We start from the raw sequence: 104,344 nt of genomic DNA on the forward strand, positions 1-104,344 counted from the left end.
CAAATAAAAGAAAAGGGAATAGCTGGAGAAATGCATTGCTTGGCTGAGCATGTTCACAAGGCTCAGGGCCTGGAAAGCACATGTTTGTCAAGTCTCTCATGCCAGACTCCCCCTGCTACGTGACACTTTCCCTCCTCAGGGTTCTCTCTGCCATAAGCACTGACGCCATGGAGGTCAGAAAGAAGCTGTGTGACCAGGTGTACAGCCTTGCCATCCAGCCTGGAGCAGGGAATATCAGTCTGCTGTGGTGTCACCTGCGAAAGTCATAAGCAATAAGCCCACAGCTATTGTCCATTTTATTTCCAATGGACTTTGTTCTTCTCCCATGAAACCATTAGCAGCCTTGCCAGCAGCCTCAGCTGGTAAGGCCAACACCTCAGAATTAGAGGAAACACAACACAGGACCTGCACTCTGACATGGCCTGGCTTGCTGCCCTGTAATGAGAGCTCTCCACTGAAGTCTAAGGAGGGAATGGAACAGCATCATGAAGAAGAGGTCTCTTCAAATGAGTTAAAGTCCAAACATCTCCTTTCACGTTTGTTTGTGGAAGATGATGTGTTTTTCCCAGAAGAGTGTATGCCCACAGCGCTTTCTTCTCACATTGGCTGAGAGCCATTTCAGGTCAAACAGGCTCAGAGTGATGGAGATGCTATGCTGAAAGGAAGGAAAACATTGACAAAACCTCCATTTTTAATCAGGGTTCTCCACTGCAATAACCAGATTAAAAAGTCTCTATTTAAGAATTGACTACAAAGATAACTTTATGTGGTTTTTTTAACTCTGAAGCAGCCCTGGCTTTCTGTATCACTTCTGGCTACCTCTGATACAGAATCATAGAAGGAGGGAAAGATATGGGTCCTACTGCATGATCTTAGTTCTTTCTAGTATTATTGGATTAATTATTTCCTTATCAAATAGAACTTATTTTGTACTAGAAATTTCTACAAAATTTTCAATTGCTAAAAGACTGCAGGAGGATTTCAGCAGGATTTGGAATTATTCAATTGTTCCTTTGACTAACTATTGTGTTGGTCACATATCTTCAGAGGTGAATCTTTTAATACAGTTTTGACATTTCAATATTAAGCAATTTTTTCCAGCATCCATGCTGGAATTGGGGGATGGGGATTGCCCACTGCTTTCCTTTATAATCAGGCAGCTGGACATTTATCTTGTGTGCTTAGGGTTTGTCATGATAAACTTCCCAAGAGGTATTCCTTTCCCTCTGAGGTGTAGCATGCCAAGAAAACTAATGGCACTCACTTATTCCATGGTTATCTTGGTCAAAGAAGAAAGAGACCAAACTACTCTCTTCACTAAAAAGAGCCAAATACTAAGAAGTAACAGACAGTGGAATAAAGTAGATTAGATTAAATTAAAATAGAAAATCTGTTATCTAAATTGTTGCAGTACTGGAAAGGGATTTTAGAAAGAATTATGGTTATAATAAACATGTCCTTTAAGGATAAAAATGTATAAGGCAGATGTGATTCTTCCCATCTAGCCACTACATTTAGAAAGATTTTGTCAATATGTTTGCAGTGCATTGAAAGTAACAGCCAAGGCTATTTAACCAGAAATGTGGAAATATCTCACTTTGCTGGACAGCGGAGTTAATGCCCAGGGGGACATGTCATCATTTCTGTCAATGAGAACTCTTCTTAAATGAAAAAAAAAATCAATTCTGTAATTAATCCAGAATACTTTCACTTTTTTCTTGGGGGAAACAACAAACAGTGGGCAAAGAAAACCATCTCTATCTGGGAGAGAATAATGATGTTTTTCACAGCAAAGGATGTACCTCTGATTTTCTTGGAAACCACTGTCAGATTCCAGGCAGAAAGGAGGATCTCTCTGCTAGTTTTTCAGAGGGCACAAGTTAATCTGTAAAACCCTGCATGTTGCAATAAGGCACAGAAACACCAAACTTTTGTACAGGTAGCAAGGGCACCTGCTGGTTTCCAGAGAGTGGGAGGTTTGTTTTCTTCACAGTGCCGTGTAGTGTGTTGACCAGCACCACCCCCAGAGCTGATAGCATTTCACTCACCCCATCACGGCACATGTATTGTTTCTTCCACCTGTTGCACCCCATCAGTGAACTCTGTGCAATTGTGCAATGTCTGGCACTATCAGTGATACTGTCATTTTCACTTAAAACCAAAATAATGATGTGCTTGTTCATTTGTGAAGCCTTTGTGGCATCCCTCACCTTGAGCTGCACTCTGTACATGAATGCAACACTCGTAGCTACCAGGGATAAGCAGATGTTAAGTCACTGCTCATCTCTCTCATTAAGGCAATTAGTGACCTGTAGAAGATGATCAGTCAGGGATTTTATCCATCTTGACACTGGTGTCTGGTTGCCTGTACCAAAAGATTCTGTTTATGGTCCGGTTCTTAATTTCTCCCATTCTTGTTCATCATTATTATTATCCAAAGTGCCTTTTTGCTTCTGTTAGCAAAACCAGAATCCCCCATGCCTCAGTTTTAGCAGCTAATGTCCACAATAGGGGCAACTGATCCAGCACAGGAGTTAAATATAACTGTGTCTAGTGTAAGGAGAAGATTTAATGGGAAATGGTTGGCATTCTTTCTTCCTAAAGGCACGGGGAGGGAGGGGGGGGAGAGAGAGAGAGAGAGACGTACACACACAGACACACACACGCATCCCATAGTGAGGGCAGAGGCAGAGAGCAGGCAAGGCAGAGAGGGAGAGAGGGGAGAGAGAGAGCCCCAAAGCAGCCCTGCGTCTCCGAGCTGGGATCTGCCAGGGCAGAGCCAGCATGTTGGTCCTCAGCCCGCTTGTCCAGGGATCTTACCTGCTGCTTTTCTTCTGCTTTGCTTTGTCTCAGACTGCGTACACTGACAATGTCTTCTCAATTTCAGCAGGTAAATTGCTTTAAGTCATTACTTTTCCTTGCTTGGAGCTCTCTGCACTCTGATTCTTGCACTTTCCGGTGACTGGGAACACAGGAGAAAAAAAAAAAATACTTCAAATTGCAGATCTCGGTGGAGGGATTTTGCATTGCAGACCTGCTCTGCCACATGCCATGACATTTTGTTGCTTGGTCGGTTTTGCTTTTTGCTTTATAATTTCTGGTTTAAACCCCTCCCTTCCCTTCCTCATGAGAAATAATGGACAAGATCCTCAGCTGCTCAAAAATGCTTTTTTTCCGTTGGCCTCTGCAGTGCTGTGCTAATTCATGGATCTGGCCCAATTAGTGTATGACTTGCATGTCTGCATGTTTCTTTCTGTTTTTGATGAGTTTAGGTAGAATACAGCAAGGGAAGGAAAATGAATCTCAATGTATATCTGCTTCTATAAATAAAGCCCTGACCTCAGTGAGTGCTGCCAGAGTCTGACTGGATGTTAGCAGAATAAACATCATCTGGCTCTGGCTATGACACTAACAAATACTCGGATGACTTACATAGCAAACAAGAGTCCACTGCATGGAAAATCCCTGCTAGGAAAAGACAAAACAAATTAGTTGTCAGCTGAGCCAGGGCACTGGAAATCCCTCTTAATACATTTTACAGTTTCAGCGGCAAGGCTTTCCTTTAGTCACGTTCTGTGCAAAGGAAGGGGAAAGCCATAGGACTCTGTGTCTTCTTTGAGGAACTTTCACCAATTCATGGCAAGTCGCTGTCTCCCACCTTCTGTCTGTTATTCTGTATCAACAGAGATGCTTCTAACTAATGTCCTGTTTCCTTCAGTGTCAGATTTCAGATGGTTCAACCGAGGTTTGTAGGTCAGGGCCTGCTATACCTATAGATCCTCCCCATGGCTTTCACAGTGATCAAAGGGGTGCATATTTTAAGTCTGTACATAAAATCAACCCTAGACATGGACCTAAAGGCATACGGCCTTTCTTGCTCTCTAATCCCTCTGGTGTACCCACAGAGCCAGATGGTTTACATTCAAGCTCTAAAAAGCCTTTGCATTTTTTACCATTTCTTTTCAATGGGATGTGCTTTTTCCATTATGTTGAGGTTAGCTAATCCTGAGGCACAGGAATCACCAGTTTTGTCTGATATACTCCAAATTGCTTTGCAATAACATGTAAGTCATCAGGCATCAAAATTTGGTTTGAAGTACTTTTTGTTTATTTGACACTTGTAGATGCCATGCAGGCAAACAAGAATGTGATGTTTCTATCGCCTTCTCCTGTGGCACGCTCTTGTGTGTCTACAGAAGACATTTGAGCTGTCCTCTTAAGAATTAAAAGTTTAACAAATAACCTGCCCCTAGGAAGAGGGAAGACTTGTCATCTCTGCTGAAACCATAGTAGAAGAGGCAAACATGAAGGAAAATGCCAGAATCTGCATTTTCCATGGTGCAGTCCTGGGGCTTGTCTGCAAGAGACCCCTTTGGGCAGATCCCCACCCTGCTCTCTGCTCCATGGCAAAGCCCCACGCTAGGCTCTTCTGGCCAAGACACTGAAAATCACCTTTATACCCAGCAAGCTCTTAGTGAGACTCCTGCCATGAATGTATTGTCAGCATTTGCCTGATAATATGTGGAAGAAACAGCAGTTGGTAGAAAATTCTATCATAATCCCACAGCCGCCAGGCTGGATTAAGAGACATACCTGTGTGCCATTATTACTTGCTAATTAGGGCTACTTGGTATTAAAAGTTATATAATAAGGGATTCCTTTAGTGCTTTGGTTGCATCTGCATTTTAAGAAACTTCTAAGAAAAAAGCAGTAAGTTCTGATTTTTCTGGTAGAAATCTGACAGTGGGCACAGGAAGTGAACTAATTCCGTTCACACTGAAGGTGAATTAATTCCACTTACATTCTCAGTTATTTTAGTGATTTCTCAAATGTTCTCTGGCTGTCAGCTGAGTCAGTTATTTGTATCTGGCACCAGGATGCAATTTCACATTTAAAGAATGAACTTCAGCAGTGCACTTTCAAATTCTGAAACTAATGCCATTTAGCAGAGAGGATGTTCTTAAGTGATGGCTTGTCTTTCTTATAGTTGGGAAAAAACATTTGGGTATCTTCCAGGTATGTCTGAAAACTTCTGGCCTAAAACTACTTTTGTTCCTGTCCTCACACATCTTTGCATAGCAATAGGTCACAAACAAAAAGGCTTACAGGTCACAAAGAAAATGGGAAACAGCCTGTAGGGTGGAAAATTGTTCATACAGTAATTGGGGAAAGAAGAATAATCTGGGTCTTTTTTTTCCACCTTAGAGTCCCATCAGCCTCAAGCAACAGTGCATCCTTGTTTCTAGAAGTATTTTGAGTGTCATGTCAGCTCCAAAGAGTTGAGTCTCATGGTGCTGAAGTGTCATTTCTGGAGAAAATGTTTCAGGGAATAATCTTAAAACATGCTTAAGCATGTGGCTATGCTTCCTCATGGCAGTGAAGACCCCCAGGGATGGGTAGCTCAGCCCCTGGAGACAGCAGGTTGTTTTCAGGGTAACCTGTCATATCCCACCCTTCCACCACTTGTGTTTGTGGTGTCATTTACATCTATTTTTCAGAGCTCTGCCCTACTGAGGTTCCTGAACTGCTGCACTCACATGATGAAGGCATGAGTTCTGTGGTCATTTTTAGTAAGGCTACATGAACCAGTCTGCACCTTGTAAGAACCAGCCTGAAGGAAGCCACCTTCCAAATTCAGATAGTAGAATGACTGTCTTCCTCTCCTCCTCATTCCTTCTCCTCCCCTATCCTGCTCATCCAGGCCCAACGTTTCTGGGACAGTATTTAAATTCCCAGAAGCACACAAAGAAAAAGAACTGCATCTCAGTGCTTCTTCTGGCTTTTTATGCATGCCACAAATGCATCCCTTGATTCAATTGTTTCCTACAATCAATATTGATTCACAGTCCTTTGGAAAGATTAGGGTTGATCAGTTTAAAAGAACTCAATGGGATATCAGAGAACTATTGGCAGTATTCCTCACTCTTTCTTTGCCTTTGTCCTAATATTTTGCTGAAGAAAAGGAACATCATATCTCACTGGGCATTAGGTTCATCCTCTTTGAGTCAGGAAGGTGTAATATTTGCAACCAGACCTCACGTGGCAGAGCTGCAGAAAACAATTCAGTTTTCTTGTGGACTGACACTGTTGGAGCTGTGGTGATGGGCAAGGTGGGCTGGGAAGGGGAGCTGTATGGGGTGAAAGCCTTGGCTGGGCAGCACAGAGAAGTGACCTTGGGAGCCACTGTGGTGCTGTGCTGTGGGGAGAGGGCATTGTGCATTTGTGAGAGGAACAGCAGGAGAGAAAGGACACAGAAACAAGGGATGATTCCTGACACTGAGGGAGTTGGGATCGGGGCTGTCTTTCTATAAAAGGAATATCTGACCCCATCACCAGGGTTTGGGTTTCTTTTCCCTGCAGGAACCCTAAATATTGTCAAAATGGACAGCAAAGATGTCAGGTGGATGTATTTTGTTTTTAAAGAGAGTAATTGTAAATATTTAATTATGTAAAATCACAACAGAACGCATTATCAGAGTGTTTGCAGGAGAAAGAAAGTTGTAGAAGGAATTTAAAACAAGACAAAAAGTATAACTTGAAGACTCTCAAAAGGCAGCAGCCAGAGACTGCTGGGAAAACAGCCAAAAGGGTGACTAGCAAGCAAAAATGCCAGACCAGGGAAGGAAGCCTGGCTCTGCTCTGTAAAGTCAGCATGGGCCCAGGAGGTGCTGAGCATCCTGGTGCCATTGGTCAGTGGTTTTCTCATGGAACACACATAAGCAGGAAAGCTGTGGTTAGATTAAAATTCCTGATGGAAGTGAGCCACTGACAAAGGCTACAGCTTCATTAGAGAAGGGCAGCAGAGTATCATTGGCCATGAGAGGGCAGTCACCTAGCTGTGGATCTGAGTAGCCAAAGGTCTTGGGGCAGGACATTTGAGAGCTTTCTGTCTTGTTTGTGATTCATACAAGCCTGAAAGGGAGGCAAAATATTCTTTCAGTAGAACCTCTGTTCAGCTTCAGAGAAAAAAAATAACCTTGGGACAGGCTGTTTTAATTTGATAGCCCAAATGGGTAGCTGAAAAGATAAGCCAAAAGAAGGATGGTGTTGTGATTACCGTTCTAAGCTTTTGAAGAAGACAGTTCCCAACCAGCCTCTGGGGAAAGGCTTGGACTGGTAGCAAATTAACAGCCTAGTATGGTGTAGTTACTGTTGCTTCAAGCAAATGGGTCTTTAAAATAAGCACAGTTAAAGAAAACACCTGGTTTGACTTTATCTGCATATACCTCCCCTGGTAGATATGACCTGTGGAAATCCCAAGCTGAGTGTCCTGCTCAGGTCAATGTAGGTGATGCTCAGGAAAGAAGTCACCTTAGAACTCATAGAGCTTCTCTGGTGGTGTATGCTGCAACAGCTGTGCTGAGCAAGGTGAGAGCAGAGCAGCCACACTGGTGCACAACCTGTTCATGACTCCAGGCCTGCATCCATCTTCTTGTCAGGAAGGGCAAAGGGAACACTGATGTTATCCACAACAACCAAGGACCCCCAGAGCTGCTCTGAAATTGGCAGTAAACCAGCAAGTAGGAGCCCGCTTGATCCTGTGGGTAAGGGACAAGGAAAGGACATCAGAGGCACTTCACAGGGTTGTGGCATTTGCCTTGCAGCAGTAAATAAAAATCAGAAGAGGACATAGCCTCTAGTGAGGAAGCTGGAACGTGTTTGCAACAGGGCTCCTTAAGTACAGCCCTGGTCCTGCACGCAGGAGAGGAAACAGTCTTCTGGTGTGTTTATGGCATTACTGGTTGACAAGGTTCTTGTCTTGTCAAAAAAGGTTCCATGACAATGCAGATAAAGGGAAAGGGTTCAGTGAAATACTGTTTAAGTTGAATATCATGCCATTCACTTGTTGGGTTGTGAAGAAGTCCTCCAGCTGCCAGGGACAGGAGCTGAGGCAGCGCTTGCTTGGCTTTCCAGCAAAGGAAGCAGTAACTGATCTGAAGGTTTTTCTATAACCTGTGAATGCTTCCGACAGGCAGCACCCAGCCCAAAAGGGAATCTCAGCTGAAAGTGATCTGCAGCTGACATGGAGATCCACCTGGTCCAAGCTTGTCCATGCTGTACCGCTGCCATGAATGAGCATAGCACTGTCTATAGTCCATAAGTAGTGGGCATGCTAGAATGCTAGAAGGTGAATACTAGATTTTTGTTATGAGCAGACTGAAAGTTGGAGGCTTACATTCCAGCACAGCAAAGTAAGGTGTCTCAAAATCAGGTGTTTTCACTGAAAGGATAGAAGCTCCACCAACAAGTAATCCAAAGTGCTGCAAAATCAGCTTAGTCCCTATGTAGTTGTAGACAGACTGTGCTTGTAGGCCTCTGCCTTTAGTACAGGCAGTTCATTCATGGGTATGTCAATATTACTAAACCCCTGCACAGGAAGGGAACAGTCTGTGACTTCACATTTTATCCTCCTTGAAGCTGACAGTCTGTTTCCTATCAGACACTGAGGCTTCCCATGGGTGGGATATTGGCACAGGAGCACCAGCAGCGTGATTGCAGCAAAAGAAACTGCAAATCCTATTTAAAACTGTAGAAAAGTATCAGTTGTGTTTAGACAGGAGGACATTTGTTGTCACAGTAGACCCTGTACCCCTGCAGTCTTTAACTCCTGGTGCTAGGATGGTGTGTGGCTGCAGAATCAGCTGTGGTGCAGCACAGGACTCAGCCAGGACACAGCCGGGAGATCTGTCTCGTGCTGCAGCTTAGAAGGTAGAAGAGAACAGGGCAAGCCCTTCAAATCTAGGGTTAATTGTTTGAGCAATATCAGAAATAAGCAAGAGAGGAAAAACTCTACAGGAATTAGCAAACCCCAACCTAGGTGCTCTATTTCTTCCCTTCTCCTCTCCAAGGAATCACCCCTTTAATGCAAAGGAAATTGTGGGGACACTTTCTGTAGTTACACAGCTGTGATGGTGAAAGGGCATTTGGGAAGGCAAGATGGGTATAGGAAAAATACAGAGGAGAACTGAGACACTGAGGGGAAAAGAGGTTAACCATTTTCCTCAGGAGCTAGCAAGAGGGTATGGATAAATGTAGGTTTCTGGGGAATGCACGCAAGTAACGGCAGTGCTACATTTCAGTTTTCTTCTACCCAGGGAAGTGATCATAGACTATTTTTATTAGCTTCTTGAAACTCCAAAGTTAACATTTTTTTACACTACAAAGTCAATATGTAGTTGGGTTTTTTGGTCAAAGGCAGGAGAATAAAGTCAGCTGGGCTGGGAATCTGTTGCAGCAAGGGAGTCATGAGGAATTAATCTAGTTCATGGCAACAAACTTTCAAAGAAGAATTGAGAGGCTTTTCTCTGAAGTCTTTTTGAGCACACAGCAACACCCACACCCTCACAGGGATTGTCTGGGACCGTCTGAGCATATGGTGGAGCAACATCAAAGTCAAGTACATGTTTGATCTATGCCAGCACTGACAGATTATGATCTTGCAGTCGCAGAAGGGTGGAACTGGTGTCTCTCAGATTTGTTGCTACTGATCTCACACAAAGTGGGAGAGGACTGTGTGGCAGTGAATGACATGTAGATGTCTTTCAGGGCTGATGCAGCAGCCGTCCTGCTTTAACCTTTAGGGCTTCAGGCTCTTCTACAGATTACAGTAAATTCTTAGGCTTTAATACTCAGAGTATTTATACTATTGCTCTGGTGTGACAAGTAGTTGAGTTTTATGATCTGGTTCATAAAATGATTGAGATGCGATATTGAGATTCACCAGATTGGAAGTCTGTTTCTGGTACTGTGACTAAGTTACCCATGGACTTGGGGGACTTGCTTAACTTCTCTGTGCCTCAGGTTCTCACACACTGATGGGGAGTGCTTAGAGTTGTCAACATTGTTTAGCAGTGTCTAGAGCTCTGGACTTCTGCAAATGAAAGGCATTAGAAGGAAAATTGCGCAAAATAGCCCTGTCATGGTTATTGGGATTTATAAGACATGGGTTTATTTTATAAACCCTTTTTATAACCCACTGAAGTGTTCCACCTATCATATTTTACTGGGATTTTTCACTGGTTTGTGAAATGCAATGCAGACCCAACACAAGCAAATCCTCCTCTCTCTCTCTCACAATTTTCCTTCTCCAGTCAGTCTGAGAGAACACTGTATAATCTTCTGGCACATGTATTGTCCTCACAGAGGCACATACACACAGATAAAATGTCTGAAATGAAATACAGGGATTAGAAGGCTTTTCCTTTGCTTAGAAACCCCATAGCCCCCTTTGCTTTCCCACATCTTGCCGTGTCTGCAGTGTTTTCTAGAGCTGACCTCTGAGATGCAGCCACTCACTGCTCCCCAGCCAGGCTGCCAGAGCTGCTGAGGGACGTGAGCTAAATATTAGGTGGGGATGGAGGTCAGAGTGTCCTTGCTCCTGTAGACAGGTGAATACCCAGACCTGCTGTCCAGGCAGCATGCCAGGGATCATGCTACTGTCAAGCTTTTGGAACACTGACTGATTTTTAAATATATTTATTTATTTATTTATTTATTACAATTTCTGAGTGTGCACCAGCTGGTAAAGTAGGTGTTACTGCTGCCACAGCCTGTAGTCACTTTGGAGTTTAAAAATGGAACACTTTCAAATTTTTCTGAGATTTTCTTGACTGTGCTAGGTTAACCTTTTGAACTTAGCGGTCTTTTTCAGCCTAAGGGGTTCTATTATTCCATTAAAAGAAACTTGCAAGGTTTCATCTGGATTTCTTAATTTTCTGAAATTAATTGAAATAATTTCTGATCTGCTTTGTTCTGTTTCTTGAACACTCTGAAGCCCCATCTTAAGCAAAAGGAAACTAGTGGCAGGGAAGATCTGCAGCTCTGTGTCTCATCCTGTAACTCCCACAGGAATTTCATGGGTCGCCACCTCCTCCACACAGACACCATTACCTAAGCTTGATATATTTCTTTGGCATATTTAATCTGGTTTATAGGGAAGGATATATTTAGGCCATCAACTATAAGGTCCAAGTTCTAAAATGTACTGAGAGATGCAGACAATTCACTAACTTGACAGTTCAGCCCAGCTCCGAACACAAGCTGTGTTCTCATCTCTGCTTATATGTCCTTAAAACACACTTTGGGTCAAAAAGTTTCATAAGACACACTTTAAAGAAGCATATATTGATAATGCTGGCACTTATCTTTGGCATTTTGAAGGAGAGCTTAATACCTGCATCTGCTCTGTAAATACAAAAGGTGCTCTCAAAAGGCACCAAGCTCTTAAGCTTTCCTAACTTAAGAGGAAGATGTGTCCCAGTCACCTGCAGTAGATGTACAGAATGGAGCTGGGTGTCTGCGGCCTGTGGTGCTCTGCTGTCCTTGCAAGAAGGCTGAGAGGAGCCTGAATGAATGACAACAAAGCAGATCAAAGTCTCAGTTTCAGCTGGACAAGCCCACATTCATTAACTGGCTGGTCTGCCCAGCTTGTTTATTATTAATTCTGAGTGCCATCCGAGTGGGAGAAGCATCTGTGATGGGTGTCAGCCATCAGAGGGCTCTGTCCAGTAGAGCCCTGCCTGTCACAAGCTGGGCAAGCCACCAGCCCTGCTGTCAGGGTGAGAAGGCTTTGGATAATAGCTCGGCTTCCCGTCAGGGCTTGCTGGATCAGTGTGGTCATAAATAGGAAGGGAAACACATGTTAAGTATCCCTTTCCTTTCTTGTCCTTTCCTCCTGGCATTCAGCCTACAGCTTTGCAATTTTAGGATGAAAGTCACTTTCATGGTTTATTTATGATTTTTTTCAATGAAATCCTGTAAATTGGACTTCAATCCAGGGCAGGACTTCTCTGGTATCTCTGTTGCAGCTGTGGGGGTTTGTAGTGTTGAAGATTCCTCTAGGATCTGCCCTAGGAGGCCTCTTAGACCCCTTATGAGCCCCACTCCAGGGGACTCAGCCTGGGTGAAGGCTTCTGCTTTGTACCATCTTGAATAAGAGTTCCCAAATTCCAGCTATGGTCACAAGAAATCTGCAGGAGCAACATGAAACATCACACCTTATCTAAAGTATGTTGTTTTCTGAAGCTACCATTGGCAGTATACCCATGGATTTATAAAGTCACTTTCTTGAACTGGATTAATTTACAGCCTTGACAATAAAAATAACCTGAAAATGTAAATGTGTTCTATTTTAAAAGTGACAATTTTAGTTTTTATGTTCTTTGATAACAACTGCCTCTTGGACAAGTCCTAAAAGGATTTCTTCATTTTGTCTTTCTTTCCTTATTGAATATGTTCTTTGGCATTGAAGTTGTTGAAAGAGCAGCTTTCATATGAGATATGTAAACGCATGCTCTGTGTAGGCAGGGTCTTCATATTTCACAGAAAACTATGACAGTCCTATTCTTGGGCTGAGATTTTTTCCACTGATGGGGACTGGAGTATTCTGAAGCTCTGTTTAGCAAACAAAGCTAACCTGGAGCCTAAAAATATGCATTGCCTTTGCAGAGTGCCTGTAAGCCTGCCAAGGTAACCCTTTTGTGATATAAATCAAGGTGATACTGTAATGGTTGTACATCTTGGACCTATTGCAGTTACTGACAAAATCCATACCAAAGAAATGTGGTGCTTACTGGAAGATAAGATTATAGCAGTCATACCTGCAGTCCCTCTGTGAATCATTCATTTTTTTGCTCCTTCTGCTGTCATATCACCTGTCATTCCTGAGTGGGGAAGGTTCTTGGGTCTAGAATCAGTCTTTTCTTAAATATTTGCTTGACAAATGCACCTTCCAGAGCATAGCCAGGATTACTGATGGAGCCCCTGAAATATTAACTACCCAAGTCATTACATAATTGAAACCTGTTCTCTATAGCAGTATCTTTACTACTAATGGTATATAATTACTTAGTATATAATAATGGTGTCGATTAGAATTTAGTATCTATAATAATAGCATCTATTAATATCTAATAATATCTATAGTAATAGTGTCTATTACTATTACTGGTAGGTAGATTTTGCTTGTCTCCATGCTGACATCAGTACATGCTGTCACTGTTCATACCAGCAAACCTAAAGTGGGCTTCAACCTAACTTGTGTTGCAGTAGCATAAGGTGATAAACATTGAAATCAGGGGCTATTTTTTTACCAGCTTGGTTAGGTATAGTGTTTTTCACAATAAAGCTGTTCCACAGATTTTCAGGCTTTTCTTCTAAAAAGGAGAATCCAAATTTTTTATAAGCCAGGACTGGAATTTACTTATAGGATGTGATAAGTATAATATTAGAACTATAGCTGTAATCTTATGTTTGCAAAATATTTAAAGAACAACACTTTTTTTTTTAAGTAGCAGTACAACTGTGGTAATGCAAACCTTTTTCTGTGGTGCCTGGTAGTGATCTCTTAGCAACTAAACCACATCAGGCTGGTTTTGGTATTCTTATTCTTGTTGAATGGTAATAATGCTACTGAAATTTTATCTAGACCAAGGAATGAGGTAATACTAAGAAAGATGACATTGGAATGTGGCTTAAAGTAAAGTAATAATCACACTTTATACCCTGTTAAATTTCAATCTGTCCATTACCTTAATAATGTCCTATTTTATCCCAGTGCAATATGTTCAAATACAACCCTGAAACTCAGACAACCACAGAAGTATGTGTGTTAAAAATTGAAACACTTGGTTACAGCTGCATAAGAGTGACTGAATTCAGGTTAAGCCAATATAAAACTTAACTCTTCATATTTTTGTATTTTATTACTTGTAAGATCTGGAGGCAGGAGACTCATACCTTTGCTACTTTTTAAAGGACACTGACATTTTCAGTATGTATTTAAAGCTTTAAAGTAAAATATATACCTATCTTTTAATAAGTCTTCTGCCTTTCTCTTAAATTGAAGTTTTTGACTGAGTTTCAAACTTGTGAGGAAAAGCTGAGAAAGAGTCTTCATTATGGACCCTTCCAGAATTCAAATGTATCATCACAAATATTGTTTTAATAGAGAAAAATAATCGGGATGACATGATTCAGCAGCCCCTGAATGCTGCTGAATCACACTCCTCTGGGCAGCTCTTTTTTGTGCATCAGGACTGAGAAAAAGCCGTCCCCATTAACATAGGATGATGGAACTGACATAAGAGATTTTCTGAGACATTTGAAAAACCAGAAGTATCTCTATTCTTCCCTTACCTTGAGATGTGACTAATATCCAGCCTGCAATTGATTTGCACACAAATCTAGCAATTTCATCAGGTTTGTCTTCCCAGAAACCTAATTTAGAGATTTTCTATTAATACCAGATACTTTGCCATAGGCTTTTCTTCTTGGCTCCCTGCCACCCTTCAGTTCACAGACATCCATTCCAGCTGCCACTAGCCAGAGGAAGAAACCAACAGGCATAAATAAATATTTGCTATCCTTGGCAAAACATTTGAAGAAGGCTCTCACTCTGATTAATGCTGTATTTCCCAAGGAGCAGGTAAAATTCAGGGGAAAAAGTACAGTGTATAAATGCACCATCTTAATATCCTTCCTTTGTGAATTTTGGTCACAGCTTCTTATATTCTTGATGGAAGTTTACCTCTTAGAAAACATTAAATACACTGCCAAACACAACTGAGGTCCTGCCTTACCAGTCAGTCGGTGACAAAGCTTTCAGCAAAGTCTGGGTTGTGGGATATTTATTCTTAGGGATGATGCACAAACCAGAAGTACAGCAACCTGGTTGAAGTCCCAGAGGAAATACAAGTAAATGTGTTGTAGGACAGCTTCCCACTTCCCACCCATCAAAGTGATTCAGTTCACAGGGAAGGTGATGGCCAACAGCACTGAGTGCTTTCCTGGTGGCACGTGGGCTGTGACAGGGACCAGAAGATGCTATTTCTAACACAATTTTGGAACAGAGGGTAGAGAAAACAATAAATGTTTGATTCATTTTCTAATGTCACCTATCTGAAGTTTTCCAGATTCAGCCTGTGTCAGAGCCACATTAAGGGCTTAAAACTCTGCACAGCCTTCAGCACAAGAAGGAACTTAAAGACTTAGGGTCCACCGGGTTTCTTAAATCTATGCTTGGATTACAGCATTGTAACCAATGCATATAGGATGTAGGAAAATACTGTGAAATGGCAACTTCTCTTATTCTGTAAGGAATGCTTGTGCTGTTCAAGACCACAGATGAGTGTTTGTATTGAACAGATCTCCCTTGTTTGGAACAGAAGAAGCAGCCCAACTGCAGAGCATGCTGCCTCCTTGGCCCTCCTCCACCGCCCCTGTTCCCACCACCATACTTCAGGCACAGCTGGAGAACTGTAAGTGTGGCTTTTACTTCTTCTACATGAGTTTTAATGACAAAGAGTGAAGCATCCTCTCAAGCACTGCTTCATGGTGTCACTCAGCAAACCCGCCTGGCTGTGCTGATATGGCTCTGTGAGGACAATCACTCAGCATCCCAGACTGGAGCTTGAAGTAAATATCAAATAGATCAAGGAAGAGGCGGGATTTGTTCAAGCAGTTAATTCAATTAACTTAAAATATTCTCCTTACTCTATTTAGAAACCTTCTTAGAGTGAGCCAATCCTGAACTAAAGGAAACGGCAATGCAGTAAACCAGTAAGGGCTGAAGGGCAATTTTCCATCCTGCACAGTGATTTCAGGATGTTCATGATGTGTATGTCCTGTTTTGTATCACATTTGCTTTACCTAGTAGGTGAAATGAAGGTACTGAAATCCTCCCGTGGAATCTATTCATTTTGCAGAGACACACACGTGTTTGAGGTGCTGGTGTGCAGTTTTCACTCACCCACCCTTGCACAGACCTGCTCTGTGTGATATATGTCCATACACATATGCCTTCTGAGAGATCAGGGTTGAACTCAGGGTGCTGTTCTCTCCAGACCAAAATTTACTTGCCTTTGCCTTCCTCATCACCTCTCCTGCCTGTGCCTTGATTTCCACAAAAAGGAGATCCAAAGACAAGATCTCTTTAGGAATGTGGTGTACTCCTTCAGTGAGGATGACATTGGGACCAGGGTCCCTGAGATTCCTGCAAGCATCTCAGAGTAACCTGAGCCTAAAATCACCCTTCACACCATCTCTCCATAAAAACATGATACGTAAATAAGCAGTTATGAGCAGAGTGGGAGCCATGTGAATTAAACTATGAGCAGTTTGTTCTTTGGAGCCTGTAGTCAGAGCCTTACTGGAAAATGGCCTTTCACTGGGAAGCTGAAGATCAGTTGTTTTAGTCCGGTGTTTCTGGCTCAGTGTTCATCTGCATTTCTGGGGGAGATCACTTTTGTCACAGGGCATAAAAAAGGCATTTTACTTATGAAAGGTTAATTTTGAAGTCAAAAGATCAGATATTCATAATCATTTAAGGCACTGGCTCTGATCTGCAGTGAATGAAAGCCTCTGAGTTAGTGTCTTCTGGAACGAAGTTCATGCTGCCTGTGCCCTCCCTGAGTGAAGTCTCTATTATTAGAGCAAGGATGCTATTCTTGGAGAGGAGCTGCTGCTGGCAAAGTGGGATAGAGAGGGCAGGGTCAGGTCTAAGAATAGGCCAGGGTCTCACGGTGGCTCAGAGGGGCAGCCTGGCTGCGATGTACCTCTGTGTGAGGAGGAGGAGGAGGAGGAGGAGGAGGAGGAGGAGGAGGAGGAGGAGGAGGAGGAAGAGGAGGAGGAAGAGGAAGAGGAGGAGGAAGAGGAAGCATGGGGCAGGAGGCTATGCTGAAGTGCTAGTGTTCAAACATCCATGAGGATAACCTTGTGACAAACCCCAGGCTTCTCCCAAAGGGAGGAAATAAACTCTTTTAGGCTGTAGTGTGTGGTGGCTGGATTTTTATGCATTTCTCCAACAGGCTACGTGTGCCTGCATGTTCACTCATATGTTTGATGTTTCATAGAAGCTGGATGTGGAAGAGCTGTGTCATGAGCTCCAGACTATACAGGCTTCCTCTCTGCCTGAACCTCACTGTTCTGCAGGGCCTCCTGGCCCCCAGGTGAGTGATGCATATGTGATTAAACCACATTGTTCTCTCACTTGCTCCAAAGTCCTTACAAAGCTGTGAAACATGTGGAAATGCTTTTTACCACTCAGTAAACATGCCAAGCTCTGGCTTAATTTCATTTTGATAGGACTTTGCATATAATGTAGTCTTTTTACCTTGTGTTCTCATTCCTGCCTTGCATACTCCATTCTGTTTCAAGTTCAACCTTCATTTTTGTGCAGTTTACAGAGGGTAGCACCCATCAAAAATCCTGGAGGTGTCATCACTTCTTTCAGAGGGTCTTTGTCAGTTTTTTCTTTGCTTTGGACTCTGTTCTTTTTTGTGAGGACAAGAGCCTGTGGAGTGGATGCAGAAGAGACACAATGGACTGGAATGTTAGTGGAGTACATCTCGGAGAAGGCAAACATCTGCAGTAAAATCAGGGACAAGGAGAGGCTGTAGATGTTAGCAAACATCTACAGCAAAATCAGGGACAAGGTGGGCAGTGGGATAGGATTCAGGAGGTGCAAGGTCTCGTAGCTTGACCTGCAGCACCTCTGCCTCTGACTTGCTGGATAGCCTTGGACCAGTCTTTTTGACCTCGCACCTCATTTTTTACAATTTATTCTTTCCGAAATCTTCAGAGGAAGGTCAGAAGTCTTAGAATCACATAATGGTTTGAGTTGGAAGGGATCTTTAAAGGTCAGCTAGTACAATCCCATTACAATGAACAGAGAAATCTTCAACTAGACCGGGTTGCTCAGAGCCCCATCCAACCTGGCCTGCTTCTTCTGTGGAAATGAGCCACCTCTAGAGGGAAGATTTTTATGAATATCTCCATATTGTGGAGAAGATCAGCCATTTGCCTTTCCATTCCAGTTCTCTCCAAGGAAAAATGAGAGTTTTCATGGAGAGGTACTTCCAGTTTGTCCTGGGTCTCAGACAGTCCCAATCTATGTGCTGTGCCTGGTGCTTTGGGACAATGATCTTCCTCAAGGCCCCTTGGTGCCAGTTTATTGCCATACAACCAATAGCAGCCATGGCACAGGGCCTATGCTGAGCAAAGCTGTGACTGAGGCTTTGGCAGCCTGAGAAGGTAACAAGCGCCCAAACAGCACTTAAATGTATGGGCACCGCATCAAGGCAAAGGCTCAGTTATGCGGCAAAAAGCATAGCTTTAATTATTTATAAGTCAGTTCTTCAGAAGGTAATTGCAGAGTCAAGAAGTTGCAAGGTGAAAGCCCCAAAAACTTTGTTTTATAGAATCATAGAACGGTTTGGGTTGGAAGAGACTTTAGAGATCATGTCGTTCCAACTCTCCATGAACTTCCTCTTTATTGTTCTGCCATTTTGCCTTTGCTGAGATGCAGGATGAGGAAGATTCATTTAGTTCATGAGAGTGGAGAAGTGTGGTCAGAAGTGATGGGAAGTGTTTGCCTAGTTCTGTCTTGAGGAAAGTCTTCTCTGCATTATGAAACAGCCCTTCAGTGTGATTGGCCATGGTCCAGAGTTGCTGTACATGTGAGAAAAGCACTTGTTATTTCAGTCTTTTCTAGACTCTCTTTAAAAAAAAAAAATCCTCTTGATAGTTTCTCTGACTTAAATTGCAAGAAAGTAATGTTAATTCTATTGTTCTACAAAGTCCATTGCTATAAATAATATTAATATTGCAATCAAATGACCTATGATCCCTCCAAGAACATTTTTAAATAGAGCAGGCTGGCAGGTTTTATCATAACAGCAGACAGTAGGATGGGTATAACATGGCTTTGGAATTTTTAATTATAAGTTACAGGACTGTGTCTTGTACAGGGACAACATTAGAGCCAGTGGTCTTCTGGGAAATACTTTTGTAACAATGGCCACCTGCAATGAAATACTACCATTACAGAGAGACATCTAGTAATTACTTCTGAATTCTTCTGTAGGTTGCATGGCTTTTAGAGGAGTTTCAAAAGCTCAGACTGTTGACTCACAGCTGAATTTTAATAAATTTTCATAAGAAGGAGAATTAGATTTGTAATGGTATAACTTAAAGTGTAGTTCCTCCCATGTGTATCCTAAGGTAAAATGAAATAAGTAAGGTAAAATTTGGTTCTAACTGTAATAGGATACATTGATTTTTACTACCAAAAACCTAAAATAACTCTACTGACTAAAATAGTTGGAGTAATTTGTGTTTGAAGGTACATTTTGCTCCTATTAATGTACAATTTGATCACATTTTGGGCAGTATAAGACAGCCAAGATCCAAACCTGGAGTGAGTGATTTTTACAGTGAATCTAATACTTCTCTGATGCAGGTTCATGGGATTTTTTTTTCATCAATCGTTCAAAAATAAAAGGTGATCTGTGAACCAAAGCATTTTAGAAACAAAACTGTTTTTCTGGATTTTTTTTTCTGAGATGGTGTTCAAGGTCTCCCTGGATTAAGAAGTCTCCTGAAAGGAGAATCAGCCTTGTATGACAGAGAGAAATACCTTCAGAATTCAGAAGTGGTGGCAATCTTCCAGGTCCATCCCATCCTGCAGAGCCCATCCCACATGTTCCATGCTACTTCCCTTACCACCCCTTTGGCTGACCTCTTTTGCCAGCTGATGTGGTGTCTCCATGTCCTGGTTGCTAATTCTTCAGGACTCTGATAACTTCTCATCTTTCATTCGCCACAGGCTTGTTTTTCTTGCAGGTTCTCCTCATTCATGAGATTCCCCTGCCCTTCCCATGTCAATCAAACTCTCCATCCTGCCATTCAGCAGTGGCACAGACCTGGTGTTTGGAGGCCACATTCAAACACAACACCCAACACCTCAAACCTATGGGTTCACTGGTCCCAGGAGACACACACAGGGTCAAGGACTGAAGGAAGACAAGCACCTTACTAACGCAGTTTAATAATAGCATTTGTTTTTGTCCTTAGGGTCCACAAGGAATTCCTGGTGTAATGGGACCAAAAGGAGAGAAAGTAAGTGTCTGTTGTCATGGAGTTTGATGTGGTTTTGAGGAGCAAAGAAGCAGGGGAGGGTGTTCATTTTTTGTCTCTTTAGTGAATAGTGAGCCTTATGAATGGAGAGTTTTTCTTTAATTTGAATGTAAAGCTATGAATTGGCTTGAAGCTATAATTTAAAACTTAGTCTTTCAGTGTTCATTTTCAGTCTTGAAATATTTATTATGGCTTCTCATGGCCGTGACCTCTGTTTAGGGTATGCTTTGAGAAAACATGTCGGGTGCAAAAGTCAGCATTCCTACTGACCCAAAGGCCTTTGAGCTCCCTGTCCCTCTGGGACGACTTGAGGAGCAGAGTTCTCCCATGCAGTGTGAATTGTATGGGACAGCTCAGGTATTAAAGCTGGCCTATTTGTTAACTTATATTTCAGAAGTGCAAAGATTTGATCCATAATGATGCCTAAAGAATCTTATACCTGAAGCTGAGCACGTAATTACGTGCTGTGCTATACAATATGTTGACTGTAGGTTTAGGGCTGGGAACACAGGAAAGACCAAGGAGTTCTGATACAGAAATTCTTCTCATTTTACCTCTGTAACCGAAGTCTTGAGCACTGTGAAGAGATTCACAGTGTTTTGTTTGGTGGTATTTATTTGTTTTCTTGGGGATGGGGTTATGGATTTGCTTGTTTGTTTGTTTGTTTTTTAATAGAAATGCATTGATGCATTGACTTAAGAGCCCTTGTGCTTCCTGTGGTGCCTACAAGACTGACATATTCCTTTCTCTGACAGGGGGAGATTGGCAGGCCTGGAAGAAAGGTATGAACAAAGAAATCCATCCAATATTTAATAGCAGCTGCCAGGGAGGGGTGCAGGCAACTGTTCAATAAAAATTAGCTAATGTGGAAGTTTAACCTGTTAGTGCTTCTCTCACTGGTACCCAGGGTGGATGGTAGGGAGGTTTGGCTGGAGAGCTGCCCCAGCTGGTTTGAATTTGACAAATTCCCTGAGTAAAAGCATGGAGACAAGCCAAAGAGTGGGACATTACCTGAACTGTCTGTGTGGACAGGAGAAGCAGGTTATATGAGCTATCATAAAAGGTGTAAAAGCAAAATCACTCCAAAATTTACTCCAAAGTTTACTCCTCCAAAGTCTAAACAAGACTCAGCCAGATACCCCTGAAGGAGGAAAAACTATTAATGATTACCCTTCCAGAGCTCTGGCACCAATGCAATATGCTGACTACAATCCTATGCTTGGGGACATATGAGCCATGATACATTGTCAAAAATATGTGCTCCTACATGTGATGAAACAGAATACGTTATCTCAGTCACTAAGTACATCCATTTAATGTAATTAACTTTTAAAGAAGACAGAAATGCAGGATGAAATCAGAGATATGCAGGGGGTGGTCACTAACTAGGAAAAGAAGTACCCTTCTAATAATACACCAAGGATTTTGACACCTTTCTAATAATATACCAAGGATTTTGACACCAGCTACCAATCAGTAATTCAAATAAATATAAAACACATAAACAGAAGAGGTAATTTTCTTTAATCTATTTTCAAATGCGCTACAGTAAACAAAAATATTAATATAAATTCAAGGGTTCAAAACAGTAATGCCTTCAAGAGAGTAACCCACCAACCTACAAGGAAGTGCTAAACTTTAAACACTGTACATCAACACTTACTCTTCTGACAAGAACAAGTAGGTTCTCAAAGAAAAGTTGCTCATGTTGGAAATAAAACTGTGCAACTCTTGTTAAAAGCTGTCTGGCCCGTGAGAGTTCACTTGTGACCCTGAATGTCATGATGACATTTCTGAGATCATATTGTCTAGCAGTGTAATGCAGTGGAATAGCATTAATCTGCAGCACTTTAGGAGATATTCAAAGAGTGATTTACAGGCAGCAATTAAAGCAGATAAATGACTGTATGTACATACGTAGTTATTGCTATCATATAGCAGTTAATAAAGAGCAATTACAGCTAGCAGTATAGGAATGTTCAGAATAAGGACCATAGTAATAGGAATAGCTTCTTAAAGATTTGGTTCCGCTCTCAACATAAATTGGATTTGTATGGATATAAGTACACAAAGGTCTTTTTATCCCCTGTCTGCGGTAGTGACCTGTGTAGGAATGGTGTTACATGAACCATTGTAATCAATGTTTTCCGTTCAAGGGTAGACCAGGTCCCCCGGGTGTCCCTGGGATGCCAGGACCAGTAGGATGGCCTGGACCTGTGGGACCGAAGGTAAGACTAAAATTCACATGGAACAAACTGTTCAACATCACAGTTTGAACAGAAGAGTTGTCTTGGGAAATCTCTAAACAGCTAACTTGCAGGAGGCTGGGAAGCTGCAGCAGTGCAAGGACACTCTGTGCTTGTCCCCTCTCTTACACTGCTCTGCAAAGGCCTGTCCAGTCTAGGGTTAGGTTACTCTGCCTCCAGCCCAGCCCCTGTAGCACTTCTTATGTGGATTAAACATGTCAAAGGGAAATTGAAAATTAATACAATGAAGGCTCACTGATAGCCCCTGGTGTCTCACAATCACACGGATCAGCGTTTCTAAACTGATTGCCATCATTATGACTATTGTTTATGAGGATCCATGTGCCTGAAGGTGTACTGTGAGCTCGTGTGATCAGAGGGAAAATACCAGGCTGGTATCAGGGGAAAGAGATTACAAACCATGAGAATGGCTGATCATATCTTTGACGTTCATTCTCATACAAACAAATATTAATTCCTGTTATTTTTATTAACCAACAGCAGAAGAAATGACATTCTTTGCTACTGCAAAGTGACTGCTTCACCTGCATTTGTTACAAAAAAGTCTTCAGGACAGTCCTTTAGTGAGTACTGGCTTATGAAAAAGATATGAGCTCTTCATAGGAGCTGTGGTTTATGGAGGTTCTACTGGAACTTTTGAGATAACTTGCTTTTCTTCAAGCTAGGATGCATTAGACTAAAGGACTGCACAAAATGCCTAGTTTGAAACTGCTTTTTCTGGTAACTCTTGGACTCTCCATTTGCTCTATGAAGGTTGATGCCCCCACCTCAGAGGATGTAATGCCGTAGCTCTTGATACTGAAAGAGTAGTAGTAGGTGACTTGTGAATTCAAGCCACATCTGGGAATCAGACTTTCAAGATGTTCACAGACACGTCAGATGAAGAATATCATCTAGTATGTGGGAATGTAGGCAAGCAACAAGAAAGTATGCACTTACAAGAAATCGATGTTCACTTTGAACTGAGATGGGAAATGGTTCTCCCCACCAATGCATTGTGTGCTATGATTTACCACAGCAGCAGCAGTGAGGGCAAAGTTCAGTGAACCCCTTCCTTCATAGTCTTAGTGAAGGAAGAGAGCAAAGCAGACAGAAAACTCATTCACTTGGTCTTTTCCTTGTAAACAGTTTAGGGTTTTTTATGTAGTCTTCCTAATTTTGATTTAAACTCCACTATCTACTACTATGCTTTTTCATCACACTCCTGGAAGCATCCCTCATATTCAGTAGTAATACTCTTTCCTATACTTTCACTGCAAGTCCTACTTGCTGTTTGATTATGATTCTTCTGCTTTTATTGTCTCTTCTAATACTGGTCCCCTCTGTTCTTTAGGTAGGTTCACAGTTTCATTTCTTCTGGTCTTTATAAATTTCATTTTCCTGCCAGTCAGCAAAGGCTCCAGTTGAATACAGTGCAGAAGATCTCTGTGGTCACTTCAGTTGGTTGTGTCTTTCTTTCTTTTCTCCCCATCTCTGATCTTCTCAAACTTCTAATTCTCCTCTTCACCATAAATATTTGCTGCATCCCTGTCTTGCTGTAAATCTCCAGCAAGCTGCTGTTTGGATTTTTTAACTCATGTCCACCTCTGTGGATATTTGCTATTTCTTTGGCTGGGTTTTGTTGTCTTCTCTTACTTTGACACAGCCTTACTCAGTCCATATTTCTCCTACTTCATTCCTTCAAGTCTTGTCTGAACTTCTGCAGGGGCAGCAGCCAATGGGAAAATCCTCTCTGTTTCTCGGACAGTGAAAGCCAAAGGAGAGTAAGAGCCAAATGTGTTCTTCTGGTAGCACTGCTGCATGTCTGGGGGTCTACTCTGTATTTCACACTAGATATAATTAGCTGACAGCAGCCAGAGAAGTGGTTGTAAAGCTTTTTCATGATTTACTGGCTCCAAATGACTGTTCAGCACATGGTGTCTTGGAACTACAATAAAAGCAGTCACTATGCCTCCACAAGCCACAAGGCATGCAGCAAAATGCCTTTCTTTTCTGCAGCTCAGTGGAGGTGATGCTGGGTAGAGGCAATGCACCTTCATGCAGAAAAGGATGCACTGCTGATGGTGGTTTGCTTGCATGTCCTTTAATAACATCTGGGAAAACTGAAGCAAAAATTACCCACACAAGAAAGCGCAAACAGAAGAGTAAGATAACATGTGAGGGCTCAGGCAGGATCCAACTGCAGTATAGACCCTGGTCTACAATGCTACACCAAGGTCAGGTTTAACTATTTGACATAAAACCTGAACCACTGAAATGTCAGACATTCAAATAGGACCTCATCAGAGTCACATTCAATAACTCTCTTTATTGACCCCTTTAGGGTGAAAAGGGAGAGTTGGGTGTGATGGGATTGCCAGGTACAAGAGGACCAATGGGCTCCAAGGTTTGTTAACCAAACACTGCATTTTCAGACATTGGTTTCTAATGCTCTGCTGACAGCTGCTTCCCTCACAAATTTTCTTGAAAGCATTTATCAAGGTTTATCTTTTCTAATATAGCTAAAAAATATGTTCTACATCAAGCAAGGTTACGCTGTCTGGTTGGGCTTGGCTGTGTTTTTGGCTTTTCATAAAAATGCTTTGGTATAAATTATTGTAATTTATTTTAAAAGCAAGCTCAGATATAATTGAATCCCACTAGAAAAATGGAGTTCTTAAGCATACCTGCAGCGTTAAATCATGTCTGCAGTGTTTTCCACTCGCCTCATAAGTCTGTGGAGATAATTTTGGTCCCCTACTAGAACTACACATATGTACTGACAGTTGAAATAAATTATGTAATCAGCTTATTCAAATAAAGGACTGGAAAGAAGAACTGAATACCTTTGTTTATTCTATGTTTCTTTAACAGAAACTCAGTTTTATATCAATGATCACACTAGATTACTTAAGTATAACTTAAGTATGTTCAGTGGGGGAAAAAACAACAAACAAACAAACTAAACAGAGGAGGAAGATTATTGTTAAAATTATTTTATATTATTAATTGTGGCATCTAATGCTTTATTTACTCTCAGTTACATTTTATTTCACTTGTTTCAGTTTCAAAGCTTTATCAAAGCTGCTGGCTTTACCTGGCTTTTTCATAATGGCTTTTGGGCTGAATTGTCTTGCCTCTAATTCATATTTCACAGTTCTGTTTTGGTGCAATTTTAGGAGCTGTAAATATTCATTTGCATTTACATGTTGATGCAATTAATTATTTGTGCTTCGTTCTTTTTCTTCACTTCAAAGTTTGAAAGTCCGGCTTCTTGGGTGATCTTGAAAGCGAGAAGCATTAAAATATCTATCATTCCCTTTAGGGTTTTCCTGGAACTAGAGGAGAAAAGGTCAGTGTGACAACAGAATAATGTATAATTTAACATTTGGAAACACTTATGTTAAAAACAAAAGTATCTGTAGGAACGAGATTGAATTTTGATGAAATCTAAGGGTCCCACTGAGAAATGAAAACAAGTATTGAGAAGGAGCACAGTCTTGTGGCTTGGGCTGGGGTGCTGAAGAAGTGAGTTTTACATCCTCTAGACTCATGAACAAGTTGCTACAGTGAAACTCACTCCAGGTTCCCCATCTGCAGCATGGGTTAAATAATCCTTAGTTGTTGGTCTGGTTTAGTTAGGTGATACACACTTTGGCACTGAGACAGTTTGTACTCTAAGACTTTACAGTGGGACCTGAACTGGAGAAAGAAGCCAACTGGGAAAAAAATATCAAATTTTAAAGTATTATGTCCAGGAAAGCATGTATTTAAAGTAATTGTCTGAGGAGAATGAGTCCCTTTTCATACAGTCCTTACCCTCAGTTCTGTTATGATATCAATAATGAACCATATACCTCACCCTGAAGATATTACTGTACTCTATTGACTTCAGTAATGCACTGTGTAGGAGAAATATTTTTTGCTTCTTCATGAAATGGTAGTTATTAGGCTGTTGTTCCCCTGTTATCTCTCTTCAGGGATCCAGAGGTGACAGAGGTGACAAAGGAGTCAAAGGAGACCAGGTAATTTTCTTTTCCAAATGGCTGTGAATGTGCATCTGAGGAGAAATGTACTTCTGACAGGGAAAAACAGTAGGGTCATAGAGGAAAGGAGCCTGGAAGCATCTTCCAGAGAGGGCAAGAGTGGTGAGGGAAAGCAGTGGTTCCATCTGATGTGAGGGTCATGGGGCAGCTCCATGTCCATGTGCCCCCAGCCCAGTGCTTAGGGGGACTGATGGGTCAGAGAAGGATTTTCCTGGAGGTCACCCGAGCCCCTCCTGGGCTGTGCAGTCCAGAACCACGGCAGCTTCCCAAAATGCTTTCAGCTGGTGGTATGATAATACCAGGAGGGGAAGAGGGGGAGAGGTTCATGGCTTGGGGGTTCTTTCACCTAAGAAATGAAAAGTAAACTGCTTTAGGTGCAAATGGAGAAATGGCTTTCCCAGAGGTAGGGTTTGGGAGCTGTCCAGGTAGCAGAGCTGCCTGCAGACAAGAGCACAATCAGGATGGTTTTTCCAGAGAAACAGAAGCTGGCAGCAGAAGATCAGACAGAGGAGTAATGGTACCATACAAGGAGCTTTATAGTAAAATTTTGCTTATAAATCTCCACCTACTGCATTACCTGCAGTGCTGAGTCAGTTTTTAACCAATATCCACACGTGGCACTTGTTCTCTTCCTTCCAAGGAAGATGCTGCTTTGTCAAAGATCACTACACATTTTCTGATTATTTTTCTCCTTTGACTTTGTAGGGAGAAATTGGCTTCCCTGGAATGCTGGGACAAAAAGTAAGTGGGCATGATGTGTTGGGGAGTTGTGTTAAATGCTGAGACAGGGTCAATGAGTGGATTCAGGGCCTTCCTGGAAAGTATAAGACACTGAGGGTCTTGCTTGACTCAATGACCAGCACTGCCTGGACTTGATCAAATTCTTTAGGCTTTTTAGTTTAGGAGAAAACTCTCAGATTTAACTCTTTGCCATTGTTTCCCTTTTTCCCCCAGATTGTTTGTTTAGTCATAATCTTCCTCCTGCTTAACATATCCAAACTCTTGTTTATAGATTTGTAACTGCCCTAATTGCTTGGGTTTTATTCACTTGAAACTAATAAATATTTCCTTCTTGATACTCTGAAACAAAATAGCACTACTGTAAATAGCAGTGGTAATTATGACCAGTTTTATGTTATCATTATTCTGTACTTGAAAATCAATCAAGATTCAGATGTTGGCTTATGGAAAACCTAAAGGTGGATAATTTCATGACATAATCAAATCATATCTCTGAAATTAGGAAAAGGAAATAATAGTTGCTCCTAAAGAGATTAGAAGATGAGTGAATTCACCTTCCTTTCCCTAAGTATTTTTATCACACATGCATCTTAACAGCAAAGCAAGGTATTGCCAAGGGGTCAGAGAGTTTTTCAAGCCTTGACCCCTCCAAGTCTCTTATCAGGTTTCTGATCTCATTTGGCCTCTGCCTTAAGAAAGGATTTTTCAGGGGTATGTGGGTAAATGGTGTGAGGTGGTTTTTTTTTTGTTTGTTTTAAAATATTTTTATAATAATTTTGGATTTCTAAGAAAGAAATGGTGCCAGAATTATCTAGAGGAATCATGTGAATGAAAGCAATGTGCATCTGTTGTCTTGGATGAGGCATAACCATGTACTCACCTCCTGCTTCCTTCCCTCTGCAACCACCAAGGGAGAGATGGGCCCGAAGGGACAGTCTGGAGTACCAGGATACAGAGGACCTATAGGAAGACCTGGAAAACGAGGCAAACAAGTAGGACCACAGTGTTTCCTCTTCCTGTGGCTCATGGCATCTGTGTGATTGTGTGGCCTAAGCTCTTGTACCCTGCACTGTATCGCACAGGGAGTGGACAGAATTCCTGGAACACCTCACAGGCATGCACAAGCTACACAGGAGTTAAAGCCTCAGCTTTAGGGCTGGAGTCTTGTCTGCAGCATTCAGCTCCCTGCCCATGCAGCGTGGGAAAAGATGTATTTATCCTGGATTGGTAATGAGCTCATTTAATACAATTTGAGCAGACCTTGAAGGCTTCCTTTGAATCCTAAGCAGCATAGAGCTACGCTCCCAGCCACACCTGATGGCTAGAGAGCTCAAAACTGTGCTAGCAGAGCTATGTTTTCAGACATTCAAATGAATTGTAAGGACTAGGAATTGTGTGTAAATTGGATACTGACTCCACCACTATAGCATTTCAGTGGTAAGGGCTTAGCTGGAAGTATTTTATTTGCAGTCTTGTTATGCCCGGCATGGCAAGGAGAGGCACATCCCTGCTTCACTGTTGCTCTGATTAGAACAGGTAATATCTGAAGTGATAAAATAGCCAGGGTGGGGAAAAAAAAGGGTGGGTGTTAGGGAGGAAATAATAGGTAGGAAAGTAAGGAAGGTATGTGCAATGTAAGTCTGCTTGATGACCAACAAGAAGGTTTTTTTGTCCTAGATTTGTCAGGTTTTAAAAGCTGGTGTGTGCTCTTTGCTGGTTTTGAGGGGTTTTGCTTTATTTTTTTTGTGAACTCTGCTCATCCATCCTGCCTGTGTGCTGTGGAATATCTTTCCACAGCATAAGGCAAGAGAACACGCAGCGCCTGCAGAGCAGCTTGAACACTGTGCACTCCTTCTGTGCACAACCTTAGACATGTTGTCACCTTACACAGTGGCTTAATAAAAAAGTGGTGACATAAGTGTGTCATAAATTAAGGCAACAATCGATGCGACTAAAAGACCTATAGTCTGGCCCTAAATCGGTGTTTCCAGTCCCAAGGCTCAGTACACAAACCCCTTTCTGGTGCCCTGAAAGCAATCTTAGCATTGATTCATCATTCCCTCTCTGTAACTGGTGAACTTGGTATTTCCTTTCTTCTTTTCTAATCTTTTGAAAAAACTGGGGAGTGGCATTTTAAGGCTGTGGGTCTGGCTGCCACCTTTAAGTACTGTACCTATCTGGCTGTTTGTTCAGCTGAGAGGATAGTTTCCACCAGCATGGGGCCATTTCCTGTCTCTTGGTCCAGCTGACATGCCTAGATAAAAGCAGCTAAATTAAGCAGGTGTCACTTCCACTTCCATTTTGAGATACGTCTTGATTAGCTCACTGACTTCTTTGACTCTCCCTGCCTCTGGGGCAGGCTCTTCCTAAAAGGTAGCCAGGAGGAGGGAGTCACAAGTCACAGTCCCACAGCTGCTAACTGAGATGTAACACCCAAAGCTTTATAACTTGGGAGCTGACCCTAAGCAAACCCAAGTTTAGGGTTTCAGTCTTGAGAAGGAGGAATGACTTAGGGCTTTAGATAATGCTACTTTGAAAGAAAGAACATGAATATAAATATTGTCAATGGGAAAAGCTTCTCCAAATGGCGTGGGCACATGTGAAAAATAAACAAGGCAGAAATACTGAACATCAACCCTTGCTATTATTATTTAATCCGTCAGTGCTAAGCAGGAGAGCATTAAGCAATCGTTCCTCCAAAGCAGGGGACACAAAAACCAGCTTGTTTTCAGTCAGTACACGTCCGACTGGCACCGCCTTGCCTCTGTCAAATTGCTGCTGTGTGGGGGAAAGAGATTTCCCACAGTCTTCTTTGGGGTTACAAAATCCTGGTCTGCTAGTTCTGGGTTGCGTAATGTAAGAAGTAATTAGAGATCAGTGTCACTGACATTCACATAAATCCTGGAATGTTTTTATGGCTCAGAACTTACCTAGTAGGATTAAACAAAGCAAATATTCAATTAATTCTTTATAGGCCATGGCAAAATCAGCCTTCCTCTGCTGAAACGGTGCAAGTGACATTCAAACGTATCCATGGGATGTAACATATTATATAACAACAATCATTTCAGCATGTATTACTATATATGCTTTGCTACTCTTAAATTAGACATGCAACCATTCATCATATGCCTTTGAATACACATTAACCTGGAATTACACCATCTTCAAGGAAATATTCTCCTTTGTCATTAAAAGAAAGCTTACGTAGTAGACATCACTTTGATTATGCTAAATAATGTGTGCTGCTACATAAAAATCAAGTCGGATACTTAAACTTTAAGCTATGTAATACACTTCTGAAATATAAAGCTGAGAAATCCAAGCCTTGGAGAGTATATGAGCAGGAAGGTAAATATAGTTATTTTTAATAAGCGTCACCATATTAAATTCAGGAGCAAAAAATGAGAAGGTGTCAAACAGTTCTACGTTGAAACTTCCAAATGCCTAAGGATATGCTTGTATGAACAAGCTCCCATGAGGCAAATTAGAGCTGATTTTAGAGAATATTAGCTATTGCATGGTAACTGTGTGCAAGCCCCTCTCCCACAGGTAAATTTGAGGCATTGACTGCTTGTTTGGCTGCCAGAGGGACATCATTTGTCAGCATGCTGTTGCTAAACACTAACCTGCACTTGTAAAGCCAAGCCCTCACTTGGTTTGTGATGGTGTGTTAACATAGATACACCCATGGTGAAAGTCAAGAAGATACAGGAATCCAGGCACCTCAAGCACTTCTGAAAATAGTGTGAGCTTCAAAGTCAATAGTGTGCTTCTGAAAGGCTGCACCCTAAGACTGGGAAATGTCACTGTGGAAGCCCTTGACAACTCCTCAGTGATTTTCCCCTTTCTTTCTCAGCTGCACTCACTCCTAGAGAGTTACAAGGGTTAAAAACTCATCCTTAAAAAAAGGCTATCAAATGACTGAAGTCAGAGCAGGGTGATTCCTGACTCCTCACAGGGCAGATCCCTGTAACCATTCCCATTTGGGAGCAGAAGTCCTGCCTGGGCATGCCTTTCTGTCTCCACATAGGAGAGGAGAGCACCTGTTCCCTGAGGTGGTGTCCATGAAGCTTGTGCTGCGAGCTTCTTCTGGCAAATCTCTTGGCTTTCTTAAATGGGAAGCCAGTGTTGGCTGGAAGAGGTTGCTTGTTACTAATAGTTTAGTCAGTAAATGGATGTCACTTCTTTTCTAGGGACTCAAGGGAGATGTTGGACCGGCGGGTGTCATGGGCCCACCTGGTAAGCCTGGTCCTGTTGGCCAGCCAGGCCCCCCTGGACCATCAGGATTAGGTAAGCAGAAGATGAGGTGATGTCTCCAAGAGTGTCCCTGCTCCCCAGCCCCTCCTGACTCATCAGGCACACATAGGCTCCTCTTCACAAAGTGCTGGAGGGCTTTGTTTGCTTCTCCATTGATGGCAAGGAGAGGATTTCTCCTGGAGGCAGGTAATGCCATCCTTGTCCATTATAAGGACTCTATACCTTACTTTAAAGCCTACTTTATGGCTTTTCATGTTTCAAATAAAACCAAAAGTAAAGCCTATGTGGTCCCTGAGGGATTTTTGTAGATGGGGATAATGAAAAGCCATCTGGTGGCCTCAGAGAGACTAGGTAATCTCCATCATCAAAGGTCTGCCTTTCCAGGTATCCTGGAAAATGCTCACCTTGTGCAGCTCTGCAAGAGAAAAACAGATGAGATCCAAGTTACAGTGGCAGTAAGGAAAGAAGGGAAGAGAATGGAAGTGAAAGGACTCAGGGAAAAAAGAGCAGTGGAGAAAAACTCTCTATATAATTAAGTGCTTGAGATCTATGTTCACTGAAATCGTGTGTGTTGTAGAAATCATGAGGAAAACCTTGTAATAACTGGTAATTGTACAGCATCAGAGCTGTGCATGCACATGAACCCTGGTCAGCTTGTGGGTCCAAACGTGGACATGAAGGACAATACATGACCCACAATGCACAGTGGCAGTGAAGCCTCAGGTAGGGTTTCTCACCCTGGATATAAACTAAAGTATCTGGAAAGAAAAGCAAAACCTTACTATTGCTTCAAAGGTACAACAGCTGTTTGTACTGCAGCCAATCTCTTCAATGTCCCCTTCCATTTTGCTTTCCCTTTTTCTTCCCTTGCTTACATCAGTGGACAGGAGGTCTCTTCTTGTGGTGGTGGGGAAATGGAACATCTGTGAAGCTGGACACAGCTTCAGAGTTTTCACATATGTCATGCCTCCCATTAAGAAGCATATTTGCTTGAGTAAATTAGCTGGAAGCTTTCAGAAGGCAGAATTTTCACCATGCTGATGGGAAGGCAGCCAGGACCTTGAGATTACTTTTTAAAGGCTTTATTCCATCCACAGAAAGTTTGTGTGTCAGGGTTGTTAATAATTTTCCTCTAGAATATGAATTCTGATCCTAAAAGACATTTCTGTAATGACTCCACTGCTTGCAGAATGAACATACTGGCTCATTGTCTAAATCTGCAGAGCAGCACATCCTTGCCAAATTTTAAAAGTCAAAAAGCAGTGTTTTTTTAAATGTTTAATTAAAACATAAAAAACCTCCTGTATTTTTAGTTGTGTTTTGCTGTACAGAAACCTGTGAAACAGCATTGCTCAAGTGGTTGTACAAAGGCACAAGTCCAGTGTGTTGTAGATGCATACAGAGATTGACTCCACAAAACTTGGTGCATAGGTGCTGTAGAGTGATCTGTGTGTTCATCCTGTCCTGAATTTCTGTAGCTTCAAACAGGCTGACATTTATTCTAAGCAAATGGTCTCTCTCTTCCTCTATACAACGGGTAGAAAAATTCAAAAGGCGATCTGAAACAATACAACTGTGGTAAAAACCTGGCATCTTTCTCCTGAATTAGTGTTTCTGGTAACCCTTCGGTTCCCAGTGGATTTGGTGGGAGATGTGCCTATCTGGAAACTTGGGTAAATGCATATCTCCACCTGGCCTGTACTTTTCCCACTAAGGCTGTTTGTGTGTTGTGTAGTAACTTCGTAACCAGGCAACCTGGTACTCTGCTTCCCAGGGCAATTTGCAATAGGACCAAAGGGAGAACGAGGACTTCCAGGGCCTCCAGGGAGATGTCTCTGCAGAACCCCACAACATATGAGTAACCCATCATATGAGGAATCTGTGTTTGGACACAGCTACCCAAAAGTTCCCGCGGTAAGCAGGTTTTCTGGGAGGGGATGTAAGCAATTCTTAAGTGCTTTTACTACAAGAGATGTGGTACTCACTAATTTTTTTATTTAATAGGAAGATATATGGGCAATGTGTGATTTGTAGTACCCAAAACCTCTGAGATCCAGCTGGTGAAAAAAAGTTCAGTCTCATAGATAGTTGTGTGATTGATGTGCTGAAGTGCAGCTGTTTCAAAACATCAGCAAGGCAGCAAGTATTTGGAAACCTTTTTCAAGCCTGAGGATGCTGTCTTTCATCTACTACTGTATATATATAATCTTTTGTTCTTTTTATTTCATTAAATCAAAATGCATTTTAGATAGGTCAGTAAAGTAAGCATCTCTTTCTTGGTTTTTTTTAAGACACTGATTTCAGAATTGAATATTGTGGTCAAGCATTTCACATATACAATAGAACTTTCTCCCAAAGCACACACCCTCAACCTTGGACCGAACAGGGGTTTCCACAAACCATGAGAATCAGGTGTCTGGGCTCCTGTCTGCAGACACATTATATTGCTAATAGTACACATGATATAGCTCATTCTCATCTCTAGCCTTGAAAGCATTTTTATGAGCAAATTGGACAAAATAAAGGACAAGGCACTGGTGAAATGTGACCTTGCAACTTTTCATCACTGATTTCTTTGGGCTTTGTAACTACTTTTTATGTACTTTTCCTTCTGCTGGGCCCTGCCTTATTATTCTGTACACTGTAGCCCTTAGTCAGCAATGCAGATGCTACCTTGCTGCTGTGTGCCAGCACAGCCCAGCCACTCCACTCACGCAAGTGGAAATGGAGCCGTGTCTGGCAGTCTCTGAATGTCAATAAGCAGCAATCAGCTTTGTTAAAGCCCCATCTATCACACTGTCAGAAAGCTGTTACAGTGTGTGGAAGGGACACACTCACAACACTGCCCATTAAACTGGGTCATTGAGCTCAGCCTTTTGCACAAGTGTGTTGCAAGTCTTGTGAGCTGTGTCAGCTGCTCACTCATCCCTAGCTGTGTTGCATTAGGAAAAACGCTCCTGCTGTTTTTAAAACATACTGGTGAGAGATGAATGTGCTGAAATAAAGGTGCATTTCACATCACACTGCATGCAAAAAGACATCATGTGCTTTGCAGCCTGGAGAACTCACAGGAAAAAGTATAAGGCTCACACTAAAATGTGTAGGTCTTATTACCCTCCTTCTCCATCAGGCACAGTTTCATACCCGATCTTAAAAGATAGCAATGAGTGTGTAAGCATCTAAAATACCATACACTGTCCCTAGGAGCCCCCAAGTGCCATTTTGTTGCCAGGAACGTGGGATGGCAAAAAGGCAAGGCTTAGCTCTGGAAATTAAGCACTTCCAGAGCAGCAGTCCTTGTTTTCCTGCCTGCCCCATTTGTTTTACTCCCTCAAGTGTAAAGAGCAGGAGCTTAAACATCACTGTTGTTTATTCTGTTCAGATCCCCATGTAGCAGCTTTGAAGCCTGTCTTGGACCACTTGTCAGCTCTTGTCATGGTTCTATAGCTGCACATGGAAAAGATCCAGAGATGGTGCTCTCTGCCCTGGCCCCGAGGTTTGCCAAAGCAGCACATCCTCAGCACCATCACCCACTGCACCCAGCTGCTCCTCCAGTGCCAGCACAGCCAGAGGAGGGCAGAGGCTGGGGAACAAAGTGCTGTTTTTCTGTCACTGGCTTAGATTCATTCGCTTTTTTCAATCTTGTGTAATTTCAAAGGCTGATATCAGTTGAGACTGCACAGTTCTGCTATTGATTTCAAGAGAAATTGGAGCTCTGGGGCAGGGCCATGAGCTCCTGAACACAATTACAGAATCAGTTCTGTACTGGCATCCTGTTCCCTTGCTTTCTTTCAGTCAAGCTGAAGGCATTTTTATTCAATGCTTCCTTAATGAAAATGGCCTTTGTCCAGGGTTATGGGAATATTCTACTATGTAAAAATTTCAGGGTAACTTGTTTTTAAAAGAGCCAATTCTGTTTATGCTGGTGAGAATCAGACTCAGCCCTAAATCCATTTTGCTCAGAAGCACTCTGTTTGCTTTTTCTTAATTTAAAAATGGCTTGAATCTTGCAAAAATTAAATAGATTAAGATGCTGAAGGAAGAGATTATTTCCTAATGCCTCTTACATCCAATTTCATTGATCAAGACAATAAAAAAATGGGTAAGAGAGCAGCTTGTCCTAATTTTACCATTTGAACTAAATTTTTTTTTCAGTGTAATTGAAGACTTGGCTTTAGACCGTAGTGTATGCATATAAAGAAACATGCATTTTAGTGCCATTTAAGTCTAAAGAAAGCACAAAGTGGTAAAAGTTAAGTGAAGGTTGTATTGAGCCATGCATTATTTATTTTGTATCCACAAACGTGCCTAAAAAGTTATAGTCAATCCACAAAAAGCACTTATGCCTATTTGGATTTTGCACTTGTTTCAGCATCAAACCATTTGAACACCAGAAAGTTCTTCTCAGCAGTGATTGTGCACCAGTATTTGTATGATTTTTATCTGTGGATGTGCATTTCAAAATAGGGGCCATTGGAGCCATAGTTAGGTGCTCATGAAACACCATTCTTTCCGTGGGTACAGGTTCTCACCTCCTCTGTTTCTGAAGACAACTAAACCATTTTTCTGTGTGATTATTTACCTATTTGAAGATACATATGGCGAAACTAGATTCTGGGACACTCCAAAAGGCTTCTTGAAAAAATTACCAATCACCTCTTTTTCTGTGCCCCAGATATTTGTGGTGAATAATCAAGAAGAACTGGACCAGTTAAACACCAAAAATGCCTTAGCTTTTAGAAGAGATCAGAGATCTTTGTATTTCAAGGATACCTTTGGATGGCTGCCAGTCCAGGTGAAAATATGACTGTGGTCTCAGAAAATTCGTGAGTGTATGTTTCATTTTGAAATACAGAACATACTTCTGTACTTAAGGTGTCATACAGAATCAATTAAGCAAATGGGGGGAAAGCTCATTTTTGAACACTGCCACAATTGTACATATTTCTCTGAATTTTGTTCACAGGAGTCTTAACTACTGAGGCATTAACTCAGCAGTGGTGCAGGTTTTGCTAACCTCCCTGTTAACCGGGTTCCACTGTGAGCAAACTGGAGCAGAGCTCAGGGAATTACGGTAGTAAAGAGAGTTTTTATTTAATACAAAATAAGGCAAAACTCACCAGGGTACAAAGCTCAGAACAAAAACCCTTCAAACCAAACTCACATATTTCCTTCTTGCTCCAAGGAGCTGAGTCCTGCTGAAATTAGCAGCAGGATCCTTCTTGTGTCTGCTGAACCTTGGATCAGACTCTGTATAAACCCTCTGACCAACAAATAACAAGACATAAAAACCTGGTTGTGGGATCTGCCCCCCAGAGCCCTTCACCTTTGCTTGCTAGCCAGGCTGCTGCTGGTCTGGTTCAGTAACCACTGTGTGTTTTCTTGGTCAGCTCACCCCTTTCTATCCCATGGATTACCGCTTGGAGGATGGGGGTACCTGTGGAGACGGGATCGTGCAGGATGGGGAAGAGTGCGACGACGGCAATGCAGTGGTGACTGACGACTGTATACGTAAGTTACAGTGCAGCAGGAGTGGCTTCTTTCTACCAGGGAAGGTGCATTAGTTGTACCACAGGGTACACTGCTGTCTAAATCACACAAGGAGAGCTGGTGTGGTTTGTGGATCAAGTGCAGGCACAGGGAAAGGGAGGCACAAGGGGGAAGGGTGAAAACTGAGGCCTTCGTGCATGTGGATGGCACACACTAGCACAGGGCAGAGGTGACAACAGCACTTCTCATGAAGTGCTCACTGGCTGCGTCAGAGCCAAACCACTGCATTTTGGGGGCCACATCCAGCAGCCGGTTTACTCACACACCTTTCCTGGGGGCTACCAGCTCTCTGTCTAAAAGCTGTAGCACATCTTTGCAGTGCAGCACAGCCCTTGGGATAGACACTGATGCTGGCTGTTTCTTATGGTAAAATAGATCCTGAGTCCAGAAACACCACTTTGAATTTCGTTATTCACTTAGGGATAACGAATAGGGATAGGTGTCGACCCACTACCTTCACTATTAGATTTATACAACATTTAATTCATGTCTACTGATTTTGGATAGCAAAGAGCATACAAGCATTCAAGCACCTGTGGCAACCTTCACTTCTCCCTCTCAGTTACTTTTATGGCTTGAATCCTTCCCCAGAGCACAGCTCTATACCATCTCCACACAGCAGTTTGGTACTCTGCTGTTCCTAGCAAAGGGATGCTCCGTCACATTTCAGAAGTGTCACCCAACACTGAAAGATGCAATTCTTCATTTATATATCATTCCATTTTTGAAAATGGTGTCTATGCAGCCATGCCCCATGCAAGTTTCTCCATCCACCTGTCCATCACCACCCTTCCCCTTATAACTTAGGAATCCCAGTCAGCTTCTCAATGACAACAGGAAAGAGATTTCAAAGGCAATTCAGTCTCAACAGGTCTAGGGAGACATAAATAAAAGCTCCTCTAAGCTTGCCTGACTGCAGAGTACTCCAGAGAGACAGCATGATCTCTCCTGTCTCCAGACATGAGAAAATGATTCAATTAGAATTTGCAATCAACCGTGGGGAACAACCATGCAGGAAAATAGTCTTTATTAGTTCTAGTGCCTGCAAAATTATACGCTATATGTCTGAGGGCACATCATGTTCTCTGTGCTATGCTCTGGGCAAAGCTTCAGGTCAATGGAGGCCTTGCAATTCATACATTTCTGACACTGATGTGACCCAAGGAGTCAACACTGAGTTACTTGGAAATGAGCACATTGTCATCGTTCTTCTCCTGTGACCAAACCAAAAGGAAAAGGCTAGCCAAGTGTTAAATGGATTTTATCGTAAAATAGACTTGTTGGTCTTAGAAGCATCAATTTCTGACAAACACATCCTTGGTGCAATTAATTAATCATTTCTATTTGTAAACAACCCACTTTAGCCTCTTACAAACTCCCTACTCCAGAGTGTCTGTTTAATCCTTTGCTTAACACCAGTGGATTATCTGAGAAGATGTCAAAGGGATTTTAACTAAATCAATTTGTTCATGTTAGAAAGTCATTCTCAATATGCTGAAGACACCAAAATCAAAGTCCAATTGCTAAAATGGCAAACAAACCCACAAATTACTGCAGCCTACACGTCAGTCACCATGAAAAATTGTGACAAGTCCCACTCACGCTCAAGTCAGTAGCAGTCAGCAATGGGAAAAACACATTTTTGGCAACCATCATATACCTTTTTTTTATAGACAGGCTGCATAATTCCATTTGTATGTGGCAACTCATAGCAGACAAACATAGATGCTGCACAGAATTAGGTAAAGGTCTAGGCTAGGAATTTCAAATGACTTAAAGATCTAAGAGTATTTTTTTGAGATTGTGACCTCCCCAGGCCATTTATGTTAACTGTATTTTATGTTTCCTTTAACTTGTTTTGATAGTAATTATCTATGGCAGTAATAATTTTTAGAGCAAGTAATTAGAGATTCGGTAGTAATTATTTTTAGTATTTATCCATTCTTTCCCTTGGTCATTGAAATGGGGCTAAAACAAGTACATTCTTTGCAGTGAAGAGTACTGCTCCTCCTAAGACAGCCCTTACAGAATGCCCTCCCCAAAATATCTTGTTTTATACTTAACCCTTAAAAATCTAGTTCCACTTTCTTTACCTGTTTCTTTTACATATGAAGTGCCTGGAAGATATTTGTTTCTTTGTTTTTCACCAGGGTGCCGCCGTGCTTACTGCGGAGATGGCTACAAGCATGAGGGGGTTGAAGACTGTGATGGGGCAGATTTTGGATATTTGACATGTAGAACATACCTTCCTGGGTATGTAAGAGGAGGTCTTCACTTTGGTTTGGTGGGCTTTTGGTTGGTTTGTTTGGGGGGTGTGTGTGTATGTGTTTTTCCTTTCTTTTTTCTCTTTGCCAGCTTTAAAACAGAGGAACCTCACTACACTTAAAGCTTTTTCTATTGGGACCACTGCAAGTAGCAGGGAAGAAAGAGTCTATCAAATTATTTCTGCATATCATTAACTTTAAGGGGCAGATCTCATTTCTCTGTAAGAAGTACATGCCTCTTACTGCACAAATCAAATGAAGGTCACATAGACCTATGTTTGCCCATTTCTTGCCAATATTTCCTTAAATGTCCAGCCATGACATAAGAAGAGTAGGAAAGGCCATGAGAAGATGATCACACTGAAGGAGAAAATCCACAGCAACCAAAGCACAGGCTCCTGCCGACCTCCTGCTGCCTTTCCCGTTAATGGGTACTCTAGGGGCGTATTCGCTTCTGAATCAAGCAGTCATCTGTCAGCTTTTCCAAGGCGCAGGAAATTCATTCACCAGCAGATGCAAAGCCTTGCATCTGCTTAGCAACCTCCTTCATTTTAAACATCTGCTTATTGTTGACTTGCTTTCTCTGCCTTAGTTTAGGCAGCTTCCTCTGGTCAGCGTTTTGCCTCCTACAGCAGCACCTCTATTTAGCTGTCAGGTATTGTTACTGGCTAACAGGAAACATTTAATTTGCAAATTAAATTATGCGCAGAGGCCTCATCATTCAGGGAACAATAATGTGCTAATTGACAGGAATAAGAAACCACAGGACGTCTTTGTAAATCGAATGCTGTGCTAATCCCTCCACTGTAATTGTTGGAGCATTCCCGGTGTAAGAGATTACTAAAATCCAGACCAGTAAACCTGACAAACCTGAAGCACTTTACAGAGACCTCATCTTCAGACAGTGTGGAGCTGTTTTCTACTGTAAGAACTATTCCTTTCTAAGAGTCTGAAGTTTGGTGCCAAAGATAGCACCACAAAAGACTGAGGAAAATTTTATATATTTCACTTTGTGTGTATATTCAAGTTGTGAAGAGCGACTGAGATCTTTTATTTTTGTGTGTAGTCTGCAAATTATCTGCCAAACTAAAGAAAAAGCTGTGAATCATGAGTAAAGTGGGCTGAGTATGTGAGTATGGCACTCCCATGGGAGTTTTACCCCAAAGTAACCTTTCCTCCAAGAATTCTGTTGCAACTGATTTTCCCATTTTTACTCTTTCCAGCCCTCAGATCCCTCCTCCTATTTCACACACCTTCTCTTCAGATTTTATGTTGGTCTGAGAATGTGGGTTATCCAAGGACATAGTTTTAAAGCTGCTTAGTCCACAGCTTGATGCTGTGGATGGGCTATTCGTTTAGACATGCCAGCATTAAAAACTCATTTAAATTCTTATTAACAACTCTGGTGAAGTCTTCAGTAGGTAGAGTCACTGCAGCTCAGTTTAAGTCAGTAGAAAGACAAAATCTCTGTTTTTCCTTATTTTGCAAGGACTCTTCAATTTACTTTTTTAAAAAATTATTTCAAATGTGGGAATGTGTCACTCATTATTTCAAGAACGTGAGAAATAAGTTAAAGGACAGACACAGTCACGCCTGCTGAAGCTGTTGGGAGTAACTGGAAGAACACTTAACTCAGACCATCAGATATTTCATTCCACAGCTCCCATGGGTGAGTGCCAGGGCCTTTTGCATCCACCCCCACGAAATGCTCTAGTCCTGCTGCCAATAGGGATTTTAGTTTTTTTAATTGACATTATGGGGAGTTAAGTCTTCACTCACAGTTTCTCCTGGACTCCTCTTTTGCTGACAAAGGAGAACACACTTGAGTACTGATGAAAATTGCCCTCCTGTTTTGTTTCCCATATGTTGTTGCATGTGTATATTCTGAGGTTCTTCGCTCCTATGGAGAGTTACATCCAGAAAACCTGTAAGTGAACTATACCATGCTTTGAAACTGAGATATTCTCTTTTATTCTAGGTCTTATGGAAAATTGCGATGCACTTCCTACTGCTACATTGACTCCACACAGTGTCGATACTTCACATGAGGGGAGTGGAGGCGGGTAGCATCCCACGTGTAGCGGGTGCTAGGTGCTACTCTATCACCTATCCAAGAAGGACTGGGACAAAAAACACCCCACCCACCTCTGTGAGAACAAACAAAGACACGTCATGCTGCTGATGGCCATTTTGAGATTTTTTTTATAAATTTGTGAGATAGGGAAAAATAGGACCACTGCATCTTGTCTTAATAGAGAAATAGATGTCAAACAGTGTGAGCCAGTGAGACTTTCATGTGGCTGAGGATGGCAACTTGCTCTCAATCATAAAAGCAACATTAAACTACTGGAAGCTGAGTTCCATTAACCAGGAATATTGTGTAACAATTACCTCCACTTAACACTGTTAAACCCAAATATACTCTCTTCAGGGGTTTTGTCTTTAACCCTTCTCTGCATAAACACAAAGCGTATCTTGGATGCGGTGTTTAGAGGGGCTTTCCCTTTATTACAATGTGAACTTAGCAAGTGCTGTATCCACAAGAGATTACTTCAGCAACAATAAGGTTACCAATACTCCTTCATTGGTCAAAGGAGTTAAAGTTCTTTCAGAATCAGCAAATCAGCCAAACAAGCTTGTTAACATCACCTTCAGGCCAAGGCGTTGTCTGTGTGTGTCTGTGCACTACAAGCAGTCACAGGAGGCCTGCAAAACACAGTACAAAGGACAAACTGGACAAATAGACTGTGAAATAGCCAAGAAGTTCTCTCCCAGGAGAAAATCAGACAAGGAGGGAAGATAAAGAAGGAACATATTTCCATATTTTTCTCCTCTGTGCTGAGCTGGCTGGGCTCTGCCTGACCCCAAGGGGCTGGGACAGCATCGGTTCCCTGCCTGAAACCATGGCCGTGTACACATTGTCTTCACTCTGGTGTCCACACTGGAAGGTCTTTACATGTGCAACCCCTTGTCCACCTGACCATCATCATTCAATTCCCAGTTACACCCTGTCCTCCCTCCCCCTCTGCCACTTTTTGTTTCTGCTGCCATGTACCCCAGTGTGCACGCTCACTTTTGTGTCGCCGTAAATCAGACCTCGGAGTAGGGTGTTTATGGATGCTCAGTCGTGCTGTGCACTGTACATGTGGGTTTTGTTTTTTTGGGAAGGTTGCTCAACTATATCAGCTCTGATTGGAGTCAGGGTAATTATACACTTATTTATTAGCAAGTAGTGAAGAGCCAATTTCATATGAAAAGCATATTAAATGTTATGTCACAAAGAGTCTACAACAGAAAATGAAACAAAGAATGTGCAGAATTCAGGACTAAAAGCCTTAACACTAGGCTTGGTTTTCATACAAGCCACTCTTTTCTGCTTTGTGGTAAATGTTGTACAGGACTGTGTGAAATGTGTGAGTTATCTGTGCTGGTGACAGTGCTGCAACAGCTGCACTGACACTGGCACTTCTGTAGAGGTTAAATAAAGGTGGACGTTGTGGTATAATGATAATGCATTAAAGCAATCAAGAAATACATGCAACTTTTACCACCTGCCAGAAGACTTTAACTATGCATGTATAAAGTGATATTGGAAATCAACAGTTAACAACAAAAAAAGAAAGAAAATTCGTGTACTCTTCATGACTATCACTTACCTGGGCTATTTATGTTGCTATGAAGCCAAGCCACCAGCATTTGTAGCCCATTTCAACAGTTTAATTTTTTTTTTTTTTTTTTAACTGAGGTCTTAATAAAAGGTCAAGGAACCACTGGAGCAAGAAAATTGCCACAAACTCTGGAAATCTGGGCACTAGCACAGCTGCCTTTTAATTTCCTGTGCTTGTGCAAGCAGCAGGTTCCAGCAGCATCACACCACGAGGAGCAGGTGTAGGGTTGCTGGGAGGCTCTCGAGGACAGACACGCTCCCAGCAGCATGTCCTGCTGGCCATCCCTCCGGCTGAGCCTGTGGCAGCGTCTGCTGGGTGTTACTATCCCTCGGGCTTGGAGACACTTCATCTAACTACTCACCTTCTCCAAGGAATTAATCTCAACCTCCCAAAAGGCTGGAGTCTCCGAGAAACTTGGTAATTCCAGTGGCCTTTCACCTTCAGTTTTCAGTCGAATCATTTTGAATTAAAATCTCCTACCTCTGAAGGACATTGGAATAACAAAGCTACGTGCATGGATCATAGAATATGTAAACAGAAGATGTGATCACCCAGGTAAAACTGTACTGTGCTGCACATGCTCAGAAAGGGGCCTATCAGTCTGGTCAGTCTGAGAACACTTACAAAGCGTGGATTTTAAATGGACAAAGCAATGTAAAATATAAGGAAACAAAACAAAAGTTTCATACTACTGTTACTGTCTTGGTTCCCTCAGCTGATAAAGCATGAAAAAGACACCAGGCAAGGTATAGAATATATATGATTTAAAATGGTGCAAAATAAATCCTTTGCCCTCATTTCTGACATACCTGATTTATCATTAATTGGGTATTCTTCATCTGGGTTGTGCCTGGTCTGCTGCAAATTGTCTTCCCTCCTTCTCTGAGCTTCTTAACACATTGTGCCAAGACTGGTTCAAAAGTTAATTGGAACATTTCAGCTCATTGGACTTTTGTAGCAGCAAATGCTTGTGGGAGAGTTTTCTAATGATTAGTATGCAACTCTAGGCAAGTACAAAGCAGTATGCCATGCACTGTATTAATGTATACAAAAAATCCGGCTTGCACTTAATATACAATTAAATATATGTAATTACCTACTGCCTATACTAGCAGCTCATGTCAATAAATCATGCTACCTTAGTTCCCCTATGTCCTTACTTTCACTTATTTAATTTTGGGTTTAACAACAGGTTTTTTAAATATAAGTACCTAGTTTAAGATGCTGGGGAGGGAAAAAACCCCTCTTTTCCCATGCCTGCTGCCTGTCCCTGCCTGCCATGGGATCTGGTTCTGTGTGGGCACAATGACGCGCGCACAGCCTGGGAGTGTGACTGTGCATTCCTGCTCCTGGGCTTTCCGCTGCCTGTTCCCCAAACTGACCCCTGCAACACACCATGGGCAGAACAGCTCCACTTCCATTGATTCCTGGCTGGAATCTGCAATGTACTTGTTTTTAATAAGGCTTTGGGCTGTGGTTTGGGGGATTACCCCCTCCTGCTACCTGATAATGTATTTACTGGCCGCTATGTAATTTTGTATCAGAGGCTGAGCTGATGGCTGCCAACCAGAAAGCAACAGCCTCGGGTGCTGGTGGACAATGGGAATGGTGGTGTTGGCACCTGGGATTTGGACGCTCCCAGAAACTGGCACCCAGGCTTTGAGAAGAGGGCCCTGCCTTGCAGTAGCAACCTGTGAGTCTGTTGTCCCAAGGCTTCCATGTATAACAGGGCATTCCAGAGATGGGCAGTGCTGCTGTCCCCAGGGGAAAAGGAAGTGTATTGACAGACAGAGAATGAGTGAGTCTGTTTTCTGCCTGTCCTTTCTAAAAACTCAGCTTCTGTGACACTCACCTTGCTGGCACCCAAATGCCTACGTCATTTCCCCCTTCCCTTCAAACCATTCAAAATCATAGCTGTAAAGGCTGTCCTTGGCCATAAATCTGGCCATGCACGTCATCTCCTTCTTTCTTTCTTCTTATTTCCTCTAAAGGCACCAAAGTTCATATCTTTTGAAGCCTCCTGAAAACTCTGCAACACCCTTGCTGCTCTGCCGGGTTTCATCAGCTTCTCTTTCAGTCTCTCACGCGATCCCTTTTCTAACATCTTCTGCTTGTGACAGCCCTGCATATGTCACAGCAAAGCACCTTTGGTCATGGTTCTTACCTTCTGAAAATTGTAGGGTGCATCTCCCACTTCAGCCCCACTCACTTGTACAAGAGAGAGGGGATTGGTGGTTATCCTTAAACTGCAAGTGCCCAAGAACAGTCACTGTCCTTGAGCACCAGCTGTTTATGAGGAATAACAGTAATAAGTCCCCAGTTAGCAGCCTTTGGGGACAATTTAATAGACTTGGCAGCCACATACACTCAGGAGATGTATTTTAAAAAGATGACCAAAATAAACCCAAGAGAAGGAAATCAGTGCTGTGCTGTGGTTCTTTGATGATATTTAAGTCTATCACGCACAATGCTGCAAGGAGATCTTTAAAAAGCTGTTGGAAAAATCATGTTTAAATTCACAAAGGGTGAGGCAAAGAGAGCACTTTCTGATAGACTTTCAAGTTCTTTCTCTGAGAGCTTTTGCCTAAGGAAATGGATATGTTGAAGCAAGGGTCCCTTCCCTGGAAACCATTCCCTTGCAAGGAAAGCACAGAATCACGGGCTATTGAACTCTGCTACAGGCAACATTAAGGTACTGGCAACAGCACAGACAACTGGTGAATGTAAAATTTGGATCAGGAATTTGGATCAGAGTAACTGATGCTTATTAATCTGGTAAGAGACTATATAACTTGTAGACCATTAGAGCACTGCCAGACTTTAACCAAAGAGAAAAAAGGAACAAAGCCTGAGTAAATGAGACATTTGTGTCTTTAATGAACATAGTCAGTGAAAAACCCCCACAATATTAATGTGTCCAGTTACATGCCCGGAAATGTACCCTATGCAGAAAGCTGGTGTCAGTCCAGGGTTGAAAAGGCCAGAGCAAAGCCCGGGCACATGCTTTCATTGTATCAGTAATTACTGGGGCATTTAGGACCATGGCCCTGAACCATCCCAGCCAGGGAAGGCTGCATTTGAAAGGGTAGCCAGGCCAAATTACATTAGAGGAGTGTACTCCTCATGGAAATTACATTAGTGGCTACTTCCCTCCCTCTGTCCCCCACAAAATCCTGGCACTTAAAAGGCACTGAGTTATAGCCCTGGCCTTTTGTATCTTTTAATTCACTCTGACAGTTTCCCCGAGCATCTGAGGGAGGGTCCAGTTTGGATGCATAATCTTCTCCAGTGAGAGAGAAGAGGGTTTAAACACATGTATTTTGCTGCAGCCTTCCCACACACTACTGAGCAAGTAGCCCTCCTGCATGGAGCTCTGCTCAGGATTTTTTTGGAAAGGAGGGGGAAGGAGAATGATGGAGCTGAACCCATCAAAGCCACTGATAGCAAAGCCAAGGGATTGCTGGGAGCAGGAGCCACTCTGGCCAGTGTGGCTGGGGTGGGATGGGGCCTCATGTCCATGTGGGGCATCACATGTGTATTGGAGAATCTCCTGTTCTTTGGGAAAAGCTGTGTGCAGTGCTGTCCCCAGGGTTAATGCTTCTGGTGGTATCTCCTGCAGGACACAGGAAAGGACAAAGCACTCCCTGAGCTGTTTTGCAGGTGCAGCTGGGAGCCTGCCTGTATGTGATAACACAAACACAGAGCTTTGACAGAGCAGGAATCTGAGTTAATGGCACAATAAATCAGCCAGGAGGAAGAGGAGGTAACATTAACCTACTCACACAGCAGCATGCTTAGTACATTTAGAAACTTGGCAACCGATGACCCTCTCCTAGCTGCTCTAAAGTGTCACCATTTAATAAGTGAACAAACTGACATCAGCATTAAATTCAAGCCCATGGCAAGATGTCTTTGACCCTTGTGCCAGGTGTGGAGGAAGCTTTCAGTATTCATCTTGAAGAGGAGTCAGAGCCCTGTCAGGGTCCGTAGCATCCTCTGTAGGGCAAACAGGGGGGTGGGTGTTGATCGTTATTCACTGTCACTCTCCTGGGAGGAAGAGACACACAGTGGAATTCCCACTGAACCACTACTGAGTGCTGACTTACAACATGGAAATGCAGGCATGTAGCACTTATTTTCCTTTGCCTTCCTAACCAGAACATCCCCAATTTGGTGGAGCAAGCAGAGAACTGCTCCAGAACCCCACCTGTTCCCCAAACCCTTCATGGGATCCCAGAAATTCTTCAGTGACTAATCTTGTTTGGAAGAGAAGAGGTACCACTGCTCCCTGCCCTCCTCATTTTCAATTAGCCATGTATCCCTGTGAAACTCATCATGCATGAGTTGGGAGAGGCTGTGCTGAGCCAGTCAGACATTTGGGACAGGTTATGTTTGGTGCTTCCCATGCCTTCCTCTCGGAGGTTATTTGATGGACAAACGGAAATACAGAGGAGCCTGGCAACCCTGATGCTTCACAGGAAAGTAATTTCTTTTACACATTTCCACTGGGTTTGACATTTTACCTACCTGGCACTACTGCTCTGAGGACAGCATGTGCCAAGAAAGAGAACACTGAGGACTGCTCAGGTTTTGAGTTGTTACCAGATTTAAAGGGGAGGATGAGTGATTAGAGGTGATAAACAGAACAGTTCAGGCAATTGAAGTGTCCAGAAGTGACTGGTTGAAATGTGTGTATTATGGGCCAAGATCCACAGGGAGACTGGTTGTGAAATACAATAAAATGCTGAGTTTAAAGTGTGATGCCACTGTACATTCAGATAAACCATCATAATACACGAGGTGGCTGTAGTGACAAGTTACTCTTTTGCTCTCATTTGAGCAGAGATTGGTTGTCAAACCCAGCAGCAGCCCCAAAGCAGAAGCGTGGGACCAGTGGGGAAAAGCTGGTAATCTCGCTGGTCTTGGTGGGCACAGTGAAGGGCAGAGAGGCTTGCACTGTGCCAGGACTTTTTGAGCAAGACAATGTCTGGTGTGAAAGGCTGCGGGATTACAGCTTCTAAATAAAGCTCCAAGAGCTGTACCTGCTGCTGCCTGGGGTCAGCAAGCTCTGCCTTATGCTGCCTGAGACCGAGCTCTTAAAGATGTCAAATATTTGTCCTCTGCTCCATACTACCGGATTATTTGATAAAGTTATGTCCTGTAGGTTTATCAGGGAGTAACCACGTGGCAGGGAGGATTAAACTGCCGCGATTGGCCTATGGAACAAACAGCTTGGCATCAGAGAGTTTGCACTGGGTATTGGCAAGCAAGAACCGAGCCCTAAGGACATGCAAATAATGTGTTTATTCCTCTCGCATTCAGCAGTCAAGTATCTGTCAGGCCATTTGCAAGGGAAACCCCCTGCTCTCCCTGTACTGCCCTTGTATTTTTGCAGCCCTGAGGATGGTGGGACTCCAGCTGCAAGGTAAAGAGAGCTAAAGCTTCCTGCCAAAGCCCCCCAAAAGGCCGTGAGGGGGTTTCTGCAGCACTGTGGGGGTGATGCTGGCTGGCTCCGGTCTCTCTCTTTGCTTGCAGCACCCATATCCACGTTTCCCGGCAGGGTGGCCTGCTTGGTGAGCACATCTGTATGTGAAGACTGAGGACTTCTTAATTTCTGCTGTCACCACGGCAGATGAATTGCATCGGGATCTGGGAGTGGAAGGAGTTCCCCCTGCACCCTCAGCACCTGTGGCTCAATGAAGGTTGTCACTGAGGCTGAAGGACACACGCCATCAGCTGTGATTTACCAATGTGGTTATATATGTCTTATGTTTATTTACTGATATAAGCCAAGACAGCTTTCCAGACCCTCCCTTGGTTTCACCAAACTTTGAAGCCCGTAAGAAAAGTTCCTTAAGGCAAGACTCCCTCAGCAGATTATTTTTTTGTCTCTTTCTGTTTTAATAAAAAGGTGATAACAAATAGATATTTTTGAAAAGCTCTATTTGTGTAGGAATATCCTGCTTTTATGTGTTCTTAGGCATTTCCATCAATAGAGCAGAGAGCTGAGCTCCAATTGAGATGGTCAGTAGGCAAAAAAAAATACCAGTGTGGACAGACAAAACCTCACCCTGGATGGATAAGAGCTACATTCTCACAGGCTGTGAACATTGCCTGATGATACAGGGTTTAAGAAAATCTAAATTAATATTTAATTACTTTATCCAAAGCGGAAGAGCTTGGACAGGAGGGAGTCCTATTTCAGAAGGAGTGCGGTCTGGATACATGAACTCTCCACACAAGACTGATACAAGTAAACAAAGCTATATGAGGAAACTTCTGGGCTGGGTGACAAGAAGCTGGCTGTCCCAGTGCTTTGAAATAGCCCAGGGTTTTTCCCAGATTCTGCCCAGCGGCTGGTTTGAGCCCCAGGGGAGAGCAGCCTGCTCAAGGTGACTGATGAAGTGTGAGGCGGGGATAAGTAACAGTGACTATTTATACACAGAGTGCACTGTAGATTGAAGGTGAGAGAATATAGATCCTTAAAAGACTCATGGGGAAGAAAACGGAATTTAGCAAGCTGGACAGAAGAAAATAAATCGTGAAATGTCCTGGCACGATCCACTGAGTGACTGGGACATTCAGTACATCCTGACAAGGGGAGAAGCACGTGCCAGAAGGTTCCTGTGCCTGGCTGGCACATCTGCTGAGGCAGAACTGTCAGTGCCTCACACCATGGCCAGGGGCACAGAACTAAGCTGTATGTGGGAGAGCAGGCCCCTTGCTCTTGATGAGGAGGTTTTTGGCAAGAAAGCCTCTCCCAGCTGCCCCAGGGCTCGGAGGGGCGCAGGTTTCACAGACAGCTGCAGCACCCCGCTGCACACAGCCATGTCCTTGCTCGTGGGACAGAGCTGCTCGGCTGGGTTGGGAGAGCTGGCTGCTCACTGCGCGGAGCGTGGGCTCAGCCAGTGCCAGTGCCTGAGGCCACAGCTCTGATGTCACATTTGGGAGACAGCGAGGTGGGCAAGGGGTGGCAGCACAGCAGAGGCTGCACTGCCCAGTTCCTCCCGCTTGCAGGAAGGGGTTGGGTACCAGCTGCTAAGCAAGAAAGCAGGTGGAAAACTATGACCTATAGGAAACTATGTGAGGCACGCCTGGTCTCTGAACACTACAGATGAGCTGGTGATACCAACACTGGAAACAGATGCTAAACTGATTGGAAATTATTTTGGCAGAAAGCCATAGCTGGAGCAGGAGTCCTGGTACAAACAAATTGATGCAAAATGCATTTCAAAGTCTCAGATCTGTTTGATTTTAGGAAAACAGTGAGCCACTCTCTCTTTGGCATCACTGTAGGACTTCGCACAGGCCACACACCAGTGCATCTTGCTGACAGCAGTGAGGTATAGGCAGAGAAAGCAGCCAAATGCTGCTGGTTGGCACCAGGACCCACCAGGGAAGCAGCATCTTAGTGAAGCTTCTTGGCTGGCAGCTCTGGAAGGATATGAGCATCACCAATCTCAGCTCCTCCTGCTGCAGGCGGAACTCCTGCACTCATGGTGACATCTCCCTGCAGCCGTGTGTAAACAATGAAAGACCCTGGAGAAATTTTACCAGACCTTGCAAGCCGAGACACCAGCAAAGAAATACAGGTTGGTAAAAGGTGGAGGCTAGGGGAATGCAAGAACACAACTAAAGCTGGAAAAGCCTCTTTCCCTAATCCCCAAAGTTGGGGGTTGTGCCTGCAGTGCCATCAGTGCAGCTTCTCTGGGAACCATCCCCTCACAGTGGCAGGGCAGGGGAGCCGGAAGCTTTTTAAGGCTGATTTTTTTTTAAAAACGGCAACACACAAGAAACAGATCTAAAACCTGTGTTAGACACAGGCGGAGTGGAGTTAAGTATCTGTTCATTAAGAAATATATTTGGGTCAATGTATTGAAATATTAGGAAAAAACACATGGTGACATCTTGGACAAAAGCTTTCAAACGGAGAGAGAGAGATGCTTAGCTTGGTTGCACCAATGTCTGGAAATGTCTGGTGCACTGCAGCATCTCCTGCAATTCCTTTTCTCGGTCTTCATATTCGTGCCTGATTCTTACTCTATCAGTTCTCAAATTATAAAACATTTCTCCACATGGCTACAATTCAGGGAACAACTTTGCATAAATGATTAAACTGATGTTTAAAACCTGTACTCCAGGTTTTGCTGTGGTGCTGAATTATGGTCCCATATCATGCATTTCAAGAGCTTTTTATTTCCTAGAGGTCAGCAAAACCACATGCCAGCCCCATGCTGCACGCAGACTAGCAGCATTTCCAGCTGGGCTAAAAAGAAACCAGCCCACTGAGGGTTTCACTCTGCCTCAGTGCACTGGTCATAGCTTTGGTGCTGAGCTTGCACTGTCTTTCCCTCTCAAAATCAGAAAATATATTTTTTATCCATACAGAAGAATCCTAAGGAAAAAAAAAATATTTAAGGGTATTTTGGTTATTACTGAATCTAATGTGTCCTCTTTGACCTTTCCATTTTAACAGCAGCACCTGTGTGCTCCTATGAACCCTTCATGTTCAGCACACCATTTTTTTTATTTTGAACCATGGATCTAGATTCCTGCAGGGACAGGAATTTAGCAGCCACTATCACATCCCCTGACCTTTACTAACAAACATGGCAGACTTTCAAAGCTGGGGCTCTTTCTGCAATTCATCTGGGATCCTGTCATGGCAACAGATTCACTTTTCTTAATCAGCAGAAGCTGCAGCGAGGTGGTACTTGCCTGGGAGGTATCTTGTGCATGGGATTTCTATCAGAGTATGTCTGTGCAGTGCTGCTGGTCTGTGTTTGGCTGTTCAGGAGAACGAGGCGTTTTGCAGAGGGAACGGACAACTTGTCTCAGTCCTCACTGAAGCAAGTACAACTCTTGGCCTTCGCAAGGATGATGATCTGGGGCCAACTGCAATTAGAAGGGTTCAGAGTCTCCTGGATCCCATGGGAGACAGCAGCTCTCACTGAGCAGTGCTGCTGCCACAGGATACATGCACCCCATCCCTCCCCCTGCCACAGGGCTGGTTAGGCACAGGCAAGGGCTCTTCTGCAGTGGAGAAAATGCCTCTGCCACAGCCCAGATTTCTGCCTGGTTGTTGCCATTTAACAGAGGGACTTGCCCTTGCTAGAGAGACACAACTGGGGATCACAGATCTGCTGTCAGGCCCATGCTGTCTTTACACGGAGAGAGAGAAAAAGCGAGAGGAAAGGGATATGTTACACCCACATTAAGGAGCACCAGTCCTTATCTGCATCTCAAGATGACCACATGGGAGTTTCTGAAGTCTTTGAAATCTCTGTGGAAGAGATTCAAGTCCAAGGACAAATAATACATGTAATTTGAAAACACAAATTCCTCTCACACTGCCCAGCTGGGTTTTTTTAACTACAATCTTCACGTATTTACACTGGCCAAGGACCCACAACCAGGTGCCAGACACAGCTTTTATTCTTGCAGTCTAAACAGGCTTCATGTGTGTGAACATTCTTCATACAAAGATACATACAGGAAGTTTCTGTGAACCAGAAACATACTGATTTTGACTGTTCACACAGTACCCATAACAGATGCAGTCCTGAAGAGCACTTTAGGCCCTATAATGTAACAAAAGAAACAAAATCCATGCAAGGAGAAAACGAGATTTTAAAACATGCTTATTTAAAATAAGTTTATTATAATGAAATAATACAAAAGTCTGTCAAAAGTCTTAACAATGCTCCAAAAGAAGAGACAGATGCTGTATGATTTGAGATGATGTAGACTGGAAACTTCAGAGTATTTCAGACTGAACTGCTTATGACAGCACAATTTGTGCAAAGCTTACACTGAGAGAGGTGATCTGGCGGGCACGAACAAGCCCTTAGAATTCATTAAATTTAAAGTGTGAGGCAATATACCTTCTCTTCATCTCCAAATGTATTTCAGTATGTATATATTTTAGTATGCAAAGTAAGGCTTACATTAAGCTTAGCTTGACATTGATAAAAATGTATGCCCAAAACTGGCTTGAAACAAACAAAATAGGAAAGGGCACCATAAAAGCAAGCTGACCTGGTTTTCAGCTTAATTATTGTATTCTGGAATGCAATTTATTAGTTTAGTTTCAAGCAGACATAAATCTCAAACTTTCAAAATGGCTTTAAATAAAGGAATAAACAAGTTTTGGACCCCTTGAATGCTGAAATGAAAAAGAAAGTTAACGCACTTAGTGTTAACCAGAAATCAGGAAATGAAAACAAGGAAGTTTTATATTTAAAAAATCCAGCTTTAGCACATCTGGAGTATGTGGGGGAGAAATCTTACACCAAGAAAGGGATATTAAAAATGACAATCAAAGACTACATTTTGAAGAACTGCATGCCAGTGGGATGGTGCACATGTGTGGAAGCGAAGCATACACCTATGTCATAACTTCAAAGCAAGTGCTTAAATTAAATCCTTGTGTCAACTCTGAGCAGGATCAGCTTATGGCCTGGGTTTGCTCAGAGCCAGTAAGTGCACTATGACACCCCTCCTACACGAGGGAGGTTATATATTGCCTGGAGCATGCAGAAGTTTGCAGGGTTTGTTCACCAGGGGGCTACAGAAGGTAGCAACCAGGCATGAATTCAGTTATTCCCACCCTGCTTGTTTTGTTTTTTGTTATCTGCGCTATGCAGGCAAGAGAAGAAAAATAAGTCAATTAAAACAACAAATTAAAAACAACAAACTCAAAAAACCTTGTGCTTTCATTCCTATGAGGCAGAACACCCGATTTACATTGCCTGCCAAGGAATTCACATCTGATTTTCCAAGTTTGTATTTGCATGCATTACAAAACATCCTGCTTTGCTCTGACAGCAGCAGCTCTGATAGCAAAGCAGATGACAATGGGTAGAAAGGAAGGACCAGGTGGGGAAAAAGGTCAAGACAGCCAGGTAAGAACATGCTAATGATCTTTCCTGGCATCTGAAAGGCAGTTTAAGCTTCCCTAAAGGTGTCCACAAAAGCTGAAGTGACAATGAAAACAAACGGTTAGAAGGCCCAGCATATGGACATACCTAACACTTTTTTCTGTAATGGCTCACATCCCTTTGCCAAAGCAGGCTGCAAACAGCTGGGGCAGATTTTGGGCATACTTTTTACGTGTCCAGCCAACCAAGTGACTCTTTTCAAACTATGAAACATCTTCAAAGCAAACAGCTGTAACTTAAATCATGATGATGCTTTACAAAAAGCTTGTAAGTGAAGGTACATGGCCCTTAACTTTAAGTGCATCTGTTAAAGGGAGATCCACAGCACAACAGTGTCAAGACAGGATGTTTCAATGACTCCTTATGTTCACACTAAAGCACTTGAGTGTGCAGTTCATATTCTACAATTGTAACGTCACAGAACTTCAATACAGAACTGAGTATGGTGTCATAAAATAGCAGAGGGGGCTCCAGAACATAGCTTGTTTAGCTTGTTTAAAAAATAATAACAACAAAATAAATAAAATAAATAAAAGTGTCCGATTGCTAAGCAGAACTCAACTGAGAGCCCTGCTCTAATGCCAATGACATTATATAACAAAGATGTGTTCATGATCTCTATTCAAATACGCTGACTGCAACTATTCAGTACTAGATAGCACTTCTATCAGATTGCTTTGGGATTTACCCTGTCTCAGCCAGGATGCACACTGCCTGTCTCATACGCTCTGTCAGAGTTCTATGCTCAGCTATACGAACTTCACAAAAAGCAGCCTTACTCCCCCCTAGGGTAAGGCTGTGATTACTCTTATTTCACCTTGGATAAGTAAAATCCCTGAGAATATGCAACTGTTAGACATTGAAGGAAACAGCCAAAAGCATTTCTAAAGGAAAGGGATGCAAAACTTCAGACTAGCGCAATTGAAGAAACCAAAGCAGTTCATGTGAAGTATACAGAGCCAGGGTGCTGTTATCTGAGAGCCATGTGGATCTCTATCAGTGTGCAGGTCAGCTGTTCATAAATGTCAGCCATTAAAAAAAACACAACAAAGAAAACAACCCTAACTAATCAACAAACCAAACAAATGAAACAGAAAACCTCTCCAATTCTAAATTTGAAGGCCGAAAGTTAGTTACTTGTTCTCTACAATTATTCTAATGAAATGCTATCCTCTCTGCTTGCCAAACTGACACCACAGGAAGAGACAGTGAGTTGTTTATCAGTGCATTTGCTTCTACTTGGTCATCTGGCCTACTGCATCCTGAGAGGTGTAACTTGGAGTTCAGCTCTGCAACATGCTGCATGGGTTTCTTTCGCAGTGGTGGTTTGACTGCAAAGATGGCATTCAGAAGTCTTAGAAATGCTCAACATCCTGCAAGAGCAGTGCATGGTGAAGTGCAAGTTTTGAAGGCAAGGAGACCTTGCTCAATTCCTTCTCTGCAAGGCCCCTGTTTAACAAGCACAGAGGGGTCTCCTGAAGCCACAGTCTCTTAAAAACGTTCCCAAGCACCAATTCCAGAGTTCAGAAAAAACAACTTTACACAGAAGAGCAAGATGAGAAAGCCTGCTCTGAGGCAGAATGCCATGCTGATTAGAGGATATGTTTTGTGGAACACTCTCCCTGCTTGTTGGATGACAGAAGCATGGTAGGAGTTAGTAACTGGAGCTAGTGGCCCAATGAAGATGTTCTTTGCCTACAAAATAAAGCCTCCTGACTTTCTGAAACAAATGTCGCATCTGCTGCACACCTAACAAACTAGTGGTTCTCCTGCTACTTAAAAAACAAACCAAAACAAGACAGAAACCCCCAAAATACCTCCAATATGCTTTCCTGCTACTGGAAAACTTAGAGCAAAAAGGAATTCAATTTTTGCCATGACCTAACAGCTAATTTCTAGAGAAGAGGGATCTCTTCCTGGTCTTCCCATAACCTAGCTGACATTCTGTGGAAATGTGATCTCCATTATCTTTCCAGAGCATTCAGCTAAAAACTGTTACAGTGAAGTTTCCCACAGAACAGCTGAAAACCTTGAGGAAACCACACAGGGTGGAAAGTTGGTTGTTCTACTACAGGGGTGATTTCTTTGGATTCATGCTTAGAAGCAGCAGACAACTGAATCCCAAAGGCTCTCAGCTTCATTTTTAGCACCGTGAGTAGTGAAGTAATTGAATAGAGCTTTGGTCAAAAGTTTTGACTTTGTACTCACACATATACTACTTAATTTAAGAAAATCCAAAAAACTAAAACCTGATTTTTTCTGATCCCTCTAGAGTACTGAGGAACTACAGATGGGTAAAACTCAGAGAAGATGACAGAGCAAGAAGTCACACTATTTAAATAGTCTCTTGGGAATCTGGAGAGGTCCCAGCTGACTGGAAGCTGGCAAGCATTGTCCTGATTTTCAAGAAGGGGAAGGAGGACCCTGGAAATTACAGGCCTGTCAGACTCACTTCAGTGCCTGGTAAAATCATGGAAAGGATTATTCTGGGAGGTATTGAAAAACACCTGAAAGACAATGCAGTCACTGGTCACAGCCAGCATAGCTTCACGGGAGGGAAGGCCTGCTTGCTGAAACTGATTCCCTTCTACAACAAGGTAACCCACTTAGTTATCCAGGAAAGCCAGCTGATGTAATCTTTTTGGACTCCAGCAAAGCTTTCGACACTGTCTCTCACAGTATCCTTCTGGACAAGATGTCCAGCACACAGCTCAATAACCATGTTACATGATCAGTGAGCAAGTGGCTCACGGGGTGGGCGCAAAGGCTTGTAGAGACTCTGGTGACATCAGGCTGGTGTCCTGTCACTAGTGGGGTTTCACAGGGCTCCATCCTTGGCCCTGTGCTCTTCAACATCTTCATTAATAACTCGGCCGCAGGACAGGAAAGGATACTAAGTAAGTTAGCCAACAACACTAAACTGGGAGGAGCTAAATTGGGATTCTCTTGAGGGCAGGGAGGCCCTGCAGAGAGAGATTGACACATTAGAGATGGGCACTCACCAGCAGCATGAAGTTTATCAAGGGCAAGTGCCAGATTCTGCACCTGGGACAGGACAATCCTGGTTGTGTGCACAGAATGAGGAATGAGATGCTGGACAGCAGTGCTGCAGAGAGACTGGGGGGTCCTCATCAGGGGCAAGATAAGCATATGTCAGCAGTGTCCTGGAACCTGGGAGAGGATTGTCCCACTCTGCTCTGCACTGGGGTCAGCTCACCTTGAGTGCCAGGGGCAGTTTTGGGTACCACAATATAAAAAAGACATGAAACTACTACAGAGTGCCCAAAGGAGGGCCATGAGGATGGTGAAGGGTCTGGAGGGGAAGCCTTATGAGGAGGTCACTTGGTTTGTTCAGCCTGGAGGAGACTGAGGGGAGACCTCACTGTGGTCTTCAACATCCTCACAAGGGGAAGCAGAGGGGGCAAGTACTGACCTCTTCACGCTCATGTCAGGACTCAAGGAAAATGGCATGAAGCTGAGTCAGGGAAGTTTAGGTTGGATACCAGGTAAAAGTTATTCACCCAGAGGGTGATTGGACACTGGAACAGGCTCCCCAGGGAAATGGTCACAGCACCGAGCCTGTCTGAGTTCAAGTAGCTTTTGGACAATGGTCTCAGGCACATGGTGGGATTCTTGGGGTGTCCTGTGCAGGGTCAGGAGTTTGGCTTGATGATCCTGATCCCTTGGGTCCCTTCCAACACAGCTATTCTATGATTCTATGAAATGTCTAATTAGAGTCCTGCTATCTTTCTTCACACAGTAAGTCTGATGTTGGGCTTTTCTTCATGTGTCATATATGTTTCTCAAAGGTCACAATGCTAGGCCCTTTAGAAAGGATCAAGTATTCAGTGTGCAGAGGCTCCTGTCACAGAGCAATGCAGGGCAGCAGGTCTGTAGTACATTCATTTTACTGACAACATTGGTTTTAGCCTAGAAAAAGCCAGCACTACTTCTGTGAGTATGGCAACACTGCTTTCTGTATTTAGGAAAACTTACTAGTTCTAAGTACCTCACTAGCACAGTCTTCTCCCCTCCTGCACACGAGTTAAACTCAGCTCTTTGTACAAAGCCATCTGAAGCCCTAGGTCCACATAGAAACCTGCTTATGCCTTGAATGGGAGTCAGTAATTCACAGACAGCCTTCTGGTATTCAACACAACTAGAAATTTTGTCTCTAACCATATCATTAGCTAAAAGGACTTCTTTATTATTTTTAATAGGAGGAATGTTAAGGAACACATTTTTATCTGTATCACCAAAATGGGAAAAAGGGCAAATCTTACTTTCTTAATTTTCAGTCACTTCTAAATAGCTTCAAAAGTCGAGATTTGTAATTGGTCCAATGTGTAACAGCTCCATCACAAATTCTAGCTTCCCCTACACTTTACTCATTTCACGTCCATTTTCACGAAGTTTCTGCCTATAATGACAGTCTAGGAAGGATTTTAATGGTATCTGCTTTTCACATATTGGGAGCTGGTCAGGGAACACAGCATCCTGTTTCAAAGGCTAGACCTTGGGGCCACTCAGACCACCAGCCACATACACCTGTGGTGAAGATCTCTGTAATATTTGGATTAAAATATTTATTTAATTTAATAAATATTTATGTAATGCAAATACATTAACTATTTGCATTTAAAGAGCTTCAACCCAAACTGAGGGACAAACTCACTGCGTTATAAGCTGGTGTTTAGCTGTCCTTCTCTTCTGCTACCAGGGTAACAATAACTCTCATTATCCTCCTACACCATGGCAGGGAGTGGGCACAGGGAATGGGAGAGTCAGAGCCATCAGCACCTGCCTGGGTGCCATGCTGATGACCCAACAGCTCTGCTGCACGAACAAGTCTCTCCTCAGCAGAGGCCAAATTCTCCTTGGCAGCAAAGGCCAAATTCTGCTCTGTTACTTCTATGAGGTGAAGAGAAGAGGAGGTGCACAGGCAGAAGAGAAACAGTCAGAAACATTAATCACAGACATAGTTATGACCCAAAGAGAGACAGTACCTCCACATTTAAATGCAACACAAGGGTAATGAAAAGATAAAAATCACACATACCCTTCCTCCAAAACACTCAACACCCTTCCCACTCGAAAAGATACAACGAACAGAAACAATGTCCCAAAACCAAAATGGAAGAAATCTTTGTTAATAGACACAGTCCCTGAATTTTTAAGATGTGGTCTTGCTGTAGTCATACCACCTCATCTGACTCCAAACCATGTACTTCATAGAGAGTGTCCAAGATATTTAGCTGCTTTTCCATGGCTGGTAAGTAAATGTTGAGGTCCCTCTGCATTCCTTTGTAAAATGTTTCTTCCTGAGGATCGCACTCATCTACAGACAGAGCTGCCACAAAATCTTCATACGTTGGAGCTGCCCTTAAAGCTAACTGGGAGAGGAAAAAAAGCTTTTAGATTTACAACACAGAACGGAAAAACGAAACCAACTAAAGCCATGAAAAGCTTCTAAGACTTCCCTCTTTGCACTTAGACCACAAAGCTTTAATTTAGTCACGCGTACATGCCTATGTTGAGAATTTTAACTAAAAGGGAGGCTAACTTCTTTCATGTTTGTTATTATTTTTGTTTAACACATCTTCAGAGATGCCTGACTTTTAGAAAGGGTCAGTGTATCATATTTTGTATAAATATATTGAGTACATCAGAAATTAATTAAATACAAACCCCAAATGAAGTATAGTTTGTTAGAGGAGCTCCCAACCCAGCATTACACACCATCACCAAATTCTCAGCATGCTCTTTAGAAAGCTCTCTCCAACATTTCTGCTTCTCTCAGTCAAAGCCATGATTGCCTGGATGAGGTTTTCCTTTCTCCTTCTGTAATTTCAGTGATAATTTTCCAATGATAGACACAAGGGGGAGCTGCCAGACTGGATGAAAAATTTCCTCTAGCCAGTATATTCTGCTTCAACTCCTGCACACTCTGTGCTAAACCTCTCAATCATATTCAAAGAGAGATCAATCTTCAAAAAAGAAACATCAAATCCTCATTTCTTCATTTAATAACCCTGCAAGACTGTGCTCAAAAGCACATAATTAAGAAATTGAGCATGCAAATGCAATCTGTCTGTTTCATCTCTAGAAAGCGGGCTCCACCCTAAAAGTCCAGTACTAAACATAGTGAAAACCACAATCCTCGCTTTGAAAATAAGGTCTGGCAAAGGAATCTACTCATTTTAATGCTTAGAATTTTAACACAATTTATTAACTACAACATAACATCACACGAGCAAGACCCCCAGCTCTATCAGCAGCCAAGATAAATACTTACCGCAAAGACCCCGCGGACAACCCACCCATGGTGCTGCCGTAATGTCTTTCCATAAGCATTGTCTTAAAGGAAAAAAAAAAATTAAAAATCAAGAGAGAGATGTATGGCAGTTTTAAGTTTGCATCAGAAAGAGAACTCAGAGCTTAGAAATGACTATTCAAGGCATATTCTTGCCACTCAACAAAAATAATGGCTGTTTCTGAGTACCAAAGTTATGACTGAAAGGAGATGACAGATTTGGGATTTCTGCACTGGGGTCTCAGCTCCGCTGTCAAATCTCCTTCAACTCATCCACAGCAAGTAAGTGTTCTAACAGACAGGAAGGCAAATGTAAAGTCTAAGAAAATACTGTATGGAGTGAAACTCCAACAGTAAACCAAAGCTGCACTGGTGGTACAGATATGGAAGAGCTTTCCAGGGGAAGAAAGGGAATGAAAAAGCAGAAAAAGCCAGCAGCATAACTGCTGCAGACACAGAGCAATTCAAGGAGTAATTCAGTGCTGAAGCCTTCAGACTCAGAAGGTGAAATAAATGCCTTGACCTTCCATGGTGTTTAACACCCATATCTGGTAGCAGTGTATTTACAGTCTCACTTCCAAGAGCTGCTACATACTTCAGTGTAGTAGCTCTTTTTACTAATCCTATAAGGCAACTGCTTCACTGTGCATAAGAAGCTAAAAGAAAAAGCTTTAAAAAAAGCTGTTTTGAAGTCGGTTTAAAAGATTATTATAACATTAGACTGCATGCATATAGAGAGAGGGTCTTGCTCAGGAGTAACTAAGTCAAGTCTAAGGGAGGCTTGTACTTTGTTTTGTACTTGCTGTGGCCAATAGGCTGATAAAGCATCAGAAATCGTGTACTTGGAAAAAATCCTTCTCTGTAACAACCTCCCTTCTAATTGATGCAGGCAACTCACAGCCATATTGGCAAAGAGGTGATTTCTAAGAATGATGGTAAATCACACAAGGAATTAGAAAACTAACAAAACAGCAATTATTCATTTGGAAGCACTCCCACTGCAAACCAGTAGAAAAATTTGAATGAGTCAAAGCACTGGTTTCCCTAAGATGTGACTGTCTCCTCTGCCAAAAATATGTCAATTAAAGGAATCTTTATTTGCTAAAAAATCAACATTTACCAATTATCTAGTAACCCATCTCAAGGCAGCCATTTTAAACAGCTGCAGTTTTCAAAAATGTTACATCTTAGAGATCACTTTCATCATCAGTCACTGAAGAAAAGAAGACACAGGTTCTAAACAAGGAGGAAAGTAGCCAAGTATGTAAATTTAGAAGCACATGAAGAATGAAGCAATTGACACTTACTCAGAGCTGTTTGGATATTCTTTTCCCCATTCTTCACTTCTGTCAAAAACCCTTTCAAGAACTTTAAGCCTCTGCCGGGATGAACCCATGAAATAAAAAGAAACCATGTTTATAAGAAAGTAACTCCAAGTGTAACAAAGCCCCCAAAGTTGCAATGCAACTCCGAAGTGCAGTAAAACTCAGAATTAAGGAGCCAATTTCAATCTGAACAAAATTGCAGCCACCTCCTCCAGCCTCTCTCCCAGTCCAAGGGAAAAACACTTTGCTAAACATTTCTGCTGCAGCTTGAAATCATCTGCTTGATGCCCTAGCCCAGTAGGATCCGTCAGCCATTCATTGTAACTTCACTCTTACGGGAAAAAGGCTTGCCTGTAATGGTTTTTTCAGGCCTTTTGGCAAAGCTGCAGTGATACAACCACAGACAGCACATCAGTGTTGAACCTGGCCAGTTTGGATTGATGTAGCCCGTGGAAAGCAACCAGTCTGCTCCATGTACATAAGCATGCACTGGTGAAAGGCCCCACATTGCACCAGCGGTTCACAGGGCAGGCAGATACACGAGGCCATTACCTTTTCAGCCACAGGAGAGCCTCTGTAGCAGAGTTTCTAACTTGTGCTACACCTGCATTCACTTCATGGAGCACGATCTTCTGAAGGGTATCAAACTCTTCTTTGTTGGTTATAAATTTCTGGTTTATTTTCTGGAAAGAATATAATAGGCAGAGCTTTAGGCTTTTAAGACTAAACACGGGCCTGTCCTATAAATACCACCCATTTACCAGGACTCTTCCCTGCTAAGAGATACTACAGATTCCCAAGGATGTCATACTCTCCCCATGGCACAGCTGCTCTGACATGCTGGGCATGCCGTCCCAGGGCACACTGCAGACACATCTGGCTAACACAACCAAAATAAAGCAGCTCAGTCAAAAATTTACATGGGACCTACCCTTTCTGTCCAAAATGCTTGAGGTTCACCTGACATCTTCCCCACTGGAGGAAAGGAGTTAACTCAAACTGCTCTTCAAGCAAAGTCCCATTTGCCCAGAGCTTCAACTACAAGCAAAATTACCTTCTGACTGCTGCAAACTCTCAATCACACTTAGCAGTGCTCAGCATGCCTATGGTTTTAATTTATTCCCAAGTTTCTATACACAACTCCTCACACAAACAAGAGAGACAATACATAAGGGGCAGACAAATAGATTTTTCTTCTACATTAAAGGAGTAGCTGTCACTCAACACTAAATATTCTATGTTTTAGTTTTTTAAATAGCATTCTTTTCTCTTGCTATTTTCAGTCTTCCAGTGGATACCTTCTATAAGGTAAGCAACCAAACAAATCTGATTGTATACAATGTTCCTTAGCATGCACTCAGAAGATATGTTTTGCTTTTTTTTTCCTTGAAAGAAAATGCTACAAAAAGTCTCGCTACAAATATATTTTGTCTCATAGCCAGTATTTCAAAGGTTCTTGAAGGTTCTTCAGAAGGTTCTTGAAGCTGGAAGAACTTCCAGAACAAGAACCAAGCCTGCATGGTCTGCCCCAGTCTGCTGAGAAACTGCTTCTTAAAGCATTAATTTCCTCCTACTTGGCTGAGCAAAGCGGTTTTTCCCTCACCCCTCCATTTGTTTTACAGCTTAAAGTCAACATTGCTAACATAACATCATGACTTATACAGCTCAGAATCAAATTCATATTCATTAGGTGTAACAGATGTTTTTACCTGGCACTCAACCAAGTATTTTTTAAGTTTGGACACAACTGGATTTATTAAACACAGCACGTACTGTCAGAACAGAATTAGGGGCATTTCAGTGCTTTAATCTGACAGATGGTAACATTATCAAATATTAAATAGCCTTCCAGTATTGACTCCTACCACAAAGATTCTTGAGCACTAGTGTCTAAAGAGAGTATTTTGTTTAAAAACCAAAAATTAGTGCTAGAAACAAGTTGTTACCTTGATGTTGCCTACAAAATCCATTTTAACTGGAGCAAAAACAGTTGGTCCCAGCTTGTCTAGGGAAAAATAAAAGGCCATATTTTAAAATTGTGTCTTTTTCCAGTTCTCATGTTTTAGTAAAAATTAATTTCATTTACTCATTTAACAATCCTTCTAAATGGCAGGAGAATACTAAGTGAATGACAAAATGTTTTTCTCTGGTGTAGAACCAGTTCACCCCGGTTGCTACAACTGTTAAAATACTCTGACCTACAGTTCAGAAGTCTTCAAAAGGCTGCATGCTCACAGAGACATCATATCTACTAGATGCAGGGGTCAAGCTGGTGGGGGGCTGTGCTAGCTGGAGATCAAAGTCTTTGGAAACATCAAATAGAGAGTACAGCTGATGGTGTGCTGTCAGCTGTACTAGCCTGTAAGGCATCTATGCTGCTCTTTGGAGGGAGAGAAATTGTTGCTCCATACAGACGCCTACACTAGCAAACAGCTTATATGTGGGTCCCATCTAAATGAGAGTGATCCTCTTTAAAGCAAAGGGGTAAGAAACATATTCTGGTACTAGACAAACTGATTCTGCTGATACTGGTTCTACTATATCACTTAAGTGAAGAAACAAGTTTTCCAACCCAACTGCTCCAATTTTGCTTGCTGCTAGCAGCCATCAAAAGAAGTCAGAAGAAAAGAAGCTGCTTACCCAGAACGGGCACAATTGCATAACACGACTCCAGGAACTCCTCTGTTGGTATGCCCTCCTCCTCCCGAAGTTCAATATCACTGAACCTGGTGTCCAGGACAAGCAGAAAATATTGTTACCTCAACAATTCCTTTTGTGTAGCTTCTAAAAGCAAAATTAGATTTCCTGTCCAAGTCATTTGCATAGAGATAAAATTTATAGACATGAAACCACCAACATGGCTTTTGTTTCACTATGTTAAAATAACTGACTGCAGAGAACATATATTGGGTGGTGTGCAAGCAAGGCCTGCAATTACAAACAAGGAAAAATCTCACACTTCACTCTGTACAGCTAATTTTACAAAAGATATCTTCTTCCAATTACTGTGCTGTAGGCAGTCCTGTTAAATAATCTCAGTAAATACAGCTTTACAGACAGAAAAGTCTTAAAAATAAGTCAATTAAAGGCTTAACAAAGTTTCAATAATACTTTTAATTGAAAACTGTACTACCTATTGCTCATGACACTGAAGAAGGTAGGATAATCATTTTCATTTCTTTCTTCCTCACACAGAGTTAATCCACTTAAAGAATTTGTTTCCAACTGCAGCAACTTGTGGGCGCCACAACTTTCTACAGTTTGGAGCTTGTCCTCTCCATTGTCTTTAATGTCTAACATTTATAGGAAACAAAAGAAAAACAAAAAAAGAAAACAGTTACATACACATATTATTACTCCTTTTCATCAAGATGCCTTTCTGTTTGAAGGAAGGCACTTGGATATCTGGATAGTGCAAGTTTAAAAGCATCCCTGCCTGCACCGCTACTCTCACCACAGGTTTGGTAGGTGCTCAGACCACATTTCAATCAGTCACCCCCCATTTCTTTTAATCAGACAGACCAAGCACCATGCTGCAGTACAGGTGAGCCCACACAACCTCAGCAAGGACAGTCTTGTGAGAAAGAACACTACTGAAAAAGAGATTTGGTGCAGCAGGGAGCAGACTCATCTCCCTGACAGGAAGATTACTTCTCACATGCTTGTCACTTTCCCAGTATTGTTGAAGTGCCACAGTGCCTTTTCAGAAGGAAAGGAATAATAGCAACATGTTTGCTTCTTGTGATAGGTACGCAAACTGGCTGCTTAGATGGACACTTGTATGGTATCAAAGGCTGCTATGCTCTCCTTGATTTCTATGAATATCTTTAAAGTTTCCCAGAAAAATGTCCAGGTGCCTCTTCCCCACTGTGGCCTATTTTATTTCTTTTTGGGGCCAAGTACATCTGATTCACATACAGCACAAGGAAGACAAAGGACAGACAAAATCTTTCATATACATCCCATACATGGTAAGACCTTCTGACCTCATGGAGAACTTCAGAGAACAAGTCAAGAAGCAAAAATGATTCACAGCATCTGCATCATACAAGCCATAGCTACAGGACACCTGGCTGCCAGACTGTCAAACTAGCATCCAAGATTTCCCAGGGAACCTGTCTTTCCAGGAAAGGAATACTTTCAAGTGTCAGTGAGGATTAGAGAGAGACCTGAAGCAGAACTGAGCTTCTGGCTGAAAGGATCAAGCTGCAAGGAGCTCTCTTCCTCCAAGTGACAACTGAAAGCAGGCTTGAAGCAGTCCCTATTAGTTGCAAAACCACTGAACAAACCTGGTGCTGGGTGAAAAAAGAACCCCACATATCCAGACCAGCCATTCTCCTCAAGGCAGAATAAAAATAGCCTCAGACATCACTGACATTCACAAGCAAAGTGTCTCTGCCAAGAAATGATAAAGGTTTGAGCGATGTCACTGATCTGTCCTCTACCAAGCCATACAGGCTGGGGAGTAGAGAAACAGCCCAAGTCTGCAGTGACTCCACAGGAGTGCTATGCAAAAACCCTGGGTCCTCTGAAATTTCAAACTCAAACACTGTAAGCTCTAAATGACAGGGAAATTTGCTATGGGACTTAAGTGCTTAAGCACTTTTAAAGGCTGACTGCTGGTAATGAAGGGGAGAGGGAGGGAAAAGTATCTTTTTAAAGTATTTCTTTATAAAGAGGGCAGAGCTCTTGGGGTCAGAGGGAGCACCCATCAGCAAAAAAAAGCCCATGGGCTGCCTGGGTCAGCCCAGTCTACATGGGTGGCCCAGCACATCCTAACTGCACCCCATACTGACAGCAAACCTCTGCAGCTCAAATGTGTGTACCCAACAGGGGGTAGCCTTTTCTCTTCTGGGCACAGGAACCACAGTAGCTAAACAACACCAACAACTTGACTAGAATTAGTACGATGTCCTTGCTTTAGTGCTGTTTTATTGAGGTATTATGCTAAATGGTGACATGTGTGTGTTTCTCTGCAGGGACTTACCACACTACATAGTACCAACCACAAAAAGGGGAAAAATTCCAAAGGGAACCCATAAGGGCAAAATCACTACCATCATTAACTTGGGCTTAAAATCTTCTGCTGACTCACTGACTGCACATTTATGTTTTGGAATAACAGCCAGGCAGAGAAAGCCACTGTTCAAGGATAGTAAAGTCCATTCAACAGGATGAGCAAAAATCACATTACATGAATAGTTATCCAAATTAAGTTCAGTAGCCCTTAACAATATAACTACATGGGAGAGAATTTTATACTGAATTAGTTCAACAGTATTTTACTGAAGTCACATACAAATCAGTTTCCCTCTATTGCTAATGTAAAGGAAGAACTAAGATGCTTTCTAGGATACTCTTAGCTGCAGAAAAAGAGGTAATTTTCTGTAAACATTGTCAGAGCAATAGAGAGTGACTAAAAGTTCAAGCCCTCCCAGACAGGCACACAAAGCTTCCATGGCCCCTTCTGACACTGCAGCCCTACACACCAGCAGGGAATAACATGTCTGCCCACAGTGCAAGGAGAGCCCAAGCTCTGCCAGGCTGCTTTGTTACACACGCCAATCTGCACCTGGAGGGCCAAAACAGAATCTTTGATTTCCTTCTCCATTCAGTCCCAAGTTAGCCATCCACAAAGGCAGCAGGAGTTATGCTGAGAAAACTTGCAAGGGGCACGTATCAGACTAAACGACTGATAATCCCTCTCCTGGGAATCAGGGATCAGCAGTCTCACAAGGAGCCTATACCTTCCCTAATTTACACCTATAGAAAAATCATCCTGGATAAAACACTGTACATATACTTACCTGCCAAATCCTCTGCTACATGATCTTCAACATAAACATCACCACTCCCCTCATTTGTTTCCAAGTTTAAACATTCCATACTTTTAATAACCGTTTGCTCTTGATGGTTAATTTCTGCTTTTACACAGCCATTTTCACAGGGGTTCAATTCCACCTGCCTGAAGAGAGGGAAAGAATAATAGTTAGTGCATAAAGCATTGCTTGGTAAGCTTCTTCCTGTGAACACACAAATAACACGAGAAAATGGTTGACAGAAGTTATAGGCTGTCACAGGCAAAATTACTTGTCTAAAATAATAACAAGAATGAGGCAGCTTTTTGCAGCAAAGAGGATTAAAGACTCAACCTCAGCTTGCAGAGTTCAAGTACATTTACAATGATCTTTATTAAAAAGGTACATAACCAAAAAAATATTATAACAGATAAGAAAATCACAGGCAGGTATTGTAACTTGTAGAATATCCCCTCATTAGTACTTGAAAATATACATCCTTGCCACCTACTCCACGAATCAGTCTGCTCACCACCAGTGATTTTTATGAGCTTACGGAGTGGAATCTAAAATGCAGGAAGGAGCACTGAAGTGGGAGAGAGTTGGCTGGTGATTGAGCAGTAAGACACCAAGTGGACTGCAGAGAAAAATGACAGGGGAGGGCTGATATGGAAGAGACATGAAGTGGGGTGAGCCACATCCTTTTTGTTTCACCTGTTTCACCTGCTTCCAAGCAGGCAGCTCAGAGCAATACAATTCTGCCTGCATCCAGTAACAGTATAGAGTAACAATGAGGAAAAAACAGACACCACCAAATGCAGATTAGAAAGAGATTGACAGTAAAGACTTCTGTCATACCTTTCTGTTGAGGTGTGACTGGACAAGACAGAGTGCTTTACCTAAAAGATATGGATGGGGGAGAATATTCTTTAAAGCAAGAAGACCATCACACTTCTCAAACTTCACATTTTATTAAACACAAGTTGGAGTCAGCAAAAAACCCCTCACTAATTCTCTGACCTGGAGGCAGTATATAGACAAATGTGAAAATGATGCTACATTATTACACCATTACAATATTGTAAAGAAACAAAGAAATAGGAAAAGAAAGAAAATCAGATTTCTTTCGAAAGCTAGCTAGCAAGTGTCAAGTGAGACACCACACAGCATACGGAAAAGAAACAAAGCAGTGAGTTTCCTTCGCAATGTTTTCTTTACTGAATAAAAAAATATTGAAAAATCCAGAAGAAACATGAGGCTAGGTATCAGGTATGGTGAAGCAATCTCATTTCTCAGATGCAGTCATGCATCTACCTTCCAACATAGACCTTAACTTCCCGTTTGCCAGAGATGCTCCAGTTTTGCATATGTAGTTATGGATCCAGGATTCAAGAAAGTGCCCTTGTCATTAAAAAGCTAAACTTGTCAGCTCCCACTGGCATATTAGCACATATCCAATAATGCTGTAGCTTAGCAGAGTAATAATTGCTGTGAGCTCCCAAAATGGACAAATTTGCTGTAGAGCTAAGGTGTTTTGAAACACCACTGTGTAACTTTCAGGCCCTGAAAGTTAATGTTTAATAACTTTCACCTGTCATTAAAGGTTAAGAGATGGTCACTGCTTATTAAAAAAATGGCCTTAGCTCACTTGCAAACCACAAGAAATAGCAGAGTATGTCCAGTGTAGGACCAGTAGCTATGATATGGGTAAAAAGGCACTACTTCTACAAATGCTACTTTTGACAAAAGGACCCTTTAGCATCCCTGCCAAGGCTGAGAAAAGAAGATACTGGCCATTACCTTGCTCGTTCTGAGAACTGCTAAATTTGGGGATCCAGGTGGGGTCTGATGCAACAACTCAGAAGTGAAGGCAGTATTTGCAATCTGCATACATTCTTCAAGAGTCTTCAGGAAAGTGTCACAGGTTGATTTCAACAGAGCTCCCATATCAATCTCACTCTGTGAGAAGAAATCAATTGGAAGAAATGGACTCACCACAGAAGATCAATTTGGAGCAACAAATGTTGCAAAGCCCAGAGCTGCTACAGTTGTGATTTCTGGTTAACATGAATTAAAATTCAGTGTGTCAGCTGCTCAGAGAACTGGCATCACACATTACTGTGGCTGTGTCCCCTTGCAGTATTACCACTGACTCTCCGTACAACAAGCTTAGTATGCTTGTGTTTTGAAATCAATGCCTCTTAGTTACTTATCTTATTGGTGTTAGAACTGTATGAAATACTAAGCCTGGATGTATTCAACAACGGCATTCCAGGAAACACCACTGACAGGAGAAATGAAAAGTAAACAAATTAAATAGATGCAGAATGATCTGCAGATAATCATCTCCAAAAACCCCATGAACAAAAAATTACTGCACATTACAAAAACGCAGAATGAAGTATGACATTGCCACTCTGCAAAGTGAGTTATTGATGCTGAAACACTTTTAGCAATAAATCTTTGCAGTTAAATGCTAGTAAGGTCAGGGAAAGAGAGTCTTGCCTCAGATGCATGAAATATGAGCAGGATAAACACCACATTACAGGTCAACACCTGTGAGCTGCAAGTTCTAACAGTGCCTTTTAGTCATTCTAGAAGCCAGAAGCCTAGTCACATCAGGCTTCTGCACTGTCTTTTAATTCACCTTAAAAAGTTTATCAAGTATTGTCTTGGGGTGACCTTATGATGTGTATCCCATATCGCTGCCTATGTCCAGAAATTAATTTTTGTGCCTTTCTATGCCTCTAAACTGAGCCTGAAAGGGGGAAGGAAAAAACTGAGCAAAACTTTCTCAAAGCAGTTTGCAGCTCGTTCAAGGTTACAAAAAGATAGCAGGTTTTTTTTTTCCCTAGCTGGGGCAGGGGAGGGAGGAAGCACCCGGCTCGTTTTTTCCCAGTCAGTTTTTGGCCAGTTTTTGCTTCTTCTTGCTCTCCGGAGAGAGACTGAGAGTTGGACTTTGGATTTCCTTCTCTGGAATTCCGGATTTTTCCCCTTTTCTACTGGACTGCTTGATTGCTGTAACATCAGAGCACATCGGGAGGACTTTCCACCGGGCACAGAGGGCCTGGCCCCGGCCCGAGCCCCAGCTCCGAGGAGACCAAAGGGAGGACTCGAACACTTCCCCAGGTTTTTTCCTCTACCGCGAAAGATTTTACCATCTAACATTATTTTCCTTCCCATGTGTTTGTTAAATAAATAGTTTTATCTTCTTCACTTTCCTTCGAGGAAAATTTATTTTTTCCCGAACCTGGTGGGGGAGGGGTGGTTGTGCCTTCTCTCAGAGGATATATATATTTCTAAATTTGCCCAAACTGGAACAAGTATCTTTACAGAGATGGCTTGGACATACAAATGATTAACCATCAGGTGTTTTGCCTGCTTGTTCTGCACCTGAGCATCCATCTCTCCAGTGGGAGGCATCCCAGAACTCCACACCAGCTTCTCTAGCAATGGAAGCACATCCCTCTTCACACATTTCTCTCTCAAAGCAAGGAGCAGATCATTGTCTTTAGGAAGTCCCTCTTAAATGAGGCTTCTTTGGTCGATCTGCAAGGTTTGAAACTTTAACTTAAGAGAGGCTAACCAAGCAGTTCTTTATATCAGTTTTGCTCTTTTTTTGTGGTCTGCATAATCTCTTGACCTTTTGAGGGTTTTGGATGTGTTTTGCTGAGCAGGATATTAATGACTCAGAGGCAGAAAAATGTACACTTCTTGCAAGTTATCTTTTTATAAAAGATCTGCTTTTTTGGATCCACTGTAAACACATGATCGCCTACAGAGGTGTTACTGTCTAGATCACAGATACCAGATCTCATCTCACTACTTGCTAGCCCAACAAAGGGCAAGTTATTTGCAACAATACAGTAATACTTCATTTAAACAAGAACTGTTGTGTGAGTACTTTACTTCCCCCTCAAGTTCTCTGCAGAAGGAGGTTGCAACATTAAGTAGCTATAAGTGAATACTACATTGGCTACCCAGAAAAGTTCACCAGCTTAAGACTTTACAGATGTGGTCTACAGGAAAAATAGAGCTGTACCTCTGGTTCTGACACACCACAAATGCTGGCTTCCTTTGTTTTATGCACTTGCTGAACAAGGAGGTTACAGTACAGTCTAAGTTCAGACATTTTAGTCTTCAAGGCTTCTGTGTTTTCAGTGAACTCTGAAAGTGAAACAAAAGAAAAGTTAAATTTACTGTATCCAATGCAAGGCAAGTACACAACATTTGGTCTTAGCAGGCCTTTTAAACAGGACAAAAGCCCTACATATAATATTCTTTGTTTTCACAAAGTAGTTTAAGGTGCAAGCCATATCATTGTTTATACAGGGTTCTAGGTAGAAAACATTAGACATAAAACATGCATTCTGTCCAACAAGAAAGGGATTAATTTAATACAGATATCCCTGAATCACAGAATGCATAAGGTTGGAAGACACCTTTGGAGAGCAGCCAGTCCTTCTCCCCTGTTTAAAGGAGGGTCAGCAAATTACTCAGGTCTAGTCAGGTTTTGAACAATGCCAACAATGGAGATTCCACAACCTCTCTGGGCAGGCTTTCAGTGCTCCCTCATCTTCACAACATAAACAAAAATTTTGTTTATGTTTCAATGGAGTGGTTTATATTAAAAGTCATGCATATTTTCTCTTGTTCATTCACTGAGAAGACTCTGGCCTCATCTTTTTTATGCTCTCTCACTAGGTATTTCCTTTAATCATCTTAGCAGCCCTTTGTTGGACTCGCTCCAATATGTCCATATGTTTCTTGTACTGAGAAACAGAGTGCAGGACTGAGAAGACTAATCCAGATAAGACTAATGGTCAATCTGAGATTTTTCAGAAGTAATGTTTTGGATATTAGAGTCCCTGAATTATAAAATAAATTGTCTGTTAATAAGACTGATGTGGTTTAGCTCTGCAAATACATCAGTAGCTTCTCACCCTGTGTTACTGTATGTCTCTTTACAGATGTAACTTTGTGCTGCTTCTAAGCACTGCACATCAGATCCTCACTTGGTGAAGGACTCTACAGTAGCATCTTCTGCTCAGTTCTGCCTCAGTTTGAACCAGTAGATGCAAAGCCTGGTGATGACACACATAAGGCTAAGAGGAGAAGCAAATCCTCACCTCAGGGAAAGGAAGTGCTCGCCACCCCCTGCATTTGCTCAGGACATTAATAATTTGCTATTTTCCCATTTTCTGTATAGTCATTGTGCTGAGGTTACACAGGGTTAAGGCACAATGATCTGTGACTAATGCCACACTTGTAAGCAAGAGGGGCTTTCACTGGGGAGAAAGGGAGATTGCTGGTAAAAGCAAAGAACTGAATTCATTTTCATAGCCTGACCATGATCAGATTTAAGTTTCTGAATACTAATATATAGATTTGGAACCCAGTGCAAACCTTTTCTTAATTGCTGAGGCATTCTCAAAGTGCAGAAGACAGCCCAATTAGAACATGGAAGGAAAGGGTGTGAGGAACCCCAAAGCTTAAGAGACCCTGGTGTGAGAGGCTGGGTCGTCATATTTAGACAGTTGTAGAAGGTGGGGGTCTTACATTCTTGTACAGTCTGCATCACAGTGACCCCTAGCCAGGGCCTATTTACTCACTGTACTTACAGAAGCCATCAGCACATGGTTTTCAAATGACTTTTGTATAGTATATTTTAAGAAAAAGCCAAAGTTTTCAACTTTCTGTCCTGAGAATTAATACCTGAGATTTCTAGTTAATGTTCCCACATGGGAACATAAGCTTTTAGCAGCACCAGAGACCTGAAGCACAGGTTGGACACGGAAGTTGTGTGTACATGGGAAAGCATGGGGAAATACAAAGCAAAGAGTATATGCCAGCAAAAGGGTGTTCTTGCCTTTTTCCTTCTGTGTCCTGCTGTCAGTCAGACAGGCTTTGGCAGTTCCTAGTGCAACCAGCCACTTTTGCCTTTCAACTGCATTTCTTGCCTTCAGATAGAAGTACTGCTCCCCTGGGATAATCAGGTCCATTCGTGTGTTATCTGCAGGATGAACTGAAAGAAACATAGACTTCAGACCAGCTCCCGGGCCCTTCCCAGCCCAAACAACCATCTCAACAGATGTGTTAGGTGGCAGGTCAAACAGTAATGAAAAAAGAATCTATGGTCCCAACTTCCCTCACTGCCATTTTATGACTTCTCTTCTGAGTTCAGAATGGGCAGGACACACATATGTACAGCTATGAAAGACAGTTTTGTGATCAGTATAATCTGAGAGTCTTTATGGAAAGGGCATCCTCTTCTGGCAAGCCTCTCTTTCAGGCTTCCAGCCCTTAACTGAACCTCAAAAATGTGGCAATATAACTCAGCAGACCAAGTACTGAAGTTTATCATTCATCTTCCTAGCTTCATGTTTGTGCTTATGAGGAGTCATTTGAAGCTGTGCGATGTTCCACCACAGCTCATGAAAAACAGCGACCCACCTGCACGTAGAATACCCATGATATTAGAGGCTTGCAGTTCTCTCAACATTTTCAAAATACTATGAAATAAAAACTGGCATATACATCAAGTTACTGCAGATACATACCAGAGAAATCAAGCTGCCAAATAGCTCATCACCTGAAATCTCATCTTGAATGCAACATTACTGGACAAACTTCATGCAGCTGAGTGTTACTGTATCTTAGTTACCTTGAATTTCACAAACAGCCATTTGGATGCTTCCCTTGCAACCCTTCCAGGCATCTTCCTGAGAGTCGTAATAGGACAGGATGCCACCACAGAGAAGGAACCACCGAGGCTGCCAGCCTGAAAAACAAAACTGCATTTCTCAGTTATGCCTCTTCCTGCAATTCCATCACCTCTCTCACTTGGGACTTGCTGCAAATATGGCCCCAAAGATTCTCAGTCCCCCTGGAAAACTAAACTCTTTGACGAAGTAAGATTTTTGGACAGACTTGGATGTTGTGTACCATAACCCCTGCTTGCTGGCACCTACATGTCTGTTCTGCACACAGCTGGACACCACAGTGTGTGTCTTGAGGTGCCATATGTCATTTTCAGCAGTTTTGCTAACACAGCATCACTGACTCACTCTCTCTTCCAAAACCACCTTCTCAGTTCACCACCCCTCAACTCCTTCCATCACTCCTCAACCCACCTCTTCACTCTTCCCCAAAGCCACCGCTGCTGTTTTGCCTTACAAGTCTTCCTCCCTGGGCTAGCCAGGTTATCTTGAAAAATAATGGGTAAGAATGTCCAAAAAATCAACAGGAGGGAACAGAGGCAGATCTGTTGATTTCTGAATGTTCTGAATACCATCTTTCAGTGAAGCAGCTTTCAGCAGCTCTTGAAACTCCTTGTGCTGCCCACATAAAACATAGTCTTGAGTTCCTGTACGTCTGGATACCTTCCCAGAGAATAACCCAAACACAAGGCTAGACCTACACCAGTAGTTCTGGGTACACTTTTGTCCACTCTGCTGCCCAACTTCAGAAGTAAAGTACCCTTTCTTGTTTTCTACTTTTGGAAGCACTACAGCAGTATGAAAAGATAAAACCAAACACGACCTGACAACCGCCATTTATGTCGAATTAAAAACTACAAGCTCATTAACTTAAGAAGAAATGAGGCAGCAACGTCACTGGAGGAAAGCAGCTTTCATTACTGAGCTGCAACAAGCTTCCCTGGCCAGGTCCAATGGATGGACATTCTGACACTCCCACATTGAGCCAGCAAACCATCTCTGGAAAGAACACTTGGACAAGACCATGTGAGCCACATGGCTCCTAGATATTTTGGCAGAGGGTCCTCACTTCTGCTGTCCCATGCGCCAGGGCTCTGTCAACCAGCACTGTGCTGCAGGAGCCCAGGCTGGGCTTGGACTGACATCACGTTGGAGGAATGACAGCACCTTTCCAGCTAGGAACTGGTTCCTTAGGCTACTGCTGAAACCAAACACAACACAGTTTAAGGTTAGAAAGGCCTAAAGCCTCAGGCTAACAGCAGGAGTATGGTCTGGCTTGCCACCTTTTTTTTTTTTCTTAAAAGCAATACCACTGCATTCAGTCCAACCCGGTTTATAGATTGCTGAACCTTGTGTGGTGGCTGGAAAACAAATTAAACATAAAGATTATTTCATACCCTTCCAGATTTCTTCCATTACTTCCTAGAAGAATATAAAAACATCAAAAATCAAAAGTATTCTCAACACTTCTCTACTTCATAGGAAGGGGGGGGGGAAATGACAAGAATGAGAATTTAAAAAAAAAAAAAAATCAGCAAGACTAGTTTTTATTTGTCTTGCCTCCCAAATAAAGAAATTATTCTAAAAGTCACTATTGATATGTGGGAATTCACAAAAAAAGGAAGTGATTGTTCAGCAGAGAGAAGCAGTTAATTGCTTCAGACACTCAATGGCACAGAACCAATTCTTTAAATAATGCACAGCGCCACAGTCAATACAAGCCTCTAATTCAGTCTGGAGATCCTGCTGCTGCGCATGAATCATTTCAGCCATGGTCCTACAGCTTACAACTGCAGCTGATGCCCAACCAAATTGTATCCCATCAATCAAAGGCTGTGCAATCAATTAGCCAGCATACAAATCACTCTGCCTCCATCACTTTGGAGGTAGGTTAAAAATATGTAATGAGTCAATATATTTTGCTGAGACTTTTATTTGGTTGGTTTTTTTGGTTCTGGGTCTTGGGTTTTTCTGTGGGGAACAGAACTATCTGTATTCCTTTGCAGAAGCCAACTCTTCTTTAATTATTACATATGTATTAAAAAGACTGTGATAGACAATTTTACCTATGACAACACATTTTCAGAACAGGATTGTTACACTAATAAACACACATTTTTGTAAAAGGAAAACAATTCAAAAAAATACAGCAAGGTTCTGTCAGAAGATGCACTAACCACCTGGTACTCACTGAGTCAGCAGCCATGGGAAGGTTATCCTAAACAACCAGCTAAAAATAGCATGTGGCTGACAAATCATGGCCACTGCTCAGGGACATAACCTTTAATTACAGGAGCTTCACTTTAAGTGAAGAATGGAAAGAAAAAAAACCCAAAACAAAAACCAAAGCAGCAAAAATAGATACTTAGGCACTTCCAAGAATACAAGTCTTGGGTTATTTTCCTCCCATAAATTGTCATTGGAATATTGTAATTTTTGGAACAGAGCATTCAGACTTCACCTGATATGGAAAGGTAAAGCTGAACCGTTTAAGGTCTTACTTGTGCCAGCATTAACACAACTTTGAAGAAGAATTTACAAAATCCATTTTTACTGGTGGTGCCCAGGCAGGAAAAAATACAGCTCGTACTTCCAACATCTCATTTTGGATTCACGGTACCATTAACAGTAAAAATTGACCTTGCTGGGAAAGATATGCATAAAAAAACCCCAATAAAATGTAAAGCATAATAAAAAGTGATCAGTAGCTTAAGGTCTGAGCCATAGAAGAGAGTGAAGATATACCAGACGACTTCACAGGCACCGACCGGAGTAGATATCGCACTCCTGTGGGAAGCTTACAGTTAGTGCCTGCAGTACCTGGAAGATCTATACTGTCCACTACAAAAACAGATATTTAAGCAGTCTGTGCCTGCTAAGGATTTACTATTTCTCCAGAAGCTTCCACAGAAAGAAAGATCTGCCTACTTCCACCATTATACTTCAGGAGATCTGGAGGTAGCTATCACTGAGCAAACTTGACATTTCTTGATAACACAGTTGAAATTTGGACATAATTCAAACTTTAATGTTATACAACTCAGACTCCAGACAGCATTCCTTCCGAAGTGCTAAGCCTGAAGAAAAAACACCCGAACATTTGAAGACATGTAGATCATGTCAGACATCCACAAAGCCAAACCATCTGGGAGAATTACATACTCAAGAAGTCAAATTGATGACCTGGAAAACAAGCTGCAATTAAGAGATGCCAGTTCCAGCTGCATTTCTAAAATGCATAAAGGCCAGACACCCAGGTTTTTATTATTGCCTGCTTTCCATGAGAGTCATGTAACACTTTAAGCTTATTAATTTCTTGAGCTTCAGAACAAGTTTTTGTAAAACTTACGCAATAGATAGTCCTTGGACTTTTTGATCCTAATCCAGACTTTAACTGCAGATATGAGATAATTATGAACTTTCCACATTACAACATCTGTCTAATAGGAGGAGTTAAAGCCTCTATCACCTCCCCATTGCTTATTATAAGGGCATGATCCAAGACTTAGCTGCAGGTGGCAGAGCAGGACAGATCCCTGTTTTTCTGTGCAGGGTCACTAAAATGTCCCAGAGTGGGTGCCCTGACAGTCAGAGCCATCTCACAGTGAGAACAAGCAATATCCATCATATTTCATTGCACCCTGAGCAAACGTAAACTGTGCCATGTGTTCACTGTCCCACCATCTACAGCTTTATCTCCCAAGGGCAAAAGCACCACATCGTCTGCCCAGCACTGTGTCAGCGACTGATAGCAGGACAAGAGCTGCTGAAAACTCAGCTCTAGCAGGGCAAAGACACTGTCAGTCAACCAGGCCTCTAGTCAGGAAAAGCAATTAGCAAGAAAGCACCTTACACAGATCTAACTTGAAACTTTTCCCCTTTTTTCTCATTCAAGAAAAAGAAGTAATACAGTTAAAAGGTTATCTTGACATAAGCATTTTGCACCCAAAACTGGTGCCTACTTTTTCTATACAGCCTCCTAAGGCTACCCAGTATTTTGGGAAGGGTAATCCCAGGTGCTGGAACACATTTTGCAGCCTTAATTCTATAGCAAAACAATCTGACAGGATAAAAATCCAGTGTGTATCCATGAGGGACAGCAGAAAGGCAGACAAGAGTGTGTGACAACCTATGCCTCTTCTCTGAGCTATTACCTGTCACCTAGAGAGCAGCTTCTGGAAAAACCCATATTGCAATTTTACTCTGATTATGTGCATGTTAACAGCAGGAATCAATATCAAAAGCCCCTAAAGGTAATGAAGTTCAAAGATTTAGGACTTTAACAACGATATCACTTTTTAAAGCACTTGTTTGAGGGGCACTAGAGGTTCGAGTGAAAGAAGCAACAGCTGGAACTGGCTTTAACACAATGACTTTCTCCCAAACGATTTTTCTCACAGGGGTTCCATAAAGTCCACTTTTGTTTCAATCACAACTGTCAGGGCAATGTTAGCAGCACTGAAAAAGCATCCTGTCACCACAGGGCAACTGGGTTTGTTTGCAGACGCTTTTATGGCAGTGACCAGCCAAGGCACAGAGAGCACAATGTACCAGCTGTCAGGCATTTTTGAAGGGGACACAGTGAAAGGATGAAGGGCAGAGAGGGGATCGTGGTGGAGGCAGAAGTTCAGTAATACAGGCCACTGCTCAGACACAGTAATTCAAGTCATACAAAGCTCCTGGGAGTTTTCCTCCTCTGTTTATACTTCCCAGCCCCAGCACACAAGCTGCTCCTCTCTCTGACCCCTGGGGTGGTTATCAGGCCAGACTAAGTCAACACAGTGAATTTATGTAAGCAGATACAGATACCACATGATGGTATCTCTTCACCATCAGTCTACCACACCTTTGGTTTCCGTCCTACCCAGCCATTCCTTGTCATCACTTACTCTTTTCAGTGCAGAGGGACTGAATGCAGAGGCACCGGTACTGCAGCATACCTGGCAGAGAATGCTGCACCATGAAGGCTCTGCAGCACTGCTCTAACACTTACAGAGGAGAAAGGGGACACCGATTTCCATTCCTGCAGCCTCATCAAACCTTTCTACTCTGAGCACATCACTCAATTCCAAAACAGCTGGACAAAAGCAAGATTGCTGCATGAAGAAATACAGAGGGAAAGGGAAGAAAACCATGAGAAAGAAGGTCAAATCACACAAAGACAATTAAGCAAAATCCGAAGAGAATTAACTAATCAGTCCCTGAAGTATCCTTCGTGAAAAGTCTCACCCAGCCAGAACTGGCTGAGACTCAGGCATTCATCTAAACCAACACCTGGTCTCTGGGAGCAGCTACAGCCAGTAAGAGAAGGCAGACCATTGCCCTGAAGGCAACAGAAACCTCAGCTGTCTAGGTCCACCTCCGCAAAAGCCAGACTTCTAATTTTATACAATCAGAACTTGGACTATACCCAGAGGCTAAAATGAAGGAGAAAATTATAAAAGGCTTTTTAGAACCAAATCTTTATCTAAGTGTGAAGTTTTCGATTAATTTCTCCATCTCTGGAAACAGAGGACCTTATATCCAGAGCTTGGTATCAGCTGGAAGTATATGAGTCTCTCATCCTAAAACATCAAATTTTTTAAACTCCCAAAACAAAGACTAACTCTAAGCAGTATCATGTGCATCCAGATCCAAGAACTAATGCTTTTTCACATTTTCTTGAGCTCTATCCCCAAATTTACTAAGGAATTCTGAATCATTAGAGACAAGAGTAATTTAAAGTTTTACGTGAAAGCTGAAATTTACTGCTTGGTGTTGGCTCTTGGTATCATGGGATAAACTGAAAAGAATCCAAAGTACAACAATAAACTGAGAGGGGATGATTACATACAGGTAGATGGGGAGAGCTAACTGAAGTATGTGGCACGATGCAGCGTCACTGGTGATGGCATGAAGGTGAGTGTATCATGCCTTGAGGAAGATTAATAACTTAGGGTTAGAATTACCCAGCACAAATAAGTGAATATTTAAATATCAGGAAAAGCTTAGCTTTGTAAAGGAAAGTGATCAAAGCCATTTCATGGGACATGCCACAAATACCAGGCAAGCCAGTGGAAGCAATCACCATTTTTCTTTCTAATGATGAAGCTGCCTTTGAACCCCAAAGCCAAGAGCTGATCCATACCATCTCTTCCAGAGTTAGCAGCAATCCTGCCTGTGGCCAGCAATCCCAAGTAGGCTGTGTGTCTACACGGAAGAGCTGAACTGAACTGAATTTCAGCAGAAAGAAAAGAATCAACTTGAAAGTGCCAAGCTCTCACATGCACCACTGAAGGGACTGATGGGATTCTCCAACTCCATGCTCTGTTTCCCAGAAATAGCTTACTCATTCTACAAACCTGATGAGAAAAAAATCATAGACGCCTTTTACAAGGCAAACTCCAAAGACTAAATCAATTTGTTTTATCAATCAGAAGGTATGCTGCTCAATAAAGAGCACATATTGCAGGTTGAGTTCAGTTGGAGAGTCCCACGGGAAGCAGTTTCCAAGCAGCAAAGAGCAGCCTTCACGTGCAGTTCAGCTCCGCTCCCTCCTTTCTCTATGCTGCAAGCAGCATTCCCCAGCTGGAGATCAGTCACACTATGACACTGCAGCCAGGATCTGGCTTGGATGCTGCCCACACCAGAATGGTTTGTGCTCAGCCAGGACTGCAGGCAGTAGCAGCACAAAAGACCGAGGGGCTATAGGAAAGGCACACGGTGACACTTTCATCATCCCAACTGCTTACTACAGTAAGTGGTACTGAAACAATAGTTACACACCCATCCCCAGCCCCCACAACCATCACCAAACAAAGCTAACATCAGACAGAGACTTCTGGCAAAGGATGAAATCTAGGAATTTTTTAAGATCATGTTACATGCTTTGTCTGTAAGCTCAGCTGAGGCCAACTTACATGCCTGCATGATTGAAGTCACCCTGCTCTGGATTTTGAGGATTAATAATTTGAAGTTTGCGGATGCATTATATATTTGCCCAAGAGAAACAGTGCTGTCTCACTTTACACAACAATGATAATTCTGCTTGCAAAGCTCCCTGCTCCCTCAAGGTTTTAACCAATTTAGTGGGGGAAGCACAGACAAGAGCAATCAAAGGACACACACTGCAAACACAAGATCTCAATGGATTTTCATAGGCTGGAACTGTGTGCATGTCTATCTGATCCAGAGCTGGCATACTTCATGTGAACTCAAACAAAAGTAACACACTGAGAAATCACTATCTGGTGGCCACTGCATTAGGGGAAACAAAAACTCTAAAAATCTCAGTTTTCTAAACTCAGAGATTTCAAGGTGGCACCGGAAACCCTGCATATAGAAACCACAATGTGAATGCAGGATCAACACCAGAGGAAAACCCCTACCTCCAAGCAGAAACCAGGTAATACTGATTTATCCTAATCTATATAAAGCAAACAAGTGCCTTTACTACGAACAAGATAACTTGTTTAAGCAGTAAAGCAAACTAATCTGTCTTTCAATTGGTGGCAATCATGCTGTACTTTCTTTGCCCTTTGCCCACAGAATGCCAAACTCATTTCCTATTGCTGAGACGTTCTTGCTGTCAATAAATACATAATTTGCAACACAGATCTAGCTCCTAGCCCAAGAGCTGGGAGGAAATGGGTTGATGTGGACTTGACCTCTCATGATGGCAATGACATAAGACACTACAAAATCAAAATTCCCAGAAAAGACTCAGTCACCAACAAACTCCCATCAGCTCCTCTCTCACAGCAAGAATGAAAAGCAGTTCTTTTTAACAGTTTTACACTTGTTCTTTGTTGAATGTCCTATGTCTTCTCTGACTGTGAGGGGTCCTCCTCATTCTGAGGAAGAAAGGGCAGAAGTACTGGCAGAGCATGTGTACATCAGCACTGTGTTATTAGCACAGGCACCAACGTACAGAGGTGACACACAAATTCCCTGTTTTTGCGGGCATCATTTACACTATACAGCACCTGATTCATCAACCTTGAGCAACAGGAAAAGCATATTGGGGGCAGAATACTGGCAGAAATACTGTTCTGGACGACCTGTTGAACCTTCTTGCTTTCCTTAATCCCTGAAAGGATGCTTTCCTGTCTCTCACTCTCTGGCTCTTTGTTACTGCTACAACAAACACCACATTCCAGAATGAATATTTTTTTTTTTTTTTTGCATCTCTGCATAAATTTATAACTTAATGGCTTCAGGGCAGGAAGTCTTCCTTTTATGACAAAAGAAAGCACTACTATGCACAGTTAGCTTGCAGAATAGCAAATTTATTGTTCTCAAACACACCACGGGCCTTCTAAACTCTAAGAAAAGGCACAGAGTAACCTTGACTACCACACTTACAAGAAGAGTCAGGTTTCAACAAAGAAATCAGAAAGATGCTTCAATCTTCCATCACAGATTTTCTGTTGACAGCAAAACCACTGATTTCAGCCAGTGCAAATCTTACATATGCAAGGAAAAGAGTTTCCTTCAGTCTGCATTCACTTAGACTGAGGTTTACAAAGTTATCTTTCTTCATGATGGGTCATTTGATTGGAAGTACTTATCAATGTGGCTAGCAAAAGAAAATTTAATTTTGATGAAAAGGGAATACTTCTTAGTCTTCATCTTACCATCAAAACAGAAGTCCAGCTCATCCTACCACAGGCACACTCAGGCATTAAAATGTCAAATGCCAGTCAGTTATCTACAATATGCATTGCTTCCCACAGACACACATTCCCAGGTCTCACGGCACACAACCAAGCACAAGGGTTCCAAAGACACCCCAGCATCTCAGCAATGCAAAGAAAATCATGTAAAACTTTAGATCAACTGAACCATAGGTGTTTTTAGTATGGGGAAAGGACTAATATCACTGCTAGAGTTCTGCAATTCAAATGGAAAAGGCAAGCATGGCTACTCCTACTGCCACAGACTTTATAATTCAAGAGCATTCACAAATAATTAACAACAACAGCAAAAAAAATCCATGCCTATTCACTGAGACCTGACAAATTTTGATTCTCATCTCAGAACACCTACTGCCTAAAGGGGAAAAGTCACAGCAATCTTCCAGCACAGCAATAAATCCAGCCTCGTGCACCACTCCTGCCCCCTCCCATCCCTACCACAGGAATTCAACACTCGCTTGTGCTGCAGCTTTTTCTTTGTTTAATTTTGATTTCCTACATTTTCCCAGCTCACCAGAGGTGCAGCTGTTCCAGTCTCTCTGGAAAAAATTCAAGCAAGGCAGCAGCCCTTACACATACACTATGGAGCAACACTCGCACCTGGCAATGTCAAGGTGGTCGTGGTTACTTTTCTCTGACCTTCAAGTTTCTAAACTGTTCCAACAAACCACAGAGAGGATTGCACCTGGCAAGACCCCGTCCACAACCCCAAATCACACGCCTCTGCCTCACCTGACTCGAAGGCGTCCGGCAGTGAACATCCCATAGGAACACGGGTGGTATCGGATCCTCCCCACCTCTGCAGTGCTTCCGACCCCACCACCTTTAACCTCTGCTGAGCAAACTCTGGCCACACACGGCTGCTTCCAATCTGCCATGAAAATCAAGCCTTCCGTGGCACGGGAACACCCCAAAAATTAAAATGTGGGCCTAGAGCTAGCAGGACAGCCCCCCTCCACCTCTTTTCTTGCCTTGCTATTTTTTTGCACGTCTTTTCATCGAATCCCCCAAATGGGACTGAATGGCAACACCCTTTCCTCCCAGCTTTGGGAATCCCTCGAATCCCCGGCTCGCCTCAGTAAAAGTTCCACGGGGGTGTGTGGAGAACGGGCAGGTTCGCTGTTCGAGCGGTGACCCAGAGCATCCAAACTACCCCAAACCCGAAGCCACGATCTCGGGGAGGGCGAGGAGCGCCCCGGACGGGCGCTGGCACCGGGATAAATGCCGGGCAGTGACAATAAGGCAGCGCCGGGGCTAGTCCCCTGCACGGCGAGGTCAAGAGGCAGCGCTGCCCACACCCAGCAAACACAGTGAACATATGCATGTATGTACTTGTATAAATACATATATGAGAAGATGACGGCGCCCGTCCCGCAGACGCTGAGCACTGGCAGGAACTCACCGCTCAGGTAGTTGGTCCACTTGTACAGCACCCCCTCCATGCCGGCCGGCCCCCGGCCCCATGCAGCGCGGCCGCCCCCCGGCGGGGTCACGCCGCCCGCCGCCGCCCGCGCTCCGCCGCGCCGCCGCCACACAGCGCCATCGCGGGGGGGCGCGCGCCCCGCCCGGCCCGCGCCGCGCCCGCCCCCCGCCGCCGCCGCCGCCGCCACGCTCCCGGCGCAGGGCGCGCCGCAGCCGCGCAGCCACAGCACGGCCTCGCGGCGCTACGTCAGCGCAACCCGCGCTGTGAATCGCGGCCCGCGTGACCGGCGGGCGCGAGAGGCGGGCGGGGGGCAGGCGCGGAATGCCCAGAGCAGGTGGCCTCTCGCGGCCAATCGGAACGCGCCCTCCCTGCCACCGCCGACCAATCAACGGCCGGCAGAGGCCGGCTCTATTGTGCGTGTGCTCCGCGGGGCTCTCCCGCTCGCCGGCTCTGTGACTTCCCGGAGCGCCCGGCCCGCCCACCTCCCTCGTCTGTCCGGGCCTGTCGATTGGATGAGCTGAGGGACGGACAGGGGCGCGCTCCAATGGGCGGCAGCCCCTCCTGAGCTCGCCCTGCGCAGAGCCAATCAGAGCGCGCACCGCCGGTGCCGGGCCGTCGGGAGCCGGGGGCTGGCAGCCGTGCGCGCCGCTGCCACGTCGGACGGACCGGCCGGGCTCGGGGCGCGGGATGGCGGCACGGTGAGAGCAGCGCGGCGGGGGCGATGGCGCTGCTGCTGTGCTCCGCCCTGCTGTGCGCGGCGCTGGGCTGCGCGGGCGCGGCGCTGATCCCCCCCGCAGCCGACGTGAAGGTGGAGGTGCTGCACAAGCCGTTCCTCTGCCACAGGAAGACCAAGTGGGGGGACATGATGCTGGTTCACTACGAGGGCTTCTTGGAGAGGGACGGCTCCATGTTTCACTCGACGTAAGTGAGCAGCGCGTCTTCTTCGAGCGAGCTGTTGGCTGAGCTTGCGTGGGGAAATATATATGTATATAAAATAGAATCATAAAATGGCTTGAGTTGGAAGTGACCTTAAAGATTCCTTGACTCTTCCACTAGACCAAGTTGCTCAGAGCCCCATCCGACGTGCCCTTGAACGCTGCCCAGGTTGCTCAGAGCCCCATCCAACCTGGCCTTGAACACCTCCAGGAGTGGGTCATCAACAGCTTCCCTGGGCAGCCTGTTCCAGTGGCTTGCCACCCTCACAGTAACGAATTTCTTTCTAATACCTAATCTGAACCTACTCTCAGTTTAAAGCCATCACTCCCTGTTCTGTCACTATATGCCCTTTTAAATAGTCTCTCTCTATCTCTTCTGTAGGCTCCTTTGAGGTACTGGAAAGGTGCAATTAGGTCATCCTGGAGTTTTCTCTTTACCAGGCTGAACAGTCCCAATTCTCTCAGTCTTTCCTCCTAGGAGAGGTGCTGCTCCGTCCCTCTAATAATGTTGGTGCGCCTTCTCTGGACTCGCTCCTTTATCTATATATAAAAATAGATTTATTTATTTTAATATAGATGATCTCTTTTGCTCGTGCTTTCCTGAATCCAGACTTCTCACAGGGGTCTGCAACCCATCTGCGAAGTAGCTCTGTGAGGGTTTTTTTTTTCAGGGGCAAGTGTTTTGTTTTGGTTTTTTTTCACTCCTCCCTCCCCAGACGCCCCAAACTTGCGTTTACTTGTGTGCAAGGAAGCAAAAGCAATGCATGAATGTCTTATTTGGTTTTGGATAAAAGAGTTTAAATAACACTGCATAAACTTGTCATTGGGGCCCCTCCCACTGCCACCTGTTCTCAGAAAGTTTGGTGTGAAGAACTGTCTCACAATGCTGTTCAAGACGAACGCCAACAGTAAGGCTTATCTCCCTTCCCAAGGTAATAAAATAAATCTTACTTAGCCTTTGTTTTCTGGTCAGTCTGTAGGAAGTAGAGCCATGTGGCGTTCCTTAAAAGATGGGGATGTTATGCACGGAGCACCTCTCCTCGGTGGAAAGGTTGAGAGAACTGGGATTGTTCAGCCTGGAAAAGAGAAGGCTTTCAGGTGACCTAATTGTGCCTATCCAGTGCCTCAAGAAAGATGGGAGGGAGACTTTTTGCAAGGGCATGTAGTGACAGAACAAGGGAGAATGGCTTCAAACTTAGAGAGTGCAGGTTTAGATTAGGTTATTAGAAAGAAATTCTTGACTGTGAGGGTGGTGAGACGGCTGCCCAGGGAAGTTGTTGAGGATCCATTCCTGGAGGTGTTCAAGGCCAGGCTGGAAGGGGCTCTGGGCAACCTGGTCTAACTGAAGGTGTATCTGCCCATGGCAGGGGGATTGGAACTGGGTGGTCTTTAAGGTCCCTTCCAATCCAAACCGTTCTGTGATTCTGTGATTTAGGTGCAGGTTTTGGTATGTGATCTCAGCTTTTTAATAGGTCTTGTGCTATGCATGAATTTGTTTGGTTTCTAAAGCAAACCATTAATTTAAAAAAAAAAAAAAGTTACATGCGTCCTTCGACTACCGGCAGCACAATCACAGCTTTTCATTATTCTTTACCTGCCCCTGACCAGACAAGTCAACATACCAGAGCCACAGAAATGCAAATAGGAGGAAGAGCCAGAAATTCTACGGAGTCTAAGAGCCTGCAACGACTTGCTAATGCTGGATGTCCTGTAAAACATCAACGAAGTGTTAATAGTGGGAGACAGCAAAATACTCAAGTCTCTGCAGGCTGCCTGAAGGCTACTTTTGTATATTTAAAAAAAAAAGACAATTTTGCATGTTTATGCTCTTGTAGATGATTCAACTAAAATCTCACTAATTTTCTCTTGTAGTTAACTTGCCTCTCTAAAAGGACTTCTAGTGACACTCTAAAGTTTTTGCTGCTGACTAACTTCTGTAAGTGTTCTGTTTTCTTCTTAAACACCTTTCCTGCATGACTAGTAAATAGAGCTTTTAAATTCCTTGTCTGTTAGTAGAGTGAAAGTAGTCCGGGTTGTACCACCTGGTTAAATCAGGAAAGGGTTTTTTCTCCCTGATGTAAAGTTGAATGTTTTGCATGCGTTTGTTTCTGTTTTTTTCTAGACTGTTATATAGTTGTTTAGTTTTGGGGTTTTTTTCCCTAATGGCTTCTTTTGAAAGAGATGTGGCTGATTCTTCTAAGCATGTTAGATTTATATTGCTATCATGGCCATGCTGGTCTGTGATATGCAATTTACCGAAGTTTGTAGATGGCTTTGACTATAGATTTTTAAGAAAAATGCTTTTCTACTCTGATCAGTTTCCAAGTGGAAGTAGGTGATCAGGGAAGTGAAGGTGGAGATCCGGGTTGATTGGTGTTGTCATAAACACACCAGGTAAATGTTGTTTTATTTCTTTCCACTTCTCAAGGAACCTTGTCATGCAAAGCATAAGTTTTAAAGACTTTGAAAGTGTAAGTCTTGCATTTTACAGATGTCAAGGTACCGAGTAGTGCTGTGTTTTTAACTAGATATTTACATTATGAGCATATTCCCTCTGCCTTTTGTGGAACTTGATGCTTAAATATGAAGTGTTTTATTCCTTTCTTTTCCAGTCACAAGCATAACAATGGTCAACCTATGTGGTTTACACTTGGCATAAGGGAAGCTCTCAAAGGCTGGGACAGAGGTTTGAAGGACATGTGTGTGGGAGAGAAGCGGAAGCTAACTATTCCACCAGCCCTTGCTTATGGAAAAGAAGGGAAAGGTAAAACATGTGAAGCCCTTTCCTTGCTCTAATTGTTTCTATTCTCTGTATTTTACTGTTATTCTAGGGCTAAGAGGTTAGCAAGCTTTCAAGCTTTCCAGTTTGATTCTGTTAAAGAAGAAAAATTGAGGGAGTTGGGTGCTCTTTCTCATAAATTTGTTTTCTGCAGTAATATCCATTAAGTGGCTATGTGGTGAATGCAGGAAAAAAACCCCAGAAACTGATGGTAGCTGCTGTGCTGTATGTTCTAAATGTCTTTTCTGTTAGTGCTGTGCCCAGCAGTTCCCTGCGTCTTCTTTTTTTTTTAGTTTGTTTTTTTTTCTCCCTTCTTTTACAGTCAAGTGGAGGTGGTTGCTTAGGTAACAGTTGGCTTTTTGGCTGTTGGATCTGTTTTTGTGCTAATACTTCATGAATGTGCATGTGCAAGCCTCATTCTTGCTTGCAGGTTTCTTTTAGAACCTTGTACTACTGCCCAGCCGGTTCTTGGATGATACAATGAAAAGTCACTGTTTATTTCTCCCTATAGAGACATTAATTCTTTCCCTCTTAGAGCTGTTTTCCGTTTGGGCAGTGGTCCCTGTTATCCACAGTAAGATGTGTAGGTGCATGGGCATGTTGTCATGTTGTCACCTACTGAAAATGCACTGACTGCTGTGCAGACAGATATAAACATCCTTTGTAGAGTTTACTCAACCTGTCTACTACTGAGGGTGTTTGGGGCTTTTCTTTTCAAGTATTTCCAGATTCTTATAACGGGAGGGCCAGATTTGGAATATGCAGTTGCTTAAGTGGCAGCTTGAATGGTTCTGTTTCTGCTTTATGGGATTTGTTTTAGTTAACTTATTTTGAGCAATTATTATGAATATCTATGTCATGACAAGAGTTGCAACAAATGACCTACGGTAGTGCAAGGTTCCAAAGCAGAAGGGATGAATGTCTAGGAACATATAGTCTATCCTGCTAATGTTCTCTCCCATCACTATGAGACTGTTTGGGAGTGAGGACTGTGTGCAGTTCTGTACCTTCTGGCAAGCAGGGCTGCACATAGGCTTTGGACTCCATATTACCTCATGCTAGGTAGTATTCATGCATACAGCATACTTCATACCTTCCTCTCTTGAATGTACCAGTTTAACACATTTTTCTAGAAGCTCTGCTTCAGCGTTCAAGATACAGTATTAGAAGTAATCGTGTTTCTAGTAGGGAACGGGAACATGCGGTTGTCATTTATTTGTCTTTATGCAGGGAACAGCTGTACATTTTTCCACAAAAAGATATGAAATGCTGCAGTGCTCATGTAGTCATCAGCCCTAATTGTTTGATTAATATGTAAAGCACTGAAGTTGTCCTTCAAAGACTTGCAAGCCTCACCTTGGTGTTTAGTGCAAGAAGGTTAAACAGCTAAACACTGCTAACTGCTGTAAGAAATTACGTGCTTTAGGAAGACTTTGAAGTATTTGGCCATAATTATGTTGCTGTTTTCAAATTATGCCCTTGAAGACAGAATCATTTCATTTTCTTCATGCTTTCTCTGAATGCACATAATTTCAGTAGCCTCCCACCTTGGTTGCTGTCTGACTCATTATTTGAGTCAGATGCCTTTTTCTGTAACACTCAAAAAATTACCTGTGTTCCAAACCCTAAACAGGGCACTATGCCCTGTGTTTCCAGAAGATTCTGCATGTTTATCATCCCAGAAATCTAAAAGCCCATTGGTTATTGCAGTTCAGGGTATATTTAACACCATAGCTCCAAACTAATAGATGTGGATTATTTTTTCCCTGTTTTCTCAAGGCAAAGAAATAGTTTTTGGGGTGCTGCCATCCAGTATAGAGATATATTTGGTCCTATTCAACCTTTCTGTATAAAGGAGCAAAGTGATGTGCTAAAAGGTCTTTGACAGTAGCTTCAGCCATCAGCATGAGGGCATATTGCATCTCTGTGAAAGCCAATGCCTGATAAACTGAAATCCTCGAGGTGTGGTGGCGTGGGGGAGTGGTCTGTGGCACTATTAGGAAGTTACTGGTCTGTTCACCTACATCAAAAACGATGTAGTGATAACACATGCTTTGTGATTAGGTTTGGGTACTTAGTTTCTGCTGTGTGTTTGGAAATAGCTCAGTACTTTGTGCACCGAGTCCAGAGACTGCTGTGGGAGACCAACATTGTCACTACCCTTCTGTCCTTCTCTGCAAAAGAGTTTTTCCCTGTGGCAGAACAGCAGATACAAGGTATCAGTTGGCAGTGGAGAGGAATTTCGAGACTGACGGGGTAATGGTGTACTGGGAGTACTAAATTCTCCCTTCTTGCTGCCCTGTCCGTTAGTCTTGGCTGTAGCCTGTCTGACTGTACAGTCTCTTTTATTGTTTTCCAGTTTATCTGGCTCTGGCCATGAAAGAAAGAAGATTCAAGAATGTTGTTTGATAAACTTGTGATGGTAATTGCTGAATAAGAGCTTGCATCAACACCTACTAGTCTCCAACAAAACTAGTTGCATCTAAAGCTGCATATATGCTGTAAGGGCTGCTCCGAGTCCAGGCTGCAGGCTGAAATGGTTGAGGTCATCACTGTTAGAGATACTTATCCTTGCTAGTTCAAACTGTAGGATGCTTTGAAATGACCAGGATTACTGGAACATTTCTCTGACACATACGGCTTTTATATGGCATTGAATATATAGTTGGTTTTAACTTTTCTCCATTTTGGGCAGGAAAAATTCCACCTGAGAGCACACTGATTTTCAACATTGACCTTCTAGAAATTAGAAATGGACCAAGGTCTCATGAGTCATTCCAAGAGATGGATCTTAATGATGACTGGAAACTATCCAAGCAAGAGGTGAGTGGATTATCCTTCTCTTGTGAGCAAATCTAACAGGATGGGAGAGTGAAAAAGAATGCACATCTATGCTGCACTGCTCTGAGCCTTGCATCCTAGTGAAAATTCCAGACTGGAGGTTCAAAAGGAGCCTTGGTAAGCTGAGGATAGGCATGTGACTCATGTGTGCCGCATGCTTATGGAAGACTTGGATAAAATAAAGCATCTTAGGAATAAAACCAGACTTCGGGGCTTTTTGGATTTAATTGCTGATTTATTAATAAACTGGAATTTCTTCTGCTGTAGGGCAGTCCTGTTTCATAGCATTCACTCTGTGAAGGACATGTATTCAGCATTATTCACCATCTGCTTGCCTCTTATTTTCAGTCTTCTGATTCTCCAGTGTGCAAAAGTGATCCATGAGAAGTTAGTATAAACCACTGAGTTCTTTTTGATTTGCATCTGGTACAGTTTACAAGACCCAGAAGGCTAATTAATCATTTGTACTATGCATCACACAGTGTCAGTGTGTGTAATGTCTGTGTATTAGGAATGTAAGCAATAACCTTGACAAATCCCAGAGAGTGAAATGACTAAAACAGACCCGAAACATGGCCCATGGTTCTTACATGAGTGGTATCTGTTTAATAGATGAGTATGTTGGTGTTGTTGTTTTTGTAGAAGGCTCTGCAATTCATAACACTTGGGATCTCCGTAAGTTAAACCTTAAAAACTTAGTAAAAACAATCTGATGTCGTTGAAAACACTGCTTAGCATTAATATCTAGCTTAATGTAAGTAAGTGTTCCAGTGGTCTGTTTAACCTGCCTTGGCTCTTTGTCCTTCAGAATTTTGAGATGTCTAGAAATCTTTTAAAGTATTTCCCACTGGAGCAGCAAACACTGAGATTATGGACAGATTTATGTATATATTTGGGGTGGCTGTTTATATGTACTGGGTTGTCAGGGTGCTGGAATGTGGAAAAGTTGTCTCTGACCAATTGGTAGCTAATAACTTCTGCCCAGCTGTTTGTACTTTACTGTATAGACATCAGAAGACAGGCTGTCCTGGCTCATTTTTTCAGTCAGATACCATAAAGGTAGGCAACAGCTTTGCTAGTTTTACTGTCACTTCTACCACTAAAGACTCTTCACTCCAAGGGACTGCAGAATCTGTTAGACAAGTATTATTCTGTCAGTGGCATAGGAGGAGGGTATCTGTTACCTAATACCACCATCCTGAACATAGCATCCCTCTGTTATCCTGCAGTAATCAATTCTTTCGTAAGTCTGAAAATGTTCACTCTCACCTTTTGTCTAATAGGTGAAAATTTACTTGAAGAAAGAATTCGAAAAGCATGGAGCAGTGGTAAATGACACCCAGCATGATGCTTTGGTTGAAGACATATTTGATAAAGAAGATGAAGACAGTGATGGGTTTATATCTGCAAGGGAATTTACATACAAGCATGATGAACTGTAGAAAAGGGTGGCATAATTTTTTTTGACACAAATAGTGGTGACTTAGACTGTCTGATTCTCGTGTCATCTTAATTCTGTGTTTTGGAGTTGAGAATTGCTGTTGGCAAAGAAACACTTTCTTTATAGAAAAGAGATTTTCTCTTCATTATGTACAAATGTTTTAAAGTATTTTAAAGTGTGAAAATGTACTCCTTCTATAGCAAAGACTTGTACATCAGTGTTTTTTAAATTTTGTATTAAATTATTTTTCAGAAATGAAACAAACTTTCCAGTTACCAAGCATAAAAATCAAAATCCAGTTCAGTGACTTTCTGTGATTTGTTTGTGTGCCAAGATCACTTTCAGCAGCTACCTTATGTATAACTTGTAGTCTGTGGCCTAATTACTTGACCTTCCTTCTTGTGTGTCACTGCTTAAAAAGCAGTGTGCTGACCTTGGGTTTTTTTTCCAGATTTTTAAAAGATGTAGTAGAAGGCATCAGCATCTCTTTATACAGCTGAGAAACTGATACAAAGCTGAATGAGAAGAATGGTTATAGTGTGCTGATCTTGCCCTTCTAAAGGGAGAGTGTTACCATCCATGGCAATAATTGTCTGCATTTTTTGTTAAATTTTGTGAACAAAGCAGGAGTTAAATGTCAGACTTTCACTTCTACTGCCAGCAACATTCTAGGAAATGTCTGTAGTTTGGAAAGCAGCAAGTTGTGCTGCAGTGCAGAGGTGGTGTCCTTTAAATGTACACATGCATTTGTTTTGAAACTCAGACTTAGCATTCATCAGAAAAGATCATGCCTTTCTCTCACAGTTTGAGGGGGATATTGAGCAGAATACTACAAGTGTGAAGTTTTTCCTCTTGCAGAAGGGAGAGTGTACTGACAGGAGCATCAGTATGGTCTGAAGAACAGTTTCCATGGGCTTGTCTGCTATGCAGCTGCGTGAGTCGCAGAACTTGTTTCATTGCCCCTTTGCAGCATTTTTCACAAGTAGCACACAAGTGATAAGAATTTTAAATAATAAAATGGAGTTTTAGAAAAATAAAGGTGTGAGGTAAATGTTATGGTGCTGTGTCTACAGAGGTGGAGATCATTAGGATTTCAAACACAAAATTGGAGTTCAAAGAGGAGAGGAAGAAATTTTTGGAGAGGAAGAAATATTTTTGCAATTGTCCATGGTTTCTTAAATGAGAGGGCAAGGTATCTCAGGGACAGAATTTATTCTGACATCAGTAACCTATGGGTCTATGAACACAGCATTGTACTATGTTGCCCAAAGCTATGTAAGGACGCGAAGCAAATCCAGTTGTATGAAACCGAGATTGCTGCATTGCACTGACCCTTAACTACCGCAAGCTGAGACTGCATTCAAGGTTCTCAGTGCTGTGGGTGAGTTAGATGTTTCCCTGCCACCTAGTGTTGCAGTTGAGGATTCGAAGACTGCTTCATTAAACTGAGTTCAGCCGCAGAGGGGCATTTAGAGATGCCTGTCAATAGTGACTGTTGAGAGGGAAGAGGAAAGTTGTAGGTGAAGGTGAGCAGCGTTGGGCTGTTCTGTTTTGGTTTTCTTCCAGCATCTGGCATTTTGTGGGTGGTGTTCTAAGTGACAGGGAATTGTAGCCGTGCATTTTGTTTTCAGTAACCTTAGATCTTTTTCCTCAGTAATGCTGTCTGCTTTTCTTGAACCCAGTAACACTTGTGCTTTTACGGCAGTGAGTTTCACAGTAAAATAGTGTAGGAAAATGTTTCCCTTCTGTTTTAGGCTCATTTCCTGCTCTTACTCTTTTATCGTGAAGAAATAATGAATAGTCATTACCTATTTAGCTCTTCTGACTGGTCTTGGTTTTGCACATTGATGTTTTTTCCCATCACTTAGGAAAATCAAGCTTGCCTGACTTCAGCTTGCACAAGGTTGGTTGCATGTTCTGTGCTGGCTGTCTTGATTTCCCCTACAGGCTCCAGAGCACTGGGCACCTGTGGGCAGCTCAGTACACGTGTGTTGTTTATCTTGTGCTGGGATAGCTACCTTATCAAACAGTGTCCTGTCTTTCTCTGTTGACTGTGTGGGGAACGTAGACAATTTGTATAGCCTAGGCCAAGGGGGGCTAATAGCTGTGAAGCTGATCTTTAAGCTGGTTGTGCCTGCATGTGGGAACTGTCAGGTACCCAACCAACCGAATGGGAAATACTGTGTGTGTGTGTGCTGCTGGGAAGAGCAGAACTGAGACTTACCTTGGGTCTGTGAGGGTTTTAGATCATTGTTTGCAGGGTTTAGCATGTTCTCAAAACATCTGGCTGGGGAATGAAAGCATAAAAGCATGGGATAAAATTTGCCCATGTTACTGACCTAATACATTAAAAGTTAAGATTAAATAATGGGGTGCCAATATGTGACTCCAGTTAGGGCCAATTGTTGTTTCTTTTATATTAAGTAGGAGTTTATAGTCAGTGACTGCTGTGAAATGTATATAGGCATTATCTTCTGCTTGGATTTTTAAAGCATTTCATAAAAATAAACTTTTAGTGAATGTGTAGTTACTTGTTAATGCCAGCAGAGTGTTAAAGCTGCAAGACCAAGATGCTTTATTTGTTGTTGTGTATAGGTTTATGCCAAATGAGAGCATGGGTTTTGTTCTTAATAATTTTCTTGAGAGCTGTGTTAAATTCTGAAGTTGAACTGAAAATGTTTTTTAAAAGTGCAGAACCAGCAGCAGATTTGAGAAGTCACTTCAACTTGATTATCATTTGCTATTGTTAAAGTCCTCCTGTGAAGATGAAAGGCTTTCCTAGGTAGAAGTAGCACTGCCTGTTTTAACTTCAATTGCATTTGCTTGTTAATCCACAGGGCAAACTGCTGGAGTGCCGGCAGGAGCCAGCCAACAACCTCCAGGACACCAGAGGCAGGCAGCTGCCTGTCCCCTGACGTGGAGAGGAGTATTGGAACTTCAGTGGCATTCAGGAGTGTTTCGGCTGGCTTGTGTGTGAAGTGCAAGGTGTATTTCCCCTGAAGAAACAAACCCTCACTGCATATCTGTAGAACATGGCACTTGAAAAAGTGGAGAGGGTTCAAAACAGACCACTCTGCTCCTGCATCTTACAGCCTTCTTCAAACATTTCTTGTTGGTTTGTGGTTATTTAGGAAAATATATAGTGATGTTTTTTAGAACTGCAGCCTGTCAATCACAGCCAGTATCTAACAATTACAGTGGGAGTTGCTGCCTTCTGTAGGTACAGAAGAAGCCTTCAGAGCACATTTTATTTGAAAATTCTTGACATGCAATGCAATGACACAAGAAAGCTTTTGGCAAAGCTTCAGGAATGGTGCTTTAGTCTGAAATGTTTTTTAAAGTTTTCTTTTTTGAGATAAACTGACAAGGCAAACAGTGGTGGAAGTGAGCAAATCACTTTACATCTTTTCAGTACCTTATGTCATAGAATTATAGAATCATGTATGTTGGAAAAGACCCTTAAGATCATCCAATCCAACTGTTAACCCAGCACTAGCACGTCCACCACTCAGTCATGTCCAAGTGCCACATCTACATGTCTTTTGACTACCTGCAGGTATTTCAGTGGTTCCTCCACCACAATCCTGGGTGATCTTCCCCCATGCTTGACAATCCTTTCCATGAAGAATTTTTGCCTAACATCCAATCTAAACCTCCCCTAGTACAACTTGAGGATGTTTCCTTTTGTCCCGTGCCTTGTCACTTGGGAGAAAAAGTCTACCCTCACCTCGCTACAACCTCGTCAGTAAGCTGTAGAGAGTGATAAGGTTTTCCCCCTCAGCCTCCTTTTCTCTAGGCTAAACACTCCCAGCTCCCTCAGCCACTCCTCATCAGACTTGTGCTCCAGACCCCTGAGCAGCTTCCTTCCCTTTTCTGGATGCACTCCAGCACTTCAGTGTCTTCTAGTGAGAGGCCCAAAACTGAACATGGGATTTGAGCTGCAGCTTCACCAGTGCTGAGTACAGGGGGGACAATCACTGCCCTCATCCTGCTGCCCACACTACTGCTGAAACAGGTCAGGCTGCTATTGGCCTATTTGGCCACCTGGGCTCACTCTTGGCTCAGGTTCAGCTGCTGTCAACCAGCATCCCCAGGTCCTTTTCTGCAGGGGAGCTTTCCAGGCACTCTGCCCCAGCCTGTAGCACTGCCTGGGGTTGATGTGACCCAGCACTTGGCCTTGTTGAACCTCGTACAGTTGGACTCAGACCATTGATCCAGCCTGTCCAGATCCCTCTAGAGTATGTCCTTGTGCTGCCAGGAATATCCCAAATACAGAGTGTTTTGGTATTTTGGTGAGTAAGGTATGTTACAGAGTCATAAAATTGCAGTGTTAAGTACATATAGAACAAATTGCTGCCATAATTTCTTCTTCGTGATATCTTCAATGAAAGTCATACATAGTTGGTTTCCGGAGTACTTCAGTGTAAAAAATAGATTGTACAGGTCAGCCCTTAAATTACCTTTGTCATACATGTTCCCCACATCCCATTGTTTATGCTGTTAGATAGAAGGTGTTCTATCCCTTGATCCAGAAATCCTAGTTTCAGATGCAGGTGGGTATCAGCCCGGGCGGCTGTCTTGCTGTGATATTGAAGCCACGAGAGAACAGTTTCTTGTGGAGATGTCTCCATAGCATGAGCAAGAGAGACTCCTCCCTAAGTGAACTGAAAAAGATTATTATAGAGGTGGTAAACTGACTGAAAATCTCAAGGGTTGTCTTTTTACATTGTCAGTGGGAGAAGGGAGAAAGGTGGGGGGAGGAGAAATGTTCTGAAGGTTTAGTCTGGTTTTTTTTTCTTTCTTTTAGGTCTGTTAATAAACTTCTTTATATTCTTTTAAGTTTTGTGCCTGCTTTGCTTTCTCCTAATTCTTATCTCACAGAAGCAAAATAAGTAAGTAATGGATATTTTGAACCTAACCACTACAATTGGGAAAGCTCATTGCTTTGGGGCATTCTGGGAAAAGACACAAAGCTAGGGAAAATGTCAGAGAGAGTGGAATTATGTAGAGTGATGTGGGAAATGCAAAACATTTTATTTCCTTGATCCTTTGGCATCTGCTTACTTGGAAGAAAGAGCACTGGCAGCCACTGATGTAAGGACTGCAAATAATAAGGCTAGTTCCTGATTTGACTTTGATTATAAACCACTCCTTTGGACAGTTCTTATATGGAGTTTAAGGCAAAATTTAAATTCACACTTCCAAGGTCTGTTAAAGAATTTTCAGAATAGGTATGTTAGAGTTTACTTCTTGAAAATACATTGGCCTCATCGTAGAGTTTTTGCAAAAATCCCCAAAACACAGCCCAAAACACACTACCCCAAGCCCTTTAATTTGTCTTCAATGCTGAATTGTTTTTGGTAACAGGAAATAAATAAAAACTGCTTATATTTGTATAATCCTGGATAATTTTAGCTTCTCTTGAAAGTTAATCATAATGCTTACATTCTGTGTCCTAGTTTTCTCCTGGTTCAGAGGAAAAATAACTCTCTGACAAAATAAGGATCTTTCTTTAGCTATACTGCTTCTGTTTTCATGCCTGTGCTTCATTATGTCAACAGTTTCACACAAGAAATATAATTGACAATCTCAGTAGGAGGCTGTTTAGGGACAAGAACATGGTTATCATCTTCCAGCCTGGGGGGGATTCAGATGGAGGCTCCTACTGCATCACATTTCTTCCTCCTGGGAATTTTTATTCCAACAAAATGTTGGTTTACCTAGGGGTTGTATCTGGTCAGAGACCATGCAGTATTTCTGTTGAATGATGTAAAAAAAGAAGGAGCTTGGTTTATCTGAGAAAGTTGCCATGACAGAGGATAGTTTGAAACATGGCAGGTAAATAATTTTTTGCAAATTTTCTGAAGGTCATGTTCCTTGTAGGCTGGAGTTTGTCCAAAGGGATAATTTAAAATCTTTTTTCTTTTTCTTTTTCTTTCCCTTTCCCTTTCCTTTCCTTTCCCTTCCTTTCCTTTCCTTTCCTTTCCTTTCCTTTCCTTTCCTTTCCTTTCCTTTCCTTTCCTTTCCTTTCCTTTCCTTTCCTTTCCTTTCCTTTCCTTTCCTTTCCTTTCCTTTCCTTTCCTTTCCTTTCCTTTCCTTTCCTTTCCTTTCCTTTCCTTTCCTTTCCTTTCCTTTCCTTTCCTTTCCTTTCCTCTTTGCATTTCCATTAGGTAACAAGGACAAACCCACTTTTAAAATATTAGGGTCTGACTGCAGAAATCCAGTGGAGCCAACTCTTCAGAGCTCCCCAAATCCCAGCTATATTTTCCTCTAAAAAAATCTGAGGCTGATGCTAACTACCGTTAAAAGCTGTCTTCATTTTAGATACGATGCTTCTAATTTCTAGTTTGTGTCATGACCTGCATAAGGAGATTAAATGATGCAGGATAATTGATTCCTCATCTGGGAGTCAGGCTGGAAGCATTAAATCAATCCTGTCCTCTTTCATGTTATTGCCATTGAAATTCCTTTAAAGCAGGTATGCTTCCTCTTCTGCCTCTTTCCCCAAATAGTGAACTAGGTAACACCTATTTCTTTTGTGTGCTTGGCCTGCTCTCTCTCTGGAAGTAAATAGCAGAGTTTACCTCTGGTCTCTCTAATCTGCTGGAATATGTCTTTAGAGAATAGGTTTTCATTCCACAAATGCAATGCAAAATGGTTTTGTGTTCATCTCTGGGAATGGGCTCTGTAGGTCTGTAGCTAATGGACTAATTGTAGTTGAAAGGAAATCACAACCTGCTGGATTTTACTCTTAGCAACGCTGACCACAATACTTAAGAGAGACAAGACTGGTGATGTTCCTTCATTTTTACAGAAGGTGAGTGTGGATACAAATATGCAGCTAGCAAGAATTTCTCTTGCTTCTTTCCAGTCCTGTGAGATATTTTTCTCTCTCACGGAAGATATTAGCAGAGTTCGATAAGCTATGAGCACCTGCGACCTTGCAAAGCTTTGTTTATGGTACAGTAGAAAAATATTTTGACAATGGATGTTTTAGGATTTTAGCCAATCACCCCCAAGGGGTGGCTGATCCTTTGGCCAATTAGACTATGAAGAAAAAAAATCTATAAAAGAGTTGTAAAATAATTAAACAAATGAATCTTGCTGCACAATTCTTGCCTGCTGGATTTCTCTTCTCCTCCCTACCACTGCGGGATACCGGGATAGGTGGGAATTTACCTTTGCATCCAGTATCTCAGCCCTTATGTGCCATCATGTCTTCACTGCTGTTGTCACTACCAGCAGCTGGGTTAAATCCTGGGCTTCACATGTTCACATGGCAGACTTGGAGAAAACACCAGGGCCCTTGGGCTGGCAGGGAATAGCAGGGAAGATAAGCAGGGGAATATCTCTCCGTACCGTCCAGTTTTTCTTGGCTGATATCCACACCAAATATGAGGAAGTTTAAAAACTCCTGGGTAATTTATTATTTACATTTCTCTGTTAAAATATGTACATAAGAAATAACATGCAACCAGCATGAAACATACAATACAGTGTGAGCTTCGTAATTTTGCCCATCTATTAACTACTATTTTCCAGTTGAACCTTGTGGATAAGGCCATTTATGTAAACATGGACTGTTTTATGACAGAGACAGTTGTGAACATTTTAGAAAACAGAGTTTTCCAATCCTTTTGGAAGTTCAGGAGCCAAAAGTACTTCTTTTATTTTAGTTAGAAATATTTCTGTTATTAGTGATCTCTTCCCACCTTGCAGCTATCTACCCCTTCCATGAATAAAGAAAATACCTTATACATGGAGAGAGTTTTTTGGAGTCAGAATTCCTTGAAGGCATATTACAAAAAACCAAAACAAAACTCTCCAAGTTTTAAGTCTCCTGAAAAATGGAATACTGGAAAATGCTGCAGCAAAAACATCTGTAGCCCAGGAAGGACATGCCACTGCTCACAGCCCCCAGTGAATGATGTGTGTGGGAGGAGAGAAAAGGTTGCTGACACTGCATAACTTTTAGGAGTACTCAGCAGACCTGTTGCTGTGGTTACTAACCAGAGCCTCCCCTGTATGAGTGCTATTTGCACGGTGCCAGATGGCTGATAAATCCCATTGGGGAATTTGCTGTCCCTTGTGTTACTGTCCGATCTTTTCTCTGAGAGCTATGATTTAATTTACAGCAATTTACACATAGATTATTCAGTCACAACACAATAATATAAGACATAAAACTGCTGCAGGTATGCAGTCACTTTAGTGAACTCCTGTATCACCTGCATAACACCAGAAATGTATTTTGTCTTATGTATTGATGTTCAACTTGTTGCAATTTGATGGATAATGCTGAGAAGAAAAAAAAAACTATGCTTGAATTTTAATGTAATTTTAATAACACAGTTACTGCAGCACATTTATTGCAGAGGGAAGTGAGATGCCTTTTGCAGTTCATTGGCCTGCCACAAGTATTTCTGTGCAGGCAGCATCAAAACCATGAAGCATAGATGAAGATTAAAGAGGCTCATTGCATAAGAAAGTAATGCTGTTGCCTCTGTATTTTCTGCTGCTTTGGTGTCATTACTGCCTTACCCTCTCAGGATGACAGTCCACCTGCCTGGACTATTTATTATTATGAGTCTTAAGCTATTGTCAAGTGCTTTAGCCTTGTTGTTACAAGTGAGGTTCTAACACATTAAAAAACCCCAATATTAATAAATGTGTCTTGTGGTACTTTTTTAGAGTTACAAACATAAATATGCTGTCCCAGATTTCTGTGAATTAAAAAAAGGAAAATGACAAAATTTATGAAAACAAAGCAAGAGACTGATGATTTTTTGATACAACATTACTCCAGAAGTAGGCAACTTTTTGACTGGGCAATGGAGCAGCTTGGTTGTGTGGTTCAGTGCTGTTGTGCCTAACAGGTTTCTAGACACTGAGAGTAACTACAGCATGCCCAGAGTCCTTGCAGCATCCTGTCCCTGTCACACTGAGGAGTTGTGTTCTGTTATGTCACTTGTGTAATGGGGATATGAATCACCTTCTGTGGTGCATGAGTAAGAGCTCAGCATCTAAGCCTGCCGTTGTGCCTACAATTGCATTTTATGTACAGCTGCAGCCATTTCCATAGATTAATCTTCAATGGTATAATTGGATAAGGAGGCTGCAGCCAGGATTTCTCCTATCTTTTTCATTTTGAACATTCACAGAGCTCAGCAAGCGACATCTTTATTTTACATCATAATCTAGCACCTGCCGTCCTTTTTCTTTGTTGTGGATGGAAGCCACTTTTAGTGTGGGAGAATTACTCTCAGTTCTCTGGTCCAGTCTTCTGACTATATTAAAATAGTCAAAACAGAAACTCCTAAGTGCCATTGATACTTCTTGCTCTTTAGGTTCAGTCTATGACATCAGCTGAATTTATTGGCCGATGGTGTAACTATTATCTAGGGTCTCACAGGCATTTTCAATGTTACTAACTCTGCTGTATATATGAAGCTCTTTTCTTCCTGTAACTGACTGTAAGAGGAATAATTTAAATTTAGTGGGATGCCTTCGTGGGTATAGGCTTAGAATTCTTCTTAGCAATCAAGTACATTTCTTCTGAACAACCCGAGTTCATCTGATTTTTAGGTAGTCCAAATCAGTGTTCCACCAGGAAGAACATGACTAAGATGGTGGCTTGAAATGACAAAAATGAATACCAACAAAAAGGTTTTCTTGACTGTACTACCCTTCCAGCAAAATCTATCATTTTAAGCCTTTTAATATAATTTCAAACCTTAGATAGTATTTTCTACCATCTACATTAAGTCAACTTCTCTCCTCCTAAACACAGTTTACTGAGAAAATTAGTTACATCCGTTGTATGCCTGCATTGCTGCTGTTTTGAACTTGTGGAGGAAAGTATTTTGGAAATGATGAAATAAAGACTAGTGCTGCAGTGTCTCGATGATTTTGGGGTACTAGTTCTGCTGAACTAGCTTTGATCTCCAGCTAAGTAGATATTTAAAGAAAACAAAAAACCCACTGTTAACTTAAGCTGTATATTGCAGCGTCTGCCTTTTGTTCTCTTCCCTTCACATACAAAACATGGAAAAACATTCTTTAAATTATCTTTTCTAAAGATGTGTCCTTCCTGCCCTCCTTCTTTGATTTTGCATCCCATTGGAAACCAATCTTTTACAGGAGGAAAAAAAATTTATAAAAGCCATACATTCTGCTATTATGTTTTTAAAGAGGAAATAATCAGATAAGCATTGTGGCTTTGTCCTAATTATTATAATTTTGTATTTTCTGTTTACACAGTAATCTCCATTGAGAGATTTTAAAGATGCAGCTCTGAGAAAATGTTCTCCCTGTTTCATGTGTGAGGTAATTTAATTACTGTGAGGCTGCAAGATTTATCCAAACCAAAGCAGCAAGCTTATAGCAGAGTAACATACACCCCAAGGCTCTCTCAATTCCCAGTACTGTGCTCTAACCCCTCATCCTTGCTGCTTTACACAGTTCATGACAGCTTACACAGAAAGGAAGCATCAAGGATTTCTGTGTTGACAGTATGTAATCATTCTGTAGACAGTCTAATAATTCTTAGGTAGATTATACTCAGCCATGATCATCTCCAGTGTAATTAGAGAAGAGACTTAGTCATCTAAGTGAGCATAATATAGGTAATATAAGTGGCGTGTTATAGGATATAATCTAAACCCTTTTCTAAATTGCACCTGCTCTTTTCATCAGCTGTCTTTCTGATTCTAAGAAGCAAGCTGCCTGTGATGCAGTTCATCCTTGATGTAACTCCAGAGCAAGGAATTTGAGTTGTTATGTTCAACTAAAATTATTACAATTAAACTGGTATAAAGTCCTGACCTTTTCAGTGACTCAGATCACCTTTCAGTTACACACTTAAGCAGGAGATATACAGTCTTTTCTTTTTCTGTGGTAAAACACATTGAAATGTAATTCTGATGACAGCAAAACTGATAGCAGAGGAAAACCAAGGTCTTGCTTAAAATACATAATGGAAACTCTTAAGAGTATGAAGGGCTCCATTTGCTAATGATTAGCCCTGCTTTTTAATCAAAAGCATCAAGCCTAAGTAATGACTTCTAAATTAGACCCTATTCAGGTTACTGACATACCCCCAGAAGCTGCAGTGCCACAGTATTTCACATTCACTGAGACTGGGAACAGCAAACTATTTTCTCTCTTAGTTATATAATGGGGCCGCAACTTTTGGTCTGCATTGAAGTTTGACAGCAACAGTGTCCAAAGCTTATCCACAGTTTCTGAACACATGTAGACCTATGGTGTTGTTTGTGGTGATGAGAGGAAATTCTTTTCAGTGCATATGGTTTCAGAATTTTTCCTTCTATATTTTCTTTTAATGTAGTGTCACATATGCAGATTCTGTCTGGCTTTTTGTTTTTTCTTTCGCCAGGTTACTAAAACAGATCGTCTGATCTAATAGGCAGTGTGATATTTAAGCATTACTGCAGTACCAACCTAACATACTTGCTTCTTTCTGCTCTCATGGTGAATTACTCTAGCTTTTAAGGCTCTTTTATCTCTCTACTGGCTTGTCCTTGCCTCTCTGACCTTTTCTCCTGCCTCCTTTTAACCTTCCTGTCTTCCATCAAACATACTTGGCAGTCTCTTCTGCACATTAAATGTCTGGTTTAAGGCTGGAATTGGTGGAATGTGCAGCCAGGTTCTTCTTCTCCTTGAAGACAGAAATAGAAACATAAAGGTGCTGCCTTATACCAGCACCATGTAACCATACGTGTTAGACCATATTTAGCAGTTTAACCATTTGTGCAGGGACTTGCATGATTTTACTTAGCAGTGAAAGTATTTTCACCTCTGTATGGAGGCACAGGTTGTGTGCTGAGGATGGAGTGCAGAGGACAGCCCCATTTGGGCAGGTTTGGCAAAGAGAGCAGGCCATCTGCCCCACATGCCATGGCTGAGGGATGCTGTGCTGTGAATGAGGCCTCAAATGGATGGCGGGTGCTGCCTTGCTTTGGGCCTGGTGGTGCTGGTGCTGCTGCACCCAAAGAGCTGAGAGGTCCCTGGGGGTTCAGCTGCTGGCGGAGTAGGAGCCCACTGTGACACTTCACATGCAGCAGCAGAGAAGTCCTCAGTCATCAATCACAGAATCAACGTGATTGGACAAAAGTTGTAAAAGACCTCCAAGATCATCGGGCCCAACATCTGACCGATCACCACCTTATCAACTAGACCATGGCACTAAGTGCCAGCCCAGTTGCTTCTTGAACACCTTCAGGGATGGTGACTTCACCACCTCCCTGGGCAGCCTATTCCAGTCCTTAACAACCCTTTCCTTGAGGAAACTCCTCCTGATGAGGTCATCTCCTCATCTTTGCAAAGTTTGGAGAACTCCTTACGCAGCGGTTTGACCGGTTAATGAGGTAGCAGCCATATTTTAAAACACCTGCTTCACTTCCTAGACTTACTCTCTGTGTGAGACAGAGGAACACAAGCTGACCGT

General features: G+C 42.4%; 3 protein-coding genes across 3 annotated transcripts; 2 read left to right on the forward strand and 1 right to left on the reverse strand.

Annotated features, from left to right (window-relative positions):
- Positions 1-2,571: 2,571 nt before the first annotated feature.
- On the forward strand, positions 2,572-43,840 carry COLQ (collagen like tail subunit of asymmetric acetylcholinesterase). The gene is given in 17 exon segments (XM_048302585.1): positions 2,572-2,890; positions 15,145-15,257; positions 16,851-16,946; positions 19,852-19,896; positions 20,670-20,696; positions 22,071-22,142; positions 24,505-24,567; positions 25,486-25,512; positions 26,141-26,185; positions 26,912-26,947; positions 27,859-27,939; positions 31,144-31,240; positions 32,982-33,121; positions 35,883-36,002; positions 36,598-36,718; positions 38,908-39,010; positions 41,000-43,840. Coding segments are annotated over 17 exon segments (1,575 nt in total). The 3' UTR covers positions 41,070-43,840.
- A 13,136-nt stretch (positions 43,841-56,976) lies between these two features.
- On the reverse strand, positions 56,977-83,956 carry PLEKHA8 (pleckstrin homology domain containing A8). The gene is made up of 14 exons (XM_048302599.1): positions 83,862-83,956; positions 73,730-73,846; positions 72,935-73,090; positions 71,108-71,232; positions 68,866-69,024; positions 67,924-67,964; positions 67,075-67,232; positions 64,401-64,560; positions 63,908-63,993; positions 63,214-63,272; positions 61,820-61,950; positions 61,250-61,320; positions 59,925-59,986; positions 56,977-59,022 (listed from the first exon to the last, which is right to left on the reverse strand). Exons 1-14 carry the CDS (start codon positions 83,899-83,901, stop codon positions 58,825-58,827), a joined length of 1,563 nt encoding a protein of 520 aa, XP_048158556.1. The 5' UTR covers positions 83,902-83,956; the 3' UTR covers positions 56,977-58,824.
- Positions 83,957-84,490: 534 nt separating this feature from the next.
- On the forward strand, positions 84,491-94,663 carry FKBP14 (FKBP prolyl isomerase 14). The gene is made up of 4 exons (XM_048302610.1): positions 84,491-84,803; positions 87,430-87,581; positions 90,292-90,419; positions 91,721-94,663. Exons 1-4 carry the CDS (start codon positions 84,604-84,606, stop codon positions 91,877-91,879), a joined length of 639 nt encoding a protein of 212 aa, XP_048158567.1. The 5' UTR covers positions 84,491-84,603; the 3' UTR covers positions 91,880-94,663.
- Positions 94,664-104,344: the final 9,681 nt, after the last annotated feature.

The sequence above is a fragment of the Corvus hawaiiensis genome, chromosome 1 (assembly GCF_020740725.1).
Source record: "Corvus hawaiiensis isolate bCorHaw1 chromosome 1, bCorHaw1.pri.cur, whole genome shotgun sequence".
NCBI classification, from domain to species: domain Eukaryota; kingdom Metazoa; phylum Chordata; class Aves; order Passeriformes; family Corvidae; genus Corvus; species Corvus hawaiiensis.

Bases quoted from the DNA above. Each gene is read 5' to 3' on its own strand.
- PLEKHA8 (XM_048302599.1), bottom strand. From the start codon at position 83,901: ATGGAGGGGGTGCTGTACAAGTGGACCAACTACCTGAGCG. The intron at 61,951-63,213 runs GTAACAACTTGT...TATTCTTTCCAG, and splicing joins ATTTTGTAGGCAACATCAAG to AAAATAAACCAGAAATTTAT. The intron at 61,321-61,819 runs GTAATGGCCTCG...TCATCCCGGCAG, and splicing joins GCTCTCCTGTGGCTGAAAAG to AGGCTTAAAGTTCTTGAAAG.
- FKBP14 (XM_048302610.1), top strand. From the start codon at position 84,604: ATGGCGCTGCTGCTGTGCTCCGCCCTGCTGTGCGCGGCGCTGGGCTGC. The intron at 87,582-90,291 runs GTAAAACATGTG...CATTTTGGGCAG, and splicing joins TTATGGAAAAGAAGGGAAAG to GAAAAATTCCACCTGAGAGC. The intron at 90,420-91,720 runs GTGAGTGGATTA...TTTGTCTAATAG, and splicing joins GGAAACTATCCAAGCAAGAG to GTGAAAATTTACTTGAAGAA.